The 141,769-nt window shown below is 47.5% G+C and overlaps 4 protein-coding genes across 6 annotated transcripts; 2 read left to right on the top strand and 2 right to left on the bottom strand.

Annotated features, from left to right (window-relative positions):
- Positions 1–23,699: 23,699 nt before the first annotated feature.
- Positions 23,700–36,758, bottom strand: NGDN (neuroguidin). Its single transcript, XM_049898639.1, has 12 exons — positions 36,704–36,758; positions 36,485–36,582; positions 36,060–36,119; positions 35,372–35,443; positions 32,105–32,242; positions 31,768–31,852; positions 31,633–31,685; positions 31,254–31,377; positions 30,990–31,158; positions 30,059–30,215; positions 29,859–29,916; positions 23,700–29,404 (listed from the first exon to the last, which is right to left on the bottom strand). The coding sequence occupies exons 1-12, from the start codon at positions 36,741–36,743 to the stop codon at positions 29,385–29,387; spliced, it is 1,074 nt and encodes a 357-aa protein (XP_049754596.1). The 5' UTR covers positions 36,744–36,758; the 3' UTR covers positions 23,700–29,384.
- A 28,497-nt stretch (positions 36,759–65,255) lies between these two features.
- LOC126084093 (myosin-7) lies at positions 65,256–88,626 on the top strand. The gene is made up of 40 exons (XM_049898326.1): positions 65,256–65,296; positions 66,719–66,773; positions 67,938–68,146; positions 68,488–68,631; positions 68,913–69,069; positions 69,254–69,281; positions 69,874–69,979; positions 70,064–70,156; positions 70,260–70,323; positions 70,905–71,003; positions 71,240–71,343; positions 71,958–72,096; positions 72,199–72,317; positions 72,437–72,586; positions 72,818–72,988; positions 73,578–73,887; positions 74,134–74,201; positions 74,579–74,666; positions 75,284–75,401; positions 75,550–75,673; positions 75,958–76,094; positions 76,332–76,587; positions 77,393–77,635; positions 77,822–77,998; positions 78,805–78,950; positions 80,087–80,177; positions 80,934–81,323; positions 81,542–81,668; positions 81,864–81,982; positions 83,038–83,234; positions 83,771–83,954; positions 84,184–84,349; positions 84,501–84,625; positions 85,183–85,491; positions 85,726–85,929; positions 86,051–86,176; positions 86,295–86,570; positions 87,515–87,610; positions 87,724–87,858; positions 88,492–88,626. The coding sequence occupies exons 3-40, from the start codon at positions 67,946–67,948 to the stop codon at positions 88,507–88,509; spliced, it is 5,805 nt and encodes a 1,934-aa protein (XP_049754283.1). The 5' UTR covers positions 65,256–65,296; positions 66,719–66,773; positions 67,938–67,945; the 3' UTR covers positions 88,510–88,626.
- Positions 88,627–94,797: 6,171 nt separating this feature from the next.
- Positions 94,798–122,420, top strand: MYH6 (myosin heavy chain 6). Its single transcript, XM_049898328.1, has 37 exons — positions 94,798–94,998; positions 96,317–96,460; positions 96,775–96,931; positions 97,014–97,041; positions 97,341–97,452; positions 97,770–97,862; positions 98,495–98,558; positions 98,836–98,934; positions 99,420–99,523; positions 99,618–99,756; positions 101,300–101,568; positions 101,780–101,950; positions 103,197–103,506; positions 104,179–104,249; positions 104,485–104,572; positions 104,663–104,780; positions 104,930–105,053; positions 105,329–105,465; positions 108,191–108,446; positions 108,601–108,843; positions 109,031–109,207; positions 109,496–109,641; positions 109,857–109,947; positions 113,190–113,579; positions 113,980–114,106; positions 114,197–114,315; positions 114,674–114,870; positions 115,461–115,644; positions 115,870–116,035; positions 116,119–116,243; positions 117,217–117,525; positions 117,890–118,093; positions 119,190–119,315; positions 119,625–119,900; positions 121,103–121,198; positions 121,948–122,082; positions 122,397–122,420. The coding sequence occupies exons 1-37, from the start codon at positions 94,798–94,800 to the stop codon at positions 122,418–122,420; spliced, it is 5,820 nt and encodes a 1,939-aa protein (XP_049754285.1).
- A 2,095-nt stretch (positions 122,421–124,515) lies between these two features.
- Positions 124,516–131,968, bottom strand: LOC126083979 (CKLF-like MARVEL transmembrane domain-containing protein 5). 3 transcript variants are annotated; one of them, XM_049898086.1, is made up of 8 exons: positions 131,458–131,968; positions 130,997–131,241; positions 128,672–128,841; positions 127,126–127,298; positions 125,904–126,056; positions 125,242–125,334; positions 124,961–125,045; positions 124,516–124,870 (listed from the first exon to the last, which is right to left on the bottom strand). In XM_049898086.1, exons 1-8 carry the CDS (start codon positions 131,464–131,466, stop codon positions 124,857–124,859), a joined length of 942 nt encoding a protein of 313 aa, XP_049754043.1. In that variant the 5' UTR covers positions 131,467–131,968; the 3' UTR covers positions 124,516–124,856. The 3 variants fall into 3 exon arrangements, with proteins under 3 accessions (XP_049754043.1, XP_049754044.1, XP_049754045.1); XM_049898087.1 differs by having other exon boundaries at positions 130,997–131,190; XM_049898088.1 differs by lacking the exons at positions 128,672–128,841; positions 130,997–131,241; positions 131,458–131,968 and adding an exon at positions 127,615–127,830.
- Between the last annotated feature and the right edge of the window lie 9,801 nt (positions 131,969–141,769).

Genomic DNA, 141,769 nt, shown 5'->3' with positions numbered 1-141,769 from the left:
CCTTTCCCAGGGCTCAATGCTGATCCTCAGTCTCCTTTCCAGTAATGGACTTCAAAGATACTGAAATTTATCCAACTCCAGTTGGGGGGCCATTTGAGGAACTCCTAAACACAAAATCTCTTTGCACAGTCTTTCTGGAAGAACAGATCCCATGAGCCTGTTTCTCTAACATCTGCCTACCTCTCTAGGCTTAGAGCACCTCCGCATCTTTCTAGGAGTGCTATTGAACATGGGCCTTTTAACAAGGGAGAAAGAACCAGTTGATCTCAATCACAGCCCAGCCAATTATAAGGCACAAGGCAGAATGAAACATCTACAGTTATAAACCACCTCACCACCCAACAGCAAGATCCGAGGGGCTCTCCTTCCTACTTCTTCCCTTCCCTATCTCTTGTGGCATCATTTCTGTGACAACATAGCTGGCTGACCTCTCTCTAGGTTATTTTGCCCTCTTAGGTTTTTTCTCTCCTTGATGCTCAGAGAGGGGTATAGTCCACTGGCCTGGAGCCCTGGGTGTGGCTACAGCCACGCCCCTGTCCCTCTGTGCTCCAATTTCCCTTTGCATAGCTGCTCAAACACTGTGAATGTGGTATCATCTACATTTCTTTCTGGGTGGCAATGAGGGCAGGAGAGAGGTGGGTATCTAGTTGGGAGGAGGGTGGAGTTGGGGTTGTCTGGAAAACACTGACTCAACCCACCTGTCAAGGGTATCCTTTCATGTCACTTCCCAGCACAGAGCTCCACCCAATGCTTGGCACTCCTAAGCGCGCCACCCCTTCTCTCACTGCCACAAAGTGGCGGTCGTGAGCATGTTTGGCGGCCTTGGGTTTGCTGCAGTGCCAGGATCCAAGACACTGTTCACATGCCAGTGCAGCACTGCCAAGCGTGGCGGCATCCAGTTGGTTGGGTGCCAAGCAGTAGGACCCAGGTGGTGATAGAGATGAAAAAGGGGTGGGGTGAAGGAAGGGGGAGAACAGCACCAGGGAGAAAATCAGACCCTCACTTGTTAGAGTGGAGAGTCCAAATGGCACCTGCAGAAAGGTGCCCTTCCCGTTTGAGACCCCAGCCCAGCAAGCAAGCCCTTCCCTCCCCCACCATGCCCGCAAGAGTGACATATACAGACCAGGCACGAGGATTTGGCCCTCTTCAGCAGGGAACTGGCTGAGGGCCAGGCAGGACTGCCAGACGCTCTCCATCCTTCTTCCTTGGGGTCTTGGCAATGGCGTGCTTCCTCCTTTGTGTTCTCATGCCTCTCTCCGTCTGTCGCTCCATTCCCCAAGTCTAAGAAGGACCAGGAAGGAGATCCTGGCAAAAAAAAGTCTTCTCCCAAATAACACACAAACACACATACACACCCAATGTCTTACTCCTCCCTCTCATCTTGGCATAACTACCCTCTCTACCAGGTTGGCAAGAGGCACCGCCACCCTCCTCCATTCCACACAATGCCAGAGCCCATGCCAGACTCCATGGGCAGTGCCAGTGCCCACCCACCTCACGCCCCAGTCCCCTTGCTGTCTCCTTCAGTGCTTTGACAAAGGGCCAGATTATCAGCCCAAACGAGTTCTTCCCAGGTAGCGGTGGCACAATTCCTCCTCCCTGGCTCTTAGACTCTTTCTTGGCACTTCCTTGGCTGCTTGCCCCACTGCTTTACTTTACCAGGCTGGAAGAGAACTAGCCACCTCATAGTCCAACCATTTCTCAAAGCTGAGCTTCTAGAGGAAGAGCAACATCAGCAATACATCCCTGCCCCTCCTCCCTGCTTCCTGAGTCCCCTTAGTCCCCACTGCCCCAGCTCTGGGCATCAGCCTGACAGATGTGATGCCAACAGCTCCAATGTACTAAGCCTTCCCCCAGAGCATTGGGACTCCCGCTGTTGCCCACCCCCCGACCCCCACTTGCCTCCTCCCATCTCTGCGGGCACAAGGGTGGCAGCTGCAGTCCCAATGCCTATAAGCAGACAGCATGAAGCAACTCATGCCCCCTCTTTGCCCCTCCCAGGCCCCCAACCTCTCCCCTCCTTCCTCCATGCCATCCTTCTGTCCTTCTGGTTGGACACTGGATTGGCATCCGCAATGCCAACCCCCACCCCGTGCCCAGGAGGCTCACATACAGCACACTCGTATGCGTACATGTACACGCACACACACACATACACACACACAGCCCCGTGAGTGCCAGGCAGCGGTGGCAGACACACAGCAATGCATAGTGACTGGTACCCGAGGAGGCAGCCAGATTCGGCACCTGATCCAGCACCCGTTTGGGATTGGGTGGGTAGGCGGGCAGGCGGGCGGAGGGGTGATGGAGGCAGACGATGGCCCTAGGTTGGCAGCGGATGGAGCTGGGAGAATGGAGGGAACAGATGCTCTTTGCCCAGCCTCCCTCCCTCTCTCTCCCCGAGATCAGTGCCAAGCTGGGGGGATGGGGAGAGGGGAGAATGGGGGAAGGGTGGCATTTGGAGAGCTGGCAGGCGGGGGAAGCTGGGTCCGCCCAGGCTGGGCAGTGCCGGCACTGGCTGCCGCCTCGCCACTCTGCCATCTGTCTCGCTTCTCTACCCACCCCCCCTTTCTCTCCTTCATCCACAGCAAAACGGAAAAACAGGGTCCTCATCCCGCCCACCCCCAACCTCTGCCAGACCCCCCTCTCTTCCTCCCCACAACTCACCACACCACACCACCACCAAGCCATCTGTGCTCTCTCCTGGCTCAGTTACCTTCTTTCACGCGCCTTCACCCTCACACCAAAACTGGTGCAAATTTTAAAATATATATATATATATATGTGTATGCATATATATATTTATGCATATATTTATATATTTAAAAGCAACTTAAAAACTATTTTCTTTGAGAATGTCCTGTCCTTCTGAGTCTGGGTCCTCGGTGCCAATATTTATGGCAGCGAGAGGGAGGGGACCCTGTCCTCAGCTGGTGCCCATGAATCCCATGCCAGGGAGGAGGGATGGCTGGGGTGGGGTGGGGGTGGGGTGGGGTATCGGGAGAGCTCTCTTCTCTCTGCGCCTGTGGTTGTTTTTTTTTTTTTTTTTTTCCCTCCTCTTCCACTTCCGGAGCAGATTCAAATTGATCTAGAGCCTTCCCCACCCCCAGCCCCAGTTCCCAAGGCCCCGTGCCCTTCTCTCTGTTCTCCATTTTATTCCTTGATCACTCTTTCCTTCTGTGTGTGTACGTGTGCGTGCGCGTGTATGTGTTTGCATCCATGGCGGTGGGCACCGTGCCAGCCACCGCACAGCCATCTGCGATGCCTTCTGCAGCCTCTGCTATTTTTCCCTGCCACCTCCAGCCCCAACCCCCCGGCACCCCAGCTCCCCACCTCCAGTCCTCAATCATTAATTAGCTACTGAATTAATTAAATTGTGAATGCTAATTAATATTCCTACAGGGCAGGCTGCCAGGCTGGAGGGGAGAGGGGGCGTGAGGAGAAGTGGAGATTGGGATGGGGGAGGAGGGAGGAGAGCCCCGCTGCTTAGAAGAACAGGAGGGTGATGGAAGGAACCCAAAAGGAGGAAGGAGAAAGAGGGCAGATGATGACGGGCAGGTGGGGCAGGGTGGGCAGGGGCACAGAGAAGGGGGTATAAAAACTGTCTGAAGTCCAACTGGGTACAACCCAGCCTTTCCTGCCCAAATAAGACAGTCAATTTCTGTCTCCCAAGCCTACCTTTTGCCCCAGCCCAGCCCAGGGTGCAGAGCCTTGGCATATCCTGGGGAAGTATGTACTCTAGGAGGTGGGGGGGGGGCGCTCTGGCAGTTTTTTTTCTGTGTCTCGAATGCAACAGCAGTTATCAGAGACTCATTGGAGCTGCCTGCAAGGCTGATTTAGGAAGACCATGGCAGAAGACTGTCTGTCTTGGGGTCCCAGAGGTGGAAAAGTTGACACTCTACCCACCTTGCAGGTCAGGAATGTAGGAAAATGTGAGCAAGGGCCATCTAAGCCCTCGAGTTGTCGTTTTTAAAAAAAGAGAGGGATGCCAGTATAGTGAGACTTTTTTCTGGAAGGCGCTTTATGAAACACTAATCTGGTGAAATGCTCCTCAGAAAAAGGGTTCCATGATCAAATTAGTTTGGAAAATACTGTACATTCCCCATCTTAAGAGATCCACAATACATGCTGGTGTGTTAAAGGCTCTGAGAATTTTTGTTAAAAAAAAGAAAATTCTTAAAACTTAGCTAGCCACAGAACCCCAACTTTTTTATTTAAAATCTTCATTTTATTCCCACAGAAGCAGTGTTCCACTTTGGGGAAAGCTCTATTAAGTGATCAGGGTGGCTCTAGGATGGAGGCTGGCAGACGGATTAACCAGCCCCAGGTCACCTTGATCCTAATATCCCACAAAGGGACGGCAGTGTGTCCCTGACCTTACAGATGTAATGCAGCAAGGCACCGAGTCAGGCATGGGGAGAAACGTATCACTCTACAGCATCATAGACCAATACTTTCAGAGCTGGAGAGAGACCTTAACAACCCCGTAATTTTACAGGTGACGCACCTGAGGCTCAGAGGGGTGAAGGGATTTGTCGAAAGTCACAAAGCCAGTAAATTACAGCATTGATATTAGGACCAAGATCTCCTGACCTCCAGCCTAGCATCGTTTTCTGTTGCTAAAACTCTGGAACAAGGCCAGCATGGGAGTTATCAGCCAACTATGGCTCTGGTGGCTTAGTGGTTAACCATTCAGCTAGCAGAAAGGTTGACAGTCGGAATCCACCAGCTGCTGTGCAGGAGAAAGTTGTGGCAATCTCCTTCTATAAAGATTTCAGCCTTGGAAACCTTATGAGGCGATTCTACACCGTCCTATAGAGCTGCTATGAGTCAGAATTGACTAAACAGCAACAGGTTTGGTTTTGGTTAAGGCTCTTAAGGAATCTCATCCATATTCCATGTTCCTCTGCTGACTAAGGCCTGTTGCTGAGTGCCATGGCGTCGATTCTGACTCACAGCAACCCTACAGGACAGGGTAGAACTGACCCATAGGGTTTCCTAGGCTATAATCTTTACAGGGGCAAATCACTGGGTCTTTCCTCCAGTGGAGCAGCTGGTGGATTCGAACCACCAACCTTTTGGTTAGCAGCCGAGCACTTAACCATTGCACCATCAAGTCTCCTTTGACTAAGGCCTAGGCCTGGTCTTTTCCACCCCTGCCCTTTCCCTTCACCCTCACCTTTGGGGCCCTGCAGAAAAGACCTGCCTCTTCTGTACCCCTGGCCACAGTGAGGGATAGAGGCAGGAATGTGTGTTATACAAAATTTCCCCAGGTGTTCCCAATATTCCAGATTCCCCTCACCCCCAGCCCGGCCCCCATGCTATAAACTGCGGGTGTCAACCCAAAGCGCCCACTCCCATCACAGCCTCCATCCCATTCTGGTCAAGAAATCCCAAATATCTCCTGGGACATCTGCTGTATTTCCTGTTGCTTTGTCATCTGGCAACCCCAAGGTCACTTAACCTCTCATCAGAGTCCTCAAGAGGATAAGCAGCCCTGTCTTGAAACTACAGGGACATGTAGAGTGAGGAGACCCCAGAGCCAGCCTTGGAGACATGCCAGGGTCCACAGCCTCACTGAGCTTCTCAACATCCAACTTCGTGAGAGATGACTTTCCAAGGTAGGCCCATTTTTTCTCGTATAGGCCTGTATGGAGCTGGAGAACAATGGAGGTAGGTGGAGACCAGCTCATTTCAAAGGTTGAAGAGCTTTATTACATTGTTATTGCCTCTGGGTCCCGTTGTATGGCCCACCCGATTTCACATTCACCTTCCCAATGCACAAACTCCCCACAACTTAACAGAGTTGATACTCTAAGATGATTCACCATACCATTTTGATAAGAGAATAGCTTTGAAATACAATTTTGATTTGCCAATAAGAGATATGCATCCAAATTGCCAGAAATGATGAGGTCCCTTTGTGCTCTAAAAGTCTATGATAGCTGTCTGAGCCCATCTCCTCCTCTCTATAAAGCCTTGTGTAGAGGCTCACAGGACAGCCCTTTGGTATTGGGCTGACAAGGGCAGTCCAGAGTTGTGACCCACTGTCCACCTGCTGACTATTCCTCTCATTGAAGAACAATATGATAAAGCGGCGACAAAGTGGGGTCAGTTACCCAACCTGAGAGAGCAGGAGCTAAAACCTCCACGCTTTTTACAGGACACATTTTTTAAAGAAAGCATTTCAGGGCTGCTTTTATCCTTGGGTGGCATCTTGCTAAATTATCCCCTCTCAGTGGCCAGTGACAGGGGCCAGAGTCCAGCCTTTCAGGGTCATGGATTCCAACCTGGTTCACTTTCCATTCTAGAACCCGTTTTCTCTCTCTAACACCCAGGCACTAAGCTGCTGTCAGTAGCAGAGGCACTCCAGAGCTGGGATACAAATGATGATTATTGTATTATCAAATAACATTGCCAAGCCTGGCCGGCTCCCTACAACAGTGGCAGTGGAGGCGAGCTACAAAATTCAATATTGATGAACTGTACATTGTCTTCTAGAACCATCACTCTGCCTGACAGCCACTCTCCAAGCCTCCCACCATTAGCAACAAACAAGAGAGATACTGGTTAGTGAAGGCCCTGGGGGTGCAGAAGCTAGGCAGAGGGAAAACCAGAGAAGCCCAGGAAACCTTATGGAAGATGAAAAGCCCTCAGCACCCACCACGTCTACAGCCCCCCAGCAAAAACCAGCCTACATTGACCCTTCAGGCTGTGCCCTGCCTCAGTCCCTCTGGAGGGTTTATCTCAAACACCACTGCCCAGAAAAATGTAACACTAGTGAGCAGCAACGGGCCTAAGGTCTGGTCCCATCTCTGCCACTAAGTGCTGTGAACCTACAGTGTGACACTCAACTTCCCTGCATTCCTGTTAAAAAGAAAGTAATGTATCTAGGGTTCCTTCCAGCATTTCTAGGGAAATGGTTAAGATTTTGAACCCCAGACTGAAGGGCACTCAAGATGTGTTCCCCACCTCAGAGCTCTGCATTGCTGTCCTCTCGCCCAATGTGCACTTTCCCAAGGTACTGCCCAGCCAGCACCCTGCCTCCTGCTCCTGGCTCAACGAGGCCTAGCCTGACCACCCTATTTAATACTGCAACTTGCCCTCCACCCCACCCCCATGCTGCCCATTCCTCTTACCTGCTCAATTTTTACTTTTTCCCATTACATTTATCACCTTCTAACATACTATGCAATTTACGTACCTACTATTTAGTGTTGATTTTCTATTCCCCACCTCTGGAATGTAAGCTGCACAAGGCAGAGATCTTTGTTTTGTTCACTAATATGTCCCAGGCACCAATAATAGTGCCTGACACATAGCAGGTGCTCAATAAATATTTGTGGCATGAAAGAGGCTACGGTTTAGATGGTTACATGCTTTGCTCAGACCCATCTGACTAATTCCGTTATTTGGCGCTGGGGACAGGGAGAGATGGGTCTTTGTTTCAGTGCTCTCTATCTCGGGGCAAGACAGCCCACGCAGAGGACGTCTAGGAGATGCAATGCCGCCATATGGTCCTTTGTCTCCATCATAGCCTCAAGCCCATGCCGGTCAGGAAAACTGGTGTTTAACTGGAATATTTTCTGCTGAACCCCAAGCACCTTCCCAACTTACACTCGATAAAATTGCTTAGCCTTCCTCCACAGGCCATGCCAGATTATAAACCCAACTTTAGTAAGCATGAGACTCACCTGTGAGCTTGCTTACAATTCTTATTCCCAGGGCACCTTCCAGAGATACTGATTCAGGAAAACAGGAGAAAGGCCCAGGAATATGCGTTTTAAGACTCCTCCCCCAGACGACTGTAAAAACAGGTAGTCTTCAGGCCAGCCCTTGAGAAGCTTTGGTGCAGACGGACAGCTAGGCGGCTTACCATTAAGTGAATCTTATTGCTGTTTCTTCTCTGATTACTTACCTCCAGTATGTGCCTCTACTCAGGATTAGGACCAGAAATACAAATGGACCCAAGAAATAGGCTTGTCATTTTCTTTTCCACCAGAGATACAAAAAAGTTAAATAGCATTTGGAGAAACAGTGAAAGAAACTGAGGAAGTGGAGGAGGGCAGTGTTACAGAGCTAAGGTGAAGAGCAGCTCATGGGTAAGGTCAGAAACCCTAGAGCAAATAAATAGGTGCTAAGTTTAATAATCTCATCTTGGAAAGTAAGCAGATAAAAAGGAGCATGTCTAGAACATGGAAGTAGCTCCCTCTGTCCATCAAAAATCAGGGGAGTAGGGAGTGAGATGTATGTAAACTTATATGTAACAGACTGATTGGATTTGTAAACGTTCACTTGAAGCTTAATAAAAGTTATTAAAAAAAAAAAAATGAGGGGAGCGGACTGGGCCTGAGCTCAGCTGGAGTGCTTCCAAGTGCTGGGCTCAACATAGGCTCTTGCCCAGACAGGCCCTAAGGCACAAAACATTGAGAAGCAACTCTTCCTTTCCAAGAAGGGCAACTATTAAGCAGATGTTCCCAAAGGGATGACACAATGATCATCAATACACCTCAGCACAGAGGTGCCTTGATTCCCTAACATAGAGGTCTGGGAGGATGGAAACAAGCCAAGGGCAAGACTCTGGCCGGCTCAGCGCACCGTGAGCAACACAAGGACTCTGGGAGCCCAGAGGTCAAGGCATCAAAAGGAGTACGATGCAGAAACAGATGGGGAACACACCATCACAGGTTTTCTTTCACCTCTGCACTCCGTCTTTTTTGGCTTTTCCACTTATTCCTGCCCATTCCATAGACAGGGAGAACCAAGACACTGAGATCTAATATAGCTAGCTCAGACCCCAGGACCAGGGATTGAAAAGAAGCCCTGGGTTCCCTCTACCTCCACCAGGTAAGCTCATAATTGTCTGTCACCTGGAGGTCTCCCAAGGTCTACTGTATTTCCTTCAATAACAACAATAATAGCAACCAGCACTTACTCGGCATTTCCTTTATTATCAAGTACTATAATAACTCATCTAATTCAACAACTCTGTGAGATTGGGACTATTATACCCATTTTAAAGATGGAGAAACTGAGGCAAGGAGCAGTTAACTAGTAAAAGGAATAGCTGAGGTTCTGACCAGGCAGCCTGGCTTACCCACTGACTCTGGGCCTAGAAATTGGATGTGAGCTGCCCAAAGTGACAGAACCAAGACTAAAGCTAAGTCTCTCGAATCTCAGGACGGTGCTAAAACTGAACCAAGAGCAGAGAAGTATTTTATAAAGTCAGTAACTTCACACACATCAGTTAGGGGAATTTTAAGGCTCGCTAAGTAAATTAGTTCCCTGATATCCTATTCTAGAAGATCTGTGAGCTCTGAACCTAGGATACTCCTAGTCCAGTGGGTTTGACATTTATACGTTTCGCTATCATTCAACATACAACTAACGAGCATGTACTCTTGCCGGGCACTGTGCTGGGCCTGCAAAAGAGCAGTGGTGAGCACGAGGAACTACGAGCAGATTGTCACTGCACAGCATGGAGTGGAAAGCACAGATTTGCGGGGCCGTGGGTGTATGTCACATTAAAGAATTTAAATGTTACTCAGAAGGCTATCAAGAGCAACTGAAGGGTTTTCAGCAGGGGAGTGTGATGGTAAGATTTGTTGCTTCAGATAAAGTTACTTTGGAGGATGAATTTGAATTGGGACAAAACCAGAGGCAGAGACAACAGTCAGGAGGCTGTGGCTAGTTAAGGTTAGAGGTGAATAGGAACTGAACAAAAATAGCACCAATAGGAATGAGAAGTAACATTATCTTTTCCGAACTGATGGTATATAGGGCTGAATGGAGAAAAATCCCAGGATGATGCTCAGGTTCTGCGCTTGGATGACCAAGAAGATGATGGAACCACCTACTGGGAAAGTGAATACGAGAAGTGGATTTGATGGGAAAATGATGGAGTTGGCTAAAAAAAAATGTTAAGTTAAAATTAATTTAGATCACCCAGGTGGAAGTACCCATCAAGCGGATGAACATAGGAGACGGAAGCTCAGGGAAAAAATCTGAGTTGGAGATAGGATTTAGGAATTAGAAAATTGGTAGAACTGAATGAAACCCTGGGAGTGAATGACACCACCCAGACAGAAAATGCAGAATGAGAAATTAAGAGGAGGAAGAATGCTTAAGATATCTTAACATTAAGGAGGTGGGAGAAGGGCTTGAGCCAAAAGAAATCAAGACGGAACAAAGAAATACAAAGACAGATGGGAGAGTGTATGTCACAGAAGCCAAGGGAGAAGAGTTTCAAGGAGAAGAGGTCAACAGGCCAAATGCTGAGGTCCACTGGATTTGGGCAAAGCCAAAGATCTTGTGACTTACCCTATTCTATCCCATCTAGGCTGCTGACACAGAACACTATTTATTACTGCTATATTTAATGGTCTTCATTTTAATCCCACTGAATAAGAAAAACTATTTATTTATGGGGAAGGTCAGTAGAGAACAGGCCACATTGCTACAAGAGGGCAGCTGGGCAGGACCCCTGGAAGTCTCCTGAAGGCCAAGACCCACATCTGAGGAAGAGGCCCAGGCAGTAGACCCAGAACCCTGGGAAAGGAATTCACTCTCTGATGACAAAACCTCTCGAGCCTCAGTTCCCTCATCTGTAAAATGGTTGTGAAGATTAAATGAGCTACTTTTCCAGATGTACTATGGTTAGTACTTAAGAGTCATCCAACAAATGCTAATAAACATTCATTTCTTTTTCCTTTATAGACTTGAAAGACTTTTATACCTGTGATCTCACATGATTTTTACAACCTAGAGAGAAAGGGGGAAGTCTAGCTTTAGAGAAGTTAAGTACCTTACCAAAAGTCACACAAAATATTAGCTACAAAGCCAAGACTGGGACCCAGGGCTGCTAAGTCCTACCCCAGAGTTTTTTCCTCTATAGCATGTAAACACCCTGAATCCTTTTATAAGCAAATAATTCTTTCTTCACTAATCATTATATTTTGCATAAATAAGAATTTCCATTACAGTAGGCTTATTCATAACTAGGCAAATCTATTGGAGAACTCACTCTGGAAAGCCTAAGCCCTCAGAACCCTCTCAGCCTCCCACAACATGACAGACAGTACCAAGTGCAGAGCAAAGAAACCCAAGAGTCCTATTTCTCAGAGCTCTTCTTCTAAACAGTAATTACTACTAACTCCCTCCTTGACCTAGAAGCTGATGCCAACTAAGCAGACTTCCAAGATCCTTTCACTTGGCAGAATACTTTCTTAGTCAGAAGACAAAGCCCAAGACCTACAATGTTCATGGCTCCCTCTGATTACTGTATTTCATTCCCCTGCTTCTGAAATCCCAGCGTAAAAGGTACCACAAGGTAACGTCAGTAGGTAACCCATCTCTAGAATAACTTTTAATTCATTTATTCTAAAAATATTCATCAATCATCTACTATGTGACACAGAGGATATAACAGAGAACAAAACAGACAAGAATTCCTGCAATGGTTACATTCTAGTGGGGGCACTAAATATAGTGCATGTGTACAGTATATATACTCTACATAGAGCGTGTCTATATAGTATGTTCGATGATGATGATGGTACGGAGAAAAATAAAGCAAGGAAGAGGGCAGGGGTGTGTACAGAAGGAGGGGTATGGTACAATTTTAAATAGGGTGCTCACAGAGAAGGCATGTATCTGCATACTAAAAATGTTTCTCTGAAACAAAGATCAGCTCAAAACATAATCTGCAGGTCATTTAGTCTTTGTAGGTCTCAGTTACCTTATCTGTAACCCAAAAACCCAAACCCATTGCCACCAAGTTGATTCTGACTCACAGTGACCGTATAGAACAGAGTAGAACTGCCCCATAAGGTTGCCAAGGAGTGTCTGGTGGATTCAAACTGCCAACCTTTTGGTCAGCAGCCAAATGCTTAACCACTGAGCCACCAGGGTTCCCTCATCAGTAAAATAGGGATATTTTTTTTCCTGAAGGCAGGAGGCTTAATACCCATGCCACTGAAGAAGGTGTCTTTGTGGATAAGAGCACATTACACTTTAAGCTTTGCCTTGGAAATTTCCTGTTCTGCATAATAATGCAGGGTGGATATTATTCCCTCTTTATGGATGAGGCAACTGTAGTTTTCGACAGGCTGACCCTCCAAATTCACCCAGTTAGTAAGTGGCAGAAGTGGGAGTAGAGCCCAGGTCTTCTGACTCACGGTTCAGGCCACTTTCCTTTACACCAGGTGGCCTGGACTGAAGCCCAAGGCAGCACAGCTCACGTCTCATAAGGGGACAAGGGTTTCCAATAGCACAAGCCATACTCGTGATGGCATTCTGTATTGAATTCAACATTTCCCTCCAAGAATCTTAAAGCAATATACACACTTTTAAGAGCTAAGAGTTTTATTTCATCAAGTGATACAACATCATTTCACCAAGGCCCTGAAAATCACTACTATTTATCAAACGCTTGCTAAGTACCTAGCTCTAAGCAAAGAGCTATAGAGAGTCCTATTTCTTTTTAAAAGACAGATGTAATTATAGGCAACTCAATTCCTGCCATTAAGTTGTTTTAAGAGTAATTAGTAAATCACTTTTCCTTCCTCCTTTTTCCAAGCCCCTATAAGCATTGCCTTGAACTTTGACCATGGGATCTTGAAGTTAAGGCAGGAGTTTTACATGCCTGATTCCCATTCTCACCTCGTATACAGTAGATGCTTGGAAAACTTATTAACTAATCCAGCTCTAGGCAAAAGAACCAGGTCTTGAACTTAAGTCTTACTACTCCCTAGTCAGGGTTCTTGCCACTTTACCACACCAGAACTGGATGAACACATGTGAATACTGTTCTTACCCCCAGGATGTGACTGGAAAATGCTATCAAGGCTTCTGCTCCATCAAGAAAATTCCTCTTAGACACAAAACAGTTCTTGTTCCAGTATAAACTCCCAAGAGTTCTTTTACCATAGTACCAGGTTTCCATATGTACCTAAGTCTGCAGGTAACTAAGATGCAGGCCCCACTACTACCACCCAGGCCTGGACCAAGGTCCCCAAATCTCCTTGACATGTCTGATGCATCCACTCAGGGTTGATCTTACATATTACCTTACACAAACAGTTCCAGCTCAGAGCATACTCTATACTGTAATGACGTATTTCAACATGCCTGACTCCCTTCCAAACTGGGAAGTCCTCCAGCAGAGGACTCCTGTCTTATCCCAGTTCCCAGCACAGTGCCTAACACAAAGCAGTACTCAGAATGAGGCAGCACGTCCTTAGCAAAGGCTATCTTGCAGATACCATGCTGCCCAAATTATCCCTGCCTGGAGTCATTCCCTTAGGGCCTTCTGCAGACAGATTTGTTTCTCTTACCTAAGGTAAAGCATTAGGTCACCTGGGAGGGATACCAGGAGCAATCAGACTAATAAGCCTCGATTAGCTGATTTCATTTATTCACTGACTCCTAACAAAGAATAAGGCCCTTTGCGAATGAGGCCCTATGATTAAGGCAGGTAAAGGTCCCGAGTACTGGGTGCCACAGTGAAGGGGATTCTGGCAGCCATGCTCATGAACACAAGATAGGACAGTCCCTGAAGGAAGCTCTGGAACGAGAGTGGGCAGGTGTTGCCAGCTTACTCCATTCAGGACAATTTCTGTACAGAATTTAGCAATAAGGGAGCCAAAGATTCCCAGAAACACTTGCATCTTCTTGCTGAGGCCAAATTTTCAGCATTGGCCCTTCCAGTTTCGACGCCTCCTCCCTTTTTTCCTCTGCAGAGTGCAGAAAAAAATCCCAAAGGCCAACCAGCCATTTTCCTCTCAGCAGCTTCTGGTTAGGAGGAAACGGAGTTGGCCAATAGGATACTGGCTCAGATCAGCCTCATCCATTTGGAAGTCCTGGCCAACCAGAGCCTGCAAGTGTAGGAGGAAATAAGGGGGAGGGAGTAGAAGAGCTCAGAGCATATTCCCCCTACTACAGCCAGAGCTGGATCCAGGATCAACTTGTTTACTGTCAGCTTGGCCAGACGTTTTGATAAGCTGGTCAATTAAGTCTCCCCAAGTGAACACCATCTCCTGTCCTGTATACCCACCTCTGTCTACAGGGTTCCTTCCTAATTATCTCCCTGTATACAAAGAGGGGGTTTGCATGTGTGTTTACGTGTGTGTAGGATGTGAGGCATATTCTTTTTCTTTAAATAGAGTGAATAAAAATAGTCTGCATTGTGGGGTGGTAGAAAGGAAACTGGAGCTGCCCGGATTCCTAACACAGAGGTCTGGGAAGATGGAAACAAGTCAAGGGATGTCCCAGAAAAGACCTAAGAAAAGATTTGGGCACACAGACCCTTAAGAAGGCCTATGTATCTCAGAGAACGAGCCTAAGACAGAGGTCAGAAATAATAAGGAAAAAGTCACCCTAGAGTTTAATCAAAAGAGATCTGTCAATATTTGGCCTGTTCGGCAAGAGACCATCCAGAAGAAGCAATTAACATAAAGCAAATTCAGGTTAAAGGCTGCAGTTTGTCCCCTGTTGGCAAGGGAAACGGCACTGTCATATGCTGCTGGAAGAAGTGTAAACCAGCTTAGATTTTCTGGAGTGTAGTCATCATTAGCATGAAGTTAAAACTTCTACCCAGCAATTCTACTTCCTGGCATTGGTCATAGAAATAATTCAACATTCTTTATCATAGCATTGCTTATAATAATTTCCATCATTAGGGAAATAGTAAATAAACTATAAACACTAGGTAGCAATTAAAAAATTGAGGAAGATCTTTCGGTAGACATGGAAAGGTTTTCAAGATACACTTTTAAGAGAAAACACCAAGTTGGACAACCCTATGTATACTGTGGTCCCATTTATGTAAAAATAACAACTACAAAACACTCGCAAAACTATATATTTCTATAAGTGCATGGAAAAGGGTCCAGAAAGATACACACCAACCTGATAATAATGGTTATAAGAATTTGGGGAAGCCAGGATCAAGGGGGTCTTCCTTTATCTGTACTGTTTGAAATTTGTTTTAGAAATATATTCATGTGCAATGAATAATCACTGATAAAATTAAAGAATGAGTTAAAATCTAAGGGCTACCTTTATATATAAGGAGCCTGGGCGGTGCAACAGTTAAGCACTCAGCTGTTAACTGAAAGGTCGGTGGTTCAAACCCACCTAGCAGCTCCGTGGGAAAAAGATCTTGTGATCTGCTTTCATAAAGATTACAGCCAAGAAAACCCTGTTCTACTCTGTTACATGGTGTTGCTATGAGTCAGGATTGATTCAACAGCACCTAACAACAACTTTTATATATATGAAGTGGAAAATGTCCAAGATGTTTTTAAGTGAAAAAAGCAAGTTACCAAACACCATGCATAGTACAACCTCATGGAGGAGGGTGGGAGTAGGGAGAGGATGAACATCAGCCCGGAGTAAGAGACCTGAGTTCAAATCTCCACTCTGCTACTTACAGTCACATGATCACGCTCACCGGGGCAAGCCGCCTCATCTCTCTAAAGCCTTGGTTTATAAATTACCTAGCTCATGGGGTGCTGAGAGCCCAGCACAGCTAAGCACTCAATAAATAGGAGCCATCACTTATATTAATAGTAATAACGAATTTATTATCAAAAGCCGGATCCCTGAGATCACTTCAAAGAGAATCTTTATAATACTTGGTTATGATTGTTAGTCTTCACGTTTATCATTATTAAAATTACTAGCCCTGTGAGTTTCAGTCATTATATTTTAGAACTAGAAAGGATCCCAGGAGTTCACCTAACTTAGTGGTTGCCATACTAGAATTACCTAGAAGTAATTCTAGGCTGCATACTAGAATTACCTAGAAACCTTTTGGGAAAAGACAATATTCGAAGGGTCTGCTTCCCACCAGATTAGAATTGCTGCGAGGTGGGATTCAATGATCTCTGTTAAAAAAAAAAAAAACTTCTATATCTGCACATGTGCTTATACACACATAGAAGTCCTCTGAGGAGGGAAATGAAGAACAAGGATGGAAGGAAATTTTATTGTATTCCCTTTTGTAGTGTTTGAATTTTTACCTATTCAAAAAATCACAAAAATTAAATAATAATAAACCAAGTTTCCCCAGGTAAATCTAATACAGCCAACCTACATATCAGAATGGGGTCCTACCCTCTACGCCAGAAATTCTACTTCAGGAAATTGCAAAGATTTATGTATAAAGATGTGGGTGTCCATCATAGACAGAAAAAGAAAGAAAAAACCCTGGAAACTTTCCAAATGTCTAACAAGAAATGGTTTTACAAATTAGGGTATACCCATGATGGAACAGTAAACGCTTATTAAGTATTTTTTGAAAACTTGATTTTTTTTTTTAATAACATAGGAAAATATAACAGTGCGAAGTGAAAAAAATAGGATATAAATGTATACGAATGGCCTAATCACAATTTTGGGGTGTGAAGACAGTGGGAAATGTCTATTTAAAAAGGGAAAGGAAATGCAGTACACACAAATACAGACCTATGCCATTTTCTCTACACTCAACTGCCTCTCCTCAGCCCTGCCCCTCTTTAGGCACTGGCTTCAAATCCCATTTAGAAGGCTAAGCAATATTGTCCTGTATACTAACCTATCTTACTCACCACATTTAAATCCATACTTATCACTTTTTTAAATTTTCAAAAATAAGATTTCCTTCTTCAGAGGATGAGGAGCCCTAGTGGCACAGTGTTTGAGTGCCCAGCTGCTAGCCCAAAGGTTCGCAGTTTGAACCCACCAGCCGCTCCGAGGGAGAAAGATGTGGCAGTCTGCTTCCGTAAAGATTTACAGCTCTGGAAACCCTATGGAGCAGTTTTACTCTGTCCTATAGTGCCTCTATGAGTTGGGATTGACTCAACTGCAATGGGTTTGGTTTTGGGGTCTTCAGGAGATGCAAATTTGCCACAGTTAGGAGTGTCACAGACTCTATCTATTACACCTTGATATATGGCTGTATGTTAATGAACAGATTTACTGAACAGCTGCTATGTGTAAGGCTTTAGGCTGGGTGCCATTTGTACCTGACTCTAAAGATCTGGGTTTCTGCCCTCAAAGAGCTACATTTTGTAGACAGGTAAGACACAGCTTTAAGAAAGAGTAAGTAACAAATGTAAGATGATACAAAAGAAGTATAGGCAACAAGTGCTATAGGAGTTTACACACACATGTGTACATAGTAGAGTGAATTATTGCACTCTACATCTTTTTTTTTTTCTTGAGCCAAAACATAAACCCCTCAGATGTAGTAGTTCTACCTCATTTCTTATTCTTGTATCTAACTCTTAACTCTAGTGTGTCAGGCAGATAGTAGGTGCTTGATAAATGTTTCTTAAGTTAATGATACTCTATGGCTTGTATGGTTAATATGCAATTATTTTTGAGTGAAGTAATTATTACAGTATGAATAATGGCGGGGAGTGCCACTTAAGTGAATGTGGTAGGGGAGTAGGTAAGATACCACTTGCCATCGGTAGATTGCAGACTCTGGAAAGACTGCAGTAGCTGCCACCAGGAGGCCCGGCCAACCCCCTGGACTCTCCTAGATTTCAGTTTGGGGGGAAAGAGCAAGCAGGAAGGAATTTAGATTTGCACTGAATACAGTTTTACTTTTCAGAAAGACAAGAAATGACAAGCCATCTGTCCCTATGTTTTTCAGTTTGGGCCACAGTGGAAACCTTGGTGGAATCCTCTGTGCCAGCCATACTCTGGTCTAGTTCCTTGTCAATCCATACTCCAACCTCCCTTCTTCTGGCCCCATAAGTACCTCCAGTTGTTCTCCTCCTCTCTCCACCCCTCAGTCAAGTACAGAGGTCATGTTAGCCATCAGAGAGACATCTTTCCGAAGTCCTAGCTAGGAAACAATGCTCTATGCCTCTCGGGGAAGCGATTACCTGATTTGAAGAGAAGGCTCATCCCTACAGAGCTGACAGAACCACAGACAGCAAACTCAAAGTCTACCTTGGGATGCAATGAGGAAAAAGAACTGAGATTAAATCCTGAATTTTCCCATCCTAGATTTTCTTGGTTCTCCAGAACACAGTACACATTTCGAGATTAGTATTTGTCTATCTATGAAAAACCTTCAAAGTTCATGACCTCCCCTGGCTTTGGGCAAACTTTACCTATTCTGGACAGATACAAATTTATCTCCCAAAGAGCCCCTCCAGTAGAGCATCCCTTGCAGGGAGGAAGCCCTCCTTCATTTCTAATCTACAGCACTGCTATTAAAATTGAAATGTATTTCTTCAGCAGACGTTCAAAGCAGCAAATTAACATCCTCTGTATCATTATGTCTCAGGTTATTCATACATGCTAATGTTTGAGACCCATAGCTCTACCTCCTAACCTTTAGCGGCCTCCAGACACTTTCATTTCCCCAATGTTAATAATTCTAATGTTTTCCTTTCCAGTAGATTCCACTCTCCATGATTTCGCTTCTCTGTCTTTTCATACCTCTTTCAGGTTTCTTTCTGCTCAGATTGTTCTTTCCTCATCAACCCTTTATTCCCCTTCCCCCTGCCTTCTCACTCCCAAATCTCCTATCCCAAGTGGACAGGAGCCTTGCTTTACCACCCCCACTTTTCTGACCTGGCACTCTTCCCTGTAGGAATGTTAATTAGCATGTGGGATTTAATTAATTCAGCAGCTAATTAAAAATGGGGGAGGAAGAGTGGGAGAGGAGGAGGGCAGGAGAGACGAGCCCCGCTTCAGTGCAGAAGGCACCACAGATGGTTCTGGGTTGGCTGGCACCATGCCACCGCCCTCCAACCCCCCCCCAACAGCACGCACAACGAGGGGGGAGGGGCAAATGTGAGGCGCATAGACTGGCAGAGGCTCTAGACGGACTCATTCAGTCCCACTGCTGCTTTGTGCTGGCGAGAGACAGAAAGGTGGAAATAAGAGAAAGTGGGGGGTGGGGGGAGAGCTACCGAGCGACCACACTCAGGAAGAGGAAAGGAAGAGGGCATCCGAACCGAATGACTCCTCTCCTCTTCAACCCTAGAAGAAGCCAAGAGAAGAGCCTTGTCCATTCCAAGAGAGAGCCAGCATTTTGAGGTTCCCTGGCTCCTAAAGACTACTGAGGACAAGATGGGAAAATATAGCCACTGATACTATGGAGAAAAAGGGTTAGCTTACTCTGGCAACCAGGGACCCACTCTGCTGCCATTCTTCCCATGCCATGCCATTTCTTCAGCAGGAGCAGGCGATGGGGAAGATAGCTATCCAAAGTGAAAGATGGGGGGTGGGCACAGATGGGAGATGGTGAGCAAACAGACAAGGAGATTTAAAGGAAGAGGAATGAAGGGTGTACACGACAAGGGAAGGGAGAAGTGGGGGAAGGTGAAGGCAAAGAAATAAAAAATGGAGAAGGAAAACAGGAAGTTAGGGGCAGAGCTATGCTTTGTTTGCCACAATGGATACAGAGGGACGGAATGTCCGCACTGAGGACTTTCACACACTGATCACACCCCGCCTAGGCCAGGCAGAGGGGGGACGACAGCACCACAGGCAGAGGGCAGGGGCAGGTCCTTCTGAGGGTCAGCTAAGGTGCCGGAGACAGGGAACCTTTCCTGCAGGATCTTCCTAAATGCTGGATATTTCTGCCAACCCAGGAATTTACCAAAAGCAATGGAGAAAAGCTTCCAAATGAACAGAGGAGGAGGCTAGGATGACAGGAGGCTGCAGAACCCGCTTCCAGGAGCTCCAGCAGGGAGATGGGTGAGGAATGGGATTTTTAGCAGCACTCAGTTGGCTCTCTGGGGGTGTCATCTCATACTCTGAGGGGGAAATAAATCCCATTAGAGGGCTGATTTCACGGATGAGAAAGAGACGACAGGCTGGGTCTCAGAAAGCACCCCTTTGGTGGGACACATCTAGGAAGCTTTTGGGCTTAAAGCCTTGGGAAGGACTAAAAGAGGGCAAGAAGGAGGTCTTCCTTCAGTGACAGATACATAAGAATTGACTGAAGGGAACTGAGAAGGAGGGTTTGAAGCCACATAAAGGCTTTCGGGTATTAACTGCCATAGAGCTAAATGTAGTGGCAAAGAAGGGTCATTGTAGCTGAGAGACAGGGTTTTCCTACCTAGGAATTCTGATTTGATCTCCTTACCACCTAGGGCTGACTGCAAGATCCAGCAGTGAATGAATCAAAATTGGGAGAGAGCAAGTAGAAACTCAGGAGCTTCCTACTCTCCAGAGCCCACCTGTGGGGCTAAACCCAAGGCTGGTAGATGAAACAAAGCAGTAAGCTGTTACAGGCTGAGTCAAAGTGGAAGTAATCTAAACATATTTCCTATTCTAGGTTACGAATAAGAATTGTACAAACACTTATTAATAGACCCACAATGATGGTTTGACACTAGGGAGAAATTCTCTAAGGCTTGGGAAATAGATCGTCCATAGAACCTTTTGTTACTTAAGTTGTCATGAAGAGTTTTGTTGCAAATAAGCAGCAAGAGGTGGGATGAGCCTCCAGAGTTTCCAGTATCTACTGCCATGTGCCATCCAGAGTCAATGTATTTTTGAAGGGAAGGCTTAGGGGAAGGGATACCTTAGTCAGCAAGAAGGTCAAACTAAGTAAGAAATAGAAGCCAGGGCTTTGGAAATTCCCTGCCTTGGCACTACTGAGGCCCCTCTGATAGGCTGGACTATGTAATGTCTGAGGGGAATGCTAGCCCCTTCCCAGTAAGCCAGGTACCTCATATGGATGGCCTACGAACCCTGGCTCTCCCAACCACTGATGCTTTCCCTCAGCAGATCAAACAAGGCTGGGTTAAACACAAAACCTGATTGTAGAACTGGTTTCAAGGCTGTCAGTGACGTTGGGGATGAAATGGCTGCTTTCACTTCCAAGGGGTGATAAACCTACATCAGACCTAGATGTCAGAGGATATAGTTTCTAATGCCAGCTCTACTAATGATTTATTTTTACAGTCCTAGATAAATAGTTTCCCCCTAAAGGACCTACGAATGGAAAAAAACAAAAATCAACCAATTTCAGCTACAGCACTTTAAGTACCTAGAGAAGAAAAAGCTACCTTCAAGAGGGTGATAGAACTAAAATGTCTCCACCATTCATTGCAGCAAATATTTATCAGCCTTGGTTTTAAGTGAGAGACCTTAACAGGGATCATCATCTATGTTATAGGAGACTATCATCCCAATTAGAGTCCCCTGAATAGGACAAGAGAAGTCTAAGAAGGGCAGAAGGAAAATCAGCTGAGGAAACAAAGAGGCTGATGTGTCTCCAGCAATACACACACTTTAGGAAGGCAGGAGAAACAGGCAAGAGACCATCAGCCCTTCAGGGGTTCAGATAATAAAGTGAAGCGTGTAGTGTTCTAGCCTCCATTTTCCACTATGGCTCTTCACAAGGCTCTGCTGGGCAGGCAAACTCTGCCTCTCCACTGGCCAGGAGTCAGCCTTGACTTGGGCATGCTGGAGAAATGGAAGCCAGCTATTCTAGGGCTGCCCCTTAAGCGAAGGAAAACCTCCTCGCCTCCTCCACCTCTCTACATACAACCAGGGAACAAGGGAAAGAGGCCACACTGGCCATATCATGGGCAATTCCTAGGGCAGACACAAGGCAAAGACCCAGCGCTACTATCCAGGGAGTTACTAGGATGCTATTAATTCATAAAGAATAATTCATTAAGAAGAAAATTAGCCATTCTAGAAATTCGATGATTTTACGGTTAACAACACTGCTGAGTTGGCTGAGGGGCCTGGGGTACTGATCACACAATGAGAGGTCCCCAGATAAGAGAAGCAAGGTGAGGCAAGGGCTGGTGGTCATGGTCTGCTGAGTTTGGACTATATTCTGGGAAGGTTAAATAACAAAGGGAGCTGTGGGCAGAGTGGAACAAACCTTTGCATTCAGCCGAGGTAAAGGAGACACTTGGAATGACAGAAGGAAGAAGCAGGCCAGAAGAGCAAGCTGAGGTCCTGTGGCCAGAATTGTACTCGGTAATAACCAGCCAGCCAGGGTGCCCACCAAGTAGGCATCATAGCTGCCCTGGCAAGGACCTTCTGAGAACTCAAAAGATCAGTGACAAGACATCTCCCGAGGGACTACACAACAGGTTTAGAGCATGGCTTTCCTCCAGAGTGTTTAAAACACAGGATAGCAAAAGTACAGCTATCCTTTGCAATCTAAATCAAAATTTTTGGATGAAACCAAATTCTTGCTAATCCTTATCTCCAATTTCCCCAGCATGTGGAACCAAATACTATAGGCTCAGATAACACAGTATCCCTTGCTACTTAAACTCTCACTATCCAAACCAGAACTGAACAGATTTAGACAGCAAAGGAACCCCTTACTTTTTTCATCTCCATTCATTTCCCTCATCATTCTGCCCTGGTCTTCAACAGTGATGCCTTAGTTCCCTTCACCCTGTTCTCTTCTAACCACCTTCATCTACAGCCCCCTTTCGTTAGGAGTCATCTGTGAGATGCCAACAGCTAAAGAGAGAAAGAAAAAGAAAAGGGGTGAAGAAGAATGTGTGTTTTAGATAGGAGGAGGTCCTGCAGAGAGAGAGAGAAATAGAGACAGAGAAAAAGCAAGAGAGCTGGAGCAGGGGGGAGGGGAAGAAGATGGCACTGCGGAAAAGAAGGGCACCACAAAATTAATTTGAGGAAGGGAACAGTAGAGGAGACGTTGGTGGAATAACAATCAGGTGGTAGAGGGCTGGGGAAAAGGGGAGGGTGACAGAGAATGGGGGGAACGGTGCTGGGGAGGAGGGTCTTACATGTGGAGCAACAGCAGCACCACCTATGGGTATGGTGAAGGGTTACAGACAGCAACAAAAGAGGCCCCCACCTCGAGATCCTGGGCTCGGGAGTTGGGGTGCAGATGGGGAGTGAAAAGCCATGGCTTCTGCCCTTCAAACTTCTCAGTAACACAACACACAGACTATAAGAATAAATTCTATATCGCTCTCCTGGGGAGAAGGAGACTTAACAAGGTAGGGGAGGGAGGACAGAGAACTCCTGGCTTTTTCCATCCCAGGGGGGTTTCTCCTCAGAATTCAGGCAGTAGAAAAGAGTATGAAAGGGGAGGAATGCCAGGTACTGAGAGGGACGTGAGTGGCTGGAGAAAGGATTTTCTCTTCATTTCCAAGTGATTTCCTCTCTCCACTGGATGCTTGAGTTTACAACTCCCTCCGTGGGCAGTGGATGTCCCTCAGGCATCTGCTCCCTCCCAGCATTGCCTGGAAACTCCCAGCCATCACTAGAAACCCCTAGGGCGCCACTAAGCTCCTAGAAGGAAAGGAAGGGTCGAGTCCCCTACCTGTCAAACAGACCAAGGGAGGAGGAGTGGGGTAGGGTGGAGAGAATGAAAGAGAGAAAGCAAGAGCTCTGCAGAGGGAAGGGGGAGGGAAATGTGATCAGTGGTATTTGTTGTGCTCCCAGAGAGGAAGAATCCGTCACATTTTTAATAATAATAAATACATGAAGACAGATTTGCCAGCACTGCTCTGGCTCCTTGGGAAGCATGGGGGAGGGGAGCCAATGCAGCTGCAGCAGAGACCAATACTCCCCTTCCCCTCCCCCATTAGATAGGCTCAGTGTTGCACCAGCCTCCTCCTCCCCCTCTAACTGCAGTCCTCCCTTCACAGCTCACCCTTTCCATGGTCCCCTCACAGTGCTCTGTCCCTCCCTCCCCCAGCTCTCTCCACTCCCTGCAGTCCTGGACTTCATCCTTTCAGCCCTGGTCCTCATTTAACAGCCTCTCCTCAGCTCTCAGAAGCCCTAGTACACACATCTTAGATCTACTACCCCCATGCTCCCCCAACCCTGAGGCCCCACTCGTTCCTAACAATGCCCTTTACTATCCGACAGCAATCTTCCTCCATATAACATTCCCACAGAAGTAATCCAGCATATTCCAGCATTTCCTGGATTCCACCAAAAGGGACTGCTTTTCTCCCCATTTTGATTTCAATGTGACCTCCTTTCTCATAACCTTAAACATAATGGCCATCAAATGTGCCCGTGTTTAGGGGGTATAAGGGCCTCGGGACTAGGTGACTACTGCCACCTATTGACCCAAATTTGTTCAAGATAGACCTTTAATACACTTCTAACACAACGACACTCTGTTATTTCAAAAGCATCAATAGCTTAAACATGCAAAGGCATGGCTCTTGGGGCTTCTCTGAGGTGCTCTGAACAATGAGATCAAAGAAATACAAAAGCAAGACTGGGCAGAGAGCCAGAGCAATGATGGCTTTCTCTACACAGAGGCAGCAAAAGAGCCTGAGCCCAAGGAATTAAAAAGCAACTGTTAAGTCTCCTCAAAGGTCTATAAGCAAAGAAGAGTAGGGGACAGAGAATTTTTCTTAAGGGCTGGTAAAAACCTTGTGCACGACAATACGAATGATGTTACCACCAGAGCAGAAGGCACTATTGCACTCATGTCTCCCTCAAGGTGTCCAAACCCTTGGACAAATCTAAACGTGGTAAGATCCTAGGGACTGCTGCTAATTCTTACCCAATCTATACCAACCAGAATCAAAGATCTGGACAAGTAAACTGGGCTCTGTAAAATAACAGGACTACACCATGGAGCTCCATGGATTGGTTTTGCTATGTACCTTCCACCAACACAGCGATGAACTCTCCATGGTGCTGAAAACTGAGATAATCGGGTCATTCCTTCCTCGTCTACAAAAAAGCATTTTCCTAACCAAGTATTCATGAGACTTTTGTGAACTCTTGACAGAAATTTCCCCAAGCCTTCATAAAATCATAACAAAACAAAGCTTGAGCGGCAAAAACATGCCTTGATCAAGCACTCTTCTCCACCCCCGAAGATGAAAAAATTAAAGCAGAAGATGCTAAACTACTTGGCCCAAAATAAAACCAGGACTCTCAACATCACAGGATAAAGCTGAAGAGGTGCTCACATACACTAATGACAGACATTACTTAATGAATACTGGAAATGGTCTGTTTTCAGTATTCCACTTAGGAAATCTGACATTCATGTGGTTTTAAAATCAGAGAACCAAATCTATGAGTAGAAAAAAAGAAAACAAATAACAACAGTCATAAAGAAACCCCGAAATTCTAATTCTTAGTTCCCTTGCTCAACTACCAAACAGTGGTCTTCAAACGATGTTCCATGGATTTCTAAAGATTCCTTGGAGCTCCTCGGCAATCTTGGAAAAAGGGGTTATGAGTCCATTGAGCTCAAGGTCCCCTCATCCCCTCTTCAACCCAATTAACCCTGTTATTGTTGTTAGGTGCTGTCGAGTCTCTTTCAACTCATAGCAACCCCATGTACAACAGAATGAAACACTGTCCAGTCCTGCACCATCCTCACAACTGTTGTTATACTTAAGCCTATTGCTGCAGCCACCGTGTCAATCCATCTCATTGGGGGTCTTCCTCTTTGCTGACCCTCTACTTTGCCAAGCACAATGTCCTTCTCCAGGGACTGGCTCCTCCTGATAACACGTCCAAAGTATGTGAGATGAAGTCTTGCCATCCTTGCTTCTAAGGAGCATTTTGGCTGCACTTTTTCCAAAACAGATTTGTTCATTCTTCTGGCAGTCCATGGTATATTCAATATTCTTCAACAACACTGTAGTTCAAATGCGCCAGTTCTTCTTACGTCTTTTTTATGCATTGTCCAGCTTTTGCATGCATATAAGGTAACTGAAAACACCATGGCTTAGGTCAGGCACACCTTAGTCCTTAAAGCAACATCTTCGGTTTTTAACACTTTAAACAGATCTGTTGCAGCAGATTTGCCCAAAGCAATACACTGTTTGATTTCTTGACTGCTGCTTCCGTGGGTGTTGATTGTACATCCAAGTCAAATGAAATCCTTGACAAATTCAATCCTTTCTCTGTTTATCACAATGTTGCTTATTGGTCCAGTTCTGAGAATTTTTGTTTTCTTTATATTAAGGTGTAATCCATACCGAAGGCTGTAGTCTTTGATTTTCAACAGTAAGGACTTCAAGTCCTCTTCACTTTGACCTAGAAAGGTTGTGTCATCTGTATATTGCAGGTTGTTAGTCTTCCTCCAATCCCAATGCCACGTTCTTCATATAGTTCAACTTCTCGGATCATTTGCTTAGCATAGACTGAAGTACGGTCAAAGGATACAACCCTTACACACACCTTTCCTGGCTTAAACTATGCAGTATCCCCTTGTTCTGTTCAAATGACTGCCTTTTGGTCTATGTACAGGTTCTTCATGAGCACAACTAAGTGTTCTGGCATTCCCGCTCTTTGCAATGTTATCCATAATTTCTTATGATCCACACAGTTGAATTCCTTTGCACAGTCAATAAAACACAGGTAAACATCCTCCTGGTATTCTCTGCTTTCAGCCATGATCCATCTGACTTCAGCAAAGATATCCTTTGTTCGTCCTTTTCTGAATCCCGCTTGAACTTCTGGCAGTTCCCTGTCGATGTACTGCTACAATCGCTTTTAAGTTATCTTCAGCAAAATTTTACTTCTGTGTATACCAATGATATTGTTTGATAATTCCCATAACCCTACTTATTCCTATTTTACATATTGAGAATCCAAGTAAAATGGATTCTCTAGTTCTCATGGTACTCGAAAAATTGTTTTGTGGCACTGGTACAAATATTCTCAGAAATAATTCAACTTTTTGTCGGAAACCTCTTTCAAACAATACTTGTCATCCAGAAAGCCAGAGATAACAAGAGGTCATGGGACTAAAGCCTAAATTGAATTAATATGAACTCTACAAAGGCAGGGTTTTTTGTCTGTTCTGTTCACTGCTTTCCCATCAAGAAGCCAGAACAGTGTCTGGAACTCATAGTTTCTAACAGAAATGGGCACGGAGCAGAGGAGCGCTAGACATTAGAAGTACCTAGGAATGTTTTTTTTAATAGGAAAAAAAATAACAAAGACTTTCATGACCCCAGGACACTTGAGGTCGTCCATCCTCTGTGTGTCCCAAGCACTGGTACTCCAACTTATTAGCCAAGTGTCTGAGTTACCTCACTTTAAACTGAGATATGTTTTGTAACGATTAAGTGTAAAACACTTAGCTCAGTATGTGATGCAAGGTAAGCTCTTCAAAAAAAAAAAAAAAAGCACCTTATCCCTTCCCTTGGCAGTTTTCATAATCCAAAAATCATAATATCTGAAGACACAAATGCGGCAGTCCTAACAGAGAAACAAATGCAGTGGTCCTAACTAAAGCTTTTTTTTTTTTTCTTTTTATTGTACTTTAGATGAATGTTTACAGAACAAACTAGCTTCTCATTAAACAGTTAGTACATGTATTATTTTACAACATTGGTTAACCTCATGACATGCCAATACTCTCCCTTCTCGACCTTGGGTTCCCTATTAGCAGCTTTCCTGTCCCCTCCAGGCTTCTCGCCCTTGCCACTGGGCTGGTGTGCCCTTTCAGTCTCGTTTTGTTTTAAGGGCCTGTCTAAACTTTGGCTGAAGGTTGAACCTCAAGAGTGACTTCATTATTGAGCTAAAAGGGTGTCCGAGGGCCATACTCTGGGGGTTTCTCCAGTCTCTGTCAGGCCAGCAAGTCTGGTCTTTCTAACTAAAGCATTTTTGAGCTGAACCACTTGTCCAGTTAGTTTAGCCAGGTTAGAAAATCTCCAAATCTGTTCTTATAGCTCTTCGTCTACATTTATTCAAGGAAATACAAGTACGAGGCCCCTTGCACAATAAGATGTTCTTCTTTTAACTCTAGAATCAAATAGTGTTGGATTCAAACACATGTCAGGCTCCCTCAGATCTGCCAGAGCCTAAGAGTTAAAGGCTCTGGAACCAAATCCATCTGGGTGTGGTCTATGATCTCTAGGCTCTCTGATTTAGAGGGAATCTCAGAGATTCAGTCTAACCCATTCATTCTTCAGTTAAGGAAAATCAAGGCCAGATATGTTAATTTGCCCAAGATCACAGACTTAGCTGAAGACAGCACTAGGACCAGTCTGCTGACTTCTTCCTGTCAGGCTACTCCTGACTGAAAACAAAACTCCTGCCCCAATCAGGCCCAACAGTATAAATCAACCAGGTTTTAGTGATGTAATTACCCAAATTATATTCTTCTCCATGACACTGCTCAGGAGTGCAAGGCATAAAAATTAGCTTTTCATAAGACCCAAAACCCTTTAAAAAACAAACAAAAATTCCAATGACTTCATTCCACTCTTCAACTTCTATCTCTTTCTATCCCTTTTTTTAAGGAGCCCTGGCAACACAGTGGTTAAAGTGTTCAGCTGCTACCTAAAGGTCTGTGGTTTAAATTCACCAGCCACTCTGCAGGAGAAAGATATGGCAGTCTGCTTTCTAAGATTAAAGTCTTAGAAATCATCTGGGGTAGTTCTACTCTGTCCTATAGGATCGCTATGCATCAGAATCAACTCGACGGCAACAGGTTTTGGGTTTTCACTTTTTACAGTACCCAAGCCCTGATGAGAAAAAAAAAAAAAAAAAGATACCAAATATGGTAATGTACTCTTGGGTCTTTTAAGATAGGACACTGAAGGATTTTTCTCCAACAGAGGTCCTTCTCTGGATGGAATATGTAACTCCCACCAGTCTCCTGGTTTGGCTGTTATCTCTACAGGATTTTCATTCTCTTGGTCTTCAAGCTGGGAATTTTCTGTCTACCTGCATACTGACATTCTCTTGCATGCTCTCAGTAAAAACGCTGGCCTTTAATGACTCTGGTAAACTGAGGCCTTAGTTGAAGGAGGCTGAGAGAGGCTGGAAAATGCAAGGTTAGACTGATTCTTTGCATTCCAGTTTTCTCGTTTACTATTCTCTCTACTCAAACTTTTGAACTCTCAATAACTGACCAATGATCAGCCTTATGTTCACTATTTTAGAAAGAAAAGTACTCAGAAGTGGAGACAAGAATAATTCTTGCTAATAAGAGAAGTCCTATCTTGTTTTTGAGTATAGTCAAGCATCAAAGAAGTTCTTGAACCACTAATGCCACCTGGTGGCCAGCAAGATATATTAACACAACTTAAAATTCACATACTTCAGATATTAAGACAATAACAAATCATACAGGAAGCTGGGGGTCACATGGGTTGGAAGAGTTGATTATATTACTCTAATCTCTTGATATTTTTGTAAGATAACCAATTTCTGGAAAAAATATGTCCTTAAGGACAAATACATATAACCACTTTCTCTCACCCCCAAGAAAATCTCGTCTTTGCTCTTTCACCACCCCCTCACCAAAAATGTCGCATACCCAGCAATTCACTCACAATACGTGTACAAAGGGGGCTTTAATTCATAAGTAAAATCAATTTTATTAATAAAGATCTTCCCACATGTCCAAACAATGAATTCCAAGAATAAAAAGTGAAATTAGAAGTATCCCAGGATGACAAAAAATATATAAACACGTACACCCATAATCACCGCCGCCTCCGAAAACCTGAAAGGAAGGGAAACCAAGAATGAGGCAAAGGACAGTTGGAAAAGCTGAAGGGACAGAAAAAAAAAAGGACATCTAGAGGAGACAGGATCAATAGGAGTGGGTCCCCTGGGCGGTATCTTTATATCCTCCCAGACAAAAGATTAGAAGTAGGAATCACACTGAAATGTGATAATCGCTCCTTCAAGTGACATTTTTATAATGCTACTCCTGGAAGCCTGTACAGGAGCTGTGGGAACTTAGAAATGGGATCCAGATATCCCTTTTGTGAATGGTGCTAATTTCCAGTTTGGGAGAGAAAAAAAAAAGAAAGCCCATCTAAGGAGACTTGTACCCATCACAGAAGATACTATAGAGGTTGGTGAGACCTAGGTTGACAATTTCAGAGAGCTGGCATCCCAATTCACACTTCCCACCCTGCACTTGATCACCTAAGCCCTAGCCTTTCACTGACCTTTCTTCTTCCGACCTTTCTTAAGGATCTTCTTCCGCTTCTTAATAGGATTCTGGTCCTGGGGACAGATGGAGAAGTGGAGAAATGGCAGCGCACTTCCAAGTATCAGCATCCCTTCCCACGTTCTTCATGGTAATAAGACCCACACATGTGCAGCTGAGAGCATGAAGATCCCCTTCCACCCTGTGTCTCGACCTCACCTCATCAAGATGAGGGGTTCCTCCCGTCAAAGCACTGATGTCACTGAAGTGCGTGAGGGAGTGAAGTTGTGAGCTCATGACACTTGCTCGTTTTCGCCGCCCTTTCTCTCGCTTACTGACACTTAGACGCACCATCATGCTCTCCTCATAGTTAACCCTGCCAGAGAAAGACGGACACTGTTTGCAGTAGGCTCAGACAATGGGGACAGAGAGCTGCAGCCAAGAACTCGGGCCCGGGTACTCATCCCTTGTTCGGATACTTCTCAGGAAATTTCATAGTACATCAACAGAGTATTTAATAAGGACAAACAGCAGCAGTGTGTTTCCTCAAATATTCTCTGTGCCAGGAGTTCCCTGTTCTCTAGAGATAAGCCCATAGCCTAGCCACAGAAATTTTAAAAACAGTGTATCAAGAAGTTCTTATATCCCAGCTCTATAAACATAGGGTTCCCTAAATGAAAGCTTCCACCCAAATCTATCAAGTGCAGAGGCTGCTATGTGAGCAAAGTTGATGAGTCTGTCTTAAGTCACAACTGCTCTTCTACTTTTCTTCCCTGAACTTATCTAGAACTCTCAAGGTCGTTATAAAAACCTGCCTCTATTGCCTCCTCCACAAAAGTGAAAGCTGTTGCAGTGAAGTACAGAATTTTAATGCGCTACTAGGGGAGCTGTCTACATTCCTCTTCACAGAGCATCTGCTTCAGAATGTGACACCTCAGTCTAAACAGGTGAAAAACAAAATAAAAAGACATGTTTTTTAGTTACTATTCTGTTCTTCAAACCCCTAATTCTTAGAAACTATTGTCCCGAGTTTTCCACAACACTTCCTATATGAGTGGTCCTCTTGGTACCAGACTTAATTATATTCATCCAAGGCACCAGGACAGGTCTCCAGAGTGCAGAAATAGTTTCTAAATGCAAGGGTTCAGACCTGTGTTGGTCCTCCTGACTCTGGCGAGTGACGTGAGGATGCCGAGCGTCACGGATTTCCTCTGGAGCATCAGAGTACTGCTCCTTAAGTTCCCGTATGACAGAGCTGCTCAACGCCCGTTTCTTGGCTCGTTCCAGGCGCTTCTTCTCCCGCTCGGCTTCTGTTTCATCTATATGATAAAAACCAGCAGGGGTTATCCCAAAACAGAGAAAAGGAGAAGAGAAATGCAATTCACACTGAGGAGTCCACAGCCAAAGTTCATACCATAATGTACCGGAACCAAGCGTGGAGGAACATATTTCTTAGATGCTCCTTTTACAGATTTCTTCCCCGAGGCCTCAGACTGGCCTTCCTCTGCTTCATCTTCTTCCTCATCCTCTGAGCTCAGCTACGAATAGCACACAATGTCCTCAAGCTTAAGAAGTGTTAGTTAGGCAAATGAGAAGAAAAAGCACAGCCAGAGTAGCCTGGGAAAGCAGGGACATAGACAGAAGAGAGGAAAGGGAATCTCACACTCAACTGTTCTAAGGGACCAACGGGGAAGCACCATTAATAAAAGAATCCCAGGAGATCCCGGGTCACTACGAGGCTCATTTAGGTTTAGATTCTTCAGGGAAATCAGGAAGACCATGCCATCTCTTACCTTGCTCATCATATTGCTGGGATGAGGCTTAAAGCGAAGTGGGTCATTTTCACCTGAAATAAAAACCCAGGAGGTTTTACAAGATTTGGAACTCTATGACGGTCCTCACTTTACCCTGTAGAGTCCCCCACTTACTGAGGCTGCCTGTCACTGCAGTCTTGACCAGTTTGTCAATTTGATACTTCAGTTTTTGGTCCAAGGGACGAATCTTTTCCAAGACCTATAATGTAGTAGTTAAACAGGATTGCATTCCCTTTCCAAAATTAAACACCCACCAAGGTCCCTATATTAAGTTGCTAGATAAAGCATCTAAAATATGAACAAAGTAGGGCAAATAACGAGGAAAGTACTTTGTTCATTTGGTTTCCTTACTTAAACATGAGAATACCCATTTAAACGAGAGCTACTGTGTGACATGCCTGGAGTTCAGCATTTTGAAACTTAAAACTCCAAGATGCCAAATGCTTCATACCGTACGAATCTCCACCAGTCTCAAAGCTGCAGCATGTCCCTGAAGAGACCCTCCTGAGGCTTTGTGTAAGATGAGGTGGCTCAAATCCATAAGGTACATGAGCAGCAGCTGGTCTTTCACTTCCAAGAAGCTGAGACCCTGAGATGAACAAAAGAGCTGAGATGTAGGTTCGGTTTTGGCAAAACACTCAGGAGGAAAGTGTAGGTCAGGCAAGACGATGTTTTTTTCTAAGTTCAAAATTTCCCCAATTGGTTCAAATAAGGTGTCCGTTAGTAGTTTCAAGGAAGTAGTTGTACTTAAGATGACCAACTGAAAATTATGCCAACGTGAGAAGCAAAGCACTGAGAATTACCGGGAGACAATAAGGGCAGGAAAATCAATAAAGGCTATAACAGGATTTCTCAACATCAGAGCTAATGACATTTGGGGCCAGATAATTCTTTGTTGTGGGGGGATGTTCTGGGCATTATAGGATGTTCAGCAGCATCCCTAGCTTCTACCCACTAGCTGTTCCCCCAGTTGTGACAATCAAAAATGTCTTCAGATATGGCCAAATTTTAAATTAATATAATCAAAACAACTAACTACTGACTTTATCCCCATACCATGGAATTGTAAATACAGATAAAAACAACAATCTATATGGGCTGACATGGAATTAGTTCATGTCAGCAATTGGTTCCAATTGTAGGGGAAGGGTATAATGCACATACTTTTATATGCACAGAAAAACGTCTGGAAGGTGGCACACAATTAACAACTGCTACCTCTGGGGAGTGAGATGAGGAAAAGGAAGAAGTGGAGTGCTTGTATTGTCCAAAAAAAAAAAAAAAACAATGTTTTTAGTTCTAGAATATATTACTTTTATAATAAAAATTTCTCTAATAAATGAATCCAGTGATTATCTTGGATGGGTGGTTAAAGCTGATTTTTAATCTTCTTTGTGTTTTTATGTGCTTCTAAAATTTTAAAAAGAATTACACTTACAGGCAGAAAAATCAAGCAAATATTACACAACATTTTGTTTTGTTTTTTAAATAAAAGTCATGTGTAGGTACTAATTTACTGACAAAGTCCACAGCCATGGGGAGACCTATTCCAGACACGTTAAATACTTTGCCCACTATTACAGTCAGTAAGTGCAGAGCTGGAATTCAAACTCACGTGACCCCAACACCTAAGCTCTTTTTTTTTTTTTCTAGTTATCTCTAAATCAATAATCTAAGCTCTTTACGTCAGCGCTAGTGTGATACAGGAGAACGAGCAAAGGATTTAAAGTCAGATAACTGGGATTAAGTTTTGAATCAGGCATTTGGTAGTCAAATATTGGGTGAGTCACTTAACTTCGTGACTTCAGTCTCTTCATCTGTAAAATATGTCCAGTATTTCTTCCTGTCTCAAAGAATAATTATGAGAGTCAACTAACATAAAATGGAAGTATTTTGTAGCCTGTAAAGCACCTAGGAGTCTCTGGGTGGTGCGAATGGTTAAGCACCTGAATAGTAACTAAACGGTTGGTGGTCTAAACACACCCAGAGGCACCTTGAAAGACAGGCCTGGAGATCTGCTGCTGAAAGGTCACAGCCTTGAAAACCCTACTCTGCATACATGGGGTTGCCATGAGTCAGAACTGACTCAATGTCAAACAACAACAACAATGCACCTAGAAAAGGTCTTTGGTCATGAAAGATAAGTTACTAAGTATCTGCTCAATGGATAAACAAGTATATAGCGATATAAGGTACATGCTGGGAGCCCATCTAAAAAAGGCACTAAAGTGGATCAAAGCGTGATACCCAAGACAAAGACAGCTAAGAATCTGAGAAGCAGGCTGTCCTGACATGTTTGGGAATGGCAAGTTCAGATCGGGTTTCAAGCATATGAGAGAAAAACAAAGAAGGAAGAAAAAGCAAAGATAAAAATACCGGGGGTGGGGGTGGGGGGAACAGAGGATAAGAACAAAAATGAATGATGAGAAAAAGAAAATAATACACTAAAAACATAGTTCATAATCTTTCTATAATGCATAAATTTCTTGTAACTCCCCTGCTTAAAAACCTTTCTTTGATTCTTTTTGACCTACTACGATTTTCACGCTGTTGTTGAGGTATGGAATGCTCTGCTTAAATAATACTTTAGAACAAAAGCTCAACATATCAAACAGGTAACACCAAAGTTTTTTCAATGCAGGCAGGGATGAGGGGTCCACAGCCCTCCTTCCATAATGCCCCACACCCAACGATCCCTCAGAAGGTTCTACAAGACCTTAATTTAAAAACTACATTTCAATTCTAGGATGCGCATCATTTTCACATTTTAACATCTCTGAAATCAGAACGCATCTTTCTACCAATGGTATTACATCATAGATTTATAGACGCCATTTTTGCTTAGTACATAAAAAAGTGATACATCCTCAATCAATAGCATCTTATTGTTGTTGCTGTTTAGTTGCAGGCGAGGTGGCTCTGACTCATGCTGGCCTTATGTATAACAGAACAAAACAACACCCAGTCCTGTGCCATCTTCATGATCATTGTTATGTGTGAGTCCACTGCTGGTGACTACTATTAGTGCCTTCCAACCTAGGGGTTTCATCTTCTAGCACTGTTATCAAACAACATTCTATTGTGATCCATAGGGTTTTCACTGGCTAATTTTTGGAAAGAGATAAATCAGGCCCTTCTTCCTAGTTTGTCTTAGTCTGGAAGCTCCACTGAAACCTGTCCACCCTGGGTAACTCTGCTGGTATTTGAAATGTTGGTGGCATAGCTTCCAGCATCGCAGCAACACATAAGATACCACAATACAACAAATCAACAGACAACAGCACCTCAGAAGAAATATTGTAATAATCCCTCAGCTGGCCTACAAGGCTCTTCACAGACTGACTACTTTCCCAGCCATTTCCTACCACCCCACAAACCCAAAACGTACATCCAATCACACTAAATGACTTAAACTCCTTTCTCAGAATATCACGATGCTTTCAGGCCTTTGTGGCTTTCCATATATTGTTCCTTTTTGTCCCTGACTCCTATTTATTCTTTAAAATCCTGTTACCTCCTCTGAGAAGCCTTTCCTGACTCACTCTGCTCCTCTGGCAGTTAATCTCTCCCCCAGGTTCTTACAGCACCTGCCATATCTCTGTAACACAACTGCTATTGCTTTTATCTGCCTTCCCACTAGACTCAATAATAAACCTACAAAGGAAGAACTACTGAAAACATCAAGTTAAGTGATGCTTACACTTCAAGTGTGTCTTACCTTCTCTGTAGGATAGGCTCCAGCTTGAACTTTTTTTGTCAGCGCTTGCACTTGAGCAGTTACAGCCATCACCTGAAATCAGCCCGAATAAAACAGGTGACTAGAAAACATCACGTCAGAGGCTAAAGAGCAGACGTTAAACAGTGCCACCTTAAGAATATCTGAAATGCTACAGTATTATCATATTCTCAGTTATGGGATACTACGGGAGAAATGGTTTCTGATCATTCTTCAAAGAGCAGAAAAAAGTTTCCACCTTACAGAGAAAAATCTTGAAGAAGAAACTTCTTTGTAAACCTTGGGGAGGGCACAGGGAATGGGGCCGTGGTGATGGAGGAACTATAAATTTGTACTGGTTGTAACTTACAATGCATGAAAAATATATAAATGTACACTAGTTGGGCACCCAAAGGGTAAATCATGCCACCTTTTCCAGCATCTGTTCCTTAGCTACAAAAACAAGAAAACTGATTTATGATTCAGGGGTCCTTTTGGAGTGTTCTGTGTTCCTCTGAATACCGAAATCAATTACTTTGAAATCTGGCCTAAAAAGTTTTTCATTAAGTCGTTTTACTCTTATGGTACTGGCTAGCATTCAAATATCTGCCCTTAAATCGCCAAAGTTTGGAGGTGGACCCCACAAAGACAATCCGTGACTAATCTATCCCTAAGAGGTGACACTACTCACCTGCTCCTGGAGGTTTTTCAGAAGTGTCAGGGCGCTTGGCAGGTCTGACTCTAGCACCTCCTACAGAAGGGCGGGGGGGTGGGTAAAGAAAAGCCGTTTTTTCCTAAGAATTATGAGAAAATGGGACGTCCGGGGCTGAAAACACCCTCAGATCACCCAAGACTTCGAGACTTTCCCCTCCGGTGCACACGCTGCCTCGCCTCATAGCGGGCCTGCCCCTCAGAGTACAGAAGGGGAGCGGAAACTCCATCCCCAAGTCTTCCTACAGCTGCTTTTGCCTCACTGGGCTGGAGAGGCCGCCTCCCTGAATAGACGTTCATCACCACCCTTCCCTAACGACAACAGTCTGCCCAAAGATGCCTTTAGCCGCTGAGATGAAAGGGAACATGCTCAAGAGCGACGCGAGGAAACCACACGACACTGACCTGCGCCGCCATTTTGCAGACCCGCCCCTTCCGGTGCCGTACTTCCTGAGTGACACTATCACCGTGATAGATTTGATAGACAACCGCAGTTTGCAAACCTAAGCCAATAGGAATAGGAGCACTCTCACTTCCGCCCCGAACAGGACAAACGAAAGAAAGGGCAGGATCCAACCAATGGAATAAAGGAACCGACTAAACACGTCAGACTCGGGAGGACACCTGGAAAAAATCCGTTGCGGTGGAGTGGATCCCGACTCATAGCGACTCTATAGGACAAAGTAGAACTGCCCCACAAGGCTTCCCTGGAGCGGCTGGCAGACTCGAACTGCCGACCTCTTGGTTAGCACCCAAAGCTCTTAACCACTATCCCACGAGAGTGCCTCCGTTAGAAAGAAGCATGTCCATTGGGTAAAACGATTGAAGAAAAGCCAATAAAAACTGGGCAAATAACTGATTGACAATATAATGGCCCAATGGAAAAGGAGTTAAGTTAGTGAACTGACAGCGTATTGGCTCCCGGGTACCGCAATACACAGAATCTTTCCCCCCCCACCTCCCCGCACCTTCCTTGCTTTGCCTGAATTAGCCAGTAGATGTCAGGCTTCGGCTTCCCTCGCTGGAGACGATGTTGCGGCGCCGCCATTGCTGGCTGTTCTTTCAACCTGGGCCGTGTGAGAATAATCACGAACCCTGTGGCCTTTGGATCAAGTCAGTACTCCTGTGTAACCATGGACGAGTTACTCGGCTCCCTGCGCCTTCTTCATCTACAAATAAAACAGTTGGGTCAGAGAAGCCCTGAATCAGGGTTTAGACTGTGGGGACAACTTGCCTTGTGCGCAAAGAGAACGCCCCAAGATGTACCCCCCCACACCCACACACGCACGCACGCCCCTCCAACATTCCTACTAGTATAGGAACATAAAAGTTTTACAAATGAGGAAACCAGTTAAGACTTACATGATTTGCCCGTGGCCATACAGGTCTGCAGCAGAACTTGGTTCAAAACCAGGCTGTATTTTACTATGATACGCTTCAGCTTTTCTCAGTACTTTCAAATAGGTCAGCTCACAGCCTGATGAGGTAAGTTAGGCTGGTCCTAATTGTTCCCGTTATCTGCCTTAAGAAATAAGCACTGAAGGGCAAATATGTACTTGATGTTGTCCCACAATGGCCCACCTGGGAGTAGCAATCTGATCTAACTTGGAACCTTCTGGAGTGAAGGAAGGAATAACCTGGTATCTCAGCAGCCAGGATGGGAAAATGCTGGATTCTAGATCTTTTGCTGGACTCAGGAAGAGGAAAGCAGGAGGGTATTCAGCCTCCATGCTTCCGGCATTTGTTGCTTCAGGCCCAGTTTAGAAGCTCAGGGTGCCAGGACAACCTACTTTGTCAGGATTTGTACTAGGATAGGAAAAATTTCACTTTGAACACAAAATCCCATACCTGTCTAGCTGGTTCACAAATAAGCTTTTCCTTTCCATGGAACTTAATTGAACTTCAAATTTTGTTCATATACATTGTGAACTGGTAATGAGAAAACAAATTACACTGCCTTGTTTTGTCAACCATTCCTTTTACTACAAGAAAATCTTGAATTGGTGTTAACAGTACAGTAAATCTTTGTAAAACTCTTCCACAACTCAACCAACAGGCATTGGCAAAGAATACAAGTCTTGAAATTGATTGTCTTCTCTTTCTTTCAGCAGCTCTGTGAACTGGCAATCGTTCATATCATTTGCATGTACGAGGGTAAGTCAAAAAGTATTGCTACTAGCATTCCAGTTCATACATGCACAGGCTTATTCCAAACAAAACGTGTTTTAACATGTCTGTGTGATCAGTGAATGGCTGCAGACAAGTTCTCTCAGTAATACACTTGTCTTAGTCTCATTTGGGTGCCTTCAAAAAACGATATTTTTTTTGCCATGGGGGGAAAAAAAGATTTTTAGGTTAGGGCTAACATCAAATTTTTAATAGAACTTATGTGGACATCTTCCCAAATCACCTAAGCTTTGCAAAAAGTTTATGGGAATGCTGCCCACCTAAAACAACAAGCATTTAAGAAAGGTCCGGGAGGTCTCAAAGGTGAGCCGAGAGAGGGAAGACCACTCCAAAAGTTATGGCAACAGTATTTTGGGATTCCCAAGGGGTAATTTTGATAGATTTTCTCGAAATACACAGAATGATTATGGAACTTATTATGTAGAAGTTTTAAGAAAATTGAAAACTATTGGTGAGAAAAAGGCTGGCAAAGTTGCACTGAGGAATTTTTTCCCATCACGAAAACGCACCAGCTCATTCTTCGAGGGTAACAAGGGCTGTCCTAATTGAATTTCTTTGGGAAATCTTACCTCAACCACCCTACAGCCCTGATCTTGCCCTTTCAGACTTCTTTTTGTTCCCAAAACTCAAAGAACATTTAGAAGGAACAGAATTTGAGTCTCTCAAGGATGCCAAAACTGCTGTTTTGACATGCTGTGAATCTAAGGGCACAGAATTCTTCGGGGAAGGGTTAGAGAGCTGGAAACATGGCCTTCAAAAGTGTATAGACCTAAATGGAGGATATGTCAAGAAACAGTAACTTCACATATTGATATTTATGTTTAGTAAAGGTTTCTATGATTTTATAACAGTATTTTTTTACTTACCTTCATATATACTGAACAAAAAAATTTTTTTTGAAGTTTCTATTGTGCTTTAAGTAAAAGTTTACAAATTAAGTCAGTCTCGCATACAAAAACTTACATACACCTTGCTATATATTCCTAGTTGCTCTCCCCTAATGACACAGCACAGCACAATCCTTCTCTCCACCCTGTATTTCCATGTCCATTCAGCCAGCTTCTGTCCCCCTTGGCCTTCACATCTCCCCTCCAGACAGGAGCTGCCCACATAGTCTCATGTGTCTACTTGATCCAAGAGGCTCACTCCTTATCAGTATCATTTTCTATCTTATAGTCCAGTCCAATTCCTGTCTGAAGAGTTGGCTTTGGGAATGGTTCGTGTCTTGAGCTAACAGAAGGTCTGGGGACCATGACCTCTGGGGTCCTTGTAGTCTCAGTCAGACCATTAAGTCTGATCTTTTTACGAGAATTTGAGGTCTGCTTCCCACTGTTCTCCTGCTCCTTCAGGGATTCTCTGCTGTGTTCCCTGTCATGGCAGTCATTGGTTGTAGCCAGGCACCATCTAGTTCTTCTGGTCTCAGGCTGATGTAGTCTCTGATTTATGTGGCCCTTTCTGTCTCTTGGGCTCATAATTACCTTGTGTCTTTGGTGTTCTTCATTCTCCTTTGCTCCGTTTGGGTTGAGACCAACTGATGCATCTTAGATGGCCGCTTGCTAGCGTTTAAGACCCCAGACGCCACTCTCTGAAGTGGGATGCAGAATGTTTTCTTAACAGATTTTATGATGGCAATTGACCTACATGTACCCTGAAACCATGGTCCCCAAACCCCTGCCTCTGCTACCCTGGCCTTGGAAGCACTCGGTTTATTAAGGAAGCTTCTTTGCTTTTGATTTAGTCCAATTGTGCTGACCTCTCCTATACTGTGTGTTGTCTTTACCTAAGTAACTTCCTGTCTACTATGTAATTAGTGAATCCCCCTCTCCTACCCTCCCTCCACCCTCTCATAACCATCAAAGAATATTTTCTGCTCTGTTTAAACTATTTCTTGAGTTCTTATAATAGTGGTCTCATACAATATTTGCCTTTTTGCAACTGACTAATTTCACTCAGCATAATGCCTTCCAGATTCTTCCTTGTTATAAAATGTTTCACACATGCATCATTATTATTTATTGATGCATAGTATTCCATTGAGTGAATATACCATAATTTATTTATCCATTCATCCGTTGATGGGCACCTTGGTTGCTTCCATCTTTTTGCTCTTGTAAACAGAGCTGCAGTAAACACGGATGTGCATACATCTGTTGGTGTAAAGCCTCCTATTTCTGTAGGATATATTCCAAGGAGTGGGATGCTAGATTGTATGGTAGTTCTATTTCTAGCTCTTTAAGGAAGCGCCAAATCAATTTCCAAAGTGGTTGTACCATTTTACATTCCATCAGCAGTGTATAAGTATTCCAGTCTCTCCACAACCTCTCCAACATTTATTATTTTGTGTTTTTTTGGATTAATGCCAGCCTTGTTGGAGTAAGATGGAATCTCATTGTAGTTTTGATTTGCATTTCTCTAATGGCTAATGATCGTGAGCATTTCCTCGTGTATCTGTTAGCTACCTGAATGTCTTCTTTAGTGAAGTGCCCGTTCATATCCTTTGCCCATTTTTAACTGGGTTATTTGTCTTTTTGTTGTTGAGTTTTTGCAGTAACGTAGATTTTAGAGATCAGCCACTGATCGGAAATGTCATAGCTGAAAACTTTTTCTCAATCTGTAGGTAATCTTTTTACTCTTTTGGTGCAGTCTTTGGATGAGCACAGGTGTTTGACTTTTAGGAGCTCCCAGTTATCTAATTTCTCTTCTGGTGTTTGTACATTTGCAGTAATGTTTTGTATACTGTTCATGCCATGTATTAGGGCTCCTAGTGTTGCCCCTATTTTTTCTTCCATGATCTCTATCGTTTTAGATTTTGTATTTAGGTCTTTGATCCATTTCGAGTTAGTTTTTGTGCATGGTGTGAGGTATGGATCTTGTTTCATTTTTTTGTAGATGGATATCCAGTTAAGCCAACACCATTTGTTAAAGAGACTGTCTTTTCCCCATTTAACAGACTTTGGGCCTTTGTCAAATACCAGCTGCTCATAGGTGGATGGATTTATGTCTGGATTCTCAGTTCTGTTCCATGGGTCTATGTATCTCCTGTTATGATGGTATAATAGGTTCTAAAATCAGGTAGTGTGAGGCCTCCCACTTTGTTCTTCTTTTTCGGTAATACTTTACTTATCCGGGGCCTCTTTCCCTTCCATACGAAGTTAGTGATTTGTTTCTCCAACTCATTAAAAAATGTCATTGGTATTTGGTTCAGAATTGCATTGTATCTGTAGGTCGCTTTGGGCAGGATAGACATTTTTACAATGTTGAGTCTTCCTGTCCATGAGCAAGGTATGTTTTTCCACTTATGTAGGTCTCTTTTGGTTTCTTGCAGTAGTGTCTTATAGTTTTCTTTGTATAGGTCTTTTATGTCTCTGGCTAAATTTATTCCTGAGTATTTTATCTTCTTAGGGGCTATTGTAAATTGTATTGATTTGGTGATTTCCTCTTCTATGCTCCCTTTGCTGGTGTAGAGGAATCCAACTGATTTATGTATGTTTATCTCATATCCTGATACTCTGCTAAACTCTTCTATTAGTTTCAGTTGTTTTCTTGACGGTTCTTTAGGGTTTTCTGTGTGTAAGATCATGTCATCTGCAAACAGAGATACTTTTACTTCTTCTTTGCCAATTTGGATGCCCTTTATTTCTTTATCTAGCCTAATAGCTTTGGCTAGGACCTCCAGCACAATGTTGAATAAGAGTGGTGACAAAGGGCATCCTTGTCTGGTTCATTTTCTCAAGGGGAATGCTTTCAGTTTCTCTCCATTTAGGATGATGTTGGCTGTTGGCTTTGTATAAATGCCTTTTATAATGTTTAGGAATTTTCCTTCTATTGCTATTTTACAGAGAGCTTTTATCATGCATGGGTGTTGGACTTTGTCAAATGCCTTTTCTGCATCAATTGGTAAGATCATGTGTGAACAAAATTTTTAACAGCTTTATTGAGATTTAATATGCGTACCATACAATTCATCCATTTAAAGATATAATTCAATGGTTTTTATTACACTCACAGAGTTCTGCAAATGTCACCACAATCAAGTTTAGAACATTTTTATCACCCCAGAAAGGAACCTCATACCCATTAGCAATCACTCTCTTTTTAATTGCAGCCTCCCGACCCCCCACCAAGCCCTAGATGACCACTAATCTACTTTGTGTCCTTACAGATTTGCCGGTTCTGTACATTTCATAAATGTAGAATAAAACAATGTGTGATCTTTTGTGACTGGCTGCTTTCATTAGCAAATGTTTTCAAGGTTCATCCATGTTGTAGCATGTATCTCGTACTTTATTCCTTTTATTACTGGATAATATTTCATTGTATGGATATACAATAAAACCTGCAAAAGCCAGAACCGGTGAGACAGAAACCTATCAGAGAAGAAAAACTCAAATATTTTCCACTAATGAAGAGCTATAGAAAAATGGTAAAACTGTACCCTGTAAAAGGCAGAAAATTTTCAAGACCCATAAAAACACGGCGGTCCTGTCAAGTTCCAGCTCTCACCGATATCACTGTTACCACATTTTATTTATCCACTCATCAGTTGATGAACTTTTGGGTTGGTTCCACTTTTTGGCTATTACAAAGAAAGCTGCCGTAAAAATTCATATACAGTGTTTTGTATGGACATACGTTTTCATTTCTATTGGAAGTGAGCTACTGGGTCATGTGATGACTACGTTTAACCATTTGAGGATCTGCCAGACTATTTTCCACAGCAGTTCCACCATTTTACATTTCTACCAGCAATGAATGAGTTTTCCAATTTTCCACATTCTTGCCAACACCTGTTATAATCTGTCTTCTTGATTTTAGCCATTCTAGTGAGTGTGAGGTGGTATCTGATTGTGGCTTTGATTTGCATTTTCTTAATGACCAGTGATGTTGGTTTTGCCCTTTTTTTTTTTATTGTGCTTTAAGTGAAAGTTTATAGTTCAAGTTAGTTTCTCATAAAAAATTTATACACACATCGTTATGTGACCCAAGTTGCTCTCCCTGTAATGTTACAGCACACTCCTCCTTTCCACCCCAGATTTCCCACGTCAATTCAGCCAGCTCCTGTCCCTTTTTGCCTTCTCATCTTGCCTCTGGACAGGAGCTGCCATTTAATGTCACGTTATCTACTTGAGCTAAGAAGCACTCTCTTCACGAGTATCATTTTTATGTCTTATAGTCCAGTCTAATCTTTGTCTGGAGAGTTGGCTTTGGGAATGGTTTCAGTTCTAGGCTAACGGAGAGTCCAGAGGCCATGTCTTCCAGGGTCCCTCCTATATCAGTCAGACCAGTAAGTCTGGTCTTTTTACTAGAATTTGAGTTCTGCACCCCTTTTTTCTCCTGCTCCGTCAGGGTCTCTCTGGTGTGTTCCCTGTCAGAGTGGTCATTGGTGGTAGCAGAGCACCATCTAGTTCTCCTGGTCTCAGGCTGATGGAGTCTCCGGTTTATGTAGCCGGTTTTGTCCATTTTTAAATTTGATTATTTGTCTTTTTATTATTTAGTTCTGAGGGTTCTTTATATATTCTGAATACAAGTCCCTTATCAGATACATGATTTGCAAATGTTTTCTCCCATTCTATAGGTTGTCTTTTCATTTGCTCAATGGTATTATTTGAAGCACAAAAGTTTTTAATTTAATTAAATCCAATTTATCTATTTTTTCTTTTATTGCTTTGCCTTTTCATGTAATAGCTGAGAAGACTGCGCGTAACTCAAGGTCTTATTTTATTCTAATAGTTTTATAATTTTAACTCTTGCATTTAGGCCTATGATCCATTTTGAGTTAATTTTTGTGTATGATGTGAGGAAGGGATCCAAATTCATTCTTAGCATGTGGCTATCCAGTTGTTTCAGACTGATTCTTTCCCCATTAAATTGTCATGGCACCTTTGTCAAAAATCAATTGACCGCAAACGGATAAGATTATTTCTGGACTCTATTCTATTTCATTGGTCTGTACATCTATTCTCATGCCAGTAACTCTCTGTCTTGATTACTTTAACTGTGTAGTAAGTTTTGAAATTGGTAGTTGAGAGTCTTCCAAATTTGTCTATTTTCAGGATTGTTTTGGCTATTCTGGGTCCTTTGCATTCCCATATGAATTTTGGGATTAGCTTGAGAAATTCTGTAAAAATGCCAGCTGAGATTATGATGAGGGTTACATTGAATCTATATATCAATTTGTCATTTTAACAATATTAAGCCGTGTGATCCATGAACATGAGATGTCTTTCCATTTATTTAGGTCTTTTTTAAATTTCTTTCAACCAAGTTTTGTATTTTTCAAAGTATAAGCTTTGTACTTATTTGTCAAATTTATTTTGAAGTATTTTATTCTTTTTTATGCCGTCTTTGTTTCCTAACTGCTATAACAAATTACCACAAGTTTGGTTGCTTAAAATAACAGAAGTTTATTCTCTCATCATTCTGAAGACCAGAAGTGTGAAATCAGTTTCACTAGATTGAAATCAAGTTGTCAGCAGGGCCACACTCTTGCTGGAAGATCTAGGGGAAAATCCATTTCTTGCCTCTTCCAGCTTCTAGTGGATGCTGGCATTCCTTGACTTGTGACTGTGTCACTCCAATCTTAGGCTTCATGGTCACCTTTTCTCCTCCTCTTCTATGTGTGTCACACCTCCCTCTGTCTCTCTTTTATAAGGACACTTGATAATCCAAATAACCCAAAATAACCTCCCATCTCAAGATCCTTAACTTAATCACATCTGCAAAGACGTTTTTTCCTTGTAAGGTAACATTTATAGGTTCCAGGGATTAAGGCTTGATATCTTTGGACTATGCAAAAGGATTCGACTGTGTGGATCATAACAAATTATAGATAACGTTGCAAAAAATGGGAATTCCAGAACACTTAATTGTGCTCGTGAGGAACCTTTACATAGATCAAGAGGCAGTTGTTCGGATAGAACAAGGGGATACTGATTGGTTTAAAGTCAGGAAAGGTGTGCATCAGGGTTGTATTCTTTCACCATACCTATTCAATCTGTATGCTGAGCAAATAATACAAGAAGCTGGACTATATGAAGAAGAATGGGGCATCAGGATTGGAGGAATGCTCATTAACAACCTGCATTATGGAGATAACACAACCTTGCTTGCTGAAAGTGAAAAGGACTTGAAGTACTTACTAATGAAGATCAAAGACCACAACCTTCAGTATAGATTGCACGTCAACATGAAGAAAACAAAAATCCTCACAACTGGTCCAATGAGCAACATCATGATAAACGGAGAAAAGACTGAAGTTGTCAAGGATTTCATTTACTTGGATCCACAATCAACACCCATGGAAGCAGCAGTCAAGAAATCAAAAGACGCATTGCATTGAGTAAATCTGCTGCAAAGGACCTATTTAAAGTGTTGAAGAGCAAAGATGTCACCTTGAAGACTAAGGTGCACCTGACCCCAGCCGCAGTATTTTCCATCGCACCATATGCATGTGAAAACTGGACAATGAATAAGGAAGACCGAAGAAGAATTGACGCCTTTGAATTGTGGTGTTTGCGAAGAATGTTGAATATACCATGGACTGCCAAAAGAATGAACAAATCTGTCTTAGAAGAAGTACAGCCAGAATGCTCCTTAGAGGCAAGGATGGCAAGACTGTGTCTTACATACTTTGGACGTGTTGCCAGGAGGGGTCATTCCCTGGAGAAAGACATCATGCTTGGCAAAGTACAGGGTCAGCAGAAAAGAGGAAGACCCTCAACGAGGTGGACTGACACAGTGGTGCAACAATGAGCTCAAACATAACAACGATTGTAAGGATGGCCCAGGACTGGGCAGTGTTTCGTTCTGTTGTGCATAGGGTCGCTATGAGTAGGAACTGACTCGGCGGCACTTAACAACAACAACGACAATCTTTGGATGGCCATTATTTGGTTTACTGCAGATCCTATGGCAAATGGAATTGTTTTCTTAATTTCATTTTTGAGTTCTTCATTGCTAGTGTATAGAAACACAGCTGTTTTTTTTTTAATCTCATACTCAGCAAACTTGCTGAACCCATTTTTAGTTTTAATTGTTTTTTAGTGGATTGCTTAAAATTTCCTATATATAAGATCATGTCATCTGCAAATACAGATAGTTTTTCTTTTTCTTTCCAATCTGATGCCTTTTATTTCATTTTATTGCTTACTTGCCCTGTCTAGAACTTCCAGTGTAATGTAGAATACAAGTGGCAAGAGTGGATATTCTTAGGGGGAAGACATTGTCGTTTAACCATTAAGTATGATGTTAGCTGTGGGTTTTCTATAGGTGCCCTTACTCAAATTGGAGAAGTTCTTTTCTATTCCTGTTGTTACGTGCCATTGAGTCAGTTCCAACTCATAGCGACCCTATGCACAACAGAACGGAACACCGCCCGGTCCTGTCCTTACAATCGTGTTCTATTCCTAGTTTGTTGAATTTTTTTTTTTTTTTTATCATGAAAGGCTGCTGGATTTTGTCAAATGCTTTTCCAGTGTCTGATGAGATAACCACATGGTTTTTTGTCCTTTATTCTGTTGATATGGTGTATTATACTAATTGATTTTCAGGTGTTAAACTAGCCTTCCATTCCTGGGATAAATCCCACTTGGTCATGATGTATGATCCTTTTTGTATGTTGCTGGATTCCTTTTGCTAGTACTTTGTTGAGAGTTTTTACATCTATATTTACAAGAAATTTGTGCTTTTGGTATTACATTTAAGAATTTGCTGTCTAACCAAAGATCGTGAAGATTTTTCCTATGATTTTTTCCTGAAAGTCTTATAGTTTTAGACCTAACGTTTATGTCTATGATCCATTTAAATTTATTTTTGTGTATAGTGTGGGGGTAAGGGTCTAAATTATCTTTTTATATGTGGATATCCAATTGTCCAGCACTATTTGATGAAAAGATTTTTTCCCTCTTTGAATTGTCTTAGAACCTTAGTTGAAAATCAATTGATCTGCTTTAGTTTTTAAATTCCATTTTCAATTAAATAAAAAATTTAGTTTTTCAGTCACCCTAGACACATTTCAAGTGCTAAATAGCCAGATGTGTCTAGTGGCTACCATGTTGGGTGGTACAGCCCTGGGGGAAACAAAGATAAAAATATTGTAGTCCCTGACCTCAAGGATCTCACAGTCTGGGAACATAAACCTAAGAAAAATGAAAAGGTATAAGAAATAAATAACATTCTAAGAATAGAAAAGCAATAGCAGGGAAAAACTTGACTATATGGTTATAAATAAAGATTTTCATAATTGTTGACCCAGGAATCCATCTCATAGAATTTGTTCTGAGGAAATTATTTAAAAAAAAAAAAAAAAAAAGGAGAAGCAGCAGCCATGTGTTTATAGAGGCATTGTTTATAAATTCAGAAAATTACAAATGGCGGGGGTTGGGCAGGAATGGGAAATGACATTAATAGGTATGGGATTTCTTTGTGGGTGATGAAAATGTCCTCAAATTGTATAGTGGTGATGGTTGCGCAGTTCTGAGAATATACTAAAAACCATAGAATTGAACGCTTTTGAAAGGGTGGGTTTTATGGCATATGAATTATATCTCAATAACGATATTATTTAAAAATCTATAAACAATCTAAATATCAAATAAGTATTCATATTTAACTCAGAGATAGCAAATACGTAGCTCTATTTATTGAGCGCTTACTATGTGCCAGGCACTGTGCCGAGAAGTCTACGTGTATTAATTCAGTAGTACTCAAAGTATGGTCCTCAAACCAGTAGTACTAGGTATGCAAATTATGGGCTTCACCTCAATCCAGTAAATCATAATCCCTGAGCCTGGGGCCTAGGGAAGTGTTTCTAACAAGCTCTCCATTTGATTCTGCTGCACAGTCAAGTATGAGAACCTCTATATTAACTTATTTAACCACCATAGCAATCCCAGAAGGTAGGTAATCTCATTATCCACGTTTTACAGATATTAAAAGAATATCTGCAGCCATAAAAACAACAAAACTGAAGATTTTAGAAATATGGAGACGTATATGAAATGCTAATTGATAGACCATAAGATCATGTGCATATGATATGCATACACAGCAGCTATATAAAATACAGATACCTTGGAAAGAATTGAAGAAATGAGAAGAGTGGATGTGATTGGGTTGGAGATCTTGGATGTCATTTTTGTACTTGTAATGTTTCAACAAAGTTTTGTTTGCTTATTTTTGTATTTTTCAGGAGCAGCTGGGTCAGATTGGGAAGTGCTTTTATAGAAAAGCCACTGAGCTGCGCCTAGAAGGGCAAGCAGGAAAATCCCAACAGTCAGGGAGATGGGAAGGCACACCCTGAAGTGAGGGTGCTATCAGTAGACCATAAGACCTGGAGGTGCGAGGTTGTGAACGGATAAGGTTGAACAATCTGAGCCAATTCGTGGAGTGCCTTTAAATGCCAGTCAGAAGGGTCCAGGCTGTCTTGGAGACAGCAGGGAGCCCTGGAAGCTTCTATGAGATATAAGAGATATGTAAGAAGTAGTACTTGAGAAAATTGAGTCTGGCAGCCACTTGGTGAAATGAGCAACTGAAAGACTAGTTGAGTTGCTGTTGCAATTATCCAGGCATAAAATTTTTGAGGAGAGAATGGAAAAGAAGGGAGAAGGCAGGACATTTTGAAGGTGAAATTAACAGAATAGTAAGTGTTATTGAGTGCTTCTCTCCTGGGGCCCTACTCCTTTCTCTTCTCTAATTCCCAGTTTCTCTGGGCAGTTGTTCTCTTCATTCCTTACCTGTGACCACAAACCTAGAATCTCCTATGCAAATGAATAAGAAAACTAAGTGCCGCTTTTCCTAAGAATGACTGGATACATCACCTATTCTGAAAAATCAGATAGTATCACCTTTGCCTCTTAAAACACATTAATGGCTGCACACTGCCTGCAGATTGAAGTCCAAACTCCCTTAAGTCAGTTTCAGAAGGACCTTCGTGACCAGCCCCCATCTGCCTTCCAGGCGCTTTTGCCATATTCCACCTAATTACTTCCGTACTTTGTTGTTGTTGTTAGGAGCCATCGAGTCAGTTCCAACTCATAGTGACCCGGTGTACAACTGAACGAAACGCTGCCTGGTCCTTTATCATCCTCGAATCGTTGTTATACTCGAGCCCATTGTTGCAGCCACTGTGTCAATCCATCTCATTGAAGGTCTTCCTCTTTCGATGACCCTCTACCAAGCATGATGTCCTTCTCCAGGGACTGATCCCTCCTGATAACATGTCTGTCTTGGCTATCTAGTGCTGCTGTAACAGAAATACCACAAGTGGATGGCTTTAACAAACAAGTTTATTTTCTCATAGTCCAGTAGGCTAGAAGTCCAAACTCAGGGCATCATCTCCAGGGGAAGGCTTTTCCTCCCTGTTGGCTCTACAGGAAGGTCCTTGTCGTCAATCTTCCTGGGGTCTAGGAGCTTCTGTGCACAGGAACCTCAGGTCCAAAGGACGCAATCTGCTCTTGGCATTGCTTTCTTGGTGGTATGAGGTCCCCCTGTCTCTCTGCTTGCTTCTTTCTTTTATATCTCAAAAGAGATTGGCTTAAAACACACTCTAATGTTGTAGATTGAGTCCTGCCTCATTAACATAACTGCTGCTAATCCCATCTCATCAACATCATAGAGACAGAATTTACGACACACAGGGAAATCACATCAGATGACAAAATGGTGGACAATCTCACAACACTGGGAATCATGGCCCAGCCAAGTTTACAGATATTTTGGAGGGACACAATTTAATCCATGACAATGTCCAAAGTATGTCCTTCTAAGGAGCATTCTGGCTGTACTCCTTCCAAGACAAATTTGTTCTTTTAACAGTCCATGGTATAGTCAATATTCTTCGCCAACACTGTAATTCAAAGGAGTCAATTTTATTCAGTCTTTCTTATCCATCCATACTTTGAAAAAAAAAAAAAATCCATACTTTAGCCATATTGAATTAATTTCAGTTCCTCCAAGGCCTTTGGGCATGCTAGTCTCTCTGTCCAGCTCCTTCTTTTCTTGACTTACTCCAATTCGGCCTTCAAGTTTCACCTTAAGTGTCATTTCCTCCAGGGAGCTTTCCCTGATATCCAGTCAGGATTAGGCAACCTCAGTTTGTGCTCCCATGGCGTCCAGGACATCTCTCATCACAGCACTTGATACTTCCCCCATCATAGGACCTATATACTACATTGTTACATGATATTGTCCCTGTGTATTTGCTTGTCTGCCCCTCCACAGTAATCTGTGAACTCCCGAAGTCAGGACTGTGCCTGCCACAAAGTTTGCCCTTGATCAATATTGGTGGAATGGATGTCCCTTCCTGGGGTATGCTGAGGCATGCTCCCATTAACTGTTGTCATGCCCATACAACTAAGGAGCCCTGCTGTTGCAACAGTTAAGTACTCAGCTGCTAACCAAAAAGTTTTGGTTCGAATCCTAACGGTGATCTACTCCCATAAAGATTATAGCCTAGAAAACCCTATGGGGCAGTTCTACTTTGTCACATGGGGTCATTAAGAGTCAGAATCAACTGAACAGCACCTAAGAATGACACGCACATTAACTATAGCTGCATAATGAGACTGGGATCTGGAGTTAGATCTGGGCCCACTGAGGATTGGGATCTGGAATTAGACAAGGCCCACTGAGATGGGGCAGATACTGGAGAACATTCTCACTCAGATGCTGGAAGGAAGTCAGACCAGCCTAGCAACAGATAACAGAAGTTAATGTATTAAGGCAGTCAGAATCAGGAAAATGTTCTAACAAGAGGGCACTCGAACAGGTTTGGAAAGCCAAGCAGGCAAATGGTGGTAACAGATAATAATAGATACCACTTACTGAGCATTTAGTGCATATTGGGAGCCATCCCAATCCCTTCATATGCATAATCCTCAAGATAAGTATATGGGGTAGGAGTTACCGTCCAGATTGTACAGACTGAGTTTTAGAGCTTGAATTCAAAGCAAGATCTTCTTTGTTCCAAAGCCTGTACTCTTCCCTCTGCATTAATGCATTTCACACTTAATTTGCATAATGTCCCTTGGGGGTCTTGTTAAAATGCCAGTCTGATTCAGTAGGCCTAGAATGGGGTCTGAGATTCTGCATTTCTAACAGGCTCCCCTCATGCTGATACTGCCCATCCTCAGATCCCACTTGAGTCAAAAGGTTCTACATGATACTTCAGTTTCCTCTCAGAGAGTTTAAGTAACTCAACCAGGCCACACAGCTAGTACATGGTGGAGCCAGAATTTTTGAGCCCAGGTCTGTGTAACTCCAAATCCTATAGTCTTAATCATTATAACATGCTGTCTCCCTCTATTAGCAGCCAGCTTCCAGGCTGGGGCTTAAGGGGAAAATCTAATCCCTGAGAAGTAGACAGGAACCAGAAAAACTAAGAGGGCAAAGAGAACAAGAGCAGGCCTCAGTTACCAGACTGGGGCATGGAGTGGGGCCCAAGTCTTAGGAACAAGACAGCTTCTTGAGCCAGAGCATGGCAGCAGGAATGGCAATGCTGAGACTCCAAGTGTGGACAAGAGCCCTTTACTGCTGCCTGCCTGGCCCTGAGATGGAGCCAGAGGCTGGAGAAGAAGACCTTGCAGCGTGATGAGACGTGGGAGAGGAGAAAAATGACTAAAGCTGGGAGCCAGAACACCCCTCGTGTTCTCTTTCCCAACATCCTTGTCTCTATCCAGAGAGACTAGGTCTAACTAGAACTCACCAGTATCCTTTTGGGCCACACTCCCCTTTCTACTGCTCATTCTCTTGATTTGAGCCTACATCCTGTTCTCAGTTGTCCACGTGCACACTCCTTGTTTGCATGACAGGACAACTCCATATTTCAGACCCTTAGGCTGGGGATCCTATTGACCTAGCTCTGTCAGGATCCATAAGAATTGCATTGTATTTTTCCTTCCTTTTTTCCAACTTGCGTTGTTCCCTTCTTCCTCCCTGCTCCTAAATTTCTGATTGACCAGGGCATAATATGGGTCTCTGGGAAGTGGCAGAGACCAGGGGAACAAGTCTTGGCTCAGTCTGGGGCCTGAAGTGGGGAGTGGGGAGCTCTTGGGAGCAGTGCAGAGCAAGGTCAGGGTATTTCAGATGCTCTGGTCGTATACTCTCACGTCAGGCTCCAGCACTACGGGAGACACCAGCTGTCAGTTCTGTGGCTGCATCAGAGTCATCAACTATATTAGGGTCTTGGTCAGTACTTTTAGTTGACTCTGGGCTAAAGGTTACCTCAGAACTTCCACGACAAAACCAGAAACCTAAACCCATTGCTATGAGTCAATTTCAACTTACCGCAACCCTGTAGGACAGAGGAATACTGCCCCACAGGGTTTCCAAGGCTGTAATCTTTACAGAAGCAGACAAACACATCTTTCTCCTGCAGAGCAGCCAGTGGGTTCAAACTGCCAACCTTTTGGTGAGTAGCCAAGTTCTTTAGCCAGTGCCCCACCAGGGCTCCTTTCCACAACAAAGGACAGGTACAAGTGCCACCTGCAGGATAAGTTACACACCCCAACACAGAAGAATGTGTGGAAATTTCTGAACATAAAAAAATGGGACATTTCAGAATCAACTTCACAAAAGAAATTATCAAACATCATTATGTCAGTGTATCTATTGTAGAAAAGAGTGTCTTTTTCAGGAGCAGGCTCAGGTAATAACCTCTCTGCCATGTTAGAACAATTTCCCGCAACCAGAGAGTCCACCGTGTGCCTACTGTCACTTTTTCCTCCTCCCCCCACGGAGACTGTCTGTCTAAGTGACCCCTCTCCCAAGAGGAGTGGGAGTCTTGGGCTCAGAAGGACTGAGGCAGAAACACAGTGGTTGTCAACATCTTCTTATCATTCCTTGGCCTCTTTAATTCATTTTTGAATTTTTATTTATTTTTGAGAGTTTGTTTCTATTTAAACTCTGGAGACTCTGGTGATAAACCATATGCAAGACACTTGAAGCAGGACCTCTGAAATCATCCATGACTTGAGGGTCCTCCAAAAACTACAAATATTTCATTTTTGTGTATTCTGATTTTTAAAAAGTCCCAATGTGTGTTTTATACATACAAGGGAAAAGATCTGGAAGGATACCCTCCAAATATTAACCATGGTCACTTCTGGACAATAGGATTGTAGGTGTAGTAGAAGGGACATTCACTTCTTTTACCTTACAGAAGTCTTTATTGTTTGAATTTTTAAAATAATATTACTTTTATAATTTGGAAGGATAGTAGGTAGAAAGAGATTCGAGAAAGAGAAGAAGAGAGAGAGAAAGAGAAATGGAGAGAGGCTACCTCCACCCTCTCCCTGAATAAGATCCAGGGAATCTCATCTATGTCCCTTATCTTGCAGAAGCAGTTGGAACCTTCACAGGAACAGAGAAGAGCAGCTGTTCCCCTTCTTTGGTACATTATTCATCATGTATTTATTTTATTTAGATTTGTCGGAGTCAAAAGAGCTCAAGACAAAAATACACATGGTAATTTTTGACCATTTTAGATATCAAAGCAATGAACAATATTCAGGGAGATTGGAGGCAAGAGAGTGGCCAAGGGAAAAACATAAAAGGAACAAACTGGGCAAGAAAGGAACAGCAGTTTCAAGTAAATAGCAACAAATACCAGTCTTCTTAAAAAATCCAGGGAGCTGCTATTCCTTGTTTACACTTATGACCATCTTGTCCCCTAGAGATTGTGCCAGAAAGGTAGAAATGGAAGCCGCTTGTCTCCTTCATTCCTTTATTTCCTCCAGAATGCCCACAGCATTAGGCAGTGGCCATGGTTCCTCAAGACCTAGCCCTTTCAAAATCCACCTCAAAGTTTACCTTCGCCCAGGGTGGTGGTAGTGGGGGGTAGAAAATGTTGCCATCTAGCCAACTGTGACTCATGGTGACCCCATGTGTGTCAGAGTAGAACTGTGCTCCATTGGGTTTTCAATAGCTGATTTTTCAGAAACAGATCACCAGGCCTTTTTTCTAGGGCTCCTCTGGGTGGACTTGAACCTCCAAACTTTTGGTTAGCAGCCAAGTACACTAACCATTTGCACCACTCAGGGATTCCACCTTCCCCAGAAACCCTTCCCTTATTACCCTCTTCTCTCCTCTCTACCTTCAGTGACAGCTCTGCTGCATTCCTACATTTATGTACTGTACTCAAATATTGTTACTCTAATAGTTTTTAATTTTTTAGCATTTTATTATTGTTATTTTATTGAATCTGTTATCATATAGGCTGTCATGTCAGCTGTATGTGTTTATCGATCTGAAAACTCTATCGATCTGATGCCTTTGCCATACCTTTTTATGCCTTTGGGTGTCTAGGTATCACCTTGTCCACGAAGGGTGTGCAGTTGACCTTCCCACCCCCTTCCCACCACCTCTCCATGCTCTTCTCCAGTGACATTGCCCAGAAGCCACAAGGACCATGGTTAGCAGATGACCATGCAGGCACGTCTGGCTAATTCTAACCAAGGGCATTCGGGGAAAGGACAAAGCCCGGGGAACTGTGGCCTCCTCTCTGAGAGGACAGACACAGGGCTAATAATAGGAGGGGAGATTAGGGAGATTTAGACAGCATTGTTATCTCACAGGAATGGAGTTTGAGAGCCTTTTGTCCAAGCTCTTCCAAGAGCTGTGCCACCTCCCCCTCTCTTGGTCTCTGCAGGAGGCCCCTGCCTTGCACCATTGCTCCCCTTCCATATCCTGTTCTCTCTGTTAAACCCCATCCATCCCCTCACCCAGTTTCCTAATTCTTCATCCTTTCTTTTCTTTCCTTCTTCCCATCTCCTGTGTGTGCCTTTTCTCCTTACTTCTCTACTTTGATCTGCTTCTGTCTACCATGTCCCCCAAGTCCTTTCCACTGACTCTTCTTCCCCACTTTGGCTGCCCCTCTGCCCCACCTCCTGCCTTCCTCAGGTTCCTGCACTGTCTTTAGCTTCAGGAGCCAAATTTGTTTTCCAACCTCATGGCCTTTACCTGCCCTCTTCCAAAGCCAAGCTGGACAAGCAAAGGTTGAGGTGGGCTGACAGTCTCCACTCCCCTAACAGCTAAAAATCATCACTGTTGGACGTCAGGCATAGGGATACCTCTGAAATAAGACCCAGGACGTGCAGGCAGTAGGAGACACCTCCCCAAGCCCAGCCACAGCTATTCTTAGGAACCCAGTACCACAAAAGGGCCCTTTGCTTTGTTTCACCCCACCCCCTCAGAGCTGCTCTCAGCAGCCAAGGCTGTAATCTCAGAGACAAGGGGCCCAGGCACAGGAGGCTGGACTGGGACCTGTGCCCCCTGCCCTGACTTCTCAGAGCCACAAGACTCTGCCCTTGGGCAAGGTCACCTCCCCCAACGACACAGACACAGAACTGCCACTCTTCTTCTTCAGTCTTGGCCTATTCACTCCACTGCCTTTGTTTCCACAGCTGAGCTCAGACCCACCTTGTACCAGTGCCACCCTCATGACTATTCTGCTGTACCCTCTTGTCTGCCCTCCCTCAGGCTGCCCACGGACCTTTAGCCCTACTTTAATCCTTATCCCATGGAACTAAGAGGGCTGAGACCTTTCTAGGGCTGAAGGATGAGAGTCATGGCTGAGGCTGGCTCTGCTCTGAGCGCAGAGATGAGGAGGGAGCCAGCTGAGCTTCCCATGTGCAAGTCCACTTCATGGTGGTGGCACCCAGCTCTCCAGGGATTCCCAAACCACCCCTCAGGCTTCCAAAAAGAAAGAGGGAAATAAGAAAACAGAACTAGGAATGTAAAAAATGAATAAGTAAATAATGGCGGAGAAGCAAGGGCATCTTTTATCATTCCCCTTCACAGGTTTGGAAACCCTGGTGGTGTAGTGGTTAAGAGCTGCGGCTCCTAACCAAAATGTTAGCAGTTTGAATCCACTGGGCGCTCCCTGGAAACCCTACAGGGCAGCTCTGTCCTGTAGGGTCACTGTTAGTTGAAATTGAGTCGATGGCAACGGGTTTGGTTTTTTGGTTTTCACATGTTCAGGATTGCCCTATCTTAAAAAACAAGACAAATGTTCCTTGGCCCTTTTCCTCTTTCAGTTGATGTCTAATCGCTTTCATTTCACTGCCAAATGCCAAATACCCACTGCCTCCACTTCCTGTTCACTCATGCTTTTCCTCATTAATCCACTGAAGCCTGATTCTGCAGATGCTGCTCTCTCCAAGATCACCCAAGTTTCCCTTCTCGTCCTTAAACTCAGGCTTTCTTTGGCATCTGACACTACTGCCCACTTGTTCGTCTTAAAACATTTCTTTGGGCTTCTAGGAAATTACCCTTTTCTCATTCTCTTTGGTTCCATTTGAGTTTCCACCTCGGTTCCTTGTGGGCCTCTCTTCCTCTCCTTGTCTTTGTACTGTGGGCATCTCCTTGGGCTTTTACTCTTCTCCACATGCCTTCATTAGGGAGAAAGCTCTCATCCAATCTCATGGCTTCTTCCACCATCCCCTCTGGGCAGCCAGCTATTATTCACCAGCCTCACTGGCCAGCACCAAATTCCCGACTTCCTGGAGGGATGCAAAACATCTTTCCTCAGATGTCCCACTATTACCTCCACCTCCCTTAACCCAAACACTTTGTCCTTCCTCCTGCCTAACAGCTTGCTCCCTTTTGCCATGATTCCCATCCTTGCCAACATCACACAGTCATGACCCTTCCTTCCTCATTCTCTATATCCACTCTGTCAGCAAGGCATTTTATTTCTTCCTTAGAAATTCTTCCAGCCTTGTGTTCTGTTCTTCAAGTCTGCTGGCACCCTTTTCCTCCAGGTCTTGATTGCTACTGTCTTCTCCTCTAGGGCCTCCCTTCCTCCAGCCTCTTCTCCTAGAAGTGCCAATACCCCTGCTAGACCTCTCAAATCTGCTTTCATGACTCCACAATGATATGCCCGTGGTCTAGAGCCTATAATCATTCTTCAAAGCTTCCAGGATATTGTCCATTTTGTTTATCTCGGAAATGTGGCAAAGTCAGTAGAAAGCATTTTGGAACGAGACAGACCGGGTTTGAATCCCAGCACCACACTTGCTGCTTGACCTTGAGCAAATGTCTTAGTCTCTCTGAATCTCGTTGCTCAACCAGAAAATGCAATTTAATTGACAAACAATTGTGAGCATTAAGTGAGAGACTGTGTATAAAACACTGTGCATGGGGCCTCGTACAGGTAGGCATTCCACACGTGGATAGCCCTTTCCCCTCTCTCTATAATGTGGCCCTGGTGCCATGAGTTGGAATCAACTTGACAGTAACTGTTTTTGTTGTTGTTGTTGTTTTATCTCCAGACCCTCCATAATCTGACCAGGTATATGTCCTTTGAGTCCTTACTAACTCCCCCCACCACTTTGCCATCTCACCAACTGCCATGCCTATGGTCATGCTGTGATTCTCACCATCTAGAATACTTCCCAATCTCCTCTGCTTCTTAAAGCCCTACCATCCCTTCAAGCTCCAGTTTCCCACCCCTACCTTCAACTATTCCAGCTCACACTGAGCAAGAGCTTCTATGCCCTTGGGCTATTCCAGATCTGGACCAAACCATTAGGCCTGAACCATTCTCCCTTGGTTTCCAGAGTTTCACTGACTGCCCTAGCAGATGGGAATGCCAAAAATCAGTGCCTGTAAGTGATTTTCGTTTGGCCCCCATAGAACTGGGCACAACAGCAGGGGTCAGTAGGTGTCTGATTGACTGACTGGGACCCACCTGGGTGGTAGAAGGAAGAATGAGATAGACTGAGCTGGGCTGGAAGCTGGGAGGGAAGCAGTCCTGGCAAGTTCACCAAATACCGATGCTCTGTCTTAGACGGCACTGGGTGGGTCTTAGTACTGGAGGTAGCTCAGATTCTGTGCCAAACGTGTATGTGCAGACATGGGTGCATTTGCACATGTGTGTTTGTGTATGTTCACTTCCTTTTATATGTGTGTAGGTGGTGAGAGTGAGGGATAGAGGGTGGGGAAACAGGCGCTGGTCCCAGGGAGGTCTGCTTAAGGGAGGGGGCCTCTGGTAAGAGAAATGAAGTATAAAATCTCTTCTCCCCTTGGGAAGGGGGCTACTGATTACCCAGCCCCTTGGTTCTCACTGAGCAATTACTCTCCACTCCTAGTAAATTCCATGATCTCTCCATCTTTGTGCTAATTCAGGACTGGCAGCCACAGGATGCTTCTCCAGAGATGCCATGAACAGAGAAGAACTCAGGTGAAGAAGCAGTGTCCTGTGCTGGGTTCCTAACTAAAGCCTAACATAGGGAGAGCCACGTGCAAGGCTCCAGGTCTAGACACCCAAGTGTCCAGCAGGTGACTCCAGGGTGTTTTTGTTTTTGTTTTCAGTTTGCCCAGCTACTTCATATCTTAGTATCCAGGCCATTCTTTTTCCAGAGGCTTTTAGCCTTCTCCCTCTGCCTCTTAAGATCACTCCAGCTTCAGCCCAGGGAGGGGTTAGGACACTGAAGGAATCCTGGTCAACCCAGGACTTGTTCTGCCCATTTTCGGAGCCCCAATATAATCTGCCTCCCCTCCACACCTAACTCTAGACCCTAGAGCCAGCCCACCTCCACCAGGCAGCTCTATGTAGCCCAGGATCTCTAAGATCTACAGGCCAGGATACAAAAAATGTTAGCTTCTGCTTGGTTCTAATGGCCAAGCAGCCTCCACTTGAGGGCCTCTACTCCTTTAGGGTGCCATTGGCAGATGGCACTACCTAATCTGGGCCAACTCCTAGTGTGTCTCAGCTTAGCATATTGGCCTGTCGTGGCAGCAAGTCTAGAGGGTATCTCAGTCAGGAAGTGGTGCTTCTCCCAGCCTCAGAGTGGGGCATGGGCCTGGACTGTCTAGAATGGCCTAGGGACCTTTGCCTTCCTCGTCTCAATGTTCCCAGTGGCAGCCACCGTTTGGGTAGAAGAGACTGCTCTGGCCCAAACCACCTGCCCATTGAGCCAGGTTGGCATCATGGGGCTGGGGAGGTATGGGGACAAAGAGCCTTAGGGCAGGATAACTGGACGTATCTGCCTGCAACCTGGTTTCCTTGGGTCTGTGTCCTAATCATAAAAGCTGCCATTATGTGAGGGCCTACTATGTGCCTGGCACTGTGCTAGACTCTACCTGTGCTAATCTCTAACCCATTGCCATTGAGTGGATTCCGACTCATAGCGACCCTATAGTACAGAGTAGAACTGCCCCATAGGGTTTCCAAGGAGCGGCTGATGGATTTGAACTGCTCCATGAGCTAATCTCTAAGGGTTATTTTAATAGCCCCAGAAAGTAAATGTGACTATCCCACGTTGATAGATGACAAGACAAATGCAGAGAGGTTCCGTGACTGCCTGAGACCACACAGCTAGGAAATGGAGACAGCTCCAAAATGGGCTGTCTGTGACTGACTCCAAAGCCCTTGCTCCTCAGGCTACCCCTCTTAGGCCCACTGAGGCCTCCAGCCCTGGAATCCAGATTGGCCTCCCCAACAAAGCCTCCCTTTTGGTGAGTTACATTCCTCCAAAACCTTCACTGAAGGCAAGATCTACCTTCCCAAACCACCCCAAACCTGAACTGGCCAGCCCTGAACATGCCCCCTCCCCTCCCACCTTTCCAGCTGTCCACTGTCCATCAGAAAGCAGAGACTAGGGGCCAGGGGATGGAGCACTGAGGTACAAAAGCTTTTGGAGTCAGCAGGAAGACAAAAGAATGACGAGAAGGAGCAGCTGTTTGTAAGGGAAACCTGAGACAGGCGCAAAGCTCAACTCTCTAATCCCATGCTCGTGTGGAGCCAGGGGAGGGTCCCCCCAAGGTCAGGGACTCTAGGGGCAGGCAGATAGGAGAGCTCTGCCTCCATCCCTCCGTATGTCACTCTCTGCCATGTGCCTCCTTCCTCTTCTTGGGCCAAGTCCCCCTGCCTCAGGCTGTCCCAACTCTGCTCTCTCCCTTGGGTTTTGGAGCTCCCTTCTGACTTCCCTTTTTCCATGCTGAGGTCTCTTCTAATTTACCCTAGTGTTGTTCCCCCCTCCCCCATTCCTGGTGGTAATTTTAGCAACTTTTCCTCTGACCTCCCTCTGGCACAGTGACAGCAAATGGCCCCTGTTTGGACTTGACACTTGATCAGGGTGGTGACAGAGCCCAGACAAAGCAGGCACAATGCCGAGGAGGGCGAGGAGGGAGGCAGATCACCTTCCTTCCACTCCAGGCCTTATTTGGTCTACCCTGGTGGAGCTGCCCCCACCCCACACTCCTCTTTATTTATAGCATTTGCTCGACTCTCCTTTGTCTTGTCTGCTATCACTCTGTAGTACACTCTGCACAACTCCCAGCCACCCCTCACATCCCTGCCCCTGCCTCTCAAGTTCTTCCCACTAGGAATGTGCATGTGTGCAAAGCCACTGGCTGTAAGCTTAGCACCAAATTCCACTTTTACAAACAACTGAATACAGTTGCCGGCAGAGGGATCTTTCTTTGAGTTGCCGTTATAGCCTCATCGACTAGAACAGTGCCCAGCACACAGTAGACACTCAATAAATGCTGAACAAAGCTGCTCTGTCTTCAGACAGCAACGGACAGAGGAAGAGAATCATGATGGAGCCAAGAGCAGGCACTGGAGGGTCAGGGGAGCGAGTTGGGATCTTTAAGAACATCAGCCCCTCCAATCTGCATAAGACATGAGGCAGAGATTTGGGGTCTATTTTACAACAGGGTGTGGAGAACACTAACACTAAACACTACCGGGCCAATGCCTGACAGGAAGGAAGCAGATGCATGATCGATTCTGCTAAATGTAGGAAAGGCTTCCCAACCGCACAGTCAAGGCTGTAGGCCCATAGTGAAGACTCTAGCTTTGAAACTGTGTCCCAAACAGCAGTCTTTGTGCATCTCTAACGCCTGCCTCTGAGCCTGGGCACTGGAAATCACAAATCACATCATGTACATGGAAAGCTGGAAGGGGTAGATGAAAGAGTTTTACCCTTTCTGCTCCAATGCCTGAGGCCCCTACTAGCGTGCCTACTTCCTCAGCCGCTGGCAGAACCTGGCAGGAACCCTCAGAGTTCTTCTACCGGGCATGTAAGCAGCAGAGCCCACAGGGGCTATCTCAGCACTGCAGAGCTGCGGCTGCATCAGACATAGTCCTTGTGGCTCGTCACTGCCCCCCACCTGCCTTGCAGGCACCCCCACCCCAGCTGCTGAATGTTCTCCCACTGTGCCTTGGTTACCAAGAAGTCCCAGTGAAGGCCCATACCTGAATTTGCCCTTCCCCGCTGAGCCCACTCCATCTTCAAAAAGTACCTGCTCTGTATGCTATCCCCCAGGCCTGCCTCTCCCCTACCAAGCTGACAGCTAATCAGATGGATGAATTCTCACTCACTGAAGAGCTGGGCTTGGGAAGCGAGGAGGACTTCAAACAAAAACACATAGCGATTGCCTGGAAAAGGAGCCGGTAGAGCTTGCACACCCATTGCTGGGACAGCGTGGCCTCAGCTGTGTTCTGTGCTCTTCGGCTGAACCCTGGCTCCCTTTCCCCACCTCCTCTGTGGCCGTTCCTAAGGCTTGGAAGAAAGGGGAAAATCTTTCCTGTCCCTTGGCTCCATTTGCCAGAATACCAGTCCCATCCAGATCTGGGCAGAGATGGCCCCACAGAACACCAGAGGGCAGGTGGACTAGGCAACACCATCCTGGTTAGGGGCTCTCTGCTAGCTCATGGCAGCTGCACCAACAGCTCTGAGAGTGTCTGGCTGGAGTGTCAGTACCTTCGGGGTATAGCAAAGGGCTCCAGACTTCTTGTTGCTGTTGTTAGGGGCCATCGAGTAGGTTCTGACTCATAGTGACCCTATGTACAACAGAATAAAACACCATCTGGTCCTGTGCCATCTTCACAGTCGTTGCTATGTTTGAGCTGGTTATTGCATTATTTTGTGTCAATCTATCTCATTGAGGGTCTTCCTCTCTTTTGCTGACCCTCCACCTTACCAAGCATGATGTCATTTTCTAGGGACTGGTCCTTTCTGTAACATGTCCAAAGTATGTGAGACAAAGTCTTGCCATCAACACTTCCAAGGAGCACTCTGATTGTACTTCCTCTAAGACACACTTTTTCATTCTTCTGGCAGTCCAACACCATAATTCAGAAGCATCAATTCTTCTTCAGTCTTCCTTATTCATTGTCCAGTTTTCACATGCACATGAGGTGACTGAAAATACCATGTCTTGGGTCAGGTACACCTTAGTCCTTAAAGTGACATCTTTGCTTTTCAACACCTTAAAGATTGGTCCAATGCAATAAGTCGTTTGATTTCTTGACTGCAGCTTCCATGGGCACTGATTGAAGTAAAACGAAATACTCAACGACTTCAGTATTTTCTCTGTTTAACATGATGTTGCTTATTGGCCCAGTTGTGAGGATTTTTGTTTTCATGTTGAGGTGTAATCCATACTGAAAGCTGTAGTCTTTGATCTTCCTCAATAAATGCTTCATGTCCTCTTCGCTTTCAGCAAGGTCCTGTCATCTGTATACCCGCAGGCTGTTAATGAGTCTTCCTCCAATCGTGATGCCTCATTCTTCTTCATATAGTCCAACTTCTCTGATTATTTGCTCAGCATACAGATTGAATGAGTATGGTGAAATGATACAACCCTGACACAGAGCTTTCCTGACTTTAAACCGTGAAGTATTCCCTTGTTCTGTTCAAACGACTGCCTCATGGTCTATGCACAGGTTCCTCATTAGCACAGTTAAGTGTTCTGGAATTTGTTATGATTCACAGAGTCGAATGCCTTTGCATAGTTAATAAAACACAGGTAAACATCTTTCTGGTATTCTCTTCTTTCAGCCAAGATCCATCTGACATAAGCAATGAAATCCCTCATTCCATGTCCTCTTCAGGATCTGGCTTGACTTTCTGGCAGTTCCCTGTCGATGTACCGCTGCAACTGCTTTTGGATGATCTTCAGTAAAATTTTACTTGTGTGTGATATTAATGATATTGTTTGATAATTTCCACATTCTGTTGGATCATCTTTCTCTGGAATGGGCATAAATACAGATCTCTTCCAGTCAGATGGCCAGTAGCTAGCTGTCTTCCAAATTTCTTGGTATAGGTGAGTGAGCACCTCCCACGCTGCATCCATTTGTTGAAACATCTCAATTGGTATTTCATCAATTCCTGGAGCCCTGTTTTTCACCAATGCCTTCAGTGCAGCTTGGACGTCTTCCTTCAGTACCACTGGTTCTTGATCCTATGCTACCTCCTGAAATAGTTGAACGTCAACCAATTCTTTTTGGTACCAGGACTCTGTGTACTCCTTCCATCTTCTTTTGATGCTCCCTGTGTCATTCAATATTTTGCCCATAGAATCTTTCGAAATTGTTACTCAAGGCTTGACTTTTTCCTTCAGTTCTTTCAGCTTGAGAAATGCCTACTGTGCTCTTCATTTTTGGTTTTTCTAACTCCAGGTCTTTGCACACATCATTATAATACTTTGTCTTCTCAAACTGCTCTTTAAAATCTTCTGTTCAGCTCTTTTACATCATCATTTCCTCCATTAGCTTTAGCTACTCTGCATTCAAGAGCAAGTTTCAGAGTCTCTTCTGACATCCATTTTGGTCTTGTCTTTCTTTCCCGTCTTTTTAATGATCTTTTGCTTTCTTCATGTATAATGTCATTGATGTCATCTCACAACTCATCTGGTCTTTGGTCATTAGCGTTCAATGAGTCAAATCTGTTCTTGAGACGGTCTCCAAATTCAGGTGGGATATATTCAAAGTTGTATTTTGGCCCTTGTGGACATGTTTTAATTTTCTTCAGCTTCAACTTGAATTGCAGCAACACACCTGCCACCACAGTATGACGAAAGGACACATGAGTGGTAGGGCTCCAGACTAGGACTCTGGAAAGCAGGTTCTGTTCCATCAGACAACTGATTCCTGCCCTCCCCACACAGGGAGAGAGTTCTTGCCTCCTTGGGACCTCAGCTTGCCTTCCCAGACCTCCTTCACAGCCTGGGACTCCATTCCCCATCTGCTAAAGTTTCCCTCCTTGAATCTTGCTGCACTGGCTAGCTGAATAACTCTAAGCAAGGCACTTCCCCTCTCCATAACATGATGGGGTTGGACAGATCACTAAAGGCTTGTCTGCAGGGGCAGATTAACCACTAAGCAAGGTTCGCACAGGCTTACAGTGAGCAAGATGTGCACGGGCTTACTTGTGTCTGCCTACTAATATGTAGTGAACAAATTCATATGGGTTTCAGTGGTGAAACCCGTGTGAAATTGTTCACTAAAAGTTAGTAAGTAAACGCAAGTAAGCATACGAGTACCCTGCTTGTCTGGCTCGGAGACTCGGTGACCTCAACACATTACCCTGCTGATCCAAGGAAATTGGTACTGGAGCCAGAGTCCACATTTCTAAGCTCCCTGATTGTTGTTCTGGCCTCTCAGCTGGGAAGTCTCCTTCCAGCTGCCCCAGCCTAGCCCCCCACCCTGGGGCCATGCCCCCAACCCTGCCCTACCTTCTCTGTTGCTGACAGCTAGCCCCCTCCTATCTCACGGTGGGTGCAGGAACCAGACTAGGGAAGCAGGGAGGACACCGTGGAAGTGAGGCCAAGCCAGCACTGGGGGGCGGGGGGAACCTGAGGGGCAGCAGCATCAGGGGCCAGGATAGCCCTACTGAAGGGCCAGGTCCGTGCCTGCCCTGAGTTCATGGTGGTCCTGGTCAGTTCCCTCTCCTGCCAGCTGTGGAATGTGAGGCCTGGCCTAGGAGATATTTTTGTTGCACTTTGAGCCACCCCGCCCCCTGGAACTCAGACCCTGCACACTCCATGCCATAACAATGACGACCACTTCCAATTGTTTCCTAGCTTGGGGGGGGAGGGGGGAGCACTGTTTGGGAAAGGGGGGGAGCCTGGGGGAAATGCTTCTAGTGACAACAGCCCTTTCTAAATCTGGCTAGGCACTGGGTGCAGGTGGGGGTGGAGGCGCCCTGCTGCCCCATATATACAGGCCCTGAGACCTAGTCTGGCCCCACAGCCTTCTCTCCTATTCTCTGTGTGTCTCTCTCTCCTTGCTGCTCTCAGGTAGGAGCGGGGAGTTGGAGGCCTTCTTCTGGGATAAGGTGGCTCCAGGTTTAGGAAGAGGATCTTCTAGGAACAGCAAGCAATGTGTAGCAAAGATGGGATCAGCTCCTAGGGCTTCACGCAGAGTACCTGGTCATTGAGCATACATGTTCAGGTCTACACACACATATATGTGCCACAGGAATGTGGGGGCTCGCGTGTTACAGTGGAAGATGTTTGTATTGGAGCATAAGGGACCAGGATGTGTTAATGTGTTAGAGGTATGGTGTGTCTGTGTGTGTGTGTGTGTGTGTGTGTGTGTGTATGCATAAATGTTCTGAATGTGATGAAGGGTACGTACCTGTAAGCACTGGAGCTGTCTGCCTAAGATACAGAAATATCAAGTGGGAGATGTGTGTTTATGATCATGTCTGAGGATAAGCAGGTTCACTTGGGGGGAGGAGGAAGAGGATGTCCAAGAAAGATCATACAGGAAGCATGTATGTTAAATGCTAGTTCTGTGGAGGTCTGGAATATATAAATACCCATGTCCAGGCATGTGGAGGTGTTTGTGTGTGCATCTAGGGGTGGTGGCTGTTGCAGGGTGTGCACATCCTGCAGAAGCAGCTCACACACACAGCAGTATGCATGTCCCAAGTCTTCGTATACTCGAGAATATACAGCAATGTGAGTCTATGTACTCATATTTAAATGTGCACATCTGTTTTTGAGGCCAATATGGCAAGCTGGTTGGGACTTGTGTGTGCAGAGGTATCAGGAAGTAAGTGTATCTTTGTGTGGGATGTGTGGGTGAGTAGTGACATGTGCATTCACGAGAGGACATGTGAAGAGTATTTGACTGTGTGATGGATGTGTCTGTGAGATGATGCCCACAGTGTCTCCTCTCTGAGAATGTCAACATTGTCTGACAATAAACTGGAGACATGATAGAAAAGAGCTGGCTTTGGAGTTATGAGACTTAGACTCAAGTCCTTGCTATACCACTTATTGCTAAGAGTTCTTGGACACGCAACTCACTTAACCTTGATTTCCTCATATGTAGAATGGGCTGATGGTTCAGTAAGAGAATGTGCATGACAGTGCTTTGTAGACAATAAAGCAGTGAACAAATATGGCCATTAGCTGCTTCTCAGGTGGCTCAAAGTATTACTAAATGGGTATAGGCAAGGGTGGGGCTGTCTCCCACGAATAAAGAGAGTTAGGGCTCAGAGTTGAGTTGACACCAGGAAACTGTTAGAACTAGTACTTGGGGAATAGTGTTCAGAAAGCAGATGGGACCAGAGAAGCTGACCACCAATCTCAGTCTGTTTTCAGGACTGAGGGGAAGGAGTGGGTGCTGAAGGCCAGAGCCAAGGAGACGCAGAGAGATGGCATTGGCAAGGTCGGGCTGTAGCCTACTGACACTGCCTTCCTTTTCTCCAGGTCCCTGCAGGTCTGGGCCCCTTTCTTCATCTCTAAACATATCTGAGAAGCCAAGGTAAGAATTGCTGAAGATGGGGATGGGAGAATCTGGGGAGATTGGCATGAAAGCCTCAAAGCCAGGTTATGGAATTTTAGTTTTGGCCCTGCCTTAGGGAGAATGTCTTTTTATTGTTGTTGATTTGCCAGAACTCTTTACGTATTCCTTTTTTTAATTGTATTTACTTTATTGTTGTTGGGAATATGCACAACAAAGCATACACCAATTCGGCAGTTTCTGTGTGTAGGGTTTAGTGACACTGATTACATTCTTCAAGTTGTGCAACCATTCTTACCCTCCTTTCCTGAGTTGTTCCTCCCCCATTAACATAAACTCACTTCCCCCTAAGCTTCCTGTCTAATCTTTCAAATTGCTGTTGTCAATTTGATCCCATATAGATAGTTCTTAAAAGAGCATAATGCTCAAGGCAGACCTTTTCTTTTTTACTAGTTAAGCTAAATTATTGTTTGGTTTTAAGAAGACTTCAGGGGGTATTCTGGTTTTAAGGTTTAAAGATTATCTCAGGGCAATAGTTTCAGGGGTTTATCTACCCTCCATGGCTCCGGGGAGTCTGGAGTCCATGAGAACTTGAAATTCTGTTCTGCATTTTCCCCCTTTGATCAGTATTCTTCTACGGAATCTTTAATCAAAATGTTCCATAATGGTAGCTGGGCACCATCCAGTTCTTATGGTCTCATGGCAAAGGAGGCAGTTCATGGAGACAATTAGCCACACATTCCATATCCTCCTCCTATTCCTGACTCTCCTTCCTCTGTATCTCCAGGTGAATAGAGACCAGTTGTTGTGCCTTGAGGGGAGAATGTCTTGACTACTAGGAGCTCCTTACCTGTGACTAGGGAGGGGGAGTCAGGGAAAGATGAAGGTCAAAGAGAGAATATAGTCAGATTCCTACCCCCATAAGAAACCCAGGGAACTCTTCCCTCCCCTAGGAGAGCCCCAATGTGAACAAAAGGTAGCTGTCCTTCTACCCTGACAGGACTACTAGGCCATTCTTTTGGTTAAAATACAAGCCCAAAGAACAAGGGGCTCGCCAGTGACCCCTCCTGACTCCTGAGCATTGTGCTAGGTTGTGGGGCTTGCACTGAAGGGGAGAGTCCAGGGAACGGAAGAGGAGAGCAGACAAATAGCAGGGCATCTGTCTTCTTCTCTCGTACACTGCAGGTCTAGCCATGGTGGATGCGGAGATGGCCGTATTTGGGGCTGCCGCCCCCTTCCTGCGCAAGTCAGAGAAGGAGCGGCTCGCAGACCAAACCAGGCCTTTTGACCTCAAGAAGGACGTTTATGTGCCTGATGACAAAGAGGAGTTTGTCAAAGCCACGATTGTGTCTCGTGAGGGTGGCAAAATCACTGCCGAGACCGAGCGTGGCAAGGTGGGTGGTAGGGCTGGTGTGAGAGGCCATCCTGGACACCCCCACTCTCGGGGTGGACAAAGAGGAGTACAACCAGAACCCACCCTACACAGACCTGAGGACAGTCAGATTGTCCTTTCCTTTGTGTAGGGATCCAAGCCCTCGAAAGAGCCCTTCTCACTCCCAATATGCAATCTAACTTCTCTGTGAGAACCTGGTTTCTTCTCCCAAGCACCTTTGTCCTGTAACTCTCCCAACTCCTATCCCTGAAACTTCTGCTCTGACCCCTGTGGAGGGAGGAGGGAAAGGTTCAGGGTGGATAGCACGGGCTGACAGTAGGGCCTGTGTGTGGGCTGTTGCAGACAGTGACAGTGAGGGAGGATCAGGTGATGCAGCAGAACCCGCCCAAGTTTGACAAGATCGAGGACATGGCCATGTTGACCTTCCTCCATGAGCCCGCTGTGCTCTACAACCTCAAGGAACGCTATGCCTCCTGGATGATCTACGTGAGTGCCGCCGCCTGATATATCCCTCTGAGTCTGGTAGCTCCAGTCTCTATATTTCCACCTCCAAAAGCAAGAGTTTCTGCACTCTGCATCTAGGCAGTCTTTTTCCCTGATCCTAGTCCCTACATCCCTGGCTCAGTTCTAATACCCTGGGGCTGGCATTACTCAGATTTAGGACATTCAGAGATTTTCCTTTCTCTTTGTCCTCTCCTGGGGTCTTTCCCTAACTGTGAAAACCGCCATCCTTCCCTGACAATTCACTCCTCCTTTTCTACCCCCAGACCTACTCAGGCCTCTTCTGCGTCACTGTCAACCCCTACAAGTGGCTGCCAGTGTACACTGCCGAGGTAGTGGCTGCCTACCGGGGAAAGAAGAGAAGTGAGGCGCCACCCCACATCTTCTCCATCTCCGACAACGCCTATCAGTACATGCTGACAGGTGAGGAACCCAAGTGAAAGGTCTTCCCAATGGGGCCCCATTGGAGCGAACACACATGCTTGTTCCCTTCTCCCTCCTGGAGGGCTCCAAAAGCTGGGAGGTGCCTGGAGAGAAGTAGGGAGGTGAGAAGGGAGAAGACAGATGAGAACATCTTGTGCAACTCCTCCCCGTTTTCTCCCCACAGACAGAGAAAACCAGTCCATCCTGATCACGTGAGTATAGCTCCTGCCCTGTTCCCTTCCAGAATCTCCCTGGCCCCAACAACCCCCAGCAGGGACTGCAGACCCATATGCATGGGTCTAAAACCCTCCTTTCCTCTCCACCTGCATACCCATCTCCCTTCTTTTTACTCTCCCCTTTCCTTTCTGCTTTTCATCCCTCTCTTACTTTTCTTCTCCCATCTCCTTCATCTACTCTCCAACTCATCATTCCATAATTCCGTTATCACTACACCTTCTTCACTTCTCCACTTTTCCCTACAGAAACCATCCCCATTCTTCTAGCCCCACCTACTGCTTTTCCAAAATATCCCATCCCCATCTCCTCTGACTGACCTTGCCAGCCAAGCACAGGCTCAGCCTGCCCAAACCTAGCACCTTCTAGTAAAACGCCCTCCGGTCGCTACTCCCAACCCTGTGTATTTCTGAAGACAACTGTGTGTTTTGAGCTTACATTACCTGGTAGCTTTCTGCTTCAGGGTTCCCACTCTTAGACAGGACCAGGCATTCTGTCCTGACCTGGAGGCTTGTTGATCTCAAGCAGTGTCTGTTAACTGCCTAATAAGTCTCTGACTGTCCCCCACAGTGGAGAATCCGGGGCAGGAAAGACAGTCAACACCAAGAGAGTCATCCAGTACTTTGCTGTCATCGCTGCCATTGGAGACCGCAAAAAGGAGCAGACCACAGGCAAGGTAGGCATGTTATCCTCCAAGGGCCTGGACTGCAGACAGGGAGAGGAGGGTCTCTTACCTTCCACTCCCTCTCATCATCTTTAGGGAACCCTGGAGGACCAGATCATAGAAGCCAACCCCGCCCTGGAGGCCTTTGGCAATGCCAAGACCGTCCGGAATGACAACTCCTCCCGCTTTGTGAGTGGCCTCTGACCTTGGGCTTCAAGCTTGGGCTGGTCCAGGGATGGCCTAAATTATGGGCTTTCCCTCAACTCATCACCACCCTCTTCCAACTCTCCAGGGAAAATTCATTCGAATCCACTTTGGGGCGACCGGAAAATTGGCATCTGCGGACATAGAGACCTGTGAGTGCAGTGAATCTGCTGGGACTCAGCCTGAGCTCACTGTCATTCTAGACTATCTCAGTCTCAGCCTCTCTCTCTTTTTCTATCTCTCTGTCTCTGTCTCTCTCTCTATCTCCTGCTCTCTCTCTCTCTCAACCTCTCTCTGTGTTTCTGTCTTTCTCTCTTCCTCTCCCTCTCCTCACTCTTTCTTTCTCTCTCTGCCTGCTTTTGTCTCTCTCAATCTATCTCTGTCTATCTCTCTCCCAGCCTCTCTGTCTGTCTGTCTCTATTTCTCTCTCTGGGTCTCTGCCCCTCTGTCTCTGTCTACGTGTGTCTCTGTTTATCTTTCTCTAGGTTTGTGCATTTGTCTCAGAGACTTCCTCTGGGTCTTTCTCCATCTGTCTGTTTGTCTGCATGTCTGTTTTTCCCTGGAGGTTTTCTCTGGGTCTGTTTCTATCTCTGTGTGTGATCTCTGGGTGTCTGTGTGAGTCTCTCTTTGTCTCTTCTTCTCCCACTGCCTTTTATTTGCTACATTTGCCATTTATTTCCTTGTACCTAAATCCTAACCTTTTCTTTCTCTCCCTCTCCCCTCCTGTTCACAGACCTTCTGGAAAAATCCAGAGTTATTTTCCAGCTGAAAGCAGAGAGAGATTATCATATTTTCTACCAAATCCTCTCTAACAAAAAGCCTGAGCTGCTAGGTGAGTCAGAGCTACCGACTGAGACCAACTATCTCCATGGCAACCTGGTCCCCTCTGCTCGTGCTGGCTTCTTTTGGCATGCCCTGGGTTTATGGCACCACTGGATTCAGTTCTGTGAGAAGTGGAGCCATGTCAAGCCCTGTCATAGGCTTTCCCATGGGACCTGTGCTGTGGTAGGAAGCCCCTGTGAGAGCCAGAGGCTTGTGTCACATCCTAACCACATCTTCTCCCCCAAGACATGCTGCTGATCACCAACAACCCCTACGATTATGCATTCATCTCCCAAGGAGAGACCACTGTGGCCTCGATTAATGACGCTGAAGAGCTCATGGCCACTGATGTAAGTGTGTAAGGACTCAGTTGGGGGGTTAAGGGAGATGGCAGTGAGGGGCAAATAGTACCAGTTCACTGCCCCAGGAGCAGAGGCAAGACATTGCTTCTCTGTTCAAAGTGGCATGACTCTATGATCAGGATGTGATGAGGTATTGGGGTGATGACGCAGGACTGGCCAGTATTTGATGTTCAATCAAGCCAAAAGGATGCAAGCTAAGGGGCAGGGAGGGCTGCAAGCCAAGAAACAAAAAATCACCACGGGGGAAGACGGTCATGCAGGCACATGGGACTGGGACAGACCATTAAGTAAAGAACAGGTATGGACAGGTATGGAAGGCCCAGGCAGAGAAGCAAGTATGGGGTCTAGAAGAGGGGCAGCCACAGGAAACATAAGTGGGTAACCCAGAGCAGCTCCTGAGAACAGGCGTGACCACTGGTTTGAGGGCTGAGACAGCCTGCATACCACACTGCTCTTGTATCTTTGTTCTGGAGTTCCCCCACTGGGTATGGGAGTCCCAGAACCCACAGGGATTAAGGAGGCAAGTTCTTTCTTCAATTTACCTGCATTTACCTGCCATGCTTCTATTTTCTGGACTCCACCAATATGGGACCTGCCTACAGAATGCCTTTGATGTGCTGGGCTTCACTGCAGAGGAGAAGAACTCCATGTACAAGCTGACTGGTGCCATCATGCACTTTGGGAACATGAAGTTCAAACTGAAGCAGAGAGAGGAGCAGGCTGAACCAGACGGCACCGAAGGTGGGAGGCAGGAATGCTGGGGGCAGCTACTGAGTGACCAAGGGCCAGATCTATGGAAGAGTCATCCCTTTACCAACTTTGCTCCCTACCCTTTCCTTCTAGAGGCTGACAAGTCCGCCTACCTCATGGGCCTGAACTCAGCTGACCTGCTCAAGGGGCTTTGCCACCCTCGGGTGAAAGTGGGCAATGAGTACGTCACCAAGGGACAGAATGTCCAGCAGGTGGGTCTTCTTCAGAAGATAAATGGGGGAGGACTGGCATGGTGAGGTGGGAACTGTGGAATTCACTCTTTCGGACTCATCTGCTCCCTGCTAATCTGAGTCTCTCTCCTACCTTCCAGGTAGTGTATGCCAAAGGTGCACTGGCCAAGGCAGTGTACGAGAGGATGTTCAACTGGATGGTGATGCGGATTAATAGCACCCTGGAGACCAAGCAACCACGCCAGTACTTCATAGGAGTACTCGACATTGCTGGTTTCGAGATCTTTGATGTGAGTCTGAGGAACCCTGAGAGTGGGGAGAACAACAGGCCAGGCCCCGTTGGGATTTAACATGGTGGGGGCAGTTGTCCTTCCCTGCCCCGCTCCACCTTGAGATGGGAGGGGACCAGCCACACCTTTGTTGGGCTCAGGCACGGTGCACAGGTACAGCCCTGGGCTGGCCCCATCAGCCACTCAGGCCCCTGCCAGCTGACCTGCTCCCACCCCTCACTCCTCCTGCAGTTCAACAGCTTTGAACAGCTCTGCATCAACTTCACCAACGAGAAGCTGCAGCAGTTCTTCAACCACCACATGTTTGTGCTGGAGCAGGAGGAGTACAAGAAGGAGGGCATCGAGTGGGAGTTCATCGACTTCGGCATGGACCTGCAGGCCTGCATCGACCTCATTGAGAAGGTGCCGGCTTGGCCCCACCACCTCCATCCACACCCCACATGAACACCCCAGATAAAATAACAGCCTCTGTCCCTTCTGGGATCTGGATAACAAGAGTAGAGGTGAAGAATCCCAAGCTCCAGTTTCCAGAGCCCTATGCTGTCCTGAGCTTCTGTGAGACTCAAGTGCAGAGAGGTTTGAGTGGACATGTGAAGGATGGACACCTCCAGGATGACCTTCCACACCAGTGTGTTTGGCAGCCCTGGTTTATGCATCCAAAGGGCAGCAAGTTTGGGAGTGGGTAGGAGATTGTAGGAATGTACCTATTCTCAATCTCAATATCTCAGGGACCTGGGGGATGGAGTGGTGTGTAAAGCAGCTATAGCAGCCACGTTCTCAAACTTTTACAAAGGTTCCTCTATCGCTAAAAAATGTCCTCCACCTTAGGAAGGCTTTAACAGATGCTAGTCAGTAGGCAACTGTACTCAGAGCTGAGCCTAATATCAAAACATACAAAGGTGCATCTGCATGAGTAAATAATGATCTAAGAGCAAAATCCATCTCCATCTGTCTGAGGGACACTCAACGATGCTCTCCCCTCAACCCTCAGCCCATGGGCATCATGTCCATCCTGGAGGAGGAGTGCATGTTCCCCAAGGCCACCGACATGACCTTCAAGGCCAAACTGTTTGACAACCACCTGGGCAAGTCCAGCAACTTCCAGAAGCCACGCAATATCAAGGGGAAGCCGGAAGCTCACTTCTCCCTGATCCACTATGCTGGCACTGTGGACTACAACATCCTGGGATGGCTGCAAAAGAACAAAGACCCCCTTAATGAGACAGTGGTGGCCTTGTACCAGAAGTCCTCCCTCAAGATGCTCAGCACCCTGTTTGCCAACTATGCTGGGGCAGATGCACGTAAGTAGAAACTGGGGCCAAGGGGATAAAGGAGTGGGGTTTCTGCAACACTCTACTACCTCCCTGTGAGGTTGTGCCCCAAAGTTTATAGACTCAGTGGGATGGAATTGGGTAGAGAAGCTGAAGAATCCACACTGAGTACCCTCATCCAGAGGCCACATACCAGTGAGGTTGTGATTCTCTACTCCCTGCCCTCCCTTCCCACATGTCCACCAATGCTCCCTTTCTTGACTCTTCTTCCCTCAGCTATTGAGAAGGGCAAAGGCAAGGCCAAGAAAGGTTCGTCCTTTCAGACAGTGTCTGCTCTGCACAGGGTGAGTGTGTGACCCAGCTCCAGCCCAGCATGGCTCCACATCCACCCTGCTCCTGCTTATTCATTCCCTGACTCCTCCAACTGCCTGGTCCTGTCTCCTTCCATTCTTGATCCTTTCAACTCTTTTCTCTTTATTTCCTTTCTCTTCCCCTTCATCTCCAATCCTCTTCTCTTACTCACTTCCCATCTCACCTCTCTTCTTTTTCCTTCCTGCCTTCCATCCTCTCTCTCCTCGTCTATGTCTTCCCTCAGCATTCCTTTATTCTCTTAGCCCCATGCATCCTATCCATCTCCCCTTCCCTCCTCTCCTCTCCCTCCTCTACTTCTCTCTTTCACTTTCTTCACTTGCACCTCTTGTTTTGTTTTGTTTTGCCACAGGAAAATCTGAATAAGCTGATGACCAACTTGCGTTCCACCCATCCCCACTTTGTGCGTTGCATCATTCCCAATGAGACAAAGACTCCAGGTGAGCCTAAGAACTCGGGCCACCCACTGCCACAGTAAAAGGGCCTTCTAAGTGTCCAGAGCACATTCTTCTCCTCCCTTCCCCCATGAGGTCTCTAAGACGACCCTGCTCCCCCAGTGTTGCCTTACACTTGAAATGTGTAACTCAGAGTTAAGTGTAAGGCACTTTGATAGACATTACCTTACTAGTGCCTTATAACCCCAATGAGACATACAAGGCAAGGATTGTTATCCTCGTTTAACTGATAAGGAAACAGAGGCTCAAGGGCCTGACCCTGTTTTTGACTAGCTGAGGAACATTGACCAAGTCTCTTAACCCCTCTGGGCTTAGTTTACTTAGCCCAGAAAAATGGGATATATTTGCCTTGGCCACTACATATGACAATAGGCACAAACCATAAAAAACAAGGAATGTGAAAACTATTTGCTTACTCTTAAAAGTATGGCTAGAAAAAAATAAAACAAACAGAGGGTTAGTATTAACCGACTTGCTAAGGTTACAGGCTAATAAGTGGCAGACCCAGATCAGAATCCAGAACTCTTGGCTCTTGGTCAAGTACTCTTCTCACTTCATCCCACTGCTTCTCACACACTCCTCTCCCTTCCTTCCTGCCACAGGGTTGATAGACAACCCCCTGGTCATGCACCAGCTGCGCTGCAACGGCGTGCTAGAGGGCATCCGTATCTGTAGGAAGGGCTTCCCCAACCGCATCCTCTATGGGGACTTCCGGCAGAGGTGGGTATGGGGGACCACCCCCAGAGCTTAGGGACGGGGGGACCTGGGCAGCCTTGGTGGAAAGGGGAGTCTGCAGGTGGCCTCGGAACTCTATGGGCCGAGTAGGTCAGTGCAGAATGTGGGTGACTCCAAGCACTTCTCTCCCCAGATATCGCATCCTGAACCCAGCAGCTATCCCCGAGGGGCAGTTTATTGACAGCAGGAAAGGGGCAGAGAAGCTGCTGGGCTCCCTGGACATCGATCACAACCAGTACAAGTTTGGTCACACCAAGGTGAGGAAGGGGAGGAGACTAATTAATTAAAGGAAGACATCTCTTGTCCTTCGACTCCTCACCTCACGACTCCTTTCTCTTTACCAGTCATCTTAGGAAAATCTCTGAACTACACGCTACCCCTCCCAATGCAGCAACCAGCACCCTCCCCCCAATCCCAGCTCCAGCTGCCATTGGTCACCTTCCTCCAATTCTTTCCTAGGATGTTACCTTTCCTAAGATACTCCCCACCACATCTTTTCATGCTTCTTTCTAGTCACGTCCAACACATGCCTTCTCCACAGGTGTTCTTCAAGGCCGGACTGCTGGGGCTGCTGGAGGAGATGCGAGATGAGAGGCTGAGCAGAATCATCACACGCATTCAGGCCCAGTCCCGGGGTGTGCTCGCCAGAATGGAGTTCAAGAAGCTGCTGGAACGAAGGTGAGATGTCTCAGGAGGTTCCTGGCCTCGGAGTCCCAGCCTAGTTTAGGGACAGTGTCAGGAGAAAGAGCTCACCAGGCCTTCAAACCAAGAGACTGGCCAGAGGAGCTCACAGGAACACAGGGTGGGCCTCAGTGTCGGAGTGTGTGATGGATGAAGGAAAGGGGGCCTTCCTTAGTCAGAACGGGAAGGAGGCAGGAGGGCTCTCTCACCATGCCTCTTGCTGGGCCTCTGCAGAGACTCCCTGCTGATAATCCAGTGGAATATTCGGGCTTTCATGGGGGTCAAAAACTGGCCCTGGATGAAGCTCTACTTCAAGATCAAGCCACTGCTGAAGAGTGCAGAGAGGGAGAAGGAAATGGCCACCATGAAGGAGGAGTTCGGGCGCCTCAAAGAGGCACTGGAGAAGTCTGAGGCTCGCCGCAAGGAGCTGGAAGAGAAGATGGTGTCCCTGCTGCAGGAGAAGAACGACCTGCAACTCCAAGTGCAGGCGGTGAGGCTCTGGGGGCTATGGTTGGCTCCTCCACCCTGCTCTGCCTATACCTCCCACATCCTGCACCTCCCCCTAGTGGCTCACCATCTTGCCCCCTCACAGACAGAGGATTCTTGGATCGACACTTCCAAAGAAAAGGAGGAAAGGGAAGGGGAAGAGAACTAACTTTTAAAAGCACAGAATTTACTCTTGGGTTCAACCTTGATTCACAACCTAATAATTTTGTGACCTTGGGCAAACCATGCATCATCTTTGAGCCTCAATTTCTTCATCTCTAACCTGGGAATAAAGCTGCCCATCTCACTGAAACCAAAGCCAAACCCATTGCCATGGAGTAGATTCTAATTCATGGCCTCCCCAGGTGTTACAGAGTAGAGCTGCTCCATAGGGTTTTCTTGGTTGTAATCTTTACAGAATAACTAGGCCTTTCTTCTGTGGTGCCACTGGGTGGGTTCGAACCACCAACCTCTAAGTTAATAGTTGACCCTTGCCCATCTTACTAGGCTGTAAATATGCAAAGTGCTTGGCATCAGCAAATGTGATTCCCTCCCTTCAATGGAGAAAACCAGAGAATGAGGACCAGACAAACAGACTCCTGGTTCCCTTCCTCTGTTCCTTCACTGCTCCCTTATCAAAAGCCACATTGCATTAAAACCCTACCCCCCCTCATCTTTCCGAGATTGTTCTCAGCTGAGGGTATCCCGGAGCTCCCCTCCTGTGATAAGCGACGAGCCTCTCCCTCCCTCCACCTGCTAGGGTGAGGACTCTGCCCCCTGAACAGCCTCCCTCTGTACCCTACCCTCAGGAACAAGACAACTTGGCTGATGCAGAGGAACGCTGCGACCAGCTGATCAAAAACAAGATCCAACTGGAGGCCAAGGTGAAGGAGATGACTGAGAGGCTGGAGGATGAGGAGGAGATGAACGCCGAGCTCACTGCCAAGAAGCGCAAGCTGGAGGATGAATGCTCTGAGCTCAAAAGAGACATTGACGACCTGGAGCTGACGCTGGCCAAAGTGGAGAAGGAGAAGCATGCAACAGAGAACAAGGTGAGGGCAGTGCTATCCAGCTCCTACCCAGGTCTTTTCAGGGTTCCCAAATCACATTGACCTTGACCCAGGCTAGGCTGCTCATGGGATCCTGAAAGAAGCATAGTCCCTGACACTGGAAATTCCTATAGATGTCTCTAGGCTGGCAAAATTTGGCCCTAATGGGATGGGGGTCTTGGCCTGCAGGTGAAGAACCTGACAGAGGAGATGGCTGGGTTGGATGAAATCATTGCCAAACTGACCAAGGAGAAGAAAGCTCTGCAAGAAGCCCACCAGCAGACCCTGGATGACCTTCAAGCAGAGGAAGACAAGGTCAATACCCTGACCAAGGCCAAGGTCAAGCTGGAGCAGCAAGTGGACGATGTGAGTAGATTGAGAGTCACAGGACCTTGATATATTTGTCTGCGCTTGGATCTGTGTGTGTGTATATGTGTGCACGTGCATGTGTTTGGGAGAAGGGTATTCCTATTTGTGGTACCTTCCTAACAGGCATCTGGGAAAGAGGAAAGAAAAAAGTGATTGATTTTGAGTTGTATGTCTCAACTCACTAATATGACCAATAGTAGAGATGGGCTTCCTAATTTCAATTCAGTTCAAGCCCATATATCCCTTGCCTCCGACCATAAGATTTAGAGGTTTGCCTCATGAGAAAATGATTCATTTCTTTGGGAATCTGGTGAGGCTCCTCAAGCAGGAATTTTGGGCTCCTAAGATTAGACATGATCTGGTCCTGAGTGATCATTGCTCCCACAGATAGCCCTTTGTACATATCTCTATGGGATCATTTTTCACTCTGTATTATACTTACTTGTTTAAGTATCTGTCTCAACTATAAGACAAGAGCTCCCTTAAGCAAGAACTTAGTTGTATTCAATTTTATATCTGCAGTGCCCAGCACAGAGCCTAGCACCCAGTAGGTGATCATAGAGTGATGAATGTAGCTTTGGGATTTCATCCTATAGTCATTCATTCATCAAATATTTATTGAGCACCCCCTACATGTTAAGCACTTTCACAGTCCCGAGATAACCTTTGCCCACTCTGGGGAAGGTTTCCCAAGACATGGATACTCTCTTAGGATTCCCCAACCCCTGGAGTGACTGAGTTGCAAAATCACCAAGTCAGGATGATTGGCCTCACTGGGCATGGCGGGTCCTTCTCACCATCAGCTGGAGGGATCCTTGGAGCAGGAGAAGAAGGTGCGCATGGACCTGGAACGAGCAAAGCGGAAGCTAGAGGGTGACTTGAAGCTGACCCAGGAAAGCATCATGGACCTGGAGAATGACAAGCAGCAGCTGGACGAGCGGCTGAAAAAGTACTACATTCCTTTCCCTCGTACTTTTCCTCCTCCCTAGCCCCAAAGACTGTGCTGCCTATGACAGTACAAGCTGACCCAAGACATTTATCCTCAGAGAAAAAGACTACATGCAGCCTAGATAGTGGATGCTTAAATTGTGGACAAAGACCTCCAGAAACACATACACATCAGGGCCTGACAGTCCTCCCTGGCAGTGGATCCCTCAATCCCTTCCTTCCTGTTGGGCACTCAAAAGAGATGGAAAATAAGAGCTCATCCCCTTTATTTTATAAACAACTCTCTTTGGAGACCAGTTACTAGATAGGGAGTAAGTCTGTACACGAAAGCCTCTCAGGAAAGTCCCTTTCAGGTTTTTTACCGGGAGCCCACGGAGACACTGAGAGGCCCTAAGCTCAAGAAGTGGAGGAATCTGGGCCATTTCTTTTTTCTGACTAACTTGTGGTTCCAATTCTTATTGCAAGTCTTTCCAAAGTATATAGATCCACTTTGCAGACTTGCTAAACAGTGAGCCCGACGACTACATGTTGATAATGGAGCCCCTTACAGGCTTTAGGGGCAGTGCTTAGAAGGGCCCCAAGAATCATCGTGATCTACATCCTTGTCAGTCTTGCATTTGTCCAACGGCCTTCACACTTTCCCAGGCATGGATTTTTTGAATGAATGAATAAATATATGATCCCATTTGATCCTCACACCACGTTTAAAGGGTGGTATTTTTAACCTTACTTTACCAAAGAGGGAACAATCTCAAAAAGATTAACCAAATTGCCCAAAATAACAGACTTTTAACAAAATTAAAGACCATCAAAGCTAAAAGGATCTTTGAAATTATCTAGTCCAACCTTTCATTTTACAGATGAAAAACAAAGACCAAGGAGGGGAAAGGACATGCCCAAAAGTCCCGCAGAACCCAGGTCCCTTCATTCCACCCACAGTGCTCTTTCCCATTACATTTCTTGTTGGACTTCAATCCCACAGCAGGTGTTACATCTTCAGGGACTCTACATCACTCCCGGAAGCTGTTTTTCTGATGAACCTATGCTCTTCGTTTGTTTTATTATCATTTCCAAACATTGATGGGGCCTCCTGGAGCACAGCCAGTCTCATTTGCCTCATCACCTCCCTCCCAACAGGAAGGATTTTGAGCTGAATGCTCTCAATGCAAGGATTGAGGATGAGCAGGCCCTGGGCATCCAGCTGCAGAAGAAGCTCAAAGAGCTTCAGGTAAGGTTTGGGATGCTGGAGGTGGGCGCTGGAGTTCCTGGGCTGGTTCTCAGTTTCCCCAACCCCCTCCTCCAAGATGTCCTCTCCCTAACTCTTCATAAGCTTGCTATGTGTCCCTGAAAAGAAACACAAAACTATCACAGCATTCTCATGGAGCACACCCAAGAGAGGCTGGGCCATCTAAGGATGGCACAAGAAGAAACCCTGAAAATGTCACAGGTCTGGAGGGCAGGAATCTCGGATTCCTGTCTAGACTCTGCTTTAGCCCAGTGACCGTGGACAGCCCACGCCATATCTCTGGGTTTCCATTTCCTCCCCTGTTACCTGTGGCTTTTAGGGTGCCTTCCAGCCCTGATGGTCTGTGACTTCGGTTCTTACCTCTAGACAGACAGGGTGTTGGGTCTTTAGTTGTCTGGCCAGACAAACATGGCTCTCTCATTTTTAACTTTTATTATTTTTTTTCCAGTAAACTGTTAAAAAATATCCCTAGAACAAGGACTTTTTATACTGCTTCAGGAGCAACCTTCAACCACTTTTCTTCCAATAAAGAGAACATACGATCTTCTGGCCTAAAGGAAGGCTAACTTGGCTATCCAAACCATTTTCCCCAAGTCCTTTTGTTTCCACCTCTCCGCTGGTAGAACTAAACTGACTTGCTGTTCCAGACAGGCCAGGAGTCTCTTAGAGCCCTGGGTTGGGGGGCTTCTATGGAGGGGCTCTAGGCTGTCAGTCTGAGCCCCTCATGTCCCGGCCCAGGCACGCATTGAGGAGCTGGAGGAGGAGCTGGAGGCCGAGAGGACGGCCAGGGCCAAGGTGGAGAAGCTGCGCTCCGACCTGTCCCGGGAGCTGGAGGAGATCAGCGAGCGGCTGGAAGAGGCCGGCGGGGCCACGTCCGTGCAGATCGAGATGAACAAGAAGCGCGAGGCCGAGTTCCAGAAGATGCGGCGAGACCTGGAGGAGGCCACGCTGCAGCATGAGGCCACGGCTGCTGCCCTGCGCAAGAAGCACGCAGACAGCGTGGCCGAGCTGGGTGAGCAGATCGACAACCTGCAGCGGGTGAAGCAGAAGCTGGAGAAGGAGAAGAGCGAGTTTAAGCTGGAGCTGGACGATGTCACATCCAACATGGAGCAGATCGTCAAGGCCAAGGTGGCCACCCCCTCAACCTCTCCCCAACTACAATCCCTCCACCCACCTCCACTTTCATTTCTCTTCTTTGATGTTCATGTTCCCACTTCCCTTCCTCTACCTGGCTCCCCTATCCCCTTCATCCATCCATGCCTCCACCTCTTCCTTTCTTCTTTAATGGCACCCCTTACACCCCTGTCATCCTCTTGCATTCACTTATGCTCTCCGTCTCCTCCCAGGCTAACCTGGAGAAGATGTGCCGGACCCTGGAAGACCAGATGAATGAGCACCGTAGCAAGGCTGAGGAGACCCAGCGTTCTGTCAATGACCTCACCAGCCAGCGGGCCAAGCTGCAAACTGAGAATGGTGAGCCTGGAACCGGGGCCCCTGGGAAACACTCTAGCCATCCCTGATTTCCTGAGCCACCTCAGCCTTTGGTAGACTCATGAAAGCATGTACACACAGAGTCTATCCTGAGAACAAGGCCTGAGAGTTAGGGGAGGTTTGGGGCTAGAGAGGAGTGACTGACCTTCAAGAGCTGAGTCCCTGGTGCCTCCCCAGGTGAGCTGTCCCGGCAGCTGGATGAGAAGGAAGCACTGATCTCCCAGCTGACCCGAGGCAAGCTCACCTATACCCAGCAGCTGGAGGACCTCAAGAGGCAGCTAGAAGAGGAAGTTAAGGTAACGCCTGGCCTTGGGCCACCTAGCCCAGACAAGAAGCATGCTGACTGGCCTTGCATCCACCTCACTTCCTTCCCCCAAAATTAAGCTTGCGATCTATGCATTAAAAAAAAAAAAAAAAAATGCATTACTGTCCCAGAATTCCAAAAGGAATAATAATAGCTCAAACTCCACCCCACGCCTCCTAATCTATTCCCCAGGCCGAGGCCCTTTGCCCTCGCCTGCTGTCCCTGAGAGAGGGGGTTAGAGAGGAGGAAATGGAGTGAGAGTGCCTGGGGAGGAGGGGAGGTGAGATGGAGGAGAGGAAATAAACTAGGAAGGTGTGATAGGCCTTAGATGGGCACAGGTATGGGATACCTGAATTACATAAGTGTGTCCTAGGATTATCGGGGCAATCTGAAAACTGGGGAAAGAAACTAAACTGGAGCCTACTCCTAGTACTATGCTGGGCTCATGCAAAAGTGGAAAGAACGTGAGTTTAAAAAAGGCCAAGGCTCAAATATTAAGCTGCCAGTTATAGCTTGGTGACCTTGGGGAAATCACCTAACCTCTCTAAGCCTGTTTCTTCCCTCATAAAGAAGCGGTAATGATAATAATGCCTGCTGCAGTAAGGAGCACAGGAAGAATAGTCATGAGCCATTTCATAGTGTGGCACTATATCAGCATTCCCTGTTATTAGTACTCAGTAAACCATGCCAAGGAGTTCCCGGGTGGAACAAACAGTTAAGGTGCTCAGCTGCTAACTGAAACAGTGGCCGTTCAAGTCCACCCAGAGTGCCTAGGAAGAAAGGCCTGGTGACCTACTTCCAAAAAAATCAGTCATTGAAAACCCTGTGGAGCACAGTTCTACTCTGACACACATGAGGTCGCCATGAGTCATGGCTGACTTGACTCAATGGCAACTGATATACGGAATAAACTATTCCAGGTCCACTGGGGATTTGGAGGGGGTGAGGTGACAGAGAAAACATAGAGATTGGGTGAGGAGACTGGCATGGACTGGGGTTGCATCATGGAGAAAGCTGAGCCCATCCCTGGTACCTGCCTGTCCCCAGGCGAAGAACGCCCTGGCCCACGCGCTACAGTCAGCCCGGCACGACTGCGACCTGCTGCGGGAGCAGTATGAGGAGGAGACGGAAGCCAAGGCCGAGCTGCAGCGCGTGCTGTCCAAGGCCAACTCAGAGGTGGCCCAGTGGAGGACCAAGTACGAGACAGATGCCATCCAAAGGACCGAGGAACTCGAGGAGGCCAAGTGAGTCCTGGTGACCCATCTCTAGCTGAGTCCCATCGTGGGCAGGACTCAGCCAGCCCTGTCCTCAGAAGATTTGGCACAGGGGAGGCTTAGCTAGTGTTTGGCAACACAGGAAGACCCTGCCCCGGCCCCACCTCCTTCTCCTCTCAGGGAAGCTTTTTGCTCGCGTTATGTTTCTCATCTGAATATAAGACGAACAAAAGGTTTGTCTGAGGGCAGAGTGCTCCTGCCTGGGGCAGAGGGAGATGCAGTGGGCTACAGAGACCCATGCCTCCTCTAGGCCCACAGCCTAGAGGCTGGCACAGGATCACAGGGACGCCACATGGAAGGCACTCTTGGGAGCTGTGGGTCTTCATACCCTGGCCCAAGAGCCACTGCCTGCCTAGTTCTCAGCCTCCTGGGGCCTGTCCTCAGGCTTCACCAACAACACTTCTGAGTTTCCAAGCGTTGTTTTACAGAAGGCTCATGTCGTTTCTCCTTGTCTCAAATCTACATCCTCCATTCTCCCCATCCTCTGCCCACCCTCCCCCGGGCAGGAAGAAGCTGGCCCAGCGGCTACAGGATGCTGAGGAGGCTGTAGAGGCTGTCAATGCCAAGTGCTCGTCACTGGAGAAGACCAAGCACCGGCTACAGAATGAGATCGAGGATCTCATGGTGGATGTGGAGCGCTCCAATGCCGCCGCTGCAGCCCTGGACAAGAAGCAGAGGAACTTCGACAAGGTGGGCCACCTGGGCAGGGCCCGGGCCAGGGTGGAGGGCCAGGGGAGGAAATCAGGTCAGCATGAGGCCAGAGATGTCCTCCTTAGAGGTGGGAGGAGCCAGAGCCACAGGGAGGGGTGAGGAGGGCTGGGTCCAGGTGAGGGGCCTGGAGCAGTACCTGGAGGTGGGGGCTGTGGGTAGGTTGGGGTGGGGGCTAGGGAGCAGCACAGTGAGCACCTTCCCTGGGCAGATCCTGGCAGAGTGGAAGCAGAAGTATGAGGAGTCACAGTCAGAGCTGGAGTCCTCACAGAAGGAGGCGCGGTCCCTCAGCACGGAGCTCTTCAAGCTCAAGAACGCCTACGAGGAGTCCCTGGAGCACCTGGAGACCTTCAAGCGAGAGAACAAGAATCTCCAGGGTGTGTTGTGGGCCAGAGAGGCCAGGGAGGGTCTACAGTGTCAATGTCTCCACATGGTACCACCCAGTTCTCCAAAAGGGGTAGGCACAAAGAGACATGCCCCACCAGTGGACCACAACAGCCCCCACTGAGTCATCTCCTGTTCCCACAGAGGAGATCTCGGACCTGACTGAGCAGCTGGGCTCCAGTGGAAAGACCATCCATGAGCTGGAGAAGGTCCGGAAGCAACTGGAAGCAGAGAAGCTGGAGCTGCAGTCAGCCCTGGAGGAGGCTGAGGTATGTGTGTGCAGGGGGTGTAGGTGCTGGAGGGGAACTGAGGTGTAGGCTGTGGTCTCTGTTCTCATCTCCACTTTGGCTGTTTTGTTCACTCTTCCACCCCTAGAGCCTAGGCACATAGTAAGCATTCAACAAATATCTGTGGAATAAATGAGCCAACAGGTCATTCAACTCCCTTCACACAAATGTTTTACGTATTATATCTTAGACAGTTATTCCCACTTACACTTACCTCCCCTTTGCCACCTCTGCCTCCTTTTTCGTGTTTGTTACATTCTGTGCCTGATAGCCTCTGTTTCCTTGGCAACACCTTTCTCATTTTCCTCTTTGTCTTCATAGCTTGCTCTCCCCTGTGAGGGCCTGAATCACCTTTTCTGCAGCTTGTTTTTATTTTTCTTTTAAATTCTCTTTTCTTCTCCCTCCTTCAGTTTCTTTGGCTGAACTACTTACATCACTCTTGAACTCACTTTGTACCCATGAGTCATGGACAGATTCCTGCCCCTGCCACTGGGTCCTGACTGTCTGCCTTGGGCCCTCTCTCCCCACCTCCCTACTAGGCCTCCCTGGAGCACGAGGAAGGCAAGATCCTCCGGGCCCAGCTGGAGTTCAACCAGATCAAGGCAGAGATCGAGCGGAAGCTGGCTGAGAAGGACGAGGAGATGGAGCAGGCCAAGCGCAACCACTTGCGTGTGGTGGACTCGCTGCAGACCTCCCTGGATGCGGAGACGCGCAGCCGCAATGAGGCCCTACGAGTGAAGAAGAAGATGGAGGGCGACCTCAATGAGATGGAGATCCAGCTCAGCCACGCCAACCGCATGGCTGCTGAAGCCCAGAAGCAAGCCAAGAGCCTCCAGAGCTTGTTGAAGGTACATGGTGACTCTTGGAAGTCACCTCACCCAGAGACGGGACTAAACTCCATGTGGCCAAGTTAGGTGTGTCCCATTACTGACACCAGATCATCCTGCCCCTGGGCCATTGCAGAGACACCCACAGGCCCTTCACAAGGCACCACAGTAGGCTCTCCACCAGCATCCAATTCTGAGTGGCACCTTCTGATGGGTGCTAAGATTGACTATCACACCCATTCTCCTGATTCTCAGGACACCCAGATCCAGCTGGATGACGCGGTCCGTGCCAATGATGACCTGAAGGAGAACATTGCCATCGTGGAGCGGCGCAACAACCTGCTGCAGGCTGAGTTGGAGGAGCTACGGGCTGTGGTAGAGCAGACAGAAAGGTCTCGGAAGCTGGCTGAGCAGGAGCTGATCGAGACCAGTGAGCGGGTGCAGCTGCTGCACTCCCAGGTGAGCGGCTCCCCTGGGCATTCCTGGAGGGACACACAGGCTAGCAGGACTCAGCAAGTGAGGTCTGGGAGCCACTCAAGGAGGCTCAGAGTTTCATGCTCTGCCCGTCCCTCATCCCCAGAACACCAGCCTCATCAACCAGAAGAAGAAGATGGACGCAGACCTGTCCCAGCTTCAGACTGAAGTGGAGGAGGCAGTGCAGGAGTGCAGGAATGCTGAGGAGAAGGCCAAGAAGGCCATCACAGATGTGAGTCCAGTGGAGTAGTCTCTCCCTCTGTCCCCCGGCACCTGCTGCCTCGCAGGCTGAGCAGTGACAGTGCAAGGACTTAATCAGGCCGTGTGTGCCCCTCCCTCCTGGCCCACAGGCTGCTATGATGGCGGAGGAGCTGAAGAAGGAGCAGGACACGAGCGCCCACCTGGAGCGCATGAAGAAGAACATGGAGCAGACCATCAAGGACCTGCAGCACCGACTGGATGAGGCCGAGCAGATCGCCCTCAAGGGCGGCAAGAAGCAGCTGCAGAAACTGGAGGCCCGGGTGCGGGAGCTGGAGAACGAGCTGGAGGTCGAACAGAAGCGCAACGCAGAGTCCATCAAGGGCATGAGAAAGAGTGAGCGTCGCATCAAGGAGCTCACCTACCAGGTGTGGGCAGGGCAGGTGTTCTGGGGCCAGGCTCTTTTCATCTCGGTCTGAAACCAGGGATGATGGCCACTCAAGAGGAATAGCAAGTTTTCTCTTAGCCTCTTCTAGAGCAAGGGATGGGAGTGTAGCCCCTGACTACTCTGCTTCCACTCTGCCTACCCCTGCCCCACCTCAAGTATCTCCTGGCCAGCCATGCTCAGTCTCTGAGCCTCCCAGACAGGGAGCTCCACTTCAACATCCACCCTCAGCTGGCCCCCTGGGGACAAACTCAAAGCTCTAGGCAGGGTTCAATCAGCTCAGATTTCAAGAAGAAAATATGTCACCAGTCTTTGACCTGGTATCATCACCCCCCAAAAATACACCAAAGCCACTAAAGACAAACCTCAAAACTTTTCAGTTACCCAGGGAGAAGGTGTGGACTTTAACTTCTCACTCTATTTTCTAAAATCAGGCTCTCAAATAGCTTTTGTTTCTGTTCCAATCTAGAGTGGCACAAACCCTTTAAGCACACTTTGTCCTTAACCTACATCAAACCTATGTCATCTCCATTGCAGCCTAGAAAATTCCATCACATCTACGGTCTCTGAGTTACTCCCAGCATATGCTGGGCTCTAGAGCAGGGGAGTTTATCCTCTATGGGGTCCCATGACCTTCAAGGGTCTGCTCCCCAGAACAGTGCACATACGCGATTTTGTATACAATTTCAGGCATCCCATTAGCTCTCTGGACTCTTTCCTGGTACAAATCATTGAATATATTCATGCTTTCTTGTTGGTTAGAAACTGTAAAGAGAATTCACATGTTTGGTGAGGATCAGAAACCAGAATTGGCTCAAGATATTAGATTCAGGAAAAAGGAGAGAAGGAGAAGTGGGAGAAGGGGGGGAGGGATACTGCCTCCTATGACTGTGCTGTCTTCACTCCTGACCACCCTCTGGCTCCCAGACGGAGGAGGACAGGAAGAACCTACTGCGGCTACAAGACCTAGTAGACAAGCTGCAGTTGAAAGTCAAAGCCTACAAGCGCCAGGCTGAGGAGGCGGTGAGTGACCCTGCTGGGGACTGGGCCTGGAGGATGGGCACAAGAAAGAAGTTCCTGCAGGCTGAGAACCCCGTGCCCCCTCTCACCTCATCCCCCCACCCCACCACCCACAGGAGGAACAGGCCAACACCAACCTGTCCAAGTTCCGCAAGGTGCAACATGAGCTGGATGAGGCAGAGGAGCGGGCAGACATTGCCGAGTCCCAGGTCAACAAGCTGCGGGCCAAGAGCCGTGACATTGGCACCAAGGTACGCCCCTCCCCCAGGCTCACTTGTTGCCCCCATGGCAGGCACACACTCACCCAATTCATGGGCCTCTCAGACAGGGCACCCTCATAACAGGGATGCTTCCTTTTCATTCATCCCCCATATTGAACCATAAAATCCCAGTCTGTTGAGTCCCTCTTTCCTGAATCTTGTTGCCACTGCCTTGGGCAAGGTAATTCAGCCCTCCAGGCTCTCTAAGAGTCTTCTAGCCTCTGACTTTCAGTTCCAGCCTTAGGGGTATCAGCAATCCTAATAGACTCCCATTTATTTACACCCAGTGTGTCCCGATTTCCCCTGGCAGCTGCCATTTCCCACTTCCCTTCCACCTAATTTGGCCTATGACCTTGTTACGCAAACCTAAAATGGACATCTCAGAGGATCCCCTTGTCTTCACGCGTGTGGCTTCCCTCTGGCTGACCCCAGAGCCCTGTCCTCCAGAACCAGCTCCTTCACACAGGTCCCTTGGAAGTATATCCCCAAAAAGGGGCTCCATCTTGTCACACAGCTGTCCTTCACCCCTTCTGGTACTCCAGTCTCCCCTTTGTTTTCTGCACCCCGTCCCTGCCCAAATCCCACCTCTCCAGAACTAATTAGGACTTTGTTTCTTTTCTGAAGGGCTTGAATGAGGAGTAGCTTTGCCACATCGTCTTGATCTGCCCAACCCTGAGGGTGCCAATGAGGCCCCCATTTCCAGAGCCCTGTATTTATATAGCAGCTCCTTTGGAGGATGCAGAATAAAGCAATTTTCCTTGAAGCTAAGATCTTGCCTTCAGACTCTTCTTCCCTGCCTGCCAGCCATGGGGACGTGGGATGTGGGAAGAAGCGGGACTCTAGGGGAGGAGGGGCAACTTCAAAGGCCAGGCTGGGAGGCCTCCCTGCGGGAGCCTGTGAAGCTCTGAGCGCTGCCTGTGCAGCTGTAGCCCAGAGAGCTCCAGCTCCGCTTCACCTCCTCCACTGGGAATGGAATAGAAAGATGGCACCTCTCCTCCCAGCTCTCTCTCTGGCCCAAAGGCCCTCAGAGTTGAAGGGGGTTTAGGGAACTTTTAAAGGTTATCTAGAGCACCCTGAGCCTATATGCTTTGGTTCTACAGCCCCAGCTCTGTTCAACACCACTTACCACCAATACAACCAGGGTACAGCCGTGGGGAGGAGGTTTAGTTTTCTGGACCCTCTGAGGCGTAACCTCTTTGGGCAGGTGGGGTAATGACCCTTTAAGCCCTGGCCCAAGGCAAGTCTCTGAGAGGGCACAAGGTCTCACCCTTCCAGACACAGCTACCACTATCTCACAACAACCCCCAGAGGCTAGCCTCCCCCCTCCCACCAGGGAGGGGGGAGGCTAGCCTACCTTCCTCTCCTCATCCCCTCTGGGGCTTAGCCCCTTCAGTCCAGGATACTACTTATTTCTCCCTCATTTCTCTCCCCTGTAACCTGTATTCCCAAGACCCACCTCATCTGAGCTGGCTGGAAGGTGGGGGTTCTTTGGCCTATTTATGGCAGCCATCTCAAAGGGAGGCCAGGCAGGGGAGAGTCATGGATGAGCAAGACCCCTGGGAGAGGAGAGAGGATGGATCTCTGGAGGGCTGGGGAATGGAGAAGGAGCACAGCCCTCCTTCTACTAACCAGGCCCAGCACTCCCAACTCCCCACCCCACTCCCTGGTGTTACTGCCAGAGCTGGGATACTTAGGATAGGCCTGGGATTATGGGCCATACAGGGCAGGAGCTTGGGAGGCAATGGGACTGTCAGCCTCCTGCTGCGAATCTAGGAAGCCTTGGCTCAGTCCTAGACTGAGCCTCCCTCTGACTTAGGCTAGGTTCTCTAGAGAAGCAAAACCAGCGAAGCATATATATATAAACCAAACCCAGCGCCGCTGAGTCGATTCCAACTCATAGCGACCCCACAGGACGGAACAGAGCTGCCCCATAGAGTTTCCAAGGAGCGCCTGGCAGATTCAAACTGCCAACCGTTTGGTTAGCAGCTGTAGCACTTAACCACTACGCCAACAGGGTTTCCACATATATGTGTGTATATACATATGTATGTATATTGAGATATATAATAGAGACAAAGAGAGAGGTTTATCTTAAGGAAATGGCTCATGCAGTTGTAGAGGCTGGCAAGTCCCAAGTCAGGCTTCAGGCTGGATGCTCCTCCTGACTCACGTGGCTGCAGGGGCTGATGAACCCAAGATCAGCAGGTCAGACAGCAGGCCACTCGCTCATGGACTGCAGAGACTGACAAATCCAAGATCAGCAGGTAAGACGGCAAGCTGCTGGCTCAAGTCCCAAGAACCAGAGGTTAGATGATAACAAGCTGGATGCAGGATCCAGAACAAGCAAGTGAGCTTTGCCAGAACATCCATATATATATATATTGGATGCAGGCCACACCGCTGAGGAAACTCCTCTTATCATGGAGGACGACTACATCATTACGTAACTGCCAAACCACTGAGAATCATGGAACAGCCAAAATGACACACAACCTTAACCATCACATCCCCCAACACACCATGCACAACCACTCAACCAGCTCCTGCTCCATAGTCCCCTCTGAGCTCTGAACTCAGCAGCCCAAGCAATGACCCCATCCAAGGAAGGAGGAGATGCTACTATCAGAGAATAGGAGGAGAGAGGAGAGAAATGGAGTAGGGAAGGAAAAAGGAAGGACCTGATGAGGGTGGCAGTGGAGGGAAAGAGATGAAGAAACTGGGGGACAAGGTGACCAGAGGAAGCAGAGACAAAGAAAAAAGATATCGGAAATGAGGAGAATTCCAAAAGATCCGCAGGCCCTCCCACCTTTCTCCTGCACCCTCCTCCATCCTCTCTCCCTGGGATAATCCCTCTTCCTATGAATAAGTTGGAGAGCAATGGAGAGATAAATACAGAAAGGAGAGACACTAGAAAAGGGAGATGCAGGGGAAATCCAGAGACTGTAAGCAACCAGAGCATAAGAGAGAGCAAGAGAAACAGATGCTGAGCGAAAGGTCGGGGACTGGACGATAGACAGTAGGCAGATTTGCACACATGGTTGAGCCATGAGAAAAGGAGGGATGTGAGAGTGAACAAGAGAGGAGAAAATGAGAGTGAGCCTCAAATATAGAAGCTTGAAGAGAAGAAGAAGGCTATGCGGAACAAAGGAAAGAATCCTGGGTCGCCTTAGATGGAAGGGGAGCCAGGGAAATCAAAGAGCAGTAAGACTAGGGAGAGGTGGACGGAGAACCTGGAGCAAGGTGTGGAGACAGAGACAAGCCAGGTAGAGACCAAGAAAGGTGGGGCTCAGAGAAGGCAGGGAATCTAGAGATATAGACCCAGGTGGGCAGAGACATGGGCGCCAGGAGTAATAAATCCCAGGTCAGACTTTGAGACGGGGAACCAGGCAGAGGCAAAGGAAGGGCAGACACATAGAGATACATGGAGCTAGGCCTAACAGAGGCGAGCAGGAGACCAGCCCTGCCTCCCCATTCCCCTCACCTGTGACTGGAGTCTCATGCCTCATACTCCAGGACTTCCTGACAAAGAGGAGCTCATGCGGGAGGCAGCTGAGGGAGGATGGAGAACAAAGATGAGAATGCCAGGTGAGAGGAGAGGGCCTTGGGAAGGAAAACCCGTTTCCGTTGAGTCAATTCCGACTCATAGCGACCCTATAGGACAGAGTAGAACTGCCCCATAGGGTTTCCAAGGAGCAGCTGGTGGATTTGAACTGCTGACCTTTTGGTTAGCAGGTGAGCTCTTAACTACGGAAAGGAAAGAGGAGAGCAAGCCAGATCAGACCAGGGGGTACAGCCTCAGGACCAAGTTAACTTCTTCCTTCTTCCTCCTTCCATAGGAGGCTGTGGGAACTGCCTGTCTGCTCCTCACTCCCTGCCCCACCTATACCGAATCTGCCCTGCTCAGAGCACAGGGTTCCCTGAGGACAAAGCCTGGTCTTTGTTACCTGGACTCAACCCAGCCTGACCTGGTATTCTCAGCCCTTTATCATGTCCCCAGGGAGGTGGGAAACAGGCAGTGACGCACTGGGCCATGGGCTAACCCCCCAGATTGCATACTGGGGCCTCAAGTGACCTAGAGCTAGAGACAGGTGGCCTGCATCCCTTGAGGGTACAATTTGGCATATGTACCTATGGGGTTACCCCAAGCTTGTTTGTGAATGTCCCTCCAAGGGCACTGAATATAGGGTAAAAGTCCTCTGGGAGAGAGAATATGTCTTTCTGAGCCCAATAAAGGGGCAGTGGAAGGTCCTAGAGAGTTGGGACCTTGGCAGAGAAGCCACATCTTTAGTGGAAAACTCTCCTACCTGGAGAAGTTGACTCCTGTCCATCCTACCCACCTTCACACCCTAGAGCTATATTGAGAGTGGACAGTAGATGGGGTGAGGGGGGGAGCCAGAGAGTGTCCCCGGGTATGTGGGTGTGGGGGGAAGGCAGAGCCGGGGAGCCTGGCTTTGTTCCCTGAACACAATGTCCACTTAGTCATAACATGCACGGCCTGCTGAAGACCTGACACCAACGGCCTTCGAGAGGTGACTTTGTAGCAGGATGGGGAGGGCGCCTGGGGCGCTTGAGGACACCCATGAAGAAGGGGTGTGAGGGTGGGCCCCAGGAGGGTTGGGAGGGCACACCAGAGTTATACCTGGGGAGGGGTTACCCACTGCAGAACTCCACCCCCACGCCCATGGAATGCAGCGCCTGAGGCCCAGCTGGTGTAAATCCCCAGGCCTGCCTGGCACCCTAGCCTTCCTCAGAGGCACCTGCACTCCCTGGCAGCCCAGAGGGGTGGAAGGGAGCAGCCCCCCATCCCCTCCCCACCCCCTCCCTCAGGCCCTGGGATTAACACCTCCTGCCTCTCTCTATCCCTGCCCCCACCCACCCTGCACCAGGAGCAGAGTGTGGCAGTAGGAGGGTAAAAGCCTATGTATGCAAACGTGGTTGTGCAAATGTGCGTATTAGTGTCATAAATGCAAACAGACAATCTGCAAGAGTAAGTGTGTAAGTGTGAAAAATCTGCACATGTGAGACTCAGAATGGACGCGGATGTGTGGCTGAGTGTGAGGGTGTATGTCTACACTTTGGTTTGTGTGCAAATCCGCCTTCGGTGGCATGGGGGAATCCCTTCCACTGTCTGAGGGGCTGGGTGATAGCCACCATATCAGGAGCATCAGGGAAGACACTGGGAGCTCCAGATATGTCCCCAAAGCAGGGCAGCCGCAAGTCCTAGAAAGGACGTCTGCCAAGGGACATGGGGAACAGAAGACCACCAGGTACAGCATTTGTGGAGAATGAGGGCAGCACAAAAATGTTTTTCCTGACAAAGGGAAACTGAGTCATGGGGCTGGACAAAGACCCCCTCCCTGGGCCCCAGGGCCCCAGCTCCCAGTCCCCAGCACTGTGGGACTCCAGCTTTGACAGAGGGAGGGGATGCTGCTAATCTGGGGCTGTGTGAGGACGCAGAAAGGAGGAGAGGGTGGGAAAGAAGGAAGGGGATCCTGCAGTTGGGGGGCAGGGGACAAGCATTTGGCTACAGGAGAAGGTGACCCTCACCCAGTGTGTTCAACTCACCCTTCAGGTTAAAAATAACCGAGGTAAGGGCCCTGGAGGGGCGGGGAGGTGGTGAGAGAAGGTCCTGTCTTTCCACTATCTGCCCATCAGCCTTTGGAGGGGAGGAATGTGCCCAAGGACTAAAAAAAGGCCCTGGAGCCGAGGGGCTGGGGCGACGGGCCTTTCATGGGCAAATCTGGGGGCACTGCTGTCCTTCTGTCACCTCCAGAGCCAAGGGATCAAGGGAGGAGGAGCCAGTAGGCGAGAGAGGTGGGAGGCAGGGTCCCTCCGGAAGGATTCCAAATTTAGGCAGGAGGTGGAGGAAGCGGTATATAAAGGCTCTGGGAGCTTTGAGGGCAGACAGAGACTCCTCTGACCCAGGTAAGAGGGGGTCAGGGTGGGACGTTCTGTGGTCAGCGCCAGAGCCACCACCTTGAGGGACCCTGCCTTCTTCTGGAGAGCGGTGCGTGGCAGTCAGGGGACGTTCCCACTGACAGAGGAGAGGTTCCAGGGATCAAACAGAAATCGCTTGTCCTCTTGGACTCTGCATTTCTTTCCTGCATCCTGTCGCTTCCAGTTTTCTGTGTCTTTCACACACTGTCTCCACCTTTCTCCCTCCTTCAGAAAACCTGCTAGAGATTTTGTCCCGGTTTTACTTTGCCTCTCTGTCTTCATCCGTACTTGTCATTATCATGCTTCTCTGCCTGTCTCTACCCCTTGCCCTTCCTTCTTGGCTGTGTATTCTAATTTCCTTGCTGCTCCGGGTTTCCACCTCTTTCTCGTCGCCCTGTTGTTCACACTTGTACTAACCTGCATCCTCTGTTTTGCTCGTCGCTGCCTCTTCCCTCTCTAACTCCGTATTCTGGTCTGTCCTGCTCCTGTCTGTGCGTTTGTATCTGCAAGTCAAGCCTCCTGGCTCACTGTCCTTCTCCCAGTCTCCTGCCTGCCTGTATCCATTCTCCTTGTCTGTCCTTTCTGCCAGGCTGTTTCTCTGTGGTTCCTCCTGCTCCACCCGTGGTCCAGATTCTTCAGGACTCTCTGTGAAGAGAGAAACAGGTGAGAACCACCCAGATTTTCCCTCCCAGCCAGCACAGCATGCCTCTCCTAGGAGCCAGGTTACTGGATGAAGGGCTCGCTGTCTCACTGTCTCTCATCTGAGCAGCTCGCTGAGGTCTTAGCAAACCCCAGAAAATTCCACCCCCACACAAACCCTTGTTAGGGAGGGCCCAGGTGCTTCTAGCGGATGAGGGGGAAAAACAACACAGCCTAAGAGGCAGAGGAGGTGAACAGGGAGTAGGGGTTTGAAGGACAATGCCACCCACTGAATTCTGGGCCCACCTCAGGAGTGACAGAGCCCTCCTGTCTCATCCCCAGTGCAGCAAGAAGATGGCAGATGCCCAGATGGCCGATTTTGGGGAGGCAGCCCAGTACCTCCGCAAGTCAGAGAAGGAGCGTCTGGAGGCCCAGACCCGGCCCTTCGACATCCGCACTGAGTGCTTTGTGCCAGACGACAAGGAGGAGTTTGTCAAGGCCAAGATCTTGTCCCGGGAGGGTGGCAAGATCACTGCTGAAACCGAGAATGGCAAGGTGTGTGAGGCACAGAGTCAGGGCAAGGGGAGAGAAGGTTTCAGGGGTGGAGCCACTTGCAGTAGGAACTAAGGGCTCGACCACGGTGGCAGGAAGCTGAGGGCCTTGGAGAAGAGCCAAGGAGAACAGGGAAGTCCCTTCTGAGGAGCTCTGGACCTCTCGTGAGGACTCTTCCCTTTCTCAAACAGACCTGAACAGGCCCAGTAGTGCCACCCAGGGACGCACCCCCGTTGCCAGACCAAGAGGCGAAGTAAAACAGGAAAAAAATCTCTTGCAGATTTTCCGAGGGAGAAAGGTGGGGGTCTCAGCTGTAATCTTCCTCAGGGAGTCTCGTAGTTAAATACAGCACAGGCGCCGCATTAAATGAAGCTCCTCGCCTTGTGCTTATCTCCCTCCTCTCTATGCCACAGTGTCCTCTGTGGGTCCAGTCTTTCAAATCCCCCTCGCCCAAACCAAGAGCAAACTCTCAGACCCAGATGAAGATAAAGTACAGGGATATGTGAGCTGAACACTCAGTTCCAGGGCTGGTGGCAACTGGGACTCAGGAGCCCATGCTCCCCAGGTTGCTCACACCAGCCATGAGAATCGCCACTGGTCATCAGCTGCGGCTTAAAGCCATGTGTGTCACAGACTCACTGACTGAACTTGGTGCCCCAATGAGGTGTGGAATCACAACCCACCAGGGGCTTTGACTCTGACCCCGGCTCTGTCACTGCAGGTCTCTGAGACCCACAGCTTCCTCCCCCATAAAGTGGATGCTGGAATGCCTACCTGCAGGATCTAATGACGTAAAGGCATGGCAAACTGACCAATGCCAATCCAACCATACCAACAATGACCCATGACGGATGTAGGGTAGATGGGTGAGCTTTTTTCCAGTAGGTGCAAGGCGCAAGGGTTTCCCCTAAGCAATTGACGCCCTCAAGCATCACCTGCTTGTGAACAGAAGCATGCCCCCATGAGATGGTCTCAGGATCAGGAGTGGGGTACGTGTGCACAGATCAGAGAACATCCTCCTGAGTTTGTCCCTAGACACTTGAAGCACAAAGGTGATGATAAGGGTCCTGGCAAGAGAAAGGGACCCTAGGACAATGTCTAGGATGAGAGAAACAGCGGGCAGGCACATTATCTGGGGAAGGTGTCCTGGGGGAGCTCTAGGGCAGGAGGCCTGGGCGAGCAGAGAAGGGTTGGAGGAGTGAGGCCAAGTCCTGGCCCTGTGCTCTGAGAGGTAAGTGGATGAGACTGGCAAGCATAGGGTGACAAGGGCTCTGGTGGGAGCGTGGCCATCCCTGCTCAACTGCCCATGCACCCTCCCTAGACAGTGACAGTGAAGGAGGACCAGGTGTTGCAGCAGAACCCGCCCAAGTTCGACAAGATCGAGGACATGGCCATGCTGACCTTCCTGCATGAGCCTGCCGTGCTCTTCAACCTCAAGGAGCGCTATGCAGCCTGGATGATCTATGTGAGTGGCTCCTGCATGCTGCAGGGGGCCCCCAGCCCCAATAGGCCCAGGGGACTAGCAAGGGGAGGCTGGGCTTCTAAAGGGGCTGGAGAGGTTGCTGACCGATGGCCAAGTAGTTGGAGGCAGATCCCAGATGGGAATCTAAGCTTCTTCCCCCACTTCTGGGCCCTGGGGTTTCTGTTCAGCCCCCACACCCTCACCTGCCCCTAGTCATCTGTAGAAAGGGTCAAGCTGGGATGTTCAGAGAGTCCCCTGCCTTTCCCGGGTTCTCCCCACCAACCTCTCATGCCCAACCCTGACTTCTTCTGCTCCAGACCTACTCAGGGCTTTTCTGTGTCACCGTCAACCCCTATAAGTGGCTGCCAGTGTACAATGCTGAGGTGGTGGCTGCCTACCGGGGCAAGAAGAGGAGCGAGGCACCACCCCACATCTTCTCCATCTCTGACAACGCCTATCAGTACATGCTGACGGGTGAGCCTCGCAACCCCTGACCTGTTCCCCAATGCCCACCTGGGCCCTCAGCCCTGACGCCATTGCCTCTCCTCTTTTCCAGATCGGGAAAACCAGTCCATCCTCATTACGTGAGTGAGCATCATCCACCCACAGGGGACATGGGGTGGAGTGGGGAGCCCAGGCTGATTCCTGGGGGTGCAGGTAGGAGGGAAAGCGTTAAGGCTGTGATTGTAAGGAGTGTGGGTAGCTGAGCTTTCACTAGAGGCGTGACAGAGTGAGGAAGATGATGCAGGAATTCTGTAGGATGCTAGGCTCAGCTGGGGGAGTTTAGATGGCTGGGACTCTGAGCGGAGGAGTGCAGGAGTGTTGCCTTCTGAAGAGAGAACAGCAGGATTGCTGAGTTCTGGTTGGTTCCTGTTGCCTCCAGCGGAGAATCCGGGGCTGGGAAGACTGTGAACACAAAACGTGTCATCCAGTACTTTGCCAGCATCGCAGCCATAGGAGACCGTGGCAAGAAGGACAACGCTAATGCAAACAAGGTGCTCCTGTGGGCCACAGGCTCGGCAGAAAGAGAGTCTGGGGGGGCAGGCTGACCCAAGTTACCGCTAGCCCTGCCCTGAGCAACAATGGGGACAGCACCACTGAGCGGGCCTCTTGAGAGTCAGCCCAGAGCTGAAGACCTTCCTGGCAAGAGACACACAATCTGAGGACCACATATAGCCCTTTGCAGCCACAGACCCATTGCAGTTCATACACTCTCACCCCACCTCCCAGGGCCAGATTAGCCTCCCTGTCTTCCTCACCACCACCTGGAGGTGGGTGGGGGATGAACCCTGTGGTTCTGCTCCCTGCATAGGGCACCCTGGAGGACCAGATCATCCAAGCCAACCCGGCCCTGGAGGCCTTCGGCAACGCTAAGACTGTCCGGAATGACAACTCCTCCCGATTTGTGAGTTTTTAAAAAAAAAAAAAAAATTTTTTTTTTTTTTTTTTGACCAGCTCAGCTGACAGCCAGCCTCATCTGGCCTTGACAAAAGCAGGGGGCTTCTTTGCCAACAGTCACCACACCCTGTCGTGTCAGCAGAAGTACACACACACACACACACACACACACACACACACGCATACATACCCTCCAAGCCCTCCCCAGCTGAGCTTGGCTTCCTCAATTCTGGGAACCCCAAGAAGGAGATCAGAGCCACCACAGCTGTTTCATAGCCAAGTGGTAGAGCCGATTTTGACCACATTTTAGATTTTTCTCTTTCACATCTGAAGAGGGAAAAGAGCCCTCATCTATGGAACAGGGGTAATACCCTCTACCTTGAAGGCAGTTAGGAGAATTACATGAGGTGATATTAGAGGTACCCACAGGAGGCATTCTGTACATGCTGATCGCATACTGTTGTTTCCACTCATTGATCGCTGGGTAGTATGTGGGATGAACATCCTTTCCCCTGAGACACCAAATAGGCCATTTACACTTCCAAAATCCTTCAGGGCATTCTGTGTTGAGTTGAGATTAGGATCTCCATTCTGTCCCTTCTGCCTAGTTCCCTCATTCTTTGTTCCATCCACGCCCAGGGAAAATTCATCAGGATTCACTTTGGAGCCACTGGAAAGTTGGCTTCTGCGGACATAGAAACCTGTGAGTACTGTGGAGGGGCGCCCTGCATCACCACCCCCTGGGTCCTCCACCTCTGCTCTTTCCCATCTGGGCAGTCCTACCTCATCATTTCCCTCCACCTTTTTTCTTTGTCTACATTTGCCTCTTGGCTTTAGCATCTTTTTTTTCTTTAAATAATATCTTTTCCCTTGGCTCTGTCTACCTTGCTGTAGGAGCCTTTCTCCCCTGTTTGCCATTCTTTTGCTGAATCTACTCTTTCTTCCCTTACCTGCCTTCCTACCCTCCTCTCCTACCTCAGATCTCTTGGAGAAATCCCGAGTGATCTTCCAGCTGAAGGCGGAGAGGAACTACCACATCTTCTACCAGATCCTGTCCAACAAGAAACCAGAGCTACTGGGTGAGTCCGACCTGATGCCCCTCCTGGCCCCTACTGTCCTGCCCTCCCCAGTGGCTCACACTCACTCTCCCTGCCTTCATGGCTTTCTCTTCCTTCCCCACTTCGGACTCACCTGCATCTTCTCCGGCCTTCCCATTCCACTATCCCACATCTTACTCTCTCTCACTTCATTTCTTTCCACTCTTTCCTTTTCATATTTCTTCTCTCCTCCCTTGTTGGTTTTCTACTTTTCTTTATTTGCCTCCCCGTTTTCCTGTCTCACTCCCCCACCATCTGTCCTTCCTTCCCTGGCCCCCCTCCTTTCTCATTTCTTTTGGAGTCTCTCCTTGGTCCTGGCTGACTCTCCTCTTCTCTTCCTGCTCTCTCCTCTCCTCCTCACTCTGCCCCATCCCTTCCCCTACTATGCCCCTCTTCCAACTCCCTCTGCCCTCTCCTGGCCCTCTGCCTATCTGCCCTTCCTCTGCCCTGCCCCTTGCCTGGAGTAGACATGCTGCTGGTCACCAACAACCCCTACGACTACGCCTTCGTGTCTCAGGGAGAGGTGTCCGTGGCCTCCATCGACGACTCTGAGGAGCTCATTGCCACTGATGTGAGTGAGGAGACTGGGTGCGGTGGTGCAGAGGGCTTCTGAGTGCTTCTGGAGTCACCTGCTCCAACCAGCCTCTGCTCTCTCTCTGCTCCAGAACGCCTTTGATGTGCTAGGCTTCACTCCTGAGGAGAAGGCTGGTGTCTACAAGCTGACAGGCGCCATCATGCACTATGGAAACATGAAGTTCAAGCAGAAGCAACGAGAGGAGCAGGCTGAGCCAGATGGCACCGAAGGTGGGAGCCGCAGGCGGGGAGGCACTGAAGAGCCTGATATGGTGGCTGAGACTGCAGGGGACCGTCCCTTCATGCTGGACACAGTCCACTGGGAGCAGGCTCTCCCATGCTGTGTCCAAAAGTGGTGCCTTGCCTTTCAATAAAATTCTCATGGAACTAGGTTGACAATGAGGCTTTTAGGACCACAATAAGTGGGAGGAAACCAGGAGCAATATGAGACTTCGACACACAGCAGGTGCTGAGAGGGTGATGCCTTTTTCCCAGGGTAGACTCTCCCCCATCTCCACCTATCTGCCCTGCCTCCAGGCTTTTTCCTTGGTTAGAGCCAAGCCAGGCCTCTGGCCACCCACCCTCCCCAGACAGGCTGGTTCCCCAGAGGACCTCAAGCTGTGGGGTAATAGATGGGGTGAGGAGATGAGGAGAGGGAGGACATGGGAGAGGTGGCCAGGCAGGTAAGTCCTCCTACAATCCCACCAACTTCCCTACCTCAGCCGCACTAATCAGAAGTCAGTGGGGAATTTTTTTTCCTCCTGTGCCCAAGACTCATCAACCCCAGGAAACCACAGACCATGAGCTCTGTATGGTCCTATCACTAATGTAGTGGTGTTTACCTGCCCAGCTCTTGGGTGATCCCCCATGGGGCTCTGTGACAAGTCTTGTTTGGGAGGAGGCAGCAAGCCAGGGTTCAGGGTGAAGTTCAGGGTATTGGTATGTCACCCCCTTCACTGGGTCTCAGTATCCTCCTCAGTGAAATGGAGCAGCCGTCCTCTCCAGCTCCCTTCTGGGGCTACTGTGAGGCTTCTTTGAGATGAAGATATGACTGTGTGGACAGTGCTAGACAAATGCCCAAGAACATTCCTCTTGGTCCCCCTTTAAGAAATCTTTCTCTTTGTCTGTTCAGATGAAAATCCCAAGCCTAGGCTCCAAGATAGCACATCACCAATTATCACAAAAGTCTTGACATTAAATCAAATAAATTCCCTTTAAAAAGAGAAATCCCTACGCACTTTTGGAGGGCTGGGTGTGGGCGGGGGGGGCAGGGTGTGTCCAACATGCTCTTGGGACCCTTGACTTCCCAACAAGTCAAATTGGTTGATATGTGAATTGAGAATACAGTGTGCCCAGTCCTGGGCTAGACACTGGGATGAGGGACAAAGGAGGTGGGAGCAGAGAATGTCTAGTCCCATCTGTCACATCCCTTCCATGGAGAGATGAGGGGATCAGGGGCGGTAGAGAACCATGATTACAGCAATGCCGGTGGAGGGCCTGACCCAGAGACACCGGCCAGACCCAAAGACAGAGGCAAGAAGAGTTGCCCTGTGGTGGTGGAAGGCCCTAGACTGGACAAAGGGGCCTGGGTTCCAGCCTGACTCAGGCACCCATGGGCTGTGTGACCATGGGCAAGTCTCCTCCCTTTCCAGACTTTGTTTTCCTCCTCTGTAATGTGAAGGGGTTGGGCCTGATGCTTCCCTAAAGGCTCTGACCCAGGGCAGGAAAGGAGGACAGATTAAAGTGTTTACTCCCTCGTTTCCTTCTCAACCAGATGCTGACAAGTCCGCCTACCTCATGGGGCTGAACTCAGCTGACCTGCTCAAGGGGCTTTGCCACCCTCGGGTGAAAGTGGGCAACGAGTACGTCACTAAGGGGCAGAACGTGCAGCAGGTGTACTACTCAATCGGGGCACTGGCCAAGGCAGTGTACGAGAAGATGTTCAACTGGATGGTGACAAGGATCAACTCTACCCTGGAGACCAGGCAGCCGCGCCAGTACTTCATAGGAGTCCTCGACATTGCTGGCTTTGAGATCTTCGATGTGAGTCTGAGGAGCCCTGAGAGCTGGGAGAACAAAAGGCCAGGCCCCATCAAGGGCATCTCTCTGTGCCCCCCTCCACCTTGAGATGGGAGGGACCAGCCACACCTTTGTTGGGCTCAGGCATGGTGCACAGGTACAGCCCGGGGCTGGCCCCATCAGCCACTCAGGCCCCTGCCAGCTGACCTGCTCTCACCCCTCACTCCTCCTGCAGTTCAACAGCTTTGAACAGCTCTGCATCAACTTCACCAACGAGAAGCTGCAGCAGTTCTTCAACCACCACATGTTCGTGCTGGAGCAGGAGGAGTACAAGAAGGAGGGCATCGAATGGGAGTTCATCGACTTCGGCATGGACCTGCAGGCCTGCATCGACCTCATCGAGAAGGTGCTTGCCTTAGCCCCACCACCTATGTCCCCTTCCCCTGCCATCCCAGAAAAATGGTAGTCCTGTCCATTGTGTACTCAAGAAACTAGAGTCCCTAGAATCCTAAGCCTCTCTCAGGCCCATCTTCTACCCACTGTGAAGTCATAGATATACACAGGATGCTTTCCTTCCTTCTTTCCTCAGGACTTAGCACCTAGTCCCTCACCTCTAAGGGTGTTGGAGATCTTAGTGTCTTAAGAGTGGAATGTAGTAAAAGAGAGGACTCCAGGCCCCTCCGACAGACCATAAGGAGCATCTTTTATGGAAACACCCTAGGTTGAAACTAGAGATGTTTGGTTTTCCACGCCCTTCTCGAGGAATGCCCTTCTCCCTGGTCAATGAAACAGAAGCCCTCTTCAGCCCCTCTTGTGTATAGGCATTTCTCAGAAGAAACAAGGAAGGGTGCTTGTGGGATACTCTCCCTCACACCAGTGCTGACTTATTCTCAGTGTTCCTTTGCTTTGTGATGCTACAGGCCAGAGCCCTGAGTAACTTACTCTCATCCTGCTCAGTCACTTCCCTCTAGAAAACAGGAGCTTCCCCACAAGCTTTGAGTCATTATCAAGGGATTCTTAACAGGGTACTGTTCTCCCAGAGACCTCAGAATCCCCTGTAATTGTATGAAAAAGAGTGTGTGTGCAAGTGTATGTACATACATTTTTTAGGGAAGACAGTCTTTGGCTTCATCAAATTCTCAAAAGAATTCCTGCCCCAAGATCAGTCAAGCACCACCACATTTTCTGTAGTATAGTTTTGTGCAGTTTTGCAGAACCTCATCCCTCTACCCATTCCTCGAAAAATTATTATTACTGTCATGTAGACAGGGGTCTGGCCTGTCTCTTCAGTCTGGTGCTCTGACACACATCTGTCCTTTTCCTCATCCCCATCTGGGGGCAGTGAGCCATCCAGGAAGAAGGGCTACGTGGTAAGCCTTGCAGGCCTTGAGGGGTGATTGGGAGTACATGGCTCCCCACTGGGTCCACTGGGGCAAAAAGAAGTTATATAAACCAGACTTGAATATAATCGGGTTTAGGTTAATCCAGAAATATTGGCTTCCTATCTTGAGCAAAGAGGGTCTAGCAAGGGCTCCCTTTGGCCTGCCAGCAACACTGGGCTGTAGTCTTCCCTCTGGCAGAGTATGGGACTCTGTGGAAGCCTGAGAATACACTCAGTAATGCTGTCTCTACTTCTCCCACCTTTCCCTCAGCCCATGGGCATCATGTCCATCCTGGAGGAGGAGTGCATGTTTCCCAAGGCCACCGACATGACCTTTAAGGCCAAGCTGTATGACAACCACCTGGGCAAGTCCAACAACTTCCAGAAGCCACGCAATATTAAGGGGAGGCAGGAAGCCCACTTCTCCCTGATCCACTATGCTGGCACTGTGGACTACAACATCCTGGGCTGGCTGGAGAAGAATAAAGATCCACTCAATGAGACAGTGGTGGGCTTGTACCAGAAATCCTCTCTGAGGCTCATGGCCACACTCTTTTCCTCTTATGCTAGTGCTGATGCCGGTAAGGGGCTTCTGGGGGTGCAAGTGTTCAGGGTCCTGCTGCTTCAAAGGCTATAACTCTTGAGAGAGGGGAGCCCATTGGTCATGGGATATGAGTCAGGAGATCCCACAGCCTATCTCTACCTCTGTGGGACCTGCCATGCTTTCTATTTTGTATCATGGATATTGATATGTAAGTCTTGTGTCTCCTCAAGACTGTGAGTAGCTAGAGGCCAGTGAGGGTGGCTCATGCATCATTATACTGTTGCCAGCACAGTGTCATGCATGCAGGAGAACTCAATAAGCATTGAGAGGGTCACTGAGTAAATGGTAGAGCAAATAAGCCTTCAGTTCAGAGAAGAAGGAGAAAAGGTGTGGATTGATAAGAGGGAGAGGAAGTGTAAGAGGATAAACATAAGGTGAAAAGACATAAGAATGAAAGATTTGATGGGGCGCTGGTATTATTTCAGTGCCTATCATGTGGCAAGCCCTGGGGAGGTGCCTTCCATGCATGCTGTTACTTAACCCTTTCTGCAATGTTTAGAAGTCGTTCCTATCATCCTCATGAAAAAACTGAGGCTTAGAAAGTAAGTTGCCAAAGGTCACAGAGCTTGTGGTGGCAAAGCCCAGACCCTGTCCAAAGGCTCCACAGATTTCAAGCTTTTTTGTTCATCATTACTTCTGTTCTTATTAGCGGATAGCAGTAAAGGCAAAGGAGGCAAGAAAAAGGGTTCATCCTTTCAGACGGTGTCAGCTCTCCACCGGGTAAGAAGGGCCCCAAGATGCTGGACCCTGTGGTGGGAGGGTAAGACCAACCCAGAGCCTGTTGGATGCATCATCCTAACCTGAGTTTGGGGAGGAGAAAGGAAAAAAAATTCTACACAAGCCTGAATTTGTGATCATAAATTATGAGTCAACTCCCTGTCCCTTTGAGGGTTCTAGTCCCTTTGGCAGGGATGGTCCCTGTGGCTCCTAACTCCCCAATCCCACCCACCCCTAGGAGAACCTGAACAAGCTGATGACCAACCTGAGGACCACCCACCCTCACTTTGTGCGCTGCATCATCCCCAATGAACGGAAGGCTCCTGGTGAGTGATGGGGAAAGGTTTAGGCTGAGGAGGATGGTTGGCATTCACTTGACCCAAGGCTGACTGCTCTTCTCTGTCCTTCTGCTGCAGGGGTGATGGACAACCCCCTGGTTATGCACCAGCTGCGCTGCAATGGCGTGCTAGAGGGCATCCGCATCTGCAGGAAGGGCTTCCCCAACCGCATCCTCTATGGGGACTTCCGGCAGAGGTGGGTATGGGGGGCCACCCCCAGAGCTTAGGGACAGGGGGAGCCTGGGCAGTCTTGGTGGAGAGGGGAGTCTGCAGGTGGCCTTGGAACTCTATGGGCAGAGTAGGTCAGTGCAGAACGTAGGTGACTCCAAGCACTTGTCTTCCCAGATACCGCATCCTGAACCCAGCGGCCATCCCCGAAGGACAGTTTATTGACAGCAGGAAAGGGACAGAGAAGCTGCTGGGCTCCCTGGACATCGATCACAACCAGTATAAGTTTGGCCATACCAAGGTGAGTCTAGAGCCCCACAGGGTGGAATTGCAGGGTGTGTGGTCATGTTGAGTGGAACAACTGGGAGCTCGGGGGGAGACACGAGGTTCCTGGCTTCCTGTATCAACTCAAGAACTAGACCTCAGGCTTCCTGTCTGTCCTGTTGATGTTGTTACTCTCGGGATATGTGGATAATGGATCCCCTCAGAGCTCAGCCAGGGTTTCCCACCCTCTTTCTCCACCTGGATACTCTTCTCTGAGGCTAATGTCCCCTTGGTCCTACCCTGTGCTTGCAGGTGTTCTTCAAGGCGGGGCTGCTGGGGTTGCTGGAGGACATGCGGGACGAAAGGCTGAGCCGCATCATCACCCGCATCCAGGCCCAAGCCCGGGGACAGCTCATGCGCATTGAGTTCAAAAAGATCGTGGAGCGCAGGTTAGGTGGGAAGGGAAGCTTGGGAGAGGTGCCCCAGAGATGTAAGAGGCCTCTAAACAATGACAACAAGTTTGGTCAGAAGACCTGAGTTCAAATCCTGGCTCCGCCACTTACTAGCTGTGTGACCTGGGCAAGTTATTTTACCACTCTGAGTCTCATTTTGAATTCTTTAAAAAAAAGAAAATTTCCACAGGAAATACAAATTAAAGCTCCATTGAGAGACCATTTTAAAATACTAGATTGACAAGAAAAAAATTAAGAAGTCTGATCCACTGCTTATGGCTGTGTAATTAGTGCAACTTCTTTGGAAAACAGTTTGTCATTATCTTTTAAAGTTGAATGTCTGCATACCTTACAATTCCACTCCTGAGTGTAATCCCACAGAGAAACTTGTACACACCTACACCATGACACATAAAAAAGAATCTTCATTACACACAGAAAGAAACAATCTTGATAGTTATGAGGGAGGGAAGGGTTGGGGATGGAAAAACACTAAATAGACAACAGATAAGTGGTAATTTTGGTGAAGGGTAAGTCAGTACACTATACTGGGGAAACCAGCACAACTTGTACCAGGCAAGGCCATGGAAGCCCCATAAACACATCTTAACTCCCTGAGGGACAGAATTGCTGGGCTGAGGGCTATGGGGACCATGGTCTCAGGGAACATCTAGCTCAATTAGCATAACATAGTTTATAAAGAAAATGTTCTACCTTCTACTTTGGTGAGTAGCATCTGGGGTCTTAAAAGCCTGTGAGCGGCCATCTAGGATATTCCACTGGTCTCACCCTTTGGGAGCAAGGAAGAATGAAGAAAACTGAAGGTACAAGGGAAAGATTAGTCCAAAGGACTAACGGGCCAAATCCACTACAGCCTCCACCAGACCAAGTCCAGTACAACTAGATGGTGTCCAGCTACCACCGCTGACTGCTTGGGCAGGGATCACAATAGAGGGTCCCAGACAGTGCTGCAGAAAAATGTGGAACAAAATACTAACTCAAAAAGAAAGACCAGACTTGCTGGCCTGACAGAGACTGGAGAAACCCTGAGAGTATGGCCCTTGGACACACTTTCAGCTCAGTAACGAAGTCGCTCCTGCGGTTCACCCTTCAGCCAAATATTGGACAGGCCCATAAGGCAAAACGAGACTAAAGGGGCACACCAGCCCTGGGGCAAGGACTAGAAGACAGGAGGGAACACAAAAGCTGGTAATAGGGAACCCAAGGTTGAGAAGGGAGAGTGTTGACATCTCATTGGGTTGTTAACCAATGTCATAAAACAATATATGTACTAATTGTTTAATGAGAAACTAGTTTGTTCTGTAAACCTTCATCTAACGTACAATTGAAAAAAAAAAGAATCTTCATAGCAGCATTGGTCACAACAACAACAATTTGGAAATAGCCCAATTTCCATCAGCAAAGGAATGGAAAAATAGTGATATATTCTCTCAGTAGAATGTTAGAAAGCAATGAAAATGAGTGAACTACAACTACATGATACAGGCAGTCCCTGACTTATGACAGGCTTCCGTTCCAACAACTTCATCATAAGTCAGTTCTGACGTAAGTAGAATACTTTTTTTTTTTTTTTAGTTTTCATCATATTGCCTTTTATTATCAGTATCTTTATAAATCCAATCTTTATTTGTCTTGGGAGTTGAAAACATTACATATAAACATCCAAGAGTGAACGTCTGAGAATGATAACATCAGCAATTTACACACTGCAACATTGCATGTAGTAAGAAACACATGGTCATAAGTGCAGTTCATCATAACTCAAACACGTTGTAAGTCGGGGACTACCTGTACAATATTTTTGAACCTTAAAAGCGTATTGTTGAGTTAAAGAAAGCAAGTCACAGAAGGATATGTACAGTATGATACCATTTTTTTAAAGCTCAGAAATAATACATTGACTAAGGATACATACACATGTGGTTAAAGTATTTTGTTGAATAGGTAAGAAAATGAAAAATGCAAGATTCAGGGTAGTGACACATATGGTGAGAGGACCACAGAACGGGATAGGTAGGAGCATACAGGTAGATTCAAAAGCTGGTAATGTTGTAATTCTTGTTTCGGGTGGTAGGTTCATGGATGTTCATTTTATTTTTATGCTTCATAATCTACATACGTATTACAGCTACTAATATTTGTAAAACATTACTTAATTTTTAACATATTTGAGGTTCTCATGAGATTAGCAACACTGATCAGAGTAGACATTCTCTGGGTGGTAGCTTCCATTACTACAAAGCCCCAGTAGGGAATGTATAAGCTTCCCTTTCATTGACTGATCAATTAATAAAATTTATTGAGCAACTCCTGGAGCCCTGGTGGCACAGTGGTTAAGTAATCAGCAGCTAACCGTAAGGTAGGAGGTTCAAACCCACTGGCCACTCTGTGGGAGAAAGATGTGGCAGTCTGCTTCTGTAAAGATTTACAGCCTTGGAAACCCTGTGGGACAGTTCTCTACCCTGTCCTATAGGATTGCTATGAGTCAGAATCAACTCAACAGCAGTGGGTTTTTGGGAACAACCCCTTGCTCAGTGTGATGTTTGGGGATGAGGGTGTGTATCAAGCAACAAGACAGGGCTTCCTGCCCTCAGATGCCTACAAACTTGCCAAGATGGGCAGGAAGCCAAGTCCAGGTGGTCCCAGAATTGGGAAGTGTTCTTTCATAGTGCCTCTCCCTGCCTCCATGTTTCCTTGCTAGGGACGCCCTGCTGGTAATCCAGTGGAACATCCGGGCCTTCATGGCAGTTAAGAACTGGCCCTGGATGAAGCTCTACTTCAAGATCAAGCCACTGCTGAAGAGTGCAGAGACAGAGAAGGAGATGGCCAACATGAAAGAGGAGTTTGGGCGCATCAAAGAGGCGCTGGAGAAGTCTGAGGCTCGCCGCAAGGAGCTGGAGGAGAAGATGGTATCCCTGCTGCAGGAGAAGAATGACCTGCAGCTCCAAGTGCAGGCGGTGAGACTGCAGGATTGTCTCTTCATCTACCCCAACCCCTAGATTATAGTCCATCTCATCACCAAGGAGTAATTATCTAGGAGCTCCAGTTTTCTTTAAGACCCTGGTCTCTCCTCTCTTTAATCACCAACCGTCCTCCATCCTCTTCCCCCAGGAACAAGACAACCTTAACGATGCAGAGGAGCGCTGCGACCAGCTGATCAAAAACAAGATCCAGCTGGAGGCCAAGGTGAAGGAGATGACCGAGAGGCTGGAGGACGAGGAGGAGATGAACGCTGAGCTCACTGCCAAGAAGCGCAAGCTGGAGGATGAATGCTCCGAGCTCAAGAAAGATATTGACGACCTGGAGCTGACGCTGGCCAAGGTGGAGAAGGAGAAGCATGCAACAGAGAACAAGGTGAGGGCAGTTCCCTCCTGCTCCTGCCCAGGTCTTTTCAGGGTTCCCAAATCACAATGACCTTGGCTCAGGCCAGGCCACTCATGGGATCCTGAGAGAAGCATAGTCCTGGGCATTGGAGGTCCCCACAGATGTCTCCAGGCTGATGACCTTTGACCCTAATGGGAATGGGGGTCTTGGCCTGCAGGTGAAGAACCTGACAGAGGAGATGGCTGGGCTGGATGAGATCATCGCCAAGCTGACCAAGGAGAAGAAAGCTCTGCAAGAGGCTCACCAGCAGGCCCTGGATGACCTTCAGGCCGAGGAGGACAAGGTCAACACCCTGACCAAGTCTAAGGTCAAGCTGGAGCAGCAGGTGGATGACGTGAGTAGTAAGAACTATGCTCCATGTGCCTCGGATCAGGCCTTTGCAGGCAACACTGGTGACCAAAGGGTTCCTGATCCCTAGAACTGATTTTTAAGACCTCTGGAGCCCTTTTGCTCTTTAAGTTTCCTCACTAGGCTGGGTCTCTGAACCCTTTGTGCTTGCAGAGATTTCTCTGCTGGTTTGACTTTCAATTCCATTGAACTTCAGGTTTAGAAGGGGCCAAAGAGCATGCACTGTGGATCTCAGGTTTTCCACATCCTACGCATTTTCTTCTCTCCTTATCAGCTTGAGGGATCCCTGGAGCAGGAGAAGAAGGTGCGCATGGACCTGGAACGAGCAAAGCGGAAGTTGGAGGGTGACCTGAAGCTGACCCAGGAGAGCATCATGGACCTGGAGAATGATAAACTACAGCTGGAAGAAAAGCTCAAGAAGTAGGAGCCTGCGGTGGCCAGGAGGGGCTGGTGGAGGTGTCTGGCCTTGGGTGTAGAGCACAGGGTGCCGCACCTCCACTGCCCATTATCTTAGGCACTGGGGACTAGGAGGTCAATCACAGGGGGAGGTGGCTGCACCTGGCATGCTGAGGCAAGAGAAGAGAATGGGTCTGGAGGAAGAAGGAGCACCTGTCACACCTGCCCTTCTCCTCCAGGAAGGAATTTGACATTAACCAGCAGAACAGTAAGATTGAGGATGAGCAGGCACTGGCCCTTCAGCTGCAGAAGAAACTGAAGGAAAACCAGGTGAAGTTCTCCTTGGTGCAGACAAAGGGTAGCTCAACAGCCCTGAGGTAGCTGAGGCTGCGGGTGCTCCTCAGGGTTCTAGACAGTATCTAGGGCTTCAGGCAGCCCCAGAGACCCCACCAGCCCTGACTTCCAGGCATTTGGGAACACCCACCTCCTCCAGTTAAGGCAAGAATGTGTTATTTCAGCAAGGCTGTATTGGGGGGACAGGAGAAAGATGTGGCAATCTGCTTCCATAAAAATCACAGCCTTGGAAACCCCGAGGTAGTTCTACTGTCCTATGGGGTCGCTATGAGTTAGAAGAGACTCAACAGCAATGGGTTTGGTGTATTGGAGGAAAGGGGAATCATACCTACTAAAAGGGCTTCTCTTTCTGAGACTCACTCTGCCTCAGGGGACAAATAATGAGGCTTGATTCTCCTCTAACCCCTCCTTTGGTACTTTCCCCTCTGCATTTGAGTGAGAAGAACCTTCAGGGAGCATTTCCTTTGGACAGAATAGTTCATACTCTTCCTGGATGCTAACCCCTCCCACTAACCCGGGCTGAGTCCCAGTAGGGACCCCGGGATACAGAGTTAACTCCCGCAGTGATGAGCAAGTCACTTGCCTCCCTGAGTCTCAGGTTCTCTTCTCATCTGTAAAATGGGGCTAATAAAATCTACCTCACAGAGGACCAGAGGAGATAATGTATACAAAACCACTTTGTAAACCAAAATCTATATAAATGTCATTTTGATATAGCCTAGGATAGACAGCTGTTAGCAAGAAGGTTTTTTTTTGTTTGTTTTTGGTCTTTGCCATGGCCTTCTCCCCGCTCCTCAGGAGGAGATTAAATGAATAGCCATAGTCTCCCTTCCTTTTAATGCACCCTGAATTTAAATGCGCTTTTAGTCCTGTGTTTGTCAGGTAAGGCAGGTGCTGTCATCTCATTTTACAGCTGCAGAAGCCGCATGGCCAGATCTGGACATAATGACCTCAAGGGTCAACAGACACTTAGCTGCTGGGGATCTTGTCCTCTCATTCTCTGGGCAGATTGTGAGTAGTGAAGAGGGCCAGTCTTCCCTTGGCTCTGGGGACTTCGGCCCAGGCTACAAGCAACAGCCTAAACACAATTCACCCCTCTGAGGATAGCTCAGGAGCTGCCCTGCTTTCAGAGATCATTTATCTTCCAGTCTTCTTGGGTGCCCTTCTGGGCTTAGCCAGAATACTGGTACACCCCCAGGTTCTTCTACCCTGGATCTGGGCCTGGGTCTGGGCAACATCTTTGGGCTCTTGGACCCAGAACAACAGCTCTGTTATCCTCACCAGGTCTTGGCAATGGGTTTGTGGCTGCTCCTTCTGACAGCAGAAGCTCTTATCTTCCTGCCCAAGCTCTTGCACACAAGTCCCACCTTCTCCATCCTAGGCACAGAGGCACAATGGTTCTCTTTTCTGTTCCCAGAGCCCACATTAACACAGATGAAGGGAAGCCCACCAATTCTCTCCTTTGTTCCTGGCTAGCCAGACAACAGATCAAAATGGTAGATGGGATATTCTCCCAATTGAGCCAAGGCCATAAAAATGAGGTAGGAGTATGATAAAGAGGAGGCCACTCCGCTAGCATTCACCTGGCCTGGAAGGGAACCATCAAGCTAGAACCCAGCCTTGGGCATAAAAAAAGCAATCCCTGAAAAGTACGGAATATGGTTAACTGAAGTTTATCCTTCCAATTCACGATGGAAGATTACAACATCATTTGATTGTTTCAGGGCCTATCATTGTAAATATTTGTAAAACACTAGAGCCCACTTTTTGTCTTTGGTTGTCAGAGCAGAGTCTAGTGACTCTTTCCAGTCTTTGAGACTCAGGGTCTCCCAGGATCTTAGAATCTTCCTCCAAAGGCAGATTCTCAGGATTCAGGGCTGCAGATGCTCAGACAGTCTCAGGTGCCCTCAGGAAATGCCCAGAAGGTTTGGCTTTGGCCAAGTTCCTACTAATGGCAAATTTTGCTGTCATCTACTACACCCAAAAGGCAAGCCCAAGGAAACCCACTAACCCGCCATCAAGGTTCTGGATAATTAAGAGTTCTAGTTGTGTTAAGAATATCCTGTGTTAAATACTAGAGTATCAACAAACACTACAGAGATTGAAGGCCAAATTAATGAATGGCCAGCACCCTTTGGCTGGAAAGAGCGGGGTAAACTAAGAATTTCATGGAAATGTCACTTGCGAAAAAAAAAAAAAAAATTAAAACCCAAAGGAGAAGACCAATTTCACCATTGGGTTCAGAATTTCATCAGTCATTCTCTTTGTTCTTATATTATGCTGTGAAGTTTAACTAAAAGGAATGAAGATATTTAACAGAGAAAAAATTGATTCTAGGAATTTTTAAGTTTACTTTCTCTTTGTATAATTGCAAGTAAGCTATCCGAATTACCGTCGTTATTTGGAAAATATGTAAATATACGAAATAAAAAAGTCAGTATTAAAAAAAAAAGAATATCACGTGTTATCCCCTTGATTTTCAAAGCAGAAGGGAGCTATTGTCAGTGTTTTAGAATCAAGAATTGGCTGTTGTTACCATTTTCCTCTAGAAAATGATTTCTCTTTTTATTCTAAGGTTAGTGTCTATGTCCTTGCTGTCCTATCCATTTCAGGCCTGTTTTGTTGATTATTTTAATCAAGACCTTTTAGGGAGCCTTGAACTATCTGAGCTAGTTTTTGAGGGGAAAACATGGGGAACCCAGATTCCCTTTTTGATTTAGACTCTGCAGATCTTGCGTTGCATGTGAGGTCTGGGAATTAATGTTTCAGAGCAGGGTATCTCAACCTCAGGACTACTGGCATTGTGGACCAGTTAATTCTTTGTTTTGGCGGCTATCCTGTACACTGTAGGATGCTTAGCAGCATCCCTGGCCTCTACCCACTAAATGCCAGTAGCAACGCCCCCAAAGTCATGGCAATCAAAAATGTCTCTAAACCAAAAAACCAAACTCGATGCTGTTGAGTCGATTCTGACTCATAGCAACCCTATAGGACAGAGCAGAACTGCCCCATAGGGTTTCCAAGAAGCAGCTGGTGGATTCAAACTGCAGACCTTTTGGCTAGCAGCCTGAGCTCTTAACCAGTGTGCAGCCAGTTTACAGCCCCTCCTCTAGATGGACCTGAGCACTTGAGACAAGATTCTCTTAGAGCCCTGGGGTGGGCGGCTCCTATGGAGGGGCTCTAGGCTGTCAGTCTGAGCCCCTCATGTCCCGGCCCAGGCACGCATTGAGGAGCTGGAGGAGGAGCTGGAGGCCGAGAGGACGGCCAGGGCCAAGGTGGAGAAGCTGCGCTCCGACCTGTCCCGGGAGCTGGAGGAGATCAGCGAGCGGCTGGAAGAGGCCGGCGGGGCCACGTCCGTGCAGATCGAGATGAACAAGAAGCGCGAGGCCGAGTTCCAGAAGATGCGGCGAGACCTGGAGGAGGCCACGCTGCAGCATGAGGCCACGGCTGCTGCCCTGCGCAAGAAGCACGCAGACAGCGTGGCCGAGCTGGGTGAGCAGATCGACAACCTGCAGCGGGTGAAGCAGAAGCTGGAGAAGGAGAAGAGTGAGTTCAAGCTGGAGCTGGACGATGTCACATCCAACATGGAGCAGATCATCAAGGCCAAGGTGGCCACCCACTCATCCTCTCCATGCCATCCTTTCCGTCACAGCTTGCACCTGCCTTCTACCTTCTCTATCTGCCTCTTGCTTCCCCTGTCATCTCCCTTGTCATTTTCACTCCCTCCATCACCTTTGGTCTCTTTCTCTCTTCTGCCTCCTCCATCTCCCTTCACCCAGACTCTGTCTCCTAGCCATCCCTCCAGTCTTTAATTCATGTTCACTCTTCAGATTGCACACCTTTCTCACATTTACCCTTCACATTTCCCACAGCCCCATTTCACCCTCCTGTCCTCTATGCTCTCCGCACCTGACTCTCTCTTCCTTTCTCTAGTTGACCTTGCACCTTCTTCCTGCTACCTCTAGCCCCTCCCACACTCACCTTTCCTGTGTGCCTTGTTGACCAAAGGCAAATTTGGAGAAGTTGTCCCGGACGTTGGAGGACCAGGCCAATGAGTACCGCATGAAGCTGGAAGAGGCCCAACGCTCCCTCAATGATTTCACCACCCAGAGAGCCAAGCTGCAGACAGAGAATGGTAGGTGACCCTAATTAATCCTGAACCTGGCCCAGGGTGAGTATTGGTTACCTACTCCATGGCCCATAAACTCCTTCTTCACACCTCCAGGAGAGCTGTCCAGGCAGCTAGAGGAAAAGGAGGCTCTGATCTCCCAGCTGACCCGAGGAAAGCTCTCCTACACCCAGCAAATGGAGGACTTAAAAAGGCAGCTGGAGGAAGAAGGCAAGGTGAGGCTCAGCTAGGAACCAGGGGGACATGCTTGATGGTAGTACTGGGGCAATTAACCTTAAGGCCAGAAATGAAGCCTGAAGAGAGGCCTCAGAGATAGAAAGACCCTCCAGCCTAGGTTTTTCTACCCTTCAGCCAAGTGACACCCAAAACTCATTTAATACCTCTTTCCTTATTTGTAAGGGGGTGGGATGGACACATTGGAAAGCTTCTCAAAGACTCTGAGATTCCACACCAGGCTTTACTCTGAATGAGGCTGGGGCTTGGTTGAACTTCAAAGATACAAGAAAAATCTAGAGAAGTGAAGGGCACCTTCTAGGAGGCTGAGCCAACCTCTGGGTGCCCACCTCTCCCCAGGCGAAGAACGCCCTGGCACATGCTCTACACTCAGCCCGGCACGACTGTGACCTGCTGCGGGAGCAGTATGAGGAGGAGATGGAAGCCAAGGCCGAGCTGCAGCGCGTGCTGTCCAAGGCCAACTCAGAGGTGGCCCAGTGGAGGACGAAGTATGAGACAGATGCCATCCAGCGGACCGAGGAGCTCGAGGAGGCCAAGTGAGCTCTGAGATGCCCCCACCCTGATTTTCATGAAGGAAGGAGAGAAAGGACCCTGTGGTGGGGACAGGCAGAGTGGTCATGGGAAGGAGGTTTGAGGTGGGAGAGCCAGGGGGCACATTAACACCCGGGAGAAACTTGGTGGGCAACAGAGTGGTCAGTAGAGGTACTTGAAAAGGAGCCTGGATCCTGCGCTTTTGTGAACCTGGGTTGGCCCTGACCCACTTCCTGTGACAGGCGAGCTTTTGGCCCGGATTATACCTGATGCTCACGTATAAGACGAGCAAAAAGCTTGTTGGTCAGAGGAGCTACCATCGATCAGCCTGGTGTGTGTATGGGGGGGGAGGCTGCCACCCAGATGCCACCGCATGGAGGGTGGAAGCCTGAGCAGCCCATCCTTGTGGACTCTGTCCTAGGCACCTGCAGCCTTAGTTCCCTCTAGGCTGGTGCTCCAGGGCCTGAACAGCTGTCAGTGTCCCAAGGAGCTTCTGGAAGAGGGCAGGTCCTCCTTTTCTGACAGTTCCGTGGGGTCATCCCAAGGCCCCACTTTTCCAGGTAAGTCACACACACATACCTCTCCCCCTGGGCAGGAAGAAGCTGGCCCAGAGGCTGCAAGACGCCGAGGAGACTGTAGAGGCTGTCAATGCCAAGTGCTCGTCCCTGGAGAAGACCAAGCACCGGCTGCAGAATGAGATCGAGGATCTCATGGTGGACGTGGAGCGCTCCAATGCCGCCGCTGCAGCCCTGGACAAGAAGCAGAGGAACTTCGACAAGGTGGGCCACCTGGGCAGGGCCCGGGCCAGGGTGGAGGGCCAGGGGAGGAAATCAGGTCAGCATGAGGCCAGAGATGTCCTCCTTAGAGGTGGGAGGAGCCAGAGCCACAGGGGTGAGGAGGGCTGGGTCCAGGTGAGGGGCCTGGAGCAGTACCTGGAGGTGGGGGCTGTGGGTAGGTTGGGGTGGGGGCTAGGGAGCAGCACAGTGAGCACCTTCCCCGGGCAGATCCTGGCAGAGTGGAAGCAGAAGTACGAGGAGTCACAGTCAGAGCTGGAGTCCTCACAGAAGGAGGCGCGGTCCCTCAGCACGGAGCTCTTCAAGCTCAAGAACGCCTACGAGGAGTCCCTGGAGCACCTGGAGACCTTCAAGCGGGAGAACAAGAACCTTCAGGGTGTGTTGCGGGCCTCGGGCAGGGAGGCCAGTGTTGAAGCAGGGAGACACAGGCTTTGAACTTTCTGGCCCTCTGACCCCCAGAGGAGATCTCAGACCTGACTGAGCAGCTGGGAGAAGGAGGAAAGAATGTGCATGAGCTGGAGAAGATCCGCAAGCAGCTGGAGGTGGAGAAGCTGGAGCTGCAGTCGGCCCTGGAGGAGGCTGAGGTGAGGCCTGATTCCACCCATACCCCTGCCTTGGGCCCTCTCCCCACTTCTGCTCTGACTCCCTGCCTTTCCCACCTGGGGGGTGATACTGACCCTATGACAAAACCTGTTAGTTCCTTATCCTTCGTCCCAGGCATTCTCACCCTCTGAAGCCTCTTATCACTGCCCTGTACCTCCCTCTTCCTCCCTCAAAGGCTCCCATCCACAAAGTCACAAGGTAACCCTGCAGGGGTGGGGCCCTGCGGTTTCCACCGCCCATGACTACCTCCAAAGCGACAGTCTGCACAGAGGAAAGCATCAAAGTCTGATCATAGGCCATACGGTTTTGTTTCTCACCTGGTTTTTTAAAATTTTTAATTCTGGCAATCATAATAACCACTCGGACAGTGATTAGGAGCATGGGCCTGCACTGTTATTGGCAAGGTTCTTAATCTCTCAGTGCTTCAGTTTTCTCATCTGTAAAGTGGGATTAATTATACATACCTCATAAAATTTTATGCATGATTTTTATGAAGATTAAATGAGGTAACAGATTTAAGAACTTAATATATTTCACCTATTACTATTATTCAAGTTTAAGAACCCGGGAAAAGCCCTGAGCTTTTGGACTTCAACTTTTCCCACTCAAGGCTAAGGGACCTAGACAACAAAGATAGCATTTTTGAATATGTGGTTATAAAATCCCTCCTTCTTCTATGATATGGGTGAGGCTTTCATGCAATGTTAGTACTGGAGGATCTTGGCAATTGTGAAGCCCAAATGCTTTCCTTGACAGAGGAAGCCCAATGAGTCAGGAAGCTCAGAACTTCCTTCCCCGCTACACCCTCCCGGACCTGAGGATGCCAGTCTTACCTCCCAGTTCTATTCTCCAGTCCATAGTCCTGGCTGATACTTGCCTCCTCTCTGCAACCCTCCCTTATCCTGCCCCTGGATCCTGACTGCCTTGGGCCCTCTCTCCCCACCCCCTGACCAGGCCTCCCTGGAGCATGAGGAGGGCAAGATCCTCCGGGCCCAGCTGGAGTTCAACCAGATCAAGGCAGAGATTGAGCGGAAGCTGACCGAGAAGGACGAGGAGATGGAACAGGCCAAACGCAACCACTTACGTGTGGTGGACTCGATGCAGACCTCCCTGGACGCGGAGACGCGCAGCCGCAACGAGGCCCTGCGGGTGAAGAAGAAGATGGAGGGTGACCTTAATGAGATGGAGATCCAGCTCAGCCAGGCCAACAGGACAGCTTCGGAGGCTCAGAAGCACCTGAAGATCACTCAAGCCCATCTGAAGGTAACAGAATTTGGGGATTTCATAATGGGGGCGAGTCTGAGGATGAGTGGGAGTGTACAAAGGAATGGTGAGGGCTAGGAAAGAGCCTTGGGCTAATGAACTTAAGGAAGTGGGAGCCACCTACCTCCTGGACTTCCTGGACTTGGAGGTTGGAGGAATTGAAAGCTGATCAGGCCCTGAAGTATATCCTGGACCATCCAGCCTCCAAGCCTGAGGAGTAGAAGAGGAAGTATGCTCTTTTACCCCCTAAGTGACAAGAGATTTGTAAATGTGGGATGGGGTGCATTGGACCCATAAGTGGAAGGAGAGGGAGGCCCTACTTGGGTGGGGTCTGGGCCTCTCCTCATGGCCCGTTCCCTGGCAGGACACCCAGATCCAGCTGGATGACGCAGTCCATGCCAACGATGACCTGAAGGAGAACATTGCTATTGTGGAACGGCGCAATACTCTGCTGCAGGCTGAGCTGGAGGAGCTGCGGGCCATGGTGGAGCAGACAGAACGGTCTCGGAAGCTGGCTGAGCAGGAGTTGATTGAGACCAGTGAGCGGGTGCAGCTGCTGCACTCCCAGGTAAGCGGGTCAGGGCAGCCATGTGGAAACCTGCTGAGTGTCAGATCCTGGGACAGCTGTGGAAACCAGATGTTCTGAGTGAGGAGTATGTCCAACCAGGATCGCAAATCATTTCATCTCTTGGGCCAACTCTCATGTGTTAGTAGTGGTTGCTAGAACCACTATCTTCGAAGGGGGATCTGAATTCAAAAGCTAAGAATATCATGATTGATTGGTGATGCCTGCCAAAGTCACAAATCTGGAAGTAGTGGAATGCATGCTGTTTCTTGACATCCTCAATCTAGAATACAACCCCAGTTTGCTCTGTAAATATGGGAGTTTGGGTGTTTAAAGAACAACTACATCTACATGGAACTCCATTTTTCTGCGATCTTATCCACGCTGTCTTCAGTTATATTCTACAATGAGTCTTCATGACCATCTATGGCACTACCCTGTGGAGTTTTGTTCCGTAATCTAGTACGTATATGTGGGAACAACACCAACCACTGACCTGGTCCCCTCTTCCTTACCCCATATACATTCTTTCTATAATTACAATCATTTCAAGAATATTGCCCTGGTTAAAAAAAAAAAAAAAAGTTGTTTCCATTTTCCTAAGACTAGTTCCATGCTTCCGTTTGTGTTACTAAAGAGTTCAGGAATAGAACTTTGCTATTTGAAATCTTTCTCCAAAGCTGAGTCATTTTAGATGCAGGGTCTAGAACATAGCCATTTTCATAGAAAAAAGGAAAACAAGTGCAAGCAAGGAGTATCCTAAAGGCATAGCTTGTTAAAAACAAAATACCAAATCAAACCAGTGGCTGTTGAATCAATTCCAACTCATGATGACCACATGTGTGTCAGAGTGGAATTGTACTCCATAGGGTTTTCAATGGCTGGTTCTTGGGAAGAGTTCACCAGGCCTTTCTTCCAAGGGGTCCATGAGTGAACTCAAACTGCCAACCTTTCGGTTAGCAACCAAGTGCTTAACCATTCTTGCCACCCAGGAATGCCCAAAAGCAAAATAACCACTTTTTTTTTAATGCTCTCTGGATAAAGGTGTAGAATCAGGTAACAAAGCATATTTTCAATTGTTTTCTCTACCCATATCTAGAACACCAGCCTCATCAACCAGAAGAAGAAGATGGAGTCAGATCTGACCCAGCTCCAGTCAGAAGTGGAGGAAGCAGTACAGGAGTGCAGGAATGCTGAGGAGAAGGCCAAGAAGGCCATCACAGATGTGAGTGACCACTCACCTTCCTGCCTCCCAGAAAGACAGTCAAGGGCCCTGGGTCCAGGCCAGGCTGCTGGGTTGTAACACCAACTTGACTCTGTAGCATGGGTTTGAGGGCCTTGGAGAGCAAACATCAGGAGCGGAAAGAGGTGGTCCTTGAGGGGGAAGAGGCCCTGGGGCCTGTGTTCAATTACTCCTCACTCCAGTGAAATAGTCTCTTCTGCTGTCCCCCTAGCACCTGCTGCCTCCCAGGCTGGGCAGTAAGAGTGTGAGGACTTAACCAGGCTATGTGTGCCCCTCCCTCCTGGCCCACAGGCCGCTATGATGGCGGAGGAGCTGAAGAAGGAGCAGGACACAAGTGCCCACCTGGAGCGCATGAAGAAGAACATGGAGCAAACCATCAAGGACCTGCAGCACCGACTGGATGAGGCCGAGCAGATCGCTCTCAAGGGCGGCAAGAAGCAGCTGCAGAAACTGGAGGCCCGGGTTCGAGAGCTGGAGAACGAGCTGGAGGCTGAGCAGAAACACAATGTTGAGTCAGTCAAGGGCATGAGAAAGAGTGAGCGTCGCATCAAGGAGCTCACCTACCAGGTGCGGGCAGGGCAAGTGCTCTGGATCAGCGGCCCACTCAGTAATAGACAGAATGGCTTTTCTAGCACCACCTCCTGGCCCACACACAGACCATGCTCTGGAGAAGGAAACTCCAGCCTCTTTCTAGGAATGTCACCCAACCTTCCTGGCACTTGCTCCTTGAGAACTGTCTTTACATTAATTTTCTCTCACTTTCTCTAGAGTCATTTGGATTGAGTCCATGAATTTTCTAGCAAAATCTACTTCTACTTTCTGAAGGCTCGTTTAACCAACATTACCCCAGGTTTTTTAATAACTTGAAGGATTACTAGGAAGGCTTCAGAGTAATCCAAGGAACCATTTCACCTTCCACTGGCCTGAAAGGGAGGGATATCATGTGGCACTTTAGGGATAAGAGTTAAGGATGGAAAAAAACTCAGATTGTCCACGGAATTTTTACAACAACAAATAGCGAGACCTTAGAGAAAGAAGCCCTAAGAATGTTCTAACATCTCTCCATAACTCAAAGTTTTTGCCTTTGATACGTTATTTTTCACAGTGTGCCTGGGAAGGAAAGACAGTGGGGACAGGGAGTATTGATCCATTTGACAGATGGATACCAGAGGCACAGAAACGAGATATTGATGTCGAACCACTGATGCGTTATGGACAAAAGTGGGAATAGCATCCGAGTAGAGGAAACAGAACACGATATAGCGATAGGAATGATACGTGAGAGTAGAACCAGTGACCCTGGTGCCTGAGTTCTGGCCCAGGACGATTTATTAGAATGAGACTCTGGGCTATAATAATACTCCCTTCTTCCTGTGCTCCTCATTATTACTCTTGTCACACTAGAACTACTGGCCAAGAGCATTTATGTTGTTACCTTTATCCTCCAAGTTGGAACTGGAACAGACCTAATACTTCATATTATCACATTAGGGAATTTTGTCTGGTTGTGAACCCCACCCATCCACTCCTTCCAGCTTGGAACCACAGCCCTCATTGCTTTTTAGATCCCTAAGAAACTTACCTTGCCCCTTTGGCCTACAAGTGGAGTCAGAGATGGAATCTTCCCCACCACCTCTTTGGCCCGGGATATTGGAAGAAGAGGCAGCTCAGGCATGGGGAGAAGAGTGGAGAGATGAGGGGACAAAAAGCAATTGCAATTTTCTCCTCCCCAAAAACTAGCTTCTTGTCCCCCCTTATCCCCCTCCTAGACGGAGGAGGACAAGAAGAACCTGCTTCGGCTACAAGATCTGGTGGACAAGCTGCAGCTAAAGGTCAAGGCCTACAAGCGCCAGGCTGAAGAGGCGGTGGGTCCATTGTTTTCTCTATTCTTTCATCAACACACCTCCTGTGTTGGAGAATCAACGACTGTCCGCCACAGCACGGGGCCTGGACAAAGAGTTTGCTGTTCATTTTAACTCATACATTTGATATACATGTCCCATGTGCTCAGGGTTGTGTTGAGTACAATGAGTTAAGAAAATCAGTGCTGTCTTAGACCCAGCTCCCGCAACAGAGTTTATAATCCATATACCTATAAGCCCAGGAGAAGGCAGTGTAGACACTAATGCCAGAACATGGGAGGTGGACACTGCTGAAGGAAGGAAAAGAGCCAGGAGGCTTCCTGGGAAGGCGGCTCTGGGATTGGGCCTAAGGGGGCCTGACTAGGCAGAGAGAAGTGGCGAGTCATTCTAGGTGCACTGAAAGAATGGATGTGAGGTGTCAGTGAGCACACCTGTGCAGGAAACCTTGAGTGGGGGAGCATCTATCTGAGTCATGGTTGGACAGGTACCGTGAAGCTGGATCCTGAGGTGGGCTGGACCAGGCAGCATGGGATTCATCTTGGATAGTAGTTGGCCATGAGGGAGTATGAGTGCTAGAAAAGTCTGAGGAGGGAGCCAACCCAGAAGCAGGCTACCACTGGGGAGGCTGTTGCAGGAATACAGGTGAGGGGTGGGAGCACTAAGCCCCTGGCTCAGGAACAGGAAGCCAGACTAGGAGGCTGGGAATCCCCCCACAGCCCCTCTCACCTCATCCCCCCACCTCACCTCCACAGGAGGAACAGGCCAACACCAACCTGTCCAAGTTCCGCAAAGCACAGCACGAGCTGGATGAGGCAGAGGAGCGGGCAGACATCGCCGAGTCCCAGGTCAACAAGCTGCGGGCCAAGAGCCGTGACATCAGCGCCAAGGTGGGCTCCTCCCCCAGCCCCCCCGACATGAGTGCTCCTCAGAATAGGCACTCCTCACCCTGTATTTGGACAGCCCTGAGGGTTTCACAGCACCTATAATCTGAGAACCCCTACAGACTGGAACCTCTGCAGAGAGTCCCAGTCCCAAGCCCCTAAACCATAAGGACCCCTGACATGGGACCCCACAATCCCTGAGGCCCTAACTGCTCCCTCTCAGGGGAACTCCCTTAGGCCCTTGAAAGCTCTAGGGCTTCCTCCTCACACTCTCCTCGCTTCTGCCAGCTACTCCCTTACACTTCTTATTCCTTTCTCAGCAAAAAATGCACGATGAGGAGTGAAGCCGTCTCAGGAATCTCGTCCTGGCTAACCTATAATAAACATGAGTGTGGACTCTGCCTGAACCCCTCTGTCCTTCCCGCTGACTGTCCATCCTGGAGTAGGAGGGCTGGGAGCAGGGTGGCATCGGGCCCTGTATTAGAGCTACATGAGCCATGGCAACTCACATCTGTAGAGCAGGACACAAGGGGCCAGAAAAGTAAGGTGTCTGCCTGAGGTGGGATGGCCATGAACCCCAGTTCTGCTCAGTCAACCATATAAGGGAGGAGAGGGGAGAAATTTCAGATTTTCTGGTGCAAAAGTACCAGAAGGGTGAGCCAAATCTAGATGCTGGGAGATAGAATTTGGGTGCTGAAGCTGAAGTCACCTCCACCTACCCACACCCTGTTGCCTCCAAAATGAATGTCCCACTGATACCAGGAGAGGCTCAGAGCTGGCTAGGCATAGGCGTACAGAAGAAGAGGATGGGACAGGTTCCACTCTAATCAGTTCCTTGGCACTAACTCACAGGGAGCCTCCCTCCTTGTCATTCCAGGCTCTGTGGGTCAGAGCCCCACCACGAGGGCATCATGAATCTCTGCACCAGCTGATACTGAGCCAGAACCAACGTACAGCGTGGACCAAGGCTGGGCATTGCTCATCTCACACATAACCCAACAAGTGCATGGGCCGTAGGTGTGCCCACCCCCAGACTCACACTGCCATTCGCTCTGAGGTTCTGGCAGTGATATTCTGGACCAAGTCACGTGGCTGCTCAGTGGATAGGGCTGGGTCAGACTGCATTCTGCTCAATCCCCACCCCTCAGATGGACTTCGAGACGAGGCTCCCCTGACCACCTTCTCATCCCTCACCTGGCCACCCCATCTCCCAGATGCCCCTAGCCAAGCCATTTCTATCCCTACTCAGGCTGGGTCAGTCAACTAGTCTTAAGAATAGACCGTGAATGAAGCCCTGAAAACTGTGCACGGAGACCAGAGAAACACAAGACCCAGCTGGTTCTAGCTCTGGAGAGATTACCAGCCCTGATGAGGAGCCAGGACACAAGCAAAGGGGAACAGGGAGTGGGAGATGGAAAGTCAGGCCAAGAGCGGGGCAGAGCATCAATACCAGAGTCCCAGGGTCCGAGCAGGGCTTGCATTGGGAAGGAGCATTAGGGAATAAGGAAGGGCATTTCAGGGCGAGAACAAACAAGTATCTGAGAGAGGGGCTAGCATGTCAGCTTGGATGAAGCTGCTGAGCTAGACCATGCTGGGCAGTCCAGGGCTTGGAGGGGTGTCCCAGGCTGCAGCAGGTGCCTGTTCTGAGCTCCCTTTCAGCTGAGCTCTCCCATGACATTTACCGTGGGCAGCTGTGATTGTCCTTTACATACTGACAATGGCCCATCTGTGAGCTCTCCAGACCTGCCTGTCACCTCAGAATCCCTGGTGCCCAGTGCAGGGTCTGCACACAGATGTTCAGGGAATGTTTGCTGAGATGCTAGCAAGCTGGGAAGGTGGCTCAGTGGTGGAAGCAGCTGGGATGACGTGGACCATTTTTTCTGATCTATAAGGGGGCTCAGTACAGTATCCAGAACATCTGTCTAGGTGTCAGGAGGGCTAGATTCTAGCCTTTGCTCTATTACAAATAAGGAGGTCACGTTCGGTAACTGGAATGAGGGTACTGGACCAGATATCTAAGGGCTCTTCCAGCACCAGCATTTTGGGAATCTCTGCCCTTGTTTGATGCCACGGGCTGAACTCTCAACCACAGTATGCAGGCCATGTCTTTCCCACAGCATTAGGGGGAACTCTTCACACACCTCAGGGGAGTACCTTATTTCAAACCCACTAACAAACCTGTGTGTACAGGCGTGGCGGCGGGGGGGCACAAACATCAGGAAGGTGTGTGCCTTCTTAGACACAGAACACCAGGTCCCCAGCTACCAGCACAATACAGAGTGGCCTCAGGCACAGAGATTTATGGCATAGAAGTTTTGTGTTGGAGGATGTCTTCTGCATTCTTTGGTCCAGCCCCCCACCTCCTCATTGCTCAGACTGGGTCTCAGAGAGGGACCGTGATCTGCTCCAGGCAACATTTCCATGAATATACCTTGGTATTGTTATCCCTCATCTGCCTGATTTCTGGGGAAGAAAAAGACTCACCAGTATTATTTGAATCTTTTAATTTGGCAACGACTTGGGGGCCCAGCTTCCTCCTCACTCCCTCCCTGCCTCCCTCTGTAACACCTCTTCCCTGTCAGGAGCTTCATCAGTAGCCAGATCCCAGAGTACCAGGCTCCACTGGCCAGTCCACAGTGGCTTCTCAGGCCAGGCTCCATTTCTGCTGGTGTGGGCTGGGGGACGGTGGGCGGGGGGACTAAAGAAGCCAAAGGAAGCATGTCTGGGTGCTACTGTCCCCTTTATCTGGCTGGGCCTTGGGAGCCAGGTAGTCCCGGGGGTCACTGCTGGTCCCCTGTGAAGATGGAGCCAGGCAGGGGAAGGGATGTCAGGATGGGGTAGCTTGGGGAGGGGCATCTCCTCTCCCCAGAGCACAAGCACTCACCCTCGGTGGCACTGGGTGCCATCTCAGTCTGATAGATCTTGAAGGCATCAAAGGCCAAGACAGAAACCAGGATGATGCCAAAAACCTGTGGGAATAGGAGCAGGAATGGCACAACCAAGGCCATCGGGCCATGGAATTAGGGGAGAGGGGATGGATGGTATGAGGCCAGGTGAGAGCCAGATCCCTGGGTACTGGTATTAGCTTGGGGGGAGGCACGGAAAGTGTGCAACCATCAGCCAGAGATCCTGGGGGGGTGGGGAGCCTTGCAGGGCTGGACTCACAAAAGCAGCAATGGCGGCTCCATCCCGGGAGGTCACAGCGGCAAAGGAGACCACCAGGAAGATGATGATGGCACTGACACAGCGGAGGAAGTCCTGTGAGGGGTTAGGGTACAGGGCCAAAGGGAGGGTCAGAGGGTAGGGGGGCATCCACCTTGAGGTTTTTCTAGACTAGTGAGCAGCCTGGCCTTCAGGCATTCTTCATCCCTACATGGGGGTAACCCTGGACACAATATAAAGCACTTTCGAAAAAGAGCTCATACTGCTACCCAGCAAATGGATGCAAATGAACCCTGAGCTACCCAGGGAGCCAGGGGCCTGCAGTAGAACTGGGGCACAATGGCTGGAGCCCACCGGTCAGACCCTATAGGTGGGGAGGGGGAGGGCAGGCCTGGGCTGGGCCTGGACCTATGTGAGTGAGAGACCAGATATAGGGCAGGACGTGTGGGCAGGACGTGTGCATCCCCTCACTGTCGGTGACCCTTGTAACTGTGAAGTCAGTGTGGGTCAAGGCAGTTTTTGAGTGCAGGACACAGCATGGGGCGAAGCACAGCTGGGGAGTCGGGACTAAACCCCATATGGCTTGGGTATAGGATGAGGAGGGAGATTGCAAAAGGAGGAGAAGGAAGAGACTACAGTGAGGCTGGGGAGGGAAGACTCCTTACCAGACAGGGCCAGTTAAGCCGATCCAAGCGCTTGTAGTACTGGGTGGCATAGAGGAAGAGGAAGGCGAGTGTGATGAAGAACTCGAGCAGCGGCGCGGCCATGTAGGCAGAGATGGAGGCCGTGAAGCAGATAAAGATGATGAAGGTCAGGGCCTGCAGGACCAAGGGAGTGCAACTTGCTAGGAAGGGACACAGCCCACAGGCCAGGTCTTTGCTTTCCCCTCCTCAGGAGCTCCCCCCTCCTCAGGAGCTCCCCTCTCCTCGGGAGCTCCCCCCTCCCCCCGCCCCCAGGGTTGGCACCACCCATCCTTCCTTGGAGAGAAGCCAGTCCTTGGAGAGAAGCCAGAGCTCATTCTTACTAAAGGCAGTCTCCAGTGTCCCACCTCTGCCAACCCAGGCTACCCCCTGTCCAGGGATTCCAGCAGCCCCAGCACTAAGGCCAAGCAGCACAACTCCAGGTGACGCCATTCATATGGTAATCCACGACAGTGGTGTCCCCCTCCTCCCCCTCAGCCCAAGGCAGAGTTCAATGTGAACATCAGCCCCTGGAGTTATGCCCACAGCAGTTCTGGGCCCCAGGCCGCATCCCCTTCCCCATAATGCTCTCCCCACTCCCAGATCCTAAAACACCTCTAACAAGGACCAGAGCCCTTGGCTCCACACTGAGAGAAGGCCTAGGAGGCCATGGAGTACACCCACCGGCGGTCCCTGGGCTCTGGCAGTGTAGGATGCCATATATGCAGAGGACTCAAGTTTCCACAAGGCCTTACTCAGAGACCAGGGAAAGAGCCTTTCCTGAGAACGGTTTTCATGGGGAGCCAACAACAGATAAAGTGGGGCTGCAGGAAGTCTGCCCCTTTTGATAGTTGAACTTCTTGGACATGCCAAGAAGTAGCCCTCTTAGAGCCTGGGAAAGACAGGCCAACATTTTCCCATCCCAACTCTACATCTCACACTCCCCTGGAAGTCCCAGAGAGCGGTCCTTAAGTCTAACTTCAATCCTTCCTGCTCCAACTGAAACCTTGCTGCAGCTGCCTCCAGCTGGGGAGGTGGCAAGAAGGCAGAGTAGGAGGTAAGGGAGAGGAAGGTGGGGGCAGGAGGGAGTCCAGAAACCCTAGGAAGGGGGGCTGTGAGGGGTGAGCCTGGGGGAGGCCCAGTGTAGGGCTGAGTTGGGGAGAGGGGAGAGGAGAAATGAGGCGCCAGGTCAGGTGGCGGCTGTTACCAGCTCAGTTTCCAGCAGGATGCCTCTGAGGGAGGAGAGGAAGGTCTTGTCCACAGCAAAGCCCTGGAGCCCTGCAGCAGTCCCCTCCCCGGGGGGCCAGCCCGGGCGGTCCCGAGCACCAAGCATCTTCATGGGGTCCGCTGGGCACAGCCCCCCACACCACCACCAGCAGCCTGGAAGGGAAAATGAAACCTGGCAGGATGAGGGAGCAGACAGAAGCAGCAGGAAAGTGCAAAAAACCTGAAAGTTGTCCAGGAAGCCTGCCCTCTGGGCCCAGACCAAGGCGGCTGCCAGGGAGGCTGCCCAGATGAGAGTGGCTAACCCCTCCCCTTACTCGGAGCTGACCCAGCCTGGAGAAGGGGAGAAGGGGGAGAGGAGGGGTTCAACGGAGGAAATGGGAGGAGCTGGGAGGTGAGCAGAGAAACAAGGGCAGGACAGGGTGCCCCCGAAGGACCTAAGTCTGAAGAAGTTGTGTCCCCCTCTCCTAACCTTAACCCTCTTCCTTGGCTCCTTGTTTCTTCCTTTTCCTTTTAGGGAGGGTGGAAGCTGGAGTCTTGCCCAGGCAGCATTTCCCCCCTCCCAGGACCGAGCGGTAGCAGCCAGGACCAGAGGACAAAGACGGATTGTTGGGGGACAAGGGGGCGCTGTGTGCCTGCTGCTGTGCCTCAATGGGCTTCTGTCTCTCCAGCATGCCGGGAGGGTGGCCTGACCGCCACCCATGTGCTCTGGGTGAGCCAGGGAGCTAGAGAGGGGAAGGAATGAGAGGGCGGGGTGGGAACTCTGGAAAGCAGAGGGTGTTGGCAGGGTGGGCAGTAGTAGGCGAGGCTGATGGGGAGAGTGACCAAGGTGGGGACCACGAGGTGCCAAAGACAAATTAGGCCATTTTTAATACAGATTATTTATTTGGATAAGTCTCTCCATGCTTAACAGCAGCCTCCCTCCTCAGAATCACCCATGTCAAAAGACTAGTAACTACACGTTGATACGCACAAAGTAGATGCTCACTGAGAATTTGATGCATCAATGCATGAGTGAATGAATGAATGAATGAGTGAATGAACTATCCAACCAGCAAGTGAAACAAGGGGCTCTCCATTGGCAAAAGGGAAAATATCAAGAAAGTGCCTATGCTGTACCAGGGCAGCTGGGGATGGCAGGACAGGAGTGGTGACCTGGAGAAATGGGCAGAGCTTTGAAGACCTTTCCTCCTGAGAGGATAGTGCCAGGACACCAGCTTCCAGTAGCCATAACCAGCAGCTGTCCCCTTCACCCTGCATTTTCATCCTCTCCAAAAAGTGCAAGAGTGCAGGTTCCCCCCCGCCCCAAAGCTCCCCATTCTGTCCCAGGGTCCTCCTGCTGCTCCATGGAGGTGGTGCTCTGGAGGGGCTGAGCATTTGGGTTGCCCACAGCTCTCCTCGTGCCAGCTTTCCCGACGAGGGACGGGCCTCGGGCGGGCACCCCTAGGCCATCACGCGGGGCCGCACGCACACGCACGCCAAGGAGACACGGTAGAGCCTACGCTCCAGGCAGTAGCCATCATGGGCACCTTGCTTGCCGCGGCACCGCCGCCGGTAGAAGACGGTCTGGTTGTGGTAGAGCAGCTCTGAGTTGCCCAGGGGGTCCATGTGGGAGCCCGTCTGTAGGCTGACGCAGTGGGGGCACAGGCAGCGGGCGTGGTACAGGTCCTGGGGGAGCCGGTCCAAGTCTCTGTCTAACCTGTGGGGGTGGCACTGGTCAGGCCCTGGAGGAGGCGGGGCGCACGGGGCAGGGCAGGCGGACTGGGAGAGCCAGAGGAAGCAAAGAGTGCGGTGGGCCGCCTGGCTTCTAGTCCCAGCTCTGGCCCCAAATTGCCTGACTCTGTGACACTTATTTTCCCTAACTGCAAATGAGGGTAGGGCTCTAGAAAGTGGTTTCCAGCTGACCCAGAGACCCTGAGGAAGCAGGGGAAACTGAGTCTCCAGCAGACCAGCTCTGCTTCAGTGTGCATACACTGGGCTTTGGAATGAGGCTTCTTTTTGTAATTGTTATTACTTTTTCAGTTTCTTTTTTTTTTTTTTAACCTAGGTGCAATAGGGTTGCTACGAGTCGGAATTTACTGGACAGCACTGGGCTTGGTTTTTTTTTTTTTTCCTAAGTACAAAAGAGTATAAAGTGAAGACTGTCTTTCTCCCTACCAGTTTCACTCCCCAGAAGGAGCCACTCTCAAGAGTTTCTTGTTTATCCTCCCAGGCACTGTCTATGCATATATCCTAAGCACATGTCAAAGTGTGTGGTAAGACTTATTTACTTATTTTAAAAGGATTTCATGATCAAAGAAATATTTGAAAACCACTAATAAGTAGATGTTCCAAAGGCCTAGGACTTCAGTATCCTAGCAGGAAACAGCCCTTAGGTTGTAGAACCTTTCTCCAAACAGACAAGCCCTGCCACACTGGGGCTCACCCAGTGCATCAGTTCCCAAAGTGGGTTCCCTAATAAGTAACCTGTTGGGGAGGCGGAAGGGTTCTGTAGCCGAGTGAGTTTGGGAAACACTGAGATTAAAAGTTTTTCCGCAGACTTCAGTGTGCTGAGGGCATCATGAAACGCCCAGAGGTAGGAGCTGAAGCAGCCTTTCCCATACGTACTTGACACGGTCACTTTTTTCTGAGGAGCAGCTTGTGGAAAAGTGTTGCACATGACACACTTTGGGAAAGTCCTGCCAAGTGGTTATCAGGGGTTCACAACCTTCCAAAGAGGGGTCTAGACCGCAGCTGAGTCAGCCATCCCCTAAGGGGCTCCCACACCATCGGATTTGGCCCAGGATCTAGCCTGCCTTCTGAGACTACTCCAGAGCATAGTCACCTAGAGTCTCCACCCTGGACCTAGTCTCAGTTAAAGCTAACGCGCTGTCTACCCCACTGAACCACATCCATCCCTAAAACCCAGGCTAAGCCCAACTAGACTGACAGGAAGTGGGAGCACAAACATTAAGGGAGGACTCAAGGTAGAACAAAAAATAGGTTTGGGATCCCTAAGGCCCTTCTTTCTAATATTTTGCTTCTTTTTTACCTATTTCGGTGCTTCCTAATATTTTTCACATCATGACACAAATAGAGAATTACTATATTGTGTGACATACTGAGGGAAAGAGCACTGCTCATGACCAAACATAACCAGCCATCCAGCTGCCCATAAGGGCTGAGGGTTTCAGTATCTTACTATACATATAACCCATTCATGGCCCAGGACAGTAGCATTTGGTGTTGGGATGCTTTGTGTCTATGCCCTACCATTATTTCCTGCTATTTTAGCTAGAAAAACACGGCTACTGTAGGGATAGGAAAAGAAGCAAAGGAGAAAACTGACATTTCCTGTACTAAGTACAGACTTTTACACGTATTAACTCACTTGATTTGCGATTTAGCCTGTAGGGTATTATCCCCGTTTCACAGAAGAAAAAAAACTGAGCTTTGGAACCTTGAGTAATTGGCCTGTGGTCATCCAATAAGAGTTAGAGTTAGGACTCAAATCCTGGCCTCATCTAACTCCTAAGCCTTTATGGCCCCCAGAGATAAAAAGGGGAAGGTAGGCTGGACTTAAGGAGCTCCGGTGGTGCAATGGTTAAGCACTTGACTACTAAACAAAGGGTCAGTGATTGGAACCCACCAGCCGCTCCGCCCGTAAAGATAAAGATTACAGCCTAGGAAACCCTACGGGGCAGTTCTACTCTGTCACATTGGGTCGCTAAGAGTGAGAATCGACTCATCAGCACAAAACAACCACAACAGGCTGAACTTGAGTGGTACGTCCCTTGGCCCTCACATACAGCTTGACTGGCACACAGAGGGGAGCAAGACAGGCAAGCATTTGGGAGGGGAGAGAGCAGACTCACTCATATCTCCAGGGGGAGATGGCCCTGCTGTTAAGGGGTCCATCCTCACTGGCCTGGCAAGACTCCCCATGGTGGGTGAGGCTGGCAGTCTCTGGAGGGGTCACCACCACAGGGTTCCACTTCAGCCACTCCTCAGAGGAGTCCTGTCCTTTGCTGGAGCAGCAGCTGGGCCAGTGGGATCTGTCCTCGTGGAACTGAAAATTTAAGGTGTGCGTTCCCATGACCATTGCCAGGACAGCAACCACCTGTAGGAAAAAGCCAGGGAGAGAACTACTCTCCTGTAACCTGGGTCCCTCCTCTCTCTCAACCACTCCCCCAGCTGCTCAGTGAGATCCTGGTTTCTAGCTCCACCCAGCTCCCAGCCCCACTCTGCTGGGGAGCCTGGCCTGCCTCCACCCTCAGCAACACCTCTGCTCCTTCTCTGCTCAGCACCATCCTCTGCCAGCCCTCTCTACACCCACCTTGTACATGCCGACTGCTGCTCACTCAGCACTAGGTGTTCAGTTACTGGCAGGCAGGGCCTGTGGAAGCAAGCTGACTGGAACCTGGTTTTATTATCAGCAAACCTGTTTTGGTTATTCAAATTTTTTCTTTTGGAGGGAGTACCCTGAGATAAAAAACAAACAAAAAAAACCTGAAAGCAGTTCCAAAAACTGTTTAAAGTGCTGTGCTCATGGAAGTTGTGATGAACTTTATCAGCCTGGTAGCCTATTGGGTAAACTTGGCTCTGCATTTTCTGGGCGTAGGGTCAAAGCAATGGTGTCCTGCTAGTCTGCACCTTTGTGAACTGGCATTATGGGAATTTCCTTGGTTGGCTTGGTACCCAAAACTAGAGAATGTCATCTCGCCTGTCTCCAGGATGCCTCACTTCTATGATCTCTGCTGCCCTTTTTATCAGACCTCCTCCTAATCACCCACCTTTGTGAACACTTCCTTTTCCTTCTATCTCCTTTGGCCCCCACCCCTTTTGTTCTCTGGCCCCTTCTTCATCTTCATCTTCAATAACCCCAAGTTCTATGGCCCCATCATCTCTGACTTCTCCCGCATTGTTCATCACCTGCCCCCTAACTTCCTTTTGCTTTCTGCAGTGGTCACCTGCATCCTCATATTTTTCTGACCCTTTCCCCTAGAGTAATGATACAGGCCTAGCCCCACAGGATTGCCAGGAAGGCCTTGACCCAGTCAGTTTTTTGGCTGGAAGCAAAGGGTCTGATAGAAGAAGCTGTGGGTGACTGTTCCCATTACACAAATGAGAAGGTGAAGCAAAGAAGAGGAGGGCATGAAAACAGCATCACCTTAGACCCAATAGGAGGTCCCAGCTCCAGGGACCAGCCTGCCCTCACCCGTACTAGCAGTGCCTTGGGGACAAGGGCCATGGTAGGGGTACCAGCTGCTCTCAGACCATGGGGTCATCCCACTTGGCCTCAACCCTCCCAGCTACATGGGCCACTGTTGACCAGGAGGAAGTACGTGTGCTCCGGATAGGCTCAGAGCTGGGCCTGACCCCAAAGACAAAGGTCTGCTAGGGTCCACCCAGCTTGGGAGGCATGTGCTGAGAGCAGAAAGAATAGACGTTCTGGATCTGTTCTCTCCATCCTTGCCATCTACCCCCCTGGTCCCCCACACCCATGACCCCCCACACTCACACACAGAAATGATATTTCCTAATTTGCATGTGCTTTCCCTTAGAAAATACTCCTCTGGTAACTAATGACTCAGAAAGTAAACAAAGAGAACTAGGAATAACTTAAATTGCAGTGAGGGGGAATCCTTTCAGATGCTTTAAGGTAAAGAAGCCCCAAAGCAGAGGAGCGATGGGGTTAGGGGGAACTCAGGAGAAGTGGGGAAGCGGTGAGTCTTGGGAGCCTGGAACTGTGTGGGGAGGTGGCCTTAGGTGAACCAGGTGGTGGCTAGGAGAGCAGGAACACTTAGGAAGAGCAATGAGGCCAGGAATATCATCACCCCATTCCCATTCCCCACCCTCTGGCCCCTGTGATCCCAGACATCTCTCCCTCCCATACACTGCTGGTCTCAGCTCCTGTGTACCTGCACGTGCCAGGTATGGTATGCATCACCTCATTTAATCCTCACAATAAAACCATGAGATGAGAACTATTATCCTCATGTTATAGATGAGGAAACTGAGACCCACAGAAATTTAGTAAACCACCCAAAGTTAGGAAGAGATAGAACTGGTTTTCAGTTTCAGTCCCGACCAACTCCAAATCTAAACTCCTGCCTTGGAGGAGCCAAATTGGGCCACCGCACAGTTGGCTGCAAATAGAAGGGGAGCTCCCACAGCAAATGCTTTCCAGCTCACCTAGGGTTGGGCTGAGACAGGTCTCACCTGCACCTGCCCAAGGCCACAGGGCATTCTAGCCCTCTTAGGCTTTCAGCCCCAGTGGCTGGGATCCACTGCTCCAGCTTCCTGTCCCCCCATGTCTGGCACATGGTCCCAGGGTAGCTTCTGCTGCTCCTCAGCAACCCCCAGCCCCAGAACAGACTCTTAGGGAACAGTGCTGTTTGAGAAGAACTGGATCCCTGCAGGTCTCCCCAAAACCAATCAGAACCTCAGGGCCAAGGGAGCAAAACTGAAGCCTAGCCTTGGCCCAGATCTCCCAGTCTTGACCTTTGTCCAGAAGGGTGCTCAAAGGAGCTGGAAGCAATCCCAGCTACTCGTTTCACTTGCTAACACTGCAGAAAGGACCTGACTGGGTTGCTGGGGACAATGTCCCACAAGAGAGACCTTTGGGGAGTCCTCTTGCCTCCGTACCAGGCCCTTCTCTAAGGAAATCCCTGAAAGGCATAGATAGAAGCCCTCCCAGCACAGTCTTCCCAGGGTTGGCTTTTCCCACCCTATGATGACCTGGCCTGCCCCAAGAGCCTGTGCTCTGAGCCACAGGCCCCCACCCCACCCATTTGTCCAGTCTCTGCTCTTATCTCAGTAGCACCTTTGTGGAATCCTTAGGTTGACTCCCTGCCATGAGAAACATTTTCCAGAGGGTTTTCCTCCTGGGGTGAGTCACTTCAGCTTCCAGAGAATCCTTGGGGAGTGTGAAGAGATAAGGGTGGCAATGAGGAGAATGCTGGAGGTGATGCAAAGGAAAGTTTGCCTGACACCTGACACCAAGGGTAACCTCCCAACGTGTTCCTACCTGCCTGGGCCTGACCTGGCAGTCAGAGAGCTTGCTGGGACTCCCATCCCCAACTGCCTGGGGAAAGAGATCAGCACCTAGCAGGAAAGGGGCAGGGAAGACATGATGGAATACATTCCCCTACCTTTGGCCTAGGAGAGGCTCTTGGGGCTAGCAGTAAGCTAGAATATGGCTGCGCACTGCCCTTCTCCAGAAAGACATTCAAACTCTCACCTGCTGCCTTGAATTCCTGACCTGCCTCTGACCACCTCTTGATCTTGGACCCTCTCTAGTCCTCCTTCCTCATCTGTAGAAGTGAGGAGGTGGAGGGGGAGGGAATGTGACCTGGGTGGCCACAAAGGTGCCAACCAGCTTAGCTGCCCTGGACCTCAGCTCTTGAAACAATGCTAAGTGCTACAGTACTCAGCAGGGTTTATTGAGGCCCATACATGAAGCTGGGGCACAGGTTGTTAAAATGTTGAAATGTGGTTATAATCCAAAGGCAGTTCTGATAGGGATCTGACTGCACTTTTTTTTTTAGCGGATTTTCTGGAAAAACAAGTTTCCCAGGTCTGATATCTCTGCTTATTCCACAGAGCCCTAACTAACCCACAACAGGGAACTGAGGGATGAAGCTCCCCCCAGACCACCTAGCCTCTTGCCTTAGGGGTCTAAGGAGGGTGACACCTACCAATCAGTAGAGGTACTTGCATTGGTGGCCTAAGGTATAGCTGCACTGCCCTCCCACCAAGGTTCTATAGGAATAGAGACACACCTACCTCACTGACACTTGGGGGAAGCCTGTCAGCATCCTGTCCCCCCGGAGGGTGAACCCCAGCTGCTAATAGAATCTGGTGCACAAAACTATCACCACTACTTCTCAAGGTGGATAGGTGTTAGGGTGCAGCACACACTTGATGACCCAAAATCAGATTCTACTCAAGAATAGTGAATAGACTCAGGCATATATATCTGGCAACAGCCCAAACCAGCTGGTAATAGGTCATAAATAAGTCAAGGGCTACAAGAAACAAGACAGCACAATCTAGTAGCCCATGCACATATATTGAAAGAAAACAAAACAAGATAAGACTCAGTGAGCGATTATAGAATAAACCACTACTATATCTTAGTGATGGCTCGGAGACAGCAGTCAATATCAAACCACATAAAGAAGCAGACCACGACTGCTTCTACAATCCCCAAACAAAAGAATCAAAATCTTTCCCAAATGAAAATACAATCCTGGAATTATCAGATACAGAATATAAAAAACTAATTTACAGAATGCTTCAAGACATCAGGGATGACCTCAGAAACGAAATAAGGCAAACTGCAGAAAAAAACAAGGAACACACTGATAAAACAGTAGAAGAACTCAAAAAGATTATTCAAGAACATAGTGGAAAAATTAATAAGTTGCAAGAATCCATAGACAAACAGCATGTAGCAATCCAAAAGATTAACAATAAAATTACAGAATTAGACAACGCAATAGGAAGTCAGAGGAGCAGACTCGAGCAATTAGAATGCAGACTGGGACATCTGGAGGACCAGGGAATTAACACCAACATAGCTGAAAAAAAATCAGATAAAAGAATTAAAAAAAATGAAGAAACCCTAAGAATCATGTGGGACTCTATCAAGAAAGATAACTTGCATGTGATTGGAGTCTCAGAACAGGGAGGGAGGACAGAAAACACAGAGAAAATAGTTGAAGATCTGCTGACAGAAAACTTCCCTGACATCATGAAAGATGAAAGGATGTCTATCCAAGATGCTCATCAAACCCCATTTAAGATTGATCCAAAAAGAAAAACACCAAGACATATTACCATCAAACTTGCCAAAACCAAAGACAAAAAGAAAATTTTAAAAGCAGCCAGGGAGAAAAGAAAGGTCTCCTTCAAGGGAGAATCAATAAGAATAAGTTCAGACTACTCAGCAGAAATCATTCAGGCAAGAAGGCAATGGGATGACAAATACAGAGCACTGAAGGAGAAAAACTGTCAGCCAAGGATCATATATCCAGCAAAACTCTCTCTGAAATATGAAGGTGAAATTAAGATATTTACAGATAAACACAAGTTTAGAGAATTTGCAAAAACCAAACCAAAGCTACAAGAAATACTAAAGGAAATTGGTCAGAAAACCAATAATATCAGATACCAGCACAACACAAGGTCACAAAACAGAACATCCTGATATCAACTCAAATAGGGAAATAACAAAAACAAGTGAAGATTAATTAAAAAAAAAAATGCTCATAACAGGGAATCATTGAAGTCAATATGTAAAAGATCACAATAATCAAAAAGAGGGACTAAATACAGGTGTCATAGAACTGCCATATGGAGAGTGATACAAGGCGATATAGGACAATACAAGTTAGGTTTTTACTGAGAAAAATAGGGGTAAATATTAAGGTAACCACAAAGAGGTATAACAACTCTATTACTCAAGATAAAAGCCAAGAAAAACGTAACGACTCAACTAACATAAAGTCAAACACTAGAAAATGAGGATCTCACAGCTTACTAAGAAAAACGTCTCAGCACAAAAAAGTAAGTGGAAAAATGAACTTGTCAACAACACACATAAAAAGGCATCAAAATGACAACACTAAACACTTATTTATCTATAATTACGCTGAATGTAAATGGACTAAATGCACCAATAAAGAGACAGAGAGTCTCGGACTGGATAAAGAAACACGATCCGTCTATATGCTGCCTACAAGCGACACACCTTAGACTTAGAGACACGAACAAATTAAAACTCAAAGGATGGAAAAATATATATCAAGCAAACAATAAGCAAAAAAGAAGAGGAGTAGCAATATTAATTTCTGACAAAATAGACTTTAGACTTAAATCCACCACAAAGGATAAAGAAGGACACTATATAATGACAAAAAGGACAATTGATCAGGAAGACATAACCATATTAAATATTTATGCACCCAATGACAGGGCTGCAAGATACATAAATCAAATTTTAACAGAATTGGGAAGTGAGATAGACACCTTCACAATTATAGTAGGAGACTTCAACACACCACTTTCGGAGAAGGACAGGACATCCAGTAAGAAGCTCAATAGAGACACGGAAGACCTAATTACAACAATCTACCAACTTGACCTCGTTGACTCATACAGAACTCTCCACCCAACTGCTGCAAAGTATACTTTTTTTTCTAGCGCACATGGAACATTCTCTAGAATAGACCACATGTTAGGTCATAAAACAAACCTTTGCAGAACCCAAAACATCGAAATATTACAAAGCATCTTCTGAGACCACAAGGCAATAAAACTAGAAATCAATAACAGAAAAACTAGGGAAAAGAAATAAAATACTTGGAAACTGAACAATACCCTCCTGAAAAAAGACTGGGTTATAGAAGACATCAAGGAGGGAATACGGAAATTCACAGAATGCAACGAGAATGAAAATACTTCCTATCAAAACCTCTGGGACACAGCAAAAGCAGTGCTCAGAGGCCAATTTATATCGATAAATGCACACATACAAAAAGAAGAAAGAGCCAAAATCAGAGAACTGTCCCTACAACTTGAACAAATACAAAGTGAGCAACAAAAGAATCCATCAGGCACCAGAAGAAAACAAATAATAAAAATTAGAGCTGAACTAAATGAATTAGAGAACAGAAAAACAATTGAAAGAATTAACAAAGCCAAAAGCTGGTTCTTTGAAAAAATTAACAAAATTGATAAACCATTAGCTAGACTGACTAAAGAAATACAGGAAAGGAAACAAATAACCCGAATAAGAAATGAGAAGGACCACATCACAACAGAACCAAATGAAATTAAAAGAATCATATCAGATTATTATGAAAAATTGTACTCTAACAAATTTGAAAACCTAGAAGAAATGGATGAATTCCTGGAAAAACACTACCTACCTAAACTAACACATTCGGAAGCAGAACAACTAAATAGACCCATAACAAAAAAAGAGATTGAAATGGTAATCAAAAAACTCCCCCTCAAAAAAAGCCCTGGCCTGGACGGCTTCACTGCAGAGTTCTACCAAACTTTCAGAGAAGAGTTAACACCACTACTACTAAAGGTATTTCAAAGCATAGAAAATGACAGAATACTACCCAACTCATTCTATGAAGCCACCATCTCCCTGATACCAAAACCAGGTAAAGACATTACAAAAAAAGAAATTACAGACCTATATCCCTCATGAACATAAATGCAAAAATCCTCAACAAAATTCTAGCCAAGGGGCGGGGCCAAGATGGCGGACTAGGCAGACGCTACCTCGGATCCCTCTTGCAACAAAGTCACAGAAAAACAAGTGAATTGATCACATACATAACAATCTACAAACCCTGAACAACAAACACAGATTTAGAGACAGAGAACGAACTAATACGGGGAAGCAGCGATTGTTTTCGGAGCCTGAAGCCAGCATCCCAGTCAGTGGAATTTCTGGAAAAACAAGTTTCCCGGTGATGGCTCAGAGACAGCAGTCGATATCAAACCACATAAAGAAGCAGACCATGACAGCTTCTACAACCCCCCAAACAAAAGAATCAAAATCTTTCCCAAATGAAGATACAATCCTGGAATTATCAGATACAGAATATAAAAAACTAATTTACAGAATGCTTCAGGACATCAGAAACGAAATAAGGCAAACTGCAGAAAAAGCCAAGGAACACACTGATAAAACAGTAGAAGAACTCAAAAAGATTATTCAAGAACATAGTGGAAAAATTAATAAGTTGCAAGAATCCATAGAGAGACAGCATGTAGAAATCCAAAAGATTAACAATAAAATTACAGAATTAGACAACGCAAGAGGAAGTCAGAGGAGCAGACTGAGACATTCTATGTCCCAGTCTGACATAGAATGCAGACTGGGACATCTGGAGGACCAGGGAATTAACACCAACATAGCTGAAAAAAAATCAGATAAAAGAATTAAAAGAAATGAAGAAACCCTAAGAATCATGTGGGACTCTATCAAGAAGGATAACCCGCGGGTGATTGGAGTCCCAGAACAGGGAGGGAGGACAGAAAACACAGAGAAAATAGTTGAAGAACTCCTGACAGAAAACTTCCCTGACATCATGAAAGACGAAAGGATATCTATCGAAGATGCTCATCGAACCCCATTTAAGATTGATCCAAAAAGAAAAACACCAAGACATATTATCATCAAACTCGCCAAAACCAAAGATAAAGAGAAAATTTTAAAAGCAGCCAGGGAGAAAAGAAAGGTCTCCTTCAAGGAAGAATCAATAAGAATAAGTTCAGACTACTCAGTAGAAACCATGCAGGCAAGAAGGGAATGGGATGACATATACAGAAGGAGAAAAACTGCCAGCCAAGGGTCATATATCCAGCAAAACTCTCTCTGAAATATGAAGACGAAATTAAGATATTTACAGATAAACACAAGTTTAGAGAATTTGCAAAAACCAAACCAAAGCTACAAGAAATACTAAAGGATATTGTTTGGTCAGAAAACCAATAATATCAGATACCAGCACAACACAAGGGCACAAACAGAACGTCCTGATATCAACTGAAATAGGGAAAACACAAAAACAAACAAATTAAGATTAATTAAAAAAAAAATACACATAACAGGGAATCATGGAAGTCAATAGGTAAAAGATCACAATAATCAAAAAGAGGGACTAAATACAGATGTCATAGAACCGCCATATGGAGAGTGATACAAGGCGACAGAGAACAACAATAGGGGTAAATAATAAGGTAACCACAAAAAGGTATAACAACTCTATAACCCAAGATAAAAGCCAAGAAAAACGTAACGACTCAACTAACATAAAGTCAAACACTATGAAAATGAGGATCTCACAATTTACTAAGAAAAACGTCTCAGCACAAAAAAGTAAGTGGAAAAATGAACTTGTCAACAACACACATAAAAAGGCATCAAAATGACAGCACTAAAAACTTATTTACCTATAATTACCCTGAATGTAAATGGACTAAATGCACCAATAAAGAGACAGAGAGTCACAGACTGGATAAAGAAACACGATCCATCTATATGCTGCCTACAAGAGACACACCTTAGACTTAGAGACAGAGACAAACTAAAACTCAAAGGATGGAAAAAAATATACCAAGCAAACAATAAGCAAAAAAGAAGAGGAGTAGCAATATTAATTTCTGACAAAATAGACTTTAGACTTAAATCCACCACAAAGGATAAAGAAGGACACTACATAATGATAAAAGGGACAATTGATCAGGAAGACATAACCATATTAAATATTTATGCACCCAATGACAGGGCTGCAAGATACATAAATCAAATTTTAACAGAATTGAAAAGTGAGATAGATACCTCCACAATTATAGTAGGAGACTTCAACACACCACTTTTGGAGAAGGACAGGACATCCAGTAAGAAGCTCAATAGAGACACGGAAGATCTACTTACAACAATCAACCAACTTGACCTCATTGGCTTATACAAAACTCTCCACCCAACTGCTGCAAAGTATACTTTTTTTTCTAGCGCACATGGAACATTCTCTAGAATAGACCACATGTTAGGTCATAAAACAAACCTTTGCAGAACCCAAAACATCGAAATATTACAAAGCATCTTCTGAGACCACAAGGCAATAAAACTAGAAATCAATAACAGAAAAACTAGGGAAAAGAAATAAAATACTTGGAAACTGAACAATACCCTCCTGAAAAAAGACTGGGTTATAGAAGACATCAAGGAGGGAATAAGGAAATTCATAGAAAGCAACGAGAATGAAAATACTTCCTATCAAAACCTCTGGGACACAGCAAAAGCAGTGCTCAGAGGCCAATTTATATCGATAAATGCACACATACAAAAAGAAGAAAGAGCCAAAATCAGAGAACTGTCCCTACAACTTGAACAAATACAAAGTGAGCAACAAAAGAATCCATCAGGCACCAGAAGAAAACAAATAATAAAAATTAGAGCTGAACTAAATGAATTAGAGAACAGAAAAACAATTGAAAGAATTAACAAAGCCAAAAGCTGGTTCTTTGAAAAAATTAACAAAATTGATAAACCATTAGCTAGACTGACTAAAGAAATACAGGAAAGGAAACAAATAACCCGAATAAGAAACGAGAAGGACCACATCACAACAGAACCAAATGAAATTAAAAGAATCATTTCAGATTATTATGAAAAAGTGTACTCTAACAAATTTGAAAACCTAGAAGAAATGGATGAATTCCTGGAAAAACACTACCTACCTTAACTAACACATTCAGAAGCAGAACAACTAAATAGACCCATAACAAAAAAAGAGATTGAAATGGTAATCAAAAAACTCCCCCCCAAAAAAAGCCCTGGCCGGGCAGCTTCACTGCAGAGTTCTACCAAACTTTCAGAGAAGAGTTAACACCACTATTTCTGAAGGTATTCCAAAGCATAGAAAAGGACAGAATACTACCCAACTCATTCTATGAAGCCACCATCTCCCTGATACCAAAACCAGGTAAAGACATTACAAAAAAAGAAAATTATAGACCTATATCCCTCATGAAGATAGATGAAAAAATCCTCAACAAAATTCTAGCCAATAAATTCCAACAACACATCAAAAAAATAATTCACCATGATCAAG

This window comes from Elephas maximus, chromosome 10, assembly GCF_024166365.1.
Source record: "Elephas maximus indicus isolate mEleMax1 chromosome 10, mEleMax1 primary haplotype, whole genome shotgun sequence".
Taxonomy (NCBI): Eukaryota; Metazoa; Chordata; class Mammalia; order Proboscidea; family Elephantidae; genus Elephas; species Elephas maximus.
Note: the sequence above shows the minus strand (reverse complement) of the source record. Positions and strands in the feature narration are given on the sequence as shown.

Bases quoted from the DNA above. Each gene is read 5' to 3' on its own strand.
- NGDN (XM_049898639.1), bottom strand. From the start codon at position 36,743: ATGAGTCGGGATCCACTCCACCGCAACGGATTTTTTCCAG. The intron at 36,583-36,703 runs GTGTCCTCCCGA...CTATTGGCTTAG, and splicing joins CCGCAACGGATTTTTTCCAG to GTTTGCAAACTGCGGTTGTC. The intron at 31,853-32,104 runs GTATGAAGCATT...ACTACATTATAG, and splicing joins GACTGGTGGAGATTCGTACG to GTCTTGGAAAAGATTCGTCC.
- LOC126084093 (XM_049898326.1), top strand. From the start codon at position 67,946: ATGGTGGATGCGGAGATGGCCGTATTTGGGGCTGCCGCCCCCTTCCTG. The intron at 71,344-71,957 runs GTAAGTGTGTAA...ACCTGCCTACAG, and splicing joins AAGAGCTCATGGCCACTGAT to AATGCCTTTGATGTGCTGGG. The intron at 87,611-87,723 runs GTGAGTGACCCT...CACCACCCACAG, and splicing joins AGCGCCAGGCTGAGGAGGCG to GAGGAACAGGCCAACACCAA.
- MYH6 (XM_049898328.1), top strand. From the start codon at position 94,798: ATGGCAGATGCCCAGATGGCCGATTTTGGGGAGGCAGCCCAGTACCTC. The intron at 96,932-97,013 runs GTGAGCCTCGCA...CCTCTTTTCCAG, and splicing joins CTATCAGTACATGCTGACGG to ATCGGGAAAACCAGTCCATC. The intron at 97,453-97,769 runs GTGCTCCTGTGG...CTCCCTGCATAG, and splicing joins ACAACGCTAATGCAAACAAG to GGCACCCTGGAGGACCAGAT.
- LOC126083979 (XM_049898086.1), bottom strand. The intron at 127,299-128,671 runs GTGCCCATGATG...TTTCCCTTCCAG, and splicing joins GCGGTGCCGCGGCAAGCAAG to GCTGCTGGTGGTGGTGTGGG. The intron at 125,046-125,241 runs GTGAGTCCAGCC...CTATTCCCACAG, and splicing joins GAGCCGCCATTGCTGCTTTT to GTTTTTGGCATCATCCTGGT.